Here is a 144,179-nt window from a genome sequence, read left to right on the forward strand (position 1 = left end):
GAAAGAGTGTTTCAGAAAGGCTCAATCAAAAGTAAGGTTCAACTGTGTTAGTTGAATGCACAGAACAGAAAGAAGTTTCATACAATGCTTCTGTGTAGTTTATATTTGAACATATACTTTTTTCCACTATTACCCACTTAGCGCTACGAATGTCCAGTTGCATTTTCTACAGACAGAGTGTTTCAAAACTGCTCAATCAAAAGTATGGTTTAACTCTGTTAGCTGAATGCTCAGATCAGAAAGAAGTTTCACAGAATGCTTCTGTGTAGTTTATATTTGAATATATTAATTTTTCCACTACTACTCTCTTAGCGCTCCAAATGTCCAGTTGCATTTTCTACAGAAAGAGTGTTCAGATCTGCTCAATCAAAAGTTTGGTTTAACTCTGTTAGCTGAATGCACAGATCAGAAAAAAGTTTCACAGAATGATTCTGTGTAGTTTATATTTGGAGACATTCCTTTTTCCACTATTACCCTCTTAGCGCTCCGAATCTCCACTTGCATTTTCTACAGAAAGAGTGTTTCAGAACGGCTCAATCAAAACTAAGGTTCAACTCTTCTAGTTGAACAAACAGAACAGAAAGAAGTTTCACACAATTCTTCTGTGTAGTTTTTATTTGTAGACATTCTTTTTCCCAATATAGGCCTCTTAGCGCTCAGAATGTCCAATTGCAGTTTCTACAGAAAGAGTGTTTCAGAACGGCTCAATCAAAAGTAAGGTTCAACTCTGTTAGTTGAATGCACAGAACAGAAAGAAGTTTCATACAATGCTTCTGTGTAGTTTATATTTGAACATATTCTTTTTTCCACTATTACCCACTTAGCGCTACGAATGTCCAGTTGCATTTTCTACAGACAGAGTGTTTCAAAACTGCTCAATCAAAAGTATGGTTTAACTCTGTTAGCTGAATGCTCAGATCAGAAAGAAGTTTCACAGAATGCTTCTGTGTAGTTTATATTTGAATATATTCCTTTTTCCACTACTACTCTCTTAGCGCTCCAAATGTCCAGTTGCATTTTCTACAGAAAGAGTGTTCAGATCTGCTCAATCAAAAGTATGGTTTAACTCTGTTAGCTGAATGCACAGATCAGAAAGAAGTTTCACAGAATGATTCTGTGTAGTTTATATTTGGAGACATTCCTTTTTCCAGTATTATCCTCTTAGCGCTCCGAATCTCCACTTGCATTTTCTACAGAAAGAGTGTTTCAGAACGGCTCAATCAAAACTAAGGTTCAACTCTTTTAGTTGAACAAACAGAACAGAAAGAAGTTCCACACAATTCTTCTGTGTAGTTTTTATTTGTAGACATTCTTTTTCCCAATATAGGCTTCTTAGCGCTCAGAATGTCCAATTGCAGTTTCTACAGAAAGAGTGTTTCAGAACGGCTCAATCAAAAGTAAGGTTCAACTCTGTTAGTTGAATGCACAGAACAGAAAGAAGTTTCATACAATGCTTCTGTGTAGTTTATATTTGAACATATTCTTTTTTCCACTATTACCCACTTAATGCTACGAATGTCCAGTTGCATTTTCTACAGACAGAGTGTTTCAAAACTGCTCAATCAAAAGTATGGTTTAACTCTGTTAGCTGAATGCTCAGATCAGAAAGAAGTTTCACAGAATGCTTCTGTGTAGTTTTTATTTGAATATATTCCTTTTTCCACTACTACTCTCTTAGCGCTCCAAATGTCCAGTTGCATTTTCTACAGAAAGAGTGTTCAGATCTGCTCAATCAAAAGTATGGTTTAACTCTGTTAGCTGAATGCACAGATCAGAAAGAAGTTTCACAGAATGATTCTGTGTAGTTTATATTTGGAGACATTCCTTTTTCCACTATTACCCTCTTAGCGCTCCGAATCTCCACTTGCATTTTCTACAGAAATAGTGTTTCAGAACGGCTCAATCAAAACTAAGGTTCAACTCTTTTAGTTGAACAAACAGAACAGAAAGAAGTTTCACACAATTCTTCTGTGTAGTTTTTATTTGTAGACATTCTTTTTCCCAATATAGGCCTCTTAGCGCTCAGAATGTCCAATTGCAGTTTCTGCAGAAAGAGTGTTTCAGAACGGCTCAATCAAAAGTAAGGTTCAACTCTGTTAGTTGAATGCACAGAACAGAAAGAAGTTTCATACAATGCTTCTGTGTAGTTTATATTTGAACATATTCTTTTTTCCACTATTACCCACATAATGCTACGAATGTCCAGTTGCATTTTCTACAGACAGAGTGTTTCAAAACTGCTCAATCAAAAGTATGGTTTAACTCTGTTAGCTGAATGCTCAGATCAGAAAGAAGTTTCACAGAATGCTTCTGTGTAGTTTATATTTGAATATATTCCTTTTTCCACTGCTACTCTCTTAGCGCTCCAAATGTACAGTTGCATTTTCTACAGAAAGAGTGTTCAGATCTGCTCAATCAAAAGTTTGGTTTAACTCTGTTAGCTGAATGCACAGATCAGAAAGAAGTTTCACAGAATGATTCTGTGTAGTTTATATTTGGAGACATTCCTTTTTCCACTATTACCCTCTTAGCGCTCCGAATCTCCACTTGCATTTTCTACAGAAAGAGTGTTTCAGAACGGCTGAATCAAAACTAAGTTTCAACTCTTTTAGTTGAATGAACTGAACAGAAAGAAGTTTCACAGAATGCTTCTGTGTAGTTTTTATTTGTAGATATTCTTTTTCCCAATATAGGCCTCTTAGCGCTCAGAATGTCCTATTGCAGTTTCTACAGAAAGAGTGTTTCAGAACGGCTCAATCAAAAGTGACGTTCAACCCTGGTAGTTGAATGCACAGAACAGAAAGAAGTTTCACAGAATGCTTCTGTGTAGTTTATATTTGAATATATTCCTTTTTCCACTATTAACCTCTTAGCGCTCCGAATGTCCACTTCCATTTTCTACAGAAAGAGTGTTCTGAACTGCGCAATCAAATGTATGGTTTAACTCTGTTAGCTGAATGCACATATCAGAAATAAGTTTCAAACAATGCTTCTGTGTAGTTTTTATTTGAAGATATTATTTTTCCCAATATATGCCCCTTAGCGCTCCGAATATCCACTGGCAGTTTCTACACAAAGAGTGTTTCAGAACTGCTCCTTCAAAACTAAGGCTCAAATCTGTTAGTTGAATGCGGAGAATAGAAAGGTGTTTCAGAGAATGCTTCTGTGTAGTTTTTAATGGGAGATATTCCTTTTTCCTCTATTACAATCTTAGCGCTCCAAATGTCCACTTGCATTTTCTACAAAAAGAGTGTTTCATAACTGCTCAATCAAAAATATGGTTTAGCTCTGTTAACTGAATTTACAGATCAGAAATAATTTTCACAGAATGCATCTGTGTAGTTTTTATTTGAAGATATTCTTATTCCCAATGTAGGCCTCTTAGCGCTCAGAATGTCCAATTGCACTTTCTACAGAAAGAGTGTTTCAGAACGGCTCAATCAAAAGTAAGGTTCAACCCTGGTAGTTGAATGCACAGAACAGAAAGAAGTTTCCCAGAATGCTACTGTGTAGTTTATATTTGAACATATTATTTTTTCCAGTATTACCCACTTAGCGCTACGAATGTCCAGTTGCATTTTCTACAGACCTAGTGTTTCAAAACTGCTCAATCAAAAGTATGGTTTAACTCTGTTAGCTGAATGCTGAGATCAGAAAGAAGTTTCACAGAATGCTTCTGTGTAGTTTATATTTGAATATATTCCTTTTTCCACTACTACCCTCTTAGCGCTCCAAATGTCCAGTTGCATTTTCTACAGACAGAGTGTTCAGATCTGCTCAATCAAAAGTATGTTTTAACTCTGTTAGCTGAATGCACAGATCAGAAAGAAGTTTCACAGAATGATTCTGTGTAGTTTATATTTGAAGACATTCCTTTTTCCACTATAACCCACTTTGCGCTCCGAATATCCACTTGCATTTGCTACAGAAAGAGTGTTTCAGAACGGCTCAATCAAAACTAAGGTTCAAATCCTTTAGTTGAATGAACAGAACAGAAAGAAGTTTCACAGAATGTTTCTGTGTAGTTTTTATTTGTAGATATTCTTTTTCCCAATATAGGCCTCTTAGTGCTCAGAATGTCCAATTGCAGTTTCTACAGAAAGAGTGTTTCAGAATGGCTCAATCAAAAGTAAGATTCAACCCTGGTATTTGAATGCACAGAACAGAAAGAAGTTTCACAGAATGCTTCTGTGTATTTCATATTTGAATATATTCCTTTTTCCACTATTACCCTCTTAGCGCTCCGAATGTCCACTTGCATTTTCTACAGAAAGAGTGTTCTGAACTGCGCAATCAAAAGTATGGTTTAACTCTGTTAGCTGAATGCATATATCAGAAATAAGTTTAAATCAATGCTTCTGTGTAGTTTTTATTTCAAGATATTATTTTTCCCAATATAGGCCTCTTAACGCTCAGAATGTCCAATTGCAGTTTCTACAGGTAGAGTGTTTCAGAACGGCTCAATCAAATGTAAGGTTCAATTCTCTTAGTTGAATGCACAGAACAGAAAGAAGTTTCACAGAATGCTTCTGTGTAGTATTTAGTTGAAGATACTCCTTTTTGGACTATTACCCACTTAGCGCTCCGAATATCCACTGACAGTTTTAACACAAAGAGTGTTTCAGAACTGCTCCTTCAAAAGTAAGGCTCAACTCTGTTAGTTGAATGAGGAGAATAGAAAGGGGTTTCAGAGAATGCTTCTGTGTAATTTTTAATTGGAGATATTCCTTTTTCCTCTATTACAATCTTAGCGCTCCGAATGTCCACTTGCATTTTCTACAAAAAGAATGTTTCATAACTGCTCATTCAAAAATATGGTTTAGCTCTGTTAACTGAATTTACAGAACAGAAATAAGTTTCACAGAATGCATCTGTGTAGCTTTTATTTGAAGATGTTCTTTTTCCCAATGCAGGCCTCTTAGAGCTTAGAATGTCCAATTGCAGTTTCTACAGAAAGAGTGTTTCAGAACGGCTCAATCAAAAGTAAGGTTCAACTATGTTAGTTGAATGCACAGAACAGAAAGAATTTTCACAGAATGATTCTGTGTAGTTTATATTTAAATATATTCCTTTTTCCACTATTACCCTCTTAGCGCTCCGAATGTCCACTTGCATTTTCTACAGAAAGAGTGTTCGGAACTGCGCAATCAAAATATGGTTTAACTCTGTTAGCTGAATGCACATATCAGAAATAAGTTTCACACAATGCTTCTGTGTAGTTTTTATTTGAAGATATTATTTTGCCCAATATAGGCCTCTTAGCGCTCAGAATGTCCAATTGCATTTTCTACCGAAAGAGTGTTTCAGAACGGCTCAATCAAATGTAAGGTTCAACTCTCTTAGTTGAATGCACAGAACAGAAAGAAGTTTCACAGAATGCTTCTGTGTAGTTTTTATTTGTAGATATTCTTTTTCCCAATATAGGCCTCTTAGTGCTCAGAATGTCCAGTTGCAGTTTCTACAGAAAGAGTGTTTCAGAACGGCTCAATCAAAAGTAAGGTTCACCACTGTTAGTTGAATGCACAGAACAGAAAGAAGTTTCACAGAATGCTACTGTGTAGTTTATATTTGAATATATTCCTTTTTCCACTATTACCCACTTAGCACTACGAATGTCCAGTTGCATTTTCTACAGACAGAGTGTTTCAAAACTGCTCAATCAAAAGTATGATTTAACTGTGTTAGCTGAATGCTCAGATCAGAAAGAAGTTTCACAGAATGCTTCTGTGTAGTTTATATTTGAATATATTCCTTTTTCCACTACTACCCTCTTAGCGCTCCAAATGTCCAGTTGCATTTTCTACAGAAAGAGTGTTCAGATCTGCTCAATCAAAAGTATGGTTTAACTCTGTTATCTGAATGCACAGATCAGAAAGAAGTTTCACAGAGTGATTCTGTGAAGTTTATATATGAAGACATTCCTTTTTCCACTATTACCCTCTTAGCGCTCCGAATCTCCACTTGCATTTTCTACAGAAAGAGTGTTTCAGAACGGCTCAATCAAAACTAAAGTTCAACTCTTTTAGTTGAATGAACAGAACAGAAAGAAGTTTCACAGAATACTTCTGTGTAGTTTTTATTTGTAGTCATTAGTTTTCCCAAAATAGGCCTCTTAGCGCTCAGAATGTCCAATTGCAGTTTCTACAGAAAGAGTGTTTCAGAACGGCTCAATCAAAAGTAAGGTTCAACTCTGTTAGTTGAATGCACAGAACAGAAAGAAGTTTCATACAATGCTTCTGTGTAGTTTATATTTGAACATATTCTTTTTTCCACTATTACCCACTTAGCGCTACGAATGTCCAGTTGCATTTTCTACAGAAAGAGTGTTCCGATCTGCTCAATCAAAAGTATGGTTTAACTCTGTTAGCTGAATGCACAGATCAGAAAGAAGTTTCACAAAATGATTCTGTGTAGTTTATATTTGAAGACATTCCTTTTTCCACTATTACCCTCTTAGCGATCCGAATCTCCACTTGCATTTTCTACAGAAAGAGTGTTTCAGAACGGCTCAATCAAAACTAAGTATCAACTCTTTTAGTTGAATGAACTGAACAGAAAGAAGTTTCACAGTATGCTTCTGTGTAGTTTTTATTTGTAGATATTCTTTTTCCCAATATAGGCCTCTTAGCGCTCAGAATGTCCTATTGCAGTTTCTACAGAAAGAGTGTTTCAGAACGGCTCAATCAAAAGTGACGTTCAACCCTGGTAGTTGAATGCACAGAACAGAAAGAAGTTTCACAGAATGCTTCTGTGTAGTTTATATTTGAATATATTCCTTTTTCCACTATTACCCTCTTAGCGCTCCGAATGTCCACTTGCATTTTCTACAGAAAGAGTGTTCTGAACTGCGCAATCAAAAGTATGGTTTAACTCTGTTAGCTGAATGCACATATCAGAAATAAGTTTCAAACAATGCTTCTGTGTAGTTTTTATTTGAAGATATTATTTTTCCCAATATATGCCCCTTAGCGCTCCGAATATCCACTGGCAGTTTCTACACAAAGAGTGTTTCAGAACTGCTCCTTCAAAACTAAGGCTCAACTCTGTTAGTTGAATGCGGAGAATAGAAAGGTGTTTCAGAGAATGCTTCTGTGTAGTTTTTAATGGGAGATATTCCTTTTTCCTCTATTACAATCTTAGCGCTCCAAATGTCCACTTGCATTTTCTACAAAAAGAGTGTTTCATAACTGCTCCATCAAAAATATGGTTTAGCTCTGTTAACTGAATTTACAGATCAGAAATAAGTTTCACAGAATGCATCTGTGTAGTTTTTATTTGAAGATAGTCTTTTTCCCAATGTAGGCCTCTTAGCGCTTAGCTTGTCCAATTTCAGTTTCTACAGAAAGAGTGTTTCAGAACGGCTCAATCAAAAGTAAGGTTCAACTCTGTTAGTTGAATGCACAGAACAGAAAGTAGTTTCACAGAATGCTACTGTGTAGTTTATATTTGAATATATTCCTTTTTCCACAATTACCCTCTTAGCGCTCCGAATGTCCACTTGCCTTTTCTACGGAAAGAGTGTTCAGAACTGCGCAATCAAAAGTATGGTTTAACTCTGTTAGCTGAATGCACATATCAGAAATAAGTTTCACACAATGCTTCTGTGTAGTTTTTATTTGAAGATATTATTTTTCCCAATATAGGCCTCTTAGCGCTCAGAATGTCCAATTGCAGTTTCTACAGAAAGAATGTTTCAGAAAGGCTCAATCAAAAGTAAGGTTCAACTCTGTTAGTTGAATGCACAGAACAGAAAGAAGTTTCATACAATGCTTCTGTGTAGCTTATATTTGAACCTATTCTTTTTTCCACTATTACCCACTTAGCGCTACGAATGTCCAGTTGCATTTTCTACTGATAGTGTGTTTCAAAACTGCTCAATCAAAAGTATGGTTTAACTCTGTTAGCTGAATGCTCAGATCAGATAGAAGTTTCACAGAATGCTTCTGTGTAGTTTATATTTGAATATATTCCTTTTTCCACTACTACCCTCTTAGCGCTCCAAATGTCCAGTTGCATTTTCTACAGAAAGAGTGTTCAGATCTGCTCAATCAAAAGTATGGTTTAACTCTGTTAGCTGAATGCACAGATCAGAAAGAAGTTTCACAGAATGATTCTGTGTAGTTTATATTTGAAGACATTCCTTTTTCCACTATAACCCTCTTTGCGCTCGGAATATCCACTTGCATTTGCTACAGAAAGAGTGTTTCAGAACGGCTCAATCAAAACTAAGGTTCAAATCCTTTAGTTGAATGAACAGAACAGAAAGAAGTTTCACAGAATGTTTCTGTGTAGTTTTTATTTGTAGATATTCTTTTTCCCAATATAGGCCTCTTAGTGCTCAGAATGTCCAATTGCAGTTTCTACAGAAAGAGTGTTTCAGAATGGCTCAATCAAAAGTAAGATTCAACCCTGGTAGTTGAATGCACAGAACAGAAAGAAGTTTCACAGAATGCTTCTGTGTATTTCATATTTGAATATATTCCTTTTTCCACTATTACCCTCTTAGCGCTCCGAATGTCCACTTGCATTTTCTACAGAAAGAGTGTTCTGAACTGCGCAATCAAAAGTATGGTTTAACTCTGTTAGCTGAATGCATATATCAGAAATAAGTTTCAAACAATGCTTCTGTGTAGTTTTTATTTGAAGATATTATTTTTCCCAATATAGGCCTCTTAACACTCAGAATGTCCAATTGCAATTTCTACAGGTAGAGTGTTTCAGAACGGCTCAATCAAATGTAAGTTTCAACTCTCTTAGTTGAATGCACAGAACAGAAAGAAGTTTCACAGAATGCTTCTGTGTAGTATTTAGTTGAAGATACTCCTTTTTGGACTGTTACCCACTTAGCGCTCCGAATATCCACTGACAGTTTCTACACAAAGAGTGTTTCAGAACTGCTCCTTCAAAAGTAAGGCTCAACTCTGTTAGTTGAATGAGGAGAATAGAAAGGGGTTTCAGAGAATGCTTCTGTGTAGTTTTTAATTGGAGATATTCCTTTTTCCTCTATTACAATCTTAGCGCTCCGAATGTCCACTTGCATTTTCTACAAAAAGAATGTTTCATAACTGCTCAATCAAAAATATGGTTTAGCTCTGTTAACTGAATTTACAGAACAGAAATAAGTTTCACAGAATGCATCTGTGTAGCTTTTATTTGAAGATATTCTTTTTCCCAATGTAGGCCTCTTAGCGCTTAGAATGTCCAATTGCAGTTTCTACAGAAAGAGTGTTTCAGAACGGCTCAATCAAAAGTAAGGTTCAACTATGTTAGTTGAATGCACAGAACAGAAAGAATTTTCACAGAATGATTCTGTGTAGTTTATATTTAAATATATTCCTTTTTCCACTATTACCCTCTTAGCGCTCCGAATGTCCACTTGCATTTTCTACAGAAAGAGTGTTCGGAACTGCGCAATCAAAAGTATGGTTTAACTCTGTTAGCTGAATGCACATATCAGAAATAAGTTTCACACAATGCTTCTGTGTAGTTTTTATTTGAAGATATTATTTTGCCCAATATAGGCCTCTTAGCGCTCAGAATGTCCAATTGCATTTTCTACCGAAAGAGTGTTTCAGAACGGCTCAATCAAATGTAAGGTTCAACTCTCTTAGTTGAATGCACAGAACAGAAAGAAGTTTCACAGAATGCTTCTGTGTAGTTTTTATTTGTAGATATTCTTTTTCCCAATATAGGCCTCTTAGTGCTCAGAATGTCCAGTTGCAGTTTCTACAGAAAGAGTGTTTCAGAACGGCTCAATCAAAAGTAAGGTTCAACTCTGTTAGTTGAATGCACAGAACAGAAAGAAGTTTCACAGAATGCTACTGTGTAGTTTATATTTGAATATATTCCTTTTTCCACTATTACCCACTTAGCACTACGAATGTCCAGTTGCATTTTCTACAGACAGAGTGTTTCAAAACTGCTCAATCAAAAGTATGGTTTAACTCTGTTAGCTGAATGCTCAGATCAGAAAGAAGTTTCACAGAATGCTTCTGTGTAGTTTATATTTGAATATATTCCTTTTTCCACTACTACCCTCTTAGCGCTCCAAATGTCCAGTTGCATTTTCTACAGAAAGAGTGTTCAGATCTGCTCAATCAAAAGTATGGTTTAACTCTGTTAGCTGAATGCACAGATCAGAAAGAAGTTTCACAGAATGATTCTGTGAAGTTTATATTTGAAGACATTCCTTTTTCCACTATTACCCTCTTAGCGCTCCGAATCTCCACTTGCATTTTCTACAGAAAGAGTGTTTCAGAACGGCTCAATCAAAACTAAGGTTCAACTCTTTTAGTTGAATGAACAGAACAGAAGGAAGTTTCACAGAATACTTCTGTGTAGTTTTTATTTGTAGTCATTATTTTTCCCAAAATAGGCCTCTTAGCGCTCAGAATGTCCAATTGCAGTTTCTACAGAAAGAGTGTTTCAGAACGGCTCAATCAAAAGTAAGGTTCAACTCTGTTAGTTGAATGCACAGAACAGAAAGAAGTTTCATACAATGCTTCTGTGTAGTTTATATTTGAACATATTTTTTTTCCACTATTACCCACTTAGCGCTACGAATGTCCAGTTGCATTTTCTACAGACAGAGTGTTTCAAAACTGCTCAATCAAAAGTATGGTTTAAATCTGTTAGCTGAATGCTCAGATCAGAAAGAAGTTTCACAGAATGCTTCTGTGTAGTTTATATTTGAATATATTCCTTTTTCCACTACTACCCTCTTAGCGCTCCAAATGTCCAGTTGCATTTTCTACAGAAAGAGTGTTCCGATCTGCTCAATCAAAAGTATGGTTTAACTCTGTTAGCTGAATGCACAGATCAGAAAGAAGTTTCACAAAATGATTCTGTGTAGTTTATATTTGAAGACATTCCTTTTTCCACTATTACCCTCTTAGCACTCCGAATCTCCACTTGCATTTTCTACAGAAAGAGTGTTTCAGAACGGCTCAATCAAAACTAAGTTTCAACTCTTTTAGTTGAATGAACTGAACAGAAAGAAGTTTCACAGAATGCTTCTGTGTAGTTTTTATTTGTAGATATTCTTTTTCCCAATATAGGCCTCTTAGCGCTCAGAATGTCCTATTGCAGTTTCTACAGAAAGAGTGTTTCAGAACGGCTCAATCAAAAGTGACGTTCAACCCTGGTAGTTGAATGCACAGAACAGAAAGAAGTTTCACAGAATGCTTCTGTGTAGTTTATATTTGAATATATTCCTTTTTCCACTATTACCCTCTTAGCGCTCCGAATGTCCACTTGCATTTTCTACAGAAAGAGTGTTCTGAACTGCGCAATCAAATGTATGGTTTAACTCTGTTAGCTGAATGCACATATCAGAAATAAGTTTCAAACAATGCTTCTGTGTAGTTTTTATTTGAAGATATTATTTTTCCCAATATATGCCCCTTAGCGCTCCGAATATCCACTGGCAGTTTCTACACAAAGAGTGTTTCAGAACTGCTCCTTCAAAACTAAGGCTCAACTCTGTTAGTTGAATGCGGAGAATAGAAAGGTGTTTCAGAGAATGCTTCTGTGTAGTTTTTAATGGGAGATATTCCTTTTTCCTCTATTACAATCTTAGCGCTCCAAATGTCCACTTGCATTTTCTACAAAAAGAGTGTTTCATAACTGCTCAATCAAAAATATGGTTTAGCTCTGTTAACTGAATTTACAGATCAGAAATAAGTTTCACAGAATGCATCTGTGTAGTTTTTATTTGAAGATAGTCTTTTTCCCAATGTAGGCCTCTTAGCGCTTAGCTTGTCCAATTTCAGTTTCTACAGAAAGAGTTTTTCAGAACGGCTCAATCAAAAGTAAGGTTCAACTCTGTTAGTTGAATGCACAGAACAGAAGGAAGTTTCACAGAATGCTACTGTGTAGTTTATATTTGAATATATTCCTTTTTCCACAATTACCCTCTTAGCGCTCCGAAAGTCCACTTGCCTTTTCTACGGAAAGAATGTTTAGAACTGCGCAATCAAAAGTATGGTTAAACTCTGTTAGCTGAATGCACATATCAGAAATAAGTTTCACACAATGCTTCTGTGTAGTTTTTATTTGAAGATATTATTTTTCCCAATATAGGCCTCTTAGCGCTCAGAATGTCCAATTGCAGTTTCTACAGAAAGAGTGTTTCAGAAAGGCTCAATCAAAAGTAAGGTTCAACTCTGTTAGCTGAAGGCACAGAACAGAAAGAAGTTTCATACAATGCTTCTGTGTAGTTTATATTTGAACATATTCTTTTTTCCACTATTACCCACTTAGCGCTACGAATGTCCAGTTGCATTTTCTACAGACAGAGTGTTTCAAAACTGCTCAATCAAAAGTATGGTTTAACTCTGTTAGCTGAATGCTCAGATCAGATAGAAGTTTCACAGAATGCTTCTGTGTAGTTTATATTTGAATATATTCCTTTTTCCACTACTACCCTCTTAGCGCTCCAAATGTCCAGTTGCATTTTCTACAGAAAGAGTGTTCAGATCTGCTCAATCAAATGTATGGTTTAACTCTGTTAGCTGAATGCACAGATCAGAAAGAAGTTTCACAGAATGATTCTGTGTAGTTTATATTTGAAGACATTCCTTTTTCCACTATTACCCTCTTAGCGCTCCGAATCTCCACTTGCATTTTCTACAGAAAGAGTGTTAGAGAACGGCTCAATCAAAACTAAGGTTCAACTCCTTTAGTTGAATGAACAGAACAGAAAGAAGTTTCACAGAATACTTCTGTGTAGTTTTTATTTGTAGACATTCTTTTTCCCATTATAGGCCTCTTAGCGCTCAGAATGTCCCATTGCAGTTTCTACAGAAAGAGTGTTTCAGAACGGCTCAATCAAAAGTAAGGTTCAACTCTGTTAGTTGAATGCACAGAACAGAAAGAAGTTTCATACAATGCTTCTGTGTAGTTTATATTTGAACATATTCTTTTTTCCACTATTACCCACTTAGCACTACGAATGTCCAGTTGCATCTTCTACAGACAGAGAGTTTCGAAACTGCTCAATCAAAAGTATGGTTTAACTCTGTTAGCTGAATGCTCAGATCAGAAAGAAGTTTCACAGAATGCTTCTGTGTAGTTTATATTTGAATATATTCCTTTTTCCACTAGTACGCTCTTAGCGCTCCAAATGTCCAGTTGCATTTTCTACAGAAAGAGTGTTCAGATCTGCTCAATCAAAAGTATGGTTTAACTGTGTTAGCTGAATGCACGGATCAGAAATAAGTGTCATAGAATGATTCTGTGTAGTTTATATTTGAAGAGATTCCTTTTTCCACTATTACCATCTTAGCGCTCCGAATCTCCACTTGCATTTTCTACAGAAAGAGTGTTTCAGAACGGCTCAATCAAAACTAAGGTTCAACTATTTTAGTTGAATGAACTGAACAGAAAGAAGTTTCACAGAATGCTTCTGTGTAGTTTTTATTTGTAGATATTCTTTTTCCCAATATAGGCCACTTAGCGCTCAGAATGTCCAATTGCAGTTTCTACAGAAAGAGTGTTTCAGAACGGCTCAATCAAAAGTAAGGTTCAACCCTGGTTGTTGAATGCACAGAACAGAAAGAAGTTTCACAGAATGCTTCTGTGTAGTTTATATTTGAATATATTCCTTTTTCCAATATTACCCTCTTAGCGCTCCGAATGTCCACTTGCATTTTCTACAGAAAGAGTGTTCTGAACTGCGCAATCAAAAGTATGGTTTAACTCTGTTAGCTGAATGCACATATCAGAAATAAGTTTCAAACAATTCTTCTGTGTAGTTTTTACTTGAAGATATTCTTTTTCCCAATGTAGGCCTCTTAGCGCTTAGCATGTCCAATTGCAGTTTCTACAGAAAGAGTGTTTCAGAACGGCTCAATCAAAAGTAAGGTTCAACTCTGTTAGTTGAATGCACAGAACAGAAAGAAGTTTCACAGAATGCTTCTGTGTAGTATTTAGTTGAAGGTACTCCTTTTTGGACTATTACCCACTTAGCGCTCCGAATATCCACTGGCAGTTTCTACACAAGGAGTTTTTCAGAACTGCTCCTTCAAAAGTAAGGCTCAACTCTGTTAGTTGAATGCGGAGAACAGAAAGGTGTTTCAGAGAATGCTTCTATGGAGTTTTTAATTGGAGATATTCCTTTTTCCTCTATTACCATCTTAGCGCTCCGATTGTCCACTTGCATTTTCTACAAAAAGAGAGTTTCATAACTGCTCAATCAAAAATATGGTTTAGCTCTGTCAACTGAATTTACAGATCAGAAATAAGTTTCACAGAATGCATCTGTGTAGTTTTTATTTGAAGATATTCTTTTTCCCAATGTAGGCCTCTTAGCACTCAGAATGTCCAATTGCAGTTTCTACAGAAAGAGTGTTTCAGAACGGCTCAATCAAAATTAAGGTTCAACTCTGTTAGTTGAATGCACAGAACAGAAAGAAGTTTCATACAATGCTTCTGTGTAGTTTATATTTGAACATATTCTTTTTTCCACTATTACCCACTTAGCGCTCCGAATGTCCAGTTGCATTTTCTACAGAAAGAGAGTTTCAGAAAGGCTCAATCAAAAGTAAGGTTCAACTCTGTTACTTGAATGCACAGAACAGCAAGAAGTTTCACAGAATGCTTCTGTGTAGTTTATATTTGAATATATTCCTTTTTCCAGTATTACCCTCTTAGTGCTCCGAATGTCCACTTGCATTTTCTACAGAAAGAGTGTTCTGAACGGCTCAATCAAAAGTATGGTTTTACTCTGTTATTTGAATGCACATATCAGAAATAAGTTTCACAGAATCCTTCCATGTAGTATTTTGTTGAAGATATTCCTTTTTCGACTATTATCCTCTTAGCTCTCCGAATGTCCAATTTCAGTTTCTAAACAAAGAGTGTTTCAGAACTGCTCCTTCAAAAGTAGGGCTCAACTCTGTTAGTTGAATGCAGAGAACAGAAAGGAGTTTCACAGAATGCCTCTGTCTAGTTTATATTTGAATATATTCCCTTTTTCAGTATTACCCTCTTAGCGCTCCGAATGTCCACTTGCATTTTCTACAGAAAGAGTGTTCAGAACTGCTCAATCCAAAGTATGGTTTAACTCTGTTAGCTGAATGCACAGATCAGAAAGAATTTTCACAGAATGCTTCTGTGTACTTTTTATTTGAAGATATTCCTTTCTCCAATATAGGAGTCTTAGCGCTCAGAATATCCAATTGCAGTATCTACAGAGAGAGTGTTTCTGAACTGCTTAATCAAATGTAAGGTTCAACTCTGTTAGTTGAATGAACGGAACAAAAAGAAGTTTCATAGAATGCTTCTGTGTAGTTTATATTTGAAGATGTTCCTTTTTCCACTATTACCTTCTAAGCGCTCCGAATGTCCACTTGCATTTTCTACAGAAAGAGTGTTTCCGAACTGCTCAATCAAAAGTATGGTTTAATTCTGTTAGCTGAATGCACATATCAGTACGAAGTTTCACGGAATGCTTCTGTGTAGTTTTTATTTGAAGATAGTCCTTTTTCCAATATAGGCCTCTTAGCGCTCCGAATATCCAATTGCAGTTTCTACAGAAAGAGTGTTTCAGAATGGCTCAATCAAAAGTAGGGTTCAACTCATTTAGTTGAATGCACAGAACAGAGAGTAGTTTCACAGAATGCTTCTGTGTAGTATTTATTTGAAGATATTCCTTTTTCCACTATTACCCTCTTAGCGCTCCGAATGTCCACTTGCAGTTTCTACAGAAAGAGTGTTTCAGGACTGCTCCTTCAAAAATAAGGCTCAACCCTGTTAGTTGAAAGCAGAGAACAGAAACAAGTTTCAGAGAATGCCTCTTTGTAGTTTTTATTTGAAGATATTCCTTTTTCCACAATTACCATCTTAGCACACCGAATGACCACTTGCATTTTCTACAGAAAGAGTGTTTCAGAACTGCTAAATCAAAAGTATCGTTTAACTCTGTTAGCTGAATGCACAGATAAGAAAGAAGTTTCACAGAATGCATCTGTGTAGTTTTTATTTGAAGATATTCTTTATCCCAATATAGGCATCATAGCGCTCAGAATGTTAAATTGCAGTTTCTACAGAAAGAGTGTTTCAGAACGGCTGAATCAAAAGTAAGGTTCAACTCTGTTAGTTGAATGCACAGAACAAAAAGAAGTTTCACAGAATGCTTCTGAGTAGTTTATATTTGAATATATTCCTTTTTGCACTATTACCCTCTTAGCGCTCCGAATGTCCACTTGCATTTTCTACATAAAGAGTGTTCAGAACGGCTCAATCAAAAATATGGTTTTACTCTGTTAGTTATATGCACATATCAGAAATAAGTTTCAGAGAAGGCTTCTGTGTAGTATTTAGTTGAAGATATTCCTTTTTCGAATATTACCCTCTTAGCGCTCTGAATGTCCACTGGCAGTTTCTACACAAAGTGTTTTTCAGAACTGCTCCTTCAAAAGTAATGCCCAACACTGTAAGTTGAATGCAGAGAACAGAAAGAAGCTTCACAGAATGCTTCTGTGTAGTTTATATTTGAATATATTACTTTTTTCAGTATTACCCTCTTAGCGCTCCGAATGTCCACCTGCATTTTCTACAAAAAGAGTGTTCAGAACTGCTCAATCAAAAGTTGGTTTATCTCTGTTAACTGAATGCACATATCAGTACGAAGTTTCACAGAATGCTTCTGTGTAGTTTTTATTTGAAGATAGTCCTTTTTCAAATATAGGCCTCTTAGCGCTCCAAATATCCAATTGCAGTTTCTACAGAAAGAGTGTTTCAGAACGGCAAAATGAAAAGTAGGGTTCAACACTTTTAGTTGAATTCACAGAACAGAAAGTAGTTTCACAGATTGCTTCTGTGTAGTATTTATTTGAAGGTATTCCTTTTTCCACTATTACCCTAGTAGCGCTCGGAATGTCCACTTGCAGTTTCTACAGAAAGTGTGTTTCAGGGCTGCTCCTTCAAAAATAAGGCTCAACTCTGTTAGTTGAATGCAGAGAACAGAAAGAAGTTTCAGAGAATGCCTCTGTGTAGTTTTTATTTGAAGATATTCCTTTTTCCACAATTACCAACTTAGCACACGGAATGTCCACTTGCATTTTCTACTGAAAGAGTGTTTCAGAACTGCTAAATCAAATGTATCGTTTAATTCTGTTAGCTGAATGCACAGAACAGAAAGAAGTTTCAGAGAATGCATCTCTGTAGTTTTTATTTGAAGATATTATTTTTCTCAATATAGGCCTCTTAGCGTTCAGAAATCCAATTACAGTTTCTACAGAAAGAGTGTTTCAGAACTGCTCAATCAAAATTAAGGTTCAACTCTGTTAGTTGAATGCACAGAACAGAATGTAGTTTCACAGATTGCTTCTGTGTAGTTTATATTTGAAGATATTCCTTTTTCCACTGTTACCCTCTTAGATCTCCGAATGTCCACTTGCATTTTCTACAGAAAGTGTGTTCAGAACTGCTCTATCAAAAGTATGGTTTAACTCTGTTAGGTGAATGCACAGATCAGAAATAAGTTTCACAGAATTCTTCTGTGTAGTTTATATTTGAAGATATTCCATTTTCCACTATTACCCACTTAGCGCTCTGAATGTCCAGTTGCATTTTCTACAGAAAGAGTGTTTCAGAACTGCTCAATCAAAAGTATGGTTTAACTCTGTTAGCTGAATGCACAGATCAGAAAGAAGTTTCACAGAATGCTGCTGTGTAGTGTTTATATGAAGATATTCTTTTTACCAATATAGGCCTCTTAGCGCTCAGAATGTCCAATTGCAGTTTCTACAGAAAGAGTGTTTCAGAAAGGCTCAATCAAAAGTAAGGTTCAACTCTGTTAGTTGAATGCACAGAACAGAAAGAAGTTTCACAGAATGCTTCTGTGTAGTTTATATTGGAATATATTCCTTTTTGCACTACTCCCCTCTTAGCGCTCCAAATGTCCAGTTGCATTTTCTACAGAAAGAGTGTTCAGAACTGATCAATCAAATGTATGATTTAACTCTGTTAGCTGAATGCACAGATCAGAAAAAGTTTCACAGAATGCTTCTGTGTAGTTTTTATTTGAAGATATTCTTTTTCCCAATATAGGCCTCTTATCGCTCAGATTGTCCAATTGAATTTTCTACAGAAAGAGTGTTTCAGAATGGCTCTATCATAAGTAAGGTTCAACTCTGTTATTTGAATGCACAGAACAGAAAGTAGTTTCACAGGATGCCTGTCTGTAGTTCTTATTTGACGATATTACTTTTTCCACTATTACCCTCTTAGAGCTCCGAATGTCCACTTGCATTTTCTACAGAAAGAGTGTTCAGAACTGCTCAATCAAAAGTATGGTTTAACTCTGTTAGTTGAATGCACAGATCAGAAAGAATTTTCACAGAATTCTTCTGTGTAGTTTTTATTTGAACATATTCCTTTTTCCAATATAGGACTCTTAGCGCTCAGAATTTCCAATTGCAGTATCTACAGAAAGAGAGTTTCAGAACTGGTCAATCAAAAGTAAGGTTCAATATTGTTAGTTGAATGCAAGGAACAGAAAGAAGTTTCACAGAATGCTTCTGTTTAGTATTTAGTTGAAGATATTCCTTTTTCGACTATTAACCTCTTAGCGTTCCGCATATCCACTGGCAGTTTCTACACAAAGAGTGTTTCAGAACAGCACCTTCAAAAGTAAGGCTCAACTCTGTTAGTTTAATGCAGAGAACAGAAAGGAGTTTCAGAGAATGCTTCTGTGTAGTTTTTATTTGGGGATATTCCTTTTTCCACTATTACAATCTTAGCGCTCCTAATGTCCACTTGCATTTCCTACAGAAACAGTGTTTAATAACTGCTCAATCAAAAGTGTGGTTTAACTCTGTTAGCTGAATGCACAGATCAGAAATAAGTTTCACAGAATTCTTCTGAGTAGTTTTTATTTGGAGATATTCTTTTTCCCAATATAGGCCACTTAGCGCTCAGAATGTCCAATTTCAGTTTCTACAGAATGGGTGTTTCAGGACGGCTCAATCAAAAGTAAGGTTCAACTCTGTTAGTTGAATGCACAGAACAGAAAGAAGTTTCACAGAATTCTTCTGTGTAGTTTATATTTGAATATATTCCTTTTTCCAGTATTACCTTCTTAGTGCTCCGAATGTCCACTTGCATTTTCTTCAGAAAGAGTGTTCATAACGGCTCAATCAAAAGTATGGTTTTACTCTGTTAGTTGAATTCACATATCAGAAATAAGTTTCACAGAATGCTTCTCTGTAGTATTTAGCTGAAGATATTCCTTTTTCGACTATTATCCTCTTAGCTCTCCGAATGTCCAATTTCAGTTTCTACACAAAGAGTGTTTCAGAACTGCTCCTTCAAAAGTAAGGCTCAACTCTGTTAGTTGAATGCAGAGAACAGAAAGAAGTTGCAGAGAACAGAAAGAAATTTCACAGAATGCTTCTGTGTACTTTATATTTGAATATATTCCTTTTTCCACTACTACCCTCTTAGCGCTCCAAATGTCCAGTTGCATTTTCTACAGAAAGAGTGTTCAGAACTGCTCAATCAAATGTACGGTTTAACTCTGTTAGCTGAATGCACAGATCAGAAAGAAGTTTCACAGAATGATTCTGTGTAGTTTATATTTGAAGATATTCCTTTCTGTTCTCTGCATTAAAATCAATCAAAAAATTATATTGAAATTGAAATACTGAATTTTATACTAAAGACAAGGCATCCAACTGAAAATGAAATTTTCCAGGTGAAAATTTCCAAATCATAAATATGTAGGGCCAAAAAACTTTATTTATAAAGAAAAAGATAATTCTAATTAATTGATGATTCAAAGGTTTACAACTTTAAAAGTAAATTTTATCTTTGAAGTAAAGTCCATTTAAATTATTTATGCCGCCAAAATTTTAGTAATTGTATATGTATATCATGTAAACTTTTTCGAGAATGATGGAATTGGAAATGTTAGAGTATTATGCGGAAAAAATCACCTAAAGGAAAAAATTATCTCCTCATGAAGGATTACTTTAGCCACTTTGACAGGTGTAGGTAAAAGAACACTAAATGCACATCAATATGATTAGGAGATGCGCGCTTAGAAATACGTTATCATTGAAAAGAGAATTGTATTATCAGGTTTGCAGGGGCCCTTCTTATCCTTCATATTTATGTAACTTTGTCATCTATAGAAAGATTATAGGAATTTTAAAAATAGCTGATAGTTAAGAAACATCACCATAACACTGTGCTGAATGCATAATAAAACATTTCCCTTCTCTCTAAAAGCCTTTTAAAATTATGTACCATAATCAGTATGGCCAGCAGAGGGTCATTTCCATGTTCAAGTTCCTCTGTTTCTCGAGGGTGAGAATCCTTCTATAGTCTTCTGAGGGTGACGCTGTAGTGTTTTCTTAGCCTGATTATTTTTATCTATTTTTTCCGATGCTTTCCTTTGTATATTTACATTTTACATATTGAAAGTTATTTTTTCAAATATTTTATATGCAAGTTTACAAAGTACAACGACTGTACATTAAAATAACTTATTTATGCCATATGGAAGATTAAATATAATTTTACAATATCTAATATTGATTGTTTAGTTTCTAATCATTGATACTTGACATGATTTTTCCCAGCATACCTCAAAATATTCTTCAAAATCCTGCGAATTAATTCCTGTAACACTTCTGAGGTGTATTAATAAGCTAGAGATGTAAAGAAGATTTGCAGAGAAAATTAGGTTCCCAAATTATAAATTTTGTCCCACTATCGACTAGAAACCTCTTGAAATGATCAAAAACAATAATAATGCATGTCATAGAGGAAAACCAATAAGGCTGCTGCAGCATGACTACCTCTGTGACCTCAGACAAGTTACGTGTGGGTCCCTACTTCTGTGACCTCAGACAAGTTACGTGTGGGTCCGCACTTATTTTCTTCATCTCTAATAAATATTCGACAAATCTCATTTTCAAAAGTCTTTTAAGGCCTATCCACCTTTCTTTTTCTGATGGAGTTTTGCTCTCATTGCCCAGGCTGCAGTGCAATGTCATGGTCTCGGCTCACACAACCTCCGACTCCCGGGTTCATGTGATTCTCCTGCCTCCACCTCCTGAGTAGCTGGGATTACAGGTGCGCAACACAACGCCCAGCTAATTTTTTGTATTTTTAGTAGAGATGGGGTTTCACCATGTTGGTCAGGCTGGTCTTGAACTCCCGACCTCAGGTGATCTGCACGCCTCGGCCTCTCAAAGTGCTGGGATTACAGTCATGAGCAACCGCGGCCTGTGAGGGCTTTCTACTTTTAAGATGTCAGGACGTATAGCCTTGGAGGTAAATGGTAGTATATATATACATATATATAAATATATGTATATATATATACACACACACACACACTGTATATATATACATATATACGGTATATTATACTATATATACATATATACTGAATATTATACTCTATATATACATATCTACTGTATATTATATGTATATATATATATACACATACACACATACACACATACACACATGAGACAGAGAGAAGAGATAGACAATTTCATGTGAAAATATAAACTGTTAACATAATATTTTGCTTCTCTGAGGAATATTTAGCATTGTTCTCAATCTTCTCTGCAGAATTTAAGCATTTTTCTCAGAACTCACCAGATAGAATGAGGGAGGGGCCATATGATACGAGCCAGAGATGAAGGGAGAACAATAGAGAGGGTGCTTTGGGAAAAATAGTACAGTAAGGCTAGGGAATACTTCTCTCCAACAAAAAGACCAAGGTCACAGCTGTATCTCTTCAGAAGCCAAACTTTCTTTTAAAATGTCAATTTCCATCTATTTCTTGCTTCACAGACATTCCATTCATTGCTGGATTTCAAATAAAGCCTTTCCATGTGCAACCTTTCTATAGAAAAAGAGAAATATGGGGGACAGTACAGTCTAAGAAGTGATTAAGAATATCTAGTGGACTTTCCCAGACTGTAAATCTTTACATATATCTGAGCCTAATGAGGTGATTTATTGTGCTATAATGCACAGTGAACTATACAGATGCTTCTTTTTGATCATGCTGCAGAATGGAACTAAATACTAAATACCAAATAGCACTCCCATGATTCTTATACATGTCATTCATATGGCATATTTATGCTTTTTTATATAGCAATTCTTATTCTTAGCTCTTAGGCAATTACGGAATCTTTTTGTCATTTTAATAGTCATGCTCCATTTGAGTTATGCAAGGTAGAAATTCTAAGTAGAAAATCTTGTTTTTATTGAAAGTTTTTAGTAAACATTTTGGAAAAAGTCTGTTTTTTGATGCTACTTCTGCACGCTTTCTCAACATGATATTACTTGGTATTGTCCTTATTAACCATAGTACACCATATTCTGCAAATGTTAGAGAGGGTTAAAAATCAGTCATGTATAAGTAAAGCTAATGAAATAGAAAGGAAACCATATTTAGGAAATGGAAGGCAGAAGCAAATGTATTAACCGTGAGTTAGAAACGGTTTAGTCTTTGGAATGAAGCAGCAAGAGTTTAAAAATCTGGTTTGTGATTCACTAGCTTTGTGACCTTGGAGAATTACTTCAGATTTCTGAGTATCAGTTTAGTAGGTGATATCAATTGCAACTTCGCAGAAATATCACAAGTATTAAATAAAGGACTTAGTATCTGGGAGAGCATAGAAAATTACTAATAGTTACATTTTTGTTAATATTACCGTTATTATTATCATACGTATAGTATTTTCTTTCACTGACAATGCATTTAGGACATAAGGAGAACTATAGAACAGTGCTTCTCCAACTTAAATGCAGAGCATGAATCACCTGGAGTTTTGTCAAAATGCGAATTCTGACTCAGTAGCCCTGCAAACTAAGGAAATCTTGGTAATGCTGGTGCTGCTAGTTCACCAACAGACCACACGTTTTGCAACAGCTATATAGAATGTCCTGTTTCTTTTTTTAATCACAAAACATGGCAAGCTCTAAAATAAAGCAGAATAACAGATTTAAATGTTAATACTCATGTCCTCAATTTATAATTTCTCCCTCCCTAACAATGGTATAATTCTGATTAAAAATTAGCAAAGAAAAAAATGGAAATTAATCTTCCTATGTTTATTCTTTTAACAAATTCTGTGTGATTACTACTGGGTTACTTGCTGTAGGAAATAGAAAAATTGCTTTGACATAGATCCTCAAGAATCTGTCCCACTACAAGCTTATTTTTGTAGGAAGCTAAAAGATTTATATAAATAACCGTAATTAAAGAGACAAATGAAGAAGTGCAATGAAAGACGTAGGGAAAGTGCTAGAGGAGTTCGGGGTGGAGGAAAATTATCCTCAAATAATATCTATGCGTAACATTATGCTATCTTCCCTAACCAGCGCTTGACCAGATTGTCACAGTGAACTTTGGTCCTTTCTTATATCTTAGTTTTGGTTCCCACATCCTTCTGTTTGGGGAAGTTCTTGTTTTCCTCATGTAATGACAACAACACTTAAACAATGTATACCAGATAAAAGGAACTATATTGCTTGCTTTATTTACATAGTTAATTTAATTTGTACAATGAACTATGAAGTAATCAGCATTATTTCCTTCATTTTACATATGAGAAAATGGAGAATCAGCGACATTGAATCATCTCAAGTTTCTAAAATATCCACTCTCACCAGGCTGTTTACCCTGTTTTTGTCTGTATGCTGCTATAACAAAATGCCACAGATTGAGTAATTCATAAAAAACAGAAATGTATTTCTCACAGTTCTGGGGCTGAGAAGTCCGAAATCAAGGCAGCGGAGATTTGGCAGTTGGTCCCGAGGTGGCACCTTCTTGCTTCGTCTTCACGTGACGAAAGTGGGCAAAAACGGACAATGTGACGACATGGCAGAAGAGACTGAGGAGCCCGGCATTCCTCTAAAGCATCTTTTACGAGGACGTTTATCTCATTCATGAGGGTGGATCCTTCTTCACTTAATCACTTAACCAAAAGCCCCATCTCTTGATGTCATTGTCCTGGGATTTTAGTTTCAACATACAAACTTTGGATGGGCACATAGGTTCAAATCATAGCACCCTCCAAATTATAATGCCTCTCTCATGCCTGTTCTCCTTGAAGTACCCTCTGGTTTTGCTCTCTTCATTCTTGCCATCACAGTTAACCCTTCAGTTCCATTTCTTTAAGTAATCTCTAAATTTTTAAGATGGTTCCATCTTTTTTTTTTGTATATGGCAGTCTCTCAAACATATTTGTCATATGAACTAAGCAGGTAAATATGTAAATGCCAGCTAAATTTTAGTGAATGATATAATGGCCTAAAGTTGTATCTACCCTTCAGCCAAATATATTTACTTTTAGTAGCAATCTCCTGTCATATACAAAGTCACGACTCTAGGGGTAAACATTTTAGCCTGTGGGTAAGATGTAAAGCAGTGGTATGTTATAGTGACACTCACTGTCATAGCACTGGGACATGCTCCTCTATCTGCTACAAATTGAATCAACAAAATATATATGATTTTGTCAGATTTAAATGTATGCTCCTGTTAGTAAAATAAAAGTATGGGAAAACTTTACGGAGTAGATTTAATAGAAATGTTTTCCTGAGTTATCTGCCTTCTTTATTTTTATGTTATGCTTTAAGTCTATGGTCAATGTATAGAGCTATGATTGATGTGCTTTTCCAATTCTGTTCAGATCAGACAGGTTAATTTTCTTCTTTTAAATCTTCTTGAATTTTGTCTAACACTTTTTGTTCCAATTTCTTACTAGATTATACTCCCTTCCCTAACTGCTTCATGATTACTTATACACAAACAATATTATGATATTGACACATTGAATTCATTTTAGGTGATGATTTTGGTCATAAACATGAGCAGGTTGTGAAGTGTTTCAGCCATCCCAGGGCATGGCTGTGAGTCCCTTGTCTAATGTTTCAAAAAAATCTTGAATTTGTGATGATGCTGTGATGGTCCCTCAGATATTCTTACACACATCTTTGCCCCTTGTTCCCTCTAACTTTCCTCTTCTGATAAAAAAGCAAACACTGCCAAGCTCAAATGGAATTACATTTGGATGCAAGTGTCACTATGCAATGGTTGCCAATAAAAGTACACAAGGAATTTTATTATGGTGAATTAAAGGCAAACAGACTTCAGAGAAATGAGCACGAACATGAAAATGGCGCATGGTACGCGGATCTCACTGGAAAGTCATTCTGTACACAATGTTTTCACTAGAAAAATCCATTAGCTTTAGCTAGAAATTGAAATTACTTTGTAGGAAATCAGAATAAAATATGTGAAAACATTATATTCTGTGCAAGATTAATACCACGCCTGGTGTTGAAAGGTTTGTGGTCTTGCTTCGACGATGCTAAAAGGTGAGAAACCACAAAGATGCATATGTGTTGTCGTTTGCACAGTTACTAATTTTTCTCATTATTTCCATAATGCGATGTGCTGTTTCAACAGAGAAACCCTCTGGAGAGTGGCTTGCACTGTTTTCAGGCAGCTCTTTTGCTTTCATGTTTTGGCCTTGGCCAGGGAATTCAGACAGACTTTTCAGTTATTTTCGACAAGAATGTATTCATTGATTGTTTTAAATAATAATAAATAGATTTTAAAATTACTGTACATTACTGCACTTTAAACGCCATGAGGTCAAGGACTCTAAAGTCTGGACATCATTGTATACCCTACATCTTGCACAAGGTTTAGAAAAAATGGCATGGACACCTATTTTTGAATCAATAAATGAATACATAAAAGAATTCCAAACTCTAGTCCAAGGTTTTAGATTAATAATGTATTAAAATGCGTAAAATTTATAGACAAAACTCTTCTTATTTAGAAGTTTATTCTTTAGTTGGAGAGATAAAATATATGCACATAAAAGCTTAAGGAAAAATAATAAGGGTTTTGAAGTACTTACTATGTGAAAAATTTAGCATAAATCTTACATCCATTTATTTAACACATTTTATACGTTGCATTATTTATATATAGTGCTGATTGGTAGAATTCATATGTGAACGGAACTATAAAAATTTTGAGGATAAGCACTAGAAACACAGAATAAATAGAGTGTTAACATGCAAAACACAGAAATACTTCAATTGACTAGGTGAAAGAAAAGATTTCTGGTTCCATGTACACTGATTATTGAGGGATGAGTATGACATTATTATGCCAGAATCAATAAATATTTTAAATAGGGAGAAAACTATAATTATATATCTTTGTGTTCAACAGGAGTAGCAGTACTGATAAAGTAGAAGTTTGTTATACCTTTTTTATAGTCTTTTAAAGTTGTTTATAAATAAAATCTACTCTTAGTTAATTAATGGTTGATGTTCATTGAAGTGTTTTCAAATTTTTGACCTCTGAATTGCCTTGTACATATGGAGAAATAAAGCTTGCCTAGCATAATTTCTTGAGTGGAGAATGAATGATCTGGATAGATTTGTTGACAATATGTCTGTACTTATTTTATTAATTCTTTAATCTTCATGAAGAAAAATATAAAAGTCATATTCTAGTGTTTTATACCATGGAAAAAATGTCTTATCCTTTTCCTAAGGAAAAATACATCATGACACAAAAGTAAAGTTAATTAAATTACTTACTTTATTAATTAACTGTCTATTATTTCTATGGGTTGAAGTAAATTTGATACTCAATGCTATTTAATCTAATTCTAAAAGCTTGAATGAGTAATGATTTTTTCATGTAAGGTTAGTTGAAATAAATTATCACTGATTTTCAGATTTAATATTAATTAGCTATTGCATATTCTTAATGGGAAATAAGTGTTTAAAAAGCCCTTTTTGGTTGCGAAAAGACCACGCCCATTGTAGACTTCTTAGAATACATCACATCTGGCCTCCTTTTTAGAGTGGGGAATTCAACTCATAAGTGGCTGGACATTGATTCTGAACATTTTGAACATTATTTGCCTGTCTTCACTCATACTGGTTGCTGTTCTTTTATAAGTAATCACCATGTTTAGCATGCACTTGAACTATTGTTACTTAGGGTGCTTGACTATTTACAAGTCTCACTAGGATTCTAGGTATTCATTAGTCTCGTGGTGTGTATTTGCTGATGGTCCTATTATCTTTGTTGGTTCAGTTACACAGTACCATCCAAGATGCTGCAACACATTATACACAGGGTATGGGTTGTGGGAGCTACAGATATCAGTTATTATTTAGGCTCAGAAACTTAGAATCTCTGCAAGGTTGGACATGATCCTTAGTCTTGTTTTAAGACCGTCTTGTTTTAAAAGTTAAACCCAAATTCTTAAAATATAGAATAGGGGTGCTAGTAGTGCTCACAGAATTGTAGTAAAGATCAGCTGGGAAAGAAGAGCCTATTAAACAGAGCCTGGTATTTAATAAGTATCAGCTGCCTTCAATTAGGAATCTGTGTTGTCATGATTAGAAGATTGCTGGTTTATTTTACAGATCTGTAAGTATAGCCAAAATATGTCAAAATAACCACCAGAAAGAATCATATACCGTCCCTTGAACATTTCATCCCTAGAATCTAGCCAGATTAGCATGTCTATACTGGCAATACTGTTAACACAGATTGTGCTCAAACCCCTCATTGACTTTTCAGCACCTGTAAATTACTGGAGATTTAGGAAGAAGTCTGGGGTTATGGCTTAGTTAAGCTGAGTGGCCAGAAAGTGTGAGATGCTGGATGCCTCCTCCAGTTCATTTCTCCAGCAGCCGCACCAGGCGTATCCATAGCTCCGCTCCCGAGAGCTCGTCTCCGGCGTGGGGTGTGTGCGCACCCCTGGCCGGGCGGAGCCTGGAGCCTGCTCATTAGCAGCGCGGGCAGCTCGTGCGCCCGCAGGAGGGAGGCGGAAGCACAGCCCTGAGCCGCCAGCAGGAGGAGGGAGCGCGGCGGCTGCAGGCAGGGGAGGGAGAGGAAAGAACGGAGGGACGGTTCCCGGACAGAGCGGGAGGAATCGGGGAGCGGCCAGTCCAGGGGGAGCTGCTCCGCTGCGCTGCGCTCGTTATTCACAGGACGCGGCGGCGCTTCCCGGGGCCGCTTCCCGGTCCCCTGGGTGGAGGCTGCCATCTAAACCTGACTCCAGGTGAGTTCCCCAAAGAGGCGAAGCGAGGGGTCTCGAACCAGAGACTTGGAACTGGCGAGGCTGCTCGGCTCCCCAAGCGCTGCTGCCTTGACATTTCCCGATTCACGGGAGGTTTTGGGGGCGGCTGCACAGGCTGGAGGGGCGGATGGGCGGTTGCGATCCTCAGCCGGCGTGGGGGCGTTCGGGAGGAATTAGCTTCAGTGAACGGGGTTTTAGGAGATGTCCGCAAGGCACGCGCTATGTACGCGTTTCTAGACGAGCTTTTGAGACAGAAATTTGGCTTCCCGGATGCCCGTTTTGGCCTTCTGTCCTTCCTTTTGCTTGCCTCATGCCCAATTTTCCAAGCCGAGGAAAGGACTGGAAGGGCGTGGAAGTAGGAGGTCTGGGCACAGCATTCGGCAGGGCAGCCCTGGTCTCCAAGTTTGGGGGTGGGGGGTGGGACTCTTTTCCTTTCAGCCTAATTTACCAGGGGAAAACCCGCAGAGCACCTTGAGGTGCCTTTGCTCCGCACCCTCCATAAGCTTATTAGAGGGAACTTGAGGCTCGCTAGACAACCTGTGACAGGTGACGGCAATTTAGCTTAAAAGCCATGTTGGTTCACTTCGTCTCCTCTTTATCCTTTGTTGCAAAATTGATACCTTTTTGGATTTCTTTAACAGCACAAAGTTTAAGTGGCCGGCTGACAGGAAATATTTCTTTTGAAAATGCTATGAGAAAAGTGATGAGTTAACGTTGAGAGAAAGGCAACTTTATTTTCTCGGAAGAACTTTGGGGAAAGAGATTGATAGGGAAATTCTGGGCATGAAATTATGGACATTTCCCACAGAACTTCCTTCATTTATTTATTTTTTTACATTTCCTTCATTTTTTTTTAATCGTGTGTGTGTGTATCAGAGAGACAAAATTCGTTGGAGGTATTAGGACTTTATTTGGTTTAGAAGTTTCTTTCTTACTAATAGCACTAATTTGTGATCTTCATGATTATAAGAATTTACTAAGTGTTTTGCTTTTAGGTGTTTTGGGTCTGTTTTTTTAAAAAATTCAATACTTACTTTGTGGGCCTTGCTGAATACCTCTCAATAAAATCGGTGGGCATACAGTTAGTGACATGACCCCTGTGGATTTAATAGCAGGTAAGTATACAAATGATAAGTTTAGGAAATAAATGTCAGAATCAACATTTAGGTGTGAAATTGAAATATCTTTCAAATATTTACCAAACTCTCTTATAGGATCCAATGTCATTTTATGGTCAAGAGAGCTTAAAGGTTTCTCAGATTGAGATATATGTATCTACTTTGTTAATCCAAATGTAATGTTTTCTTTTGTTCTTTAATGACTGTTTGAATTCAACAAATAAAACTTGCATATTTAATGTAAGGTTCTTTCACATATATTACTTCTCCAATTTTTAATATAAATTTAAGGAGAAAAGCAATATTCCATTTTGTAGATGAAGAGACTGTGTCACAGAAGTATTACTTTACCTAGATTTCTGTAATTATTATGTTATAAACTTAGAAATTACATATTATTCTGGAACATATAAAATATATGAATGTTATAAACCATAAGAATTCAGACCTATGCTATTTAACTTCAAGTTTAGTTCTTTACCCAAACAATTGCATGACTACATTGAGACTACTGAAGTAATTATATATGAACACGCTATACGAAAAAATACTTAAAACATTTCTTATTTTTGTCGTTTCCCTTTGATATAAAATATACTATAATTTAATGGAGTTATATTCCATATTTAGATGCTCCTAACTTCCAAATAACACCTAAACTCCTAAAAACTGACCTGTGTCCTTCTTAATAGAAGTGGCTTGACCGGGAGACCCAATTTTTACTAAGAATATTCTTGGGATAATTTATGTCTTATAATCAAGATAAAGACAGGCCACATTTAGTTGTATTTTTAAACCACTTAGTGTGAAGTTGCAACGCAGACATAACTTGCTTTCAGGCTACACTGCCAGCTTTGCAGTGAATAGTCTTTAAGTTTCCGTGGAAACATTGGCAGATATAGCTAATGTCTATCTGATGTAGGATTTATGAGAAAAGGAGAGGTAGAAACTGAATGCTCTTATATTTCATATGTGACCACATTCATAAAACTTTATTGATAAGTACTTTGTTGTCTGACACGGGCTGATACAAATAGGCTTCTTCAAGAGTTGAGGAAGAAAACTAAATCCCTATAATACAGCCTTTTTCCTCCTTTTCTTTCTTAAGCGGTAATAGTTGATCCTAGCTTTTGTGTGTCTATGCATGCTCAATACAGTTAGGGGTATAAGGAGAAGTTAAGCAAGAATATTGAATGCTAGCTAGGAAAGTTTTTGGAGTCTCAAATACTTTGGAACGATTTTTCACATTATATACATAAAATTCCTAGTTACATTTGGGAACTAAGTATATTATACACAACTTTGCATCTGATTACAGGATTCCCTGTACATTTATAGCTCAGGTATTCTGGAAAGAGTCAAGATAATTAGTTTTATGGCTCTTGCCCGTGTGACCTGTTTCTTTCTGGTCCTGATATTAAAAGGATGACTTAAATTTTCTGGAATGTCAAAATTTTCTCTTCCCTTGGATCCTACAAAATACTTCAAGCAGTGTATGTGTGATACTCGCTGTCATTCCAACATTTCCAATCCTCCTGAGAATGCTAAACAATGCCCTAGATTTCTTCCTTTGTAATTCTTTCAGATAGAGGGTTAGCTGAGTTAGGAAGAAAGGAGAGAGGGAGAGAAGAAGAGAGATGACATTTTATCCCTCAGGAAAGAACAAGACCAATTGTATTCCTAATTTAGAAATATTATTCTACAAACATTCCTGAACAAGAGGGCTTTGCATATACATTAAAGCAGAATACCTAGTCAACTTCTAGTTATGCCATGTAGTGAAATGGAAGTAAGATGAGCAGGCCGAGATCATTTTTGTTGGAGAACTGAGACCACATGAAATAGGTAACAGAGTTACCCCAACTGGGGGGCAAGAGGACTTGAAAGTTTCCTCCATAAATTTGCAGTTAGTACAGGGCTGCTCCAGTGATCAGAGTCATGAATGCCCTAGAGTGTCTGTATAACCCTGTACACAGGCTGAGACAGCTCTAACGGCCCAGAAAAGCCTCTGGACAGAATCACTGCACCCTTGGACATTGTCCGACCGCATGTATGAGAATAGTGAGTGCTGAGGAGTTGTGGGTAGCTCGGTACAACTCTTGCTAAAGGAGTGTCATCAACATTCATTGCTGAAAGTGAATTTTTTCATTCACATATGTGATGCCTATTAGGTCATGATTTCTTGGATACCAATTTGTACAAGATATGAATTAATTTTTGAACATCCTTTCTTAAAAGTACCATGTTCATATAGTTGCTCATTTTAATATGAGTAGTTCAGATGGGACATAATAGAGTAAGGAAATGATTGAACATCCTAAGATCTAGTGTATATACCTTTGTTCATGATGAGATTCATCCCCTGTCCCCCTTTGTAGTGACACTGATGGCATAAGGAGTATTAGATGAAATTTAATGCAGAAAACAATGGGATATATGAATGGTAGATATGGTTGACAACCACCATTTTCACTGAAGTTGTTTCAAAGCAAAGAAATTTGGGATAAATTCATTTTATTTGCTCCTGAAGGGTAATTAGGAATAAGTAGGAATTGTGAAGAGGCTGTAGTGTTGACATTAAGAGAAGTTTTTGATTCTTAAAATAGGATATATTACACAAGAGTGAACAAACAGAAGATACTGAACAAATATTCTGTCATAAGTAAGTGATGGATTATTCGGACTTGTTGAACTATGTTTTTAAATGTATTATTTAAATATTTAAATATTATTAAAACCTTAAATAATATTTAAATATTATAAAAGTTGTAGAAAATTATGTTTTCAATACAAATATACACTTATAAGCTATATTGTAGATATGGGAGTAAACAATGCAATTTTTTTTAACTGAGTGAAAAATTTAGTTTTTTAAAATTCCAAATGGAGCTAACAGCTTAGTGTGATACATATTTTGAATTTCAAAATTTGTAACCAAATAGGACAAATGTGTTGAACTGTACTTTTCTTGAAGAACCGTGATAAGAATGAGCGGTGAAAAAATTACAGCATACTTAACAGGGATCAAATACTTGCTTAGGGTTAATAAGAAAAATCTCAGCAAACGCTAGAAATGAGGTACACGATCTGTCAGAGACCCATGATTAAAGTGGTATCTTGTTAGGTATATGAGCTTGAAAAGAAACGGCATAGCTTCACTTTACCCCAGTTGCTTCTTTTGTAAAACGGGGAGACTAAGAGTGTGGTAACTCAAAATCCTTTGTTAATGATTTTCTTCTTAGAACAGTGCCAGGTCCAATTAGGATTAGATTGCTATTTTTATTATTGATATTTGCCCTAGTTCTGCCTTTTATTGACTGTGTGAAATTGGTGAAGATCCCTTTCTGAAGCTTTGTTTCTTACCTACAAGCTGGGAATAGAATACCTGCTATGAAGAGTGGTTGTTAGTACATTAGAAAGGCTGGATATTTGTTTATATAAGGGGCTCAGCGCATGGTAGAAATTTGATAGCATTTTTTTCTTGCCCTCCCATGTATTACTGTGAAGACATCCCACATATTATGTCCAAGTTTTTATTTTCCCCTCAAATGCAATGTCAAGCACAAAACATTCCCATCTCCCAATTCTCTTCTGATGTTCTACAACCATTAAAGTATAGAAAACTAGAATGAGTGTTTTTATAACTTTTGCTGTACTTAAGCATGTGGAGAGAAGAGCGCTAGATCACAGGACACACTTTGATAGGAAAAGGGAAATATTTACACTGCAAACAACTTTCTCCTCATGCTTAACAGTTTTATGCTGTCATTCTGTCAGCACCAAGTGAGATTTTTCTATTTAAATAGTTTTCTATTTGTGGTATGATAATTCATGTATGGACTTCATGTAACTAACATAAATATAATGGATGGTTGAGAAGTGGTTTATTTTTACCAAGAGGAAAAAATGTGTACACGATTTTTTAAAATATTGCTTTGAAAATATTTAAAATTAATTTTGATTCAGTTGGTGGAAGATAGCGTCACAAACTCACTGCTAGTGGTATTCTTGAGAAGTAATGTTTGAATTTTCTAGGTATTGTCCCCAGACTGCCTTAAAAGAATTTAATTTTAGATGTAAATTTTCTGCTTAACATGGAAGATTTTCCCTGAAAATATTAGCTTCATCAGATACATAGTTGCTTAGGGGTAGCTGCATGGAATTATGGGAAGAGTGAAATAGAAAAAAATTTTCATGTCTAAGTTATACATACTGGTGTAATCATATTGATTGGATGATAATGATAATTACAGCAATAATGTGATTGAAAGGGTAAGCAAGTAACATATACTACAGTTACTAATATAATCCTGTGATTGAGTTTACCACTTCGTTTCTCTTTCCTGGAAACCCTTAAGTTTGTCACTATTGCACTTTATTTCCTTTGCTTATTGTAGTGGTGTATTAGTTGTATTACTGCTGCTATAACAAATTATGACACATTTACATAACTTAACACATATTTATTGTCTTGCAGTTTCAAAGGTCAGAAGTCCAAAATCACTTTAATTAGGCTAAGTCAATGTGTCTGCAGTGTGGGTTCCTTCTCGAGGTGCTGAGGGGAGAATCCATTCTCTTGCATTTTCTGCTTCTGGTGGCACCTGTCTTCATTGTCTTTTCCCCATTCCTCCATTTTCAAGGTGCGTTGCTTTTATTTCTGTTTCTGTCTCCGCGCTGTCTCCTCCTTTAACTTTGAGTCCTTCTCTCCACTTCATCTAAGGACTCCTGTGATTACTTTGGACTCACGTGGATGATCTGGGATAATCACCTTGTCTCCAGATCCTTAAATGAATCGTATCTACAAGTCCTTTGGCTGTGTAAGGCAGCACATTCCCAGGGCCGGGAGATTAGGTGAAGAACATCTTTTGGGACTATTATGCAGCCTATCACAAGTGGTAATATCACTTTTATGCCTTGAGACCCTGAAATTAATGTACTTGCTTACGCATGGAAAAACAATGTATCTGTGGGGGTAACAGTTTATTTTTGAACCATTAGAAGGTATTGATGGGGAAGTTTTCATCTGACAACAGATACTGATAAATTAAATACCCTTAGATTTGTCAAAACTAGCTTTAGTAAAATATAAGTAAAAGTATTTGCACTGCTAGGGTCAAAAATATTAATTAAACCCATTATTTATCAAGGCCAAGTCCTGGATTAGTTAGGTTTAAATTAACCTAGAACATTATCTTCCATAGTGCTTAATTGTGAAGCTTAGTTCTTGTTGACAAAAGCTCATCCATATAAGAAAGCATCGAAAGGTTGGTGTTTTTTTAACCTTTGCAGAATATAACTTTTCAAAGGGATGTTAGACAGTAGTTCCATCACAATTGATGCAGTTCACAGACATTCTTTGTGAATATTTTATCTCATGAGTTATATCTATGACACTAATCATAGACTTCTAGAAGAAATTTAGCAATGGTCATGTCAGCCTTTCAAATCTTTCTGTAACCTAGAAGAGGATCATTGCATAAGATAGATTCATTTTCCCCTTTATTCCATTGTTGCCAGAGAGAACTTGAAATGCCCTGTTCAAATTAATTTAATGCAAATGAATTCTTGCTGCCTCACAAGTAGTTTGTCCTTCATTTTTCTTAAAATTAGATTGAAAATGGATGTGACCTGCTTTACTGGTTGTTGTGCAGGAAGCGTTGTCCTTCCTGAAAGCTCCCTCCGTTGTCAAAATGAAGCCATTAAGAGTAAAGTAAATTATATTATCTGATCATAGTATCACAATTGACCTTAAAACAATAAATTTTATAATCAGTGCAAATTGCTGAATAGTGTTTGCAGTTGTAGAAATTTCAAAGGAAACCCTGGTTGAGATACAAAGCTGCTATAATCATTTTTAAAATCTTTGTTTTTCTTTTACTTTGGAACAGTAGTGCAGTAAGTACTTTTGCCTTATTGTTCTCTCTGCCTTCCAGAAACCCTCATTCAAATATTCTAAGTTTTTAAGTCTTTTTCATTTCTTTTAATATTGTAACATTTAACAATGTCAAAGAAAGTATAATTTTTCTGGAAATCAAGCTAAAAATAAAGAGAAGCCGATGTAAATGAACATCAAATTAACAAGATTGATTAGGAAAAGTAATTTTTGAAAAGGGCCCAAAATCTCTTTGCACATAAATGCAAAAGAATTTAGTGAAAGAAGGTGAAACTGGAGTAAAGAACTCTACGGATGCGTAAGTAACTCTTAATAAGAATGAGTAACGTACATGCATATCTTTAGCTCCCAGTTTCAGAGATACAGTAGTTGTACAACAAATGGTCCTTTCCTGCTCTTAAGGAAGCCTCTCCTCCTCCAGCCATGCCATTCCTCAGAGCAAGCTCTTCCACTGAGTTTTCAGCAACCATAAGTAAGAAGGATGGTACGATAGGCTGCGTGTACATATGGCCCTCATTAGCAGGCCAACTGTTCCTTTTGCCCACCCACATCACTGGGGACATATGGCGTTACTTTGACTGTTGAAACAAGTGTGTGTGGACATATCTTGGTATGAGTAAAAGACTGTTGATTGTCTTTCTCTTGTCGCTCGTGCAACCGTCTCCTTGTGGAGATCGTATTATCCATAACACTAGATTTGAGGATGATAAATGACGTTGTTATTATTAACTGAATTTGCCTCTCTAGTTTGATCACAAAACCAGCGAATGTTTGCTTATGGAACATGTAAAGCTTATAGAAGACGGAAAGCTTACAGAAAGAAATGATGGCTTTTCTAAGCATAAGAGTCAGGTCTTTTTCAATCAAAAACTAACTCATTCAAAAATTCAAGAGTTCTGTAAAACCAGAACAGCAGAGGTTTCAGAAATGCTATTGAGATCATTTATTATAAAATAGCCATTAATGAAATGTAATAGTGAGTCTGTTGTTGTGACTATGTGGAGAAATGAATGAGAAAATATAAGATAGGCTGGAATGAAGAGAGTCATCGGATCCCAGCATAATTCATTTTGTATAGTTCACAGTATTGTAACTTTAAAAAATTATGAATTTTTTCAGTACTGTGAATTCTGAATTTGCAATATGAGGCTTTTCAATCCTTGCAACAAGTGTGTATTTTTCAGTGGTTCTAGAATTATCGGGGCTTTCGAGCTGCTTCTGATAAGAAGGCAAGGCTAGAGGACTTGTGTTGAGGTGGCATTTGCACAGGACTTTAGATAACATACATCGATGATGTAGAGAGAAGAGCGGGTGATGTTGCTGTGGATTATAGTGGAAAGGCACCTTTTGCTCCCTCTGCTGACCTATTTGTGTATTCAGCTGTGTAGCATATTTCTTGTATAATTACATAGTAATTTCACACACTACATTAAGAAAATCTGAACAATTTTTACTAAACTCATGTTTTCTAAATATTAAGTAAATAAAACCAATATTTGGCTAGGTAACATTTATAAAAACAGGATTTCTAGATAGATGATGATAAATTTTCATCTATATCTATAGAGCTGATAAATTTTCAAAACCCTTTGAATATCACTTGTACTACAAAGTCTCGTTTCAGTTTCAGTGCCATGGCACATTGATTAATCACCACTAAAGCGGTACATGAAATATTTGGCAATATAGGTATTTGGTAATGGTGATTGATGCACAGAATACGGCACCGTTATTATGCACTGGCCTTGAGAACTTTAGTTTTCATCTTCGATCACCTGATAGAGAACAAACTAACAGCTTTTTTCTTTCACCTTGCTGGAGAATAAACTAACAACTTCAAATTATCTGATCCATCCAAAAACTTATTTCCGTGAAACTCACTGATTTATTTATTATTTCGTGGGGATCACTATTATTTGCTGTAGTAAAATATCAAATGATCGATGTTTTATACCAACATGGCAGCTCACATGGTAGGCAACAGAATGAAAACAAACAGGTTTACTACCAAGAATTATACTATATTGCTTTTATTGACAGAAAAAGCATACAGATAATTTTATTCAGAGATTTTATGTGAATTATTTTGATAAGTGTACACATATATTTATAACTGACCTTTCTTTGTCAAGTGTGTGCCCACACACGTATTCATACTAAATCAATCTTAGAGATCTTATCCAAAGATTGAATTTCTTAAAGTGACTGTTCCAAATATGTATAATTTATGGCAAAAAAGTCACAAAATGGCAATACAAGGAGGCATAAAAGTGAAGATAAAGGGGGAGATGATGGTTAAAAACACCTGTAAATGAATAATTGATTTTGATTTAAATTCTTTTTAGTTCTTAGCTGATGAAATGAATATAAATGAAATTATTATGCAAAACACCTCTATTTGTTGTATATGCATGTACATACATGTGTTACAAATACAAAACTGATAGGATATTATTTAACATATATTCACACTCATAATGTGCATATATGTACATAATGAAAATGAGTGCTTGTTTTATATGTATGTATACACACACATACACATATTGCATACTTTCATTTTTTAAAATTTTACTTTAAGTTCTGGGATACATGTGCTGAACATGCAGGTTTGTTACATAGGTATACTTGTGCCATGGTAATTTGCTGCACCCATCAACCCGTCATCTAGGTTTTAAGCTCCACATGCATTAGCTATTTGTCCTAATGCTCTCCCTCCCCTTTCCCCACACCCACCTACAGACCCCAGTGTGTGATGTTCCTCTCCCTGTGTCAACATGTTCTCATTGTTCAGCACCCACTTATGAGTGAGAACATGCAGTGTTTGGTTTTCTGTTCCTGTGTTAGTTTGCTGAGGATGATGGTTTCCAGCTTCATCCATATCCCCGCAAAGGACGTGAACTCATCCTTTTTTATGGCTGTGTAGTATTCCATGGTGAATATGTGCCACATTTTCTTCATCCAGTCTATCATTGATGGGCATTATGTTGGTTCCAAGTCTTTGCTATTGTAAATAGTCCCATGATAAACATATATGTACATGTGTCTTTAGAGTAGAATGATGTATAATCCTTTGGTATATACCCAGTAATGGGATTGCTGGGTCAAATGGTATTTCTGGTTTTATATCCTTGAGGAATCACCACATTGTATTCCACAATGGTTGAACTATTTTACAAGCCCACCAACAGTGGAAAAGTGTTCCTATTTCTCTGCATCTTCTCCAGCATCTGCTGTTTCCAGAATTTTTAATGATCACCATTCTAACTGGTGTGAGATGGTATGTCATTGTGGTTTTGATTTGCATTTCTCTAATGAACAGTGATAATGAGCTTTTTTCATATGTTTATTGGCCACATACATATCTTCTTTTGAGGAGTGTCTGTTCATATCCTTTGCCCACTTTTTGATGGGGTTGTTTGTTTTTTTTTTCTTGTAAATTTGTTTAAGTTCCTTCTAGATTCTGGATATTAGACCTTTGTCAGATGGATAGATTGCAAAAATTTTCTCATATTTTGTAGGTTGCCTGTTCACTCTTGTGATAGTTTATTTTACTGAGCAGAAGCTCTTTAGTTTGATTAGATTCCATCTGTCAATTTTGGCTGTTGTTTCAAGTGCTGTTGGTGATTTAGTCATGAAGTCTTTGCCCACACCTATGTCCTGAATCATATTGCCTAGGTTTTCTTCTAGGGTTTTTATAGTTTTAGGTTTTACATTTATGTTTTTAATCCACCTTGAGTTAATTCTTTTATAAGGTATAATGAAGGGGTCTAGTTTCTCTTTTCTGCATATGGCTACCCAGTTTTCCCAGCGCCATTAATTACATAGGGAATCCTTTCCCCGTTGCTTGCTTTTGTCAGGTTTGTTGAAGATCAGATTGTTGTAGATGTGTGGTGTTATTTCTGAGGCCTCTATTCTGTTTCATTGGTCTATATATCTGTTTTGGTATTAGCACCATGCTGTTTTGGTTACTTTAGCTTTGTAATATAGTTTGAAGTCAGGCAGCGTCATGCCTCCAGCTTTGTTCTTTTTGCTTAGGTTAGCCTTGGCTCCACAGGCTCTTTTTTGCTTCCATATGAAATTTAACATAGTTTTTTTCTAGTTCTGTGAAGAAAGTCAATGGTAGCTTGATGGGAATAGCATTGAATCTATAAATTACTTTGGGCAATATGGCCATTTTCATGATATTGAGTCTTCCTATCCATGAGGATGGAGTGTTTCTCTATATGTTTGTGTCCTGTCATTTCCTTGAGCTCTGGTTTGTAGTTTTCTTTGAAGAGGTCCTTCACATCCCTTGTAGGTTGTATTCCTAGGTATTTTGTTTTCTTTTTAGCAATTGTGAATGGGAGTTTACTAATGATTTGGCTCTCTGCTTGTCTGTTATTGGTATATAAGAATGATTGTGATTTTTGCACATGAATTTTATATCCTGAGACTTTGCCAAAGTTGCTTATCAGGTTAAGGAATTTTTGGGCTGAGGTGGTGGCGTTTTGTAAATATACAATCATGTCATCTGCAGACAGAGACAATTTGATTTCCTCTCTTCCTATTTGCATGCTTTTATTTCTTTCTCTTACTCGATTGCCCTGGCCAGAACTTCCAATACTATGTTGATAAGAGTGGGGAGAGAGGGCATCCTACTCTTGGGCCAGTTTTCAAAGGTAATGCTTCCAGCTTTCGGCCATTTAGCATGATATTAGCTATGCATTTGTCATAAATAGCTCTTATTTTTGTGAGATATGTTCCATCAATACCTAGTTTATTGAGAGTTTTTAGTATGAGGGGTGTTGAATTTTATTGAAGGCCTTTTCTGCATCTATTGAGATAATCATGTGGTTTTTGTCATTGGTTCTGTTTATGTGATGGATTATGTTTATTGATTTGCATATGTTGAACCAGCCTTGCATGCCAGGCATGAAGCCAACTTGATCGTGGTGGATAAGTTTTTGATGTGCTGCTGGATTCTCTTGCCGGTATTTTATTCAGGATTTTCGCATCGATGTTCATCAGTGATATTGGCCTGAAATTTTCTTTTTCTATTGGGTCTCTGCCAGGTTTTGGAATCAGAGTGATGCTGGCCTCATAAAATGATTTAGGGAGGAGTCTTTCTTTTTCTATTGTTCAGAATAGTTTCAGAAGGAATGGTACCAGCTCCTCTTTGTACCTCTGGTAGAACTCGGCTGTGAAGACATCTGGTCCTGGGCTTTTTTTGGTTGGTAGGCTAGTAATTACTGAGTCAATTTCAGAACTTGTTATTGGTCTATTCAGGGATTTGACTTCTTCCTGCTTTAGTCTTGGGAGGGTGTATGTGTCCAGGACTTTATCCATTTCTTCTAGATTTTCTAGTTTATTTGTGTAGAGGTGTTTACAGTATTCTCTAATAATAGTTTGTATTTCTGTGGGATCAGTGGTGATATACCCTTTATCGTTTTTTAATGTGTCTATTTGATCTTTCTCTCTTTTCTTCCTTGTTAGTCTGGCTACCGGTCTATCTATTTTGTTAATCTTTTCAAAAAACCCACTCCTAGATTCATTGATTTTTTTTTGAAGGTTTTTTTGTGTTTCTCTCCCATTCGGTTCTGCTGTGATCTTAGTTATTTCTTGTTTTATACTAGGTTTTTAATGTGTTTTCCATTGCTTCTTTTGATTGTGATGTTAGGGTGTCTATTTTAGATCTTTCCCACTTTCTAATGTGGACATTTAATGCTGTAAATTTCCCTCTAAACACTGTTTAAACTGTATCCCAGAAATTCTGATATGTTGTGTCTTTGTTCTCATTGGTTTCAAAGAACTTATTTATTTCTGCCTTAATTTTGCTATTTACCCAGTAGTCATTCATAAGCAGGTTGTTCAGTTTCCATGTAGTTGTGCAGTTTTGAGTGAGCTTCTTAATTCTGAGTTCTAATTTGATTACACTGTGGTGTGAGAGATTGTTTGTTATGATTTTCATTCTTTTGCATTTGCTGAGGAGTGTTTTACTTCCAATTATGTGGTTGATTTCAGAATAAGTGCTATGTGGTGCTGAGAAGAATGTATATTCTGTTGATTTGGGGTGGAGGGTTCTGTAGGTATCTATTAGGTCCACTTGGACCAGAGCTGAGTTCAAGTCTGAATATCCTTGTTAATTTCCTTTCTTGTTGATCTGTCTAATATTGATAGTGGGTTGTTAAAGTTTCCCACTATTATTGTGTGGGAGTCTAAGTCTCCTTGTAGGTCTCTAGGAACTCGTTTTATGAATCCTGGTGCTCCTGTATTTGGCATATATATATATTTAGGATACTTAGCTCTTCTTGTTGCATTGATCCCTTTACTACTATGTAATGCCCTTCTTTGTCCTTTTTTATCCTTGTTGGTTTAAAGTCTGTTTTATTAGAGACTAGGATTGCAACTCCTGCTTTTTTTTTCTTTCTTTCCATTTGCTTGGTAAATATTCCTCCATCCCTTTATTTTGAGCCTATGTGTGACCTTGCAAGTGAGATGTGTCTCCTGAATACAGCACACCTGTGGGTATTGACTCTTTATCCAATTTGCCAGTGTATGTCTTTTAATTGGGGCATTTAGCTCATTTATATTTACCGTTAATATTGTTATGTGTGAATTTGGTCCTGTCATCATGATGTTAGCTGGTTATTCTGCACATTAGTTGAAGCAGTTTCTTCCTAGTTTCATTGGTTTATATATTTTGGTGTGTTTTTGCAGTGGCTGGTACTGGTTTTTCCTTTCCATGTTTAGTGCTTCCTTTAGGAGCTCTTGGAAGGCAGGTCTGATGGTGACTAAATCTGTCAGCATCTGCTTGTCTGTAAAGGATTTTATTTCTCATTCACTTATGAAGCTTAGTTTGGCTGGTTATGAAATTCCATATGTACATCATGGAAACGAGTGCATGTGATACACACACACACACACGCACACACATTGCATACTTTCATTTTTGTGTCCATTACTTTTCTGATTTTATCAGCAGCCAACTAAAGAAAATAGAAAAAAAAATTGGTAATTCGATCTTTCATGTTCTGCATCTTCCAGCTTCACAACTTATAGTTTTCTATTTTTATTGTTATTGTGATCAGAATGAAAATGTATACAATAGAATCAGAATCAGGTCAGAATCAACAAAAATACTATAATGTTTGTACATGCTTTCGATGCAGTTTGTCTCTGCAAAGGGTGTGTGTGTTTCTATGCACATGTGCATGTACACAAGTGTGTAAATAAGTGTTTTATTCATGATGGAGAAAGGCTGGTCAAAATGATTCTGAATGAGATAGCACCACTACAGCAGATAATTAGGTCTCTATCAATAAAACAAGTCATTAAACATGTTTCTAAGCATCTACTCAGTATCTGGCACAATGTTAAGTAGTGTAAATATAATCATTAGCAAAATTCAGCTTCTACCCTCAATGGTATATGTGTAGAACAAATTGGTAAAGCTGGAGTACATTTCAGGACCAAAAACAGTTTCTGTGTAGTTCCCACTTCATCAAGACCATGTTGTATACCTCTCATACACTTAAGCCATAGGGAAGCAATTATTCCATCCATCCTTTTACAGGGTAGTGGTGGGGAAGAAGAGCTGACTGTCATGCTTGAATTCACATAATTTCATAATTAAATAATTTCATGTTACATAATCTCGATAAACCTAAAATCCAATATATGATAAAGATAGTGTTTCAAATCAGTGGATAAGTGATAAACAGTTCATAAAATGGTGTTCAGATAATTGGCTATATGTATTTTATAGTTGCACAAAGGTATAATATGTCATTAATAAATATTAATTCCATAGTGGATGTCAAATACACTTTTTCAAAATATAAAGAAAAAATACCATAGACAAATATCACTTGCAACATTACGGTTAAAATTAAATATCCAAACATAGCCCTAACCAATAACAGAAAATTTAAAAAAAAAATTATGGATTGGAATTTGTTAAAATATAAAACTTTTCTTTTTCAGAGGATACAATGAATATGTGTAAAAAGCAAATATCAAATCAGCAACAAGTGCTTGCAGTTCACTTGACATATTTAAAATATGAGTAGTTCCAACAAATCATAAATAAATGATTAGTAGTCCAATAAAAAAAAGACAAAGTACCTTGACAGGAAACTGTATGAAACTCATGAACACTAAATGTCTTAGATTCTCTATTGTTAAACAAAATGCAAAAACAATAGAGAACATTATGAATATGGAGTTAATATTTAACAAAATTATTTTATCCATGTTATAAGTAAATATTTACATCCAAAAACCCTTGTTTTCTCTGAAAGTTGTCACTTATGAGTCTATTTTGAAAATGTTTAAAGAATAGTAATTAATTAACTTTAATAAATAGGTACTCCTATTGAGGGAAAACAGACATTTCCATAATTTTTCTTCTGTTTCTAATCTAGTAGATGGTAGGAAAATAATGACAATTGCATGTTCATACCTGGAGAATATGCATTCCATTTCTTTTAAACTTTTGCATTCTCAAAACTATATTGATACCTCAAAGCATACCCTTTGCTGTTGAAAACAGCCTTTCAAGTATAAAGACACACACATCACTTTCCTTAAATCTTATATAAGGCAAGGGCCTAGATTCCTATCAGAAAATGTATTTCAAGAATGCTTTTTTAGTAGTTCCTGTGGCCTTATCTTATAGAGGAAGGTTTTTTTTTAAACATACACACAGTATTTGATGCACATTTTTATTGGAAAGAGCTTTTATTTCCTTAAATGTTTTGTTGTCTAAGTGTGAAAAGTATCCTGCAGTGGAATTCAGTGGCACAGATGCTTATTGTGATAGATGAGATGAACTTGCTTCCCTAAGCATGCATGGGCATGAAATGCATCTGGCTTCTGTACGTAAAAGTCAGTTATGTTCCCAAATGTGTCTCTGCATTTACACAGACGTTTAGGGGCAGACACCCTACTGTTCCCTCAAAAGGCGGCTCTGCTTAATTATGAAGTTCAAGTTAGACCAGAAGTTGGAAAATACTAAATTCCACATTGCAGACAGAGCCTGAGCAGGTGATGTCACCACTGCATTCTAAGGTGGCAAGTCCTCAGAGAAGTCACTTATCACCTTACCATGGAGAAAAATAACCGTGTCCAGAACACAAGAGGATGCTTTAAGGTAGCGTACAATCAAGTGTGCAAACCTGTGCAATACATACCAGATGAAATCCAGTTCAGAGGCTCAGGAAAACAAACAAATGAGGATATGCTTTAAAAAATAGGACTTAATATAAACAGTCGTGAGAGTAAAACTATTGCTAAGCACATAGGAAACATAAACCAGGCTTTCAGGAAGGAGTTTGGCACATGTGTGCACTGGTAGGAGGTGTAATGTGCAGAAATCCGGCCTTTTGTGGCATAGCAACTAAAGTTCCTTTTCTATTGTCCAGACAACCTTAAATATTCCTTTATGCAGTACTATTTTAAAAAGGCCATCTACTGTGCACAATGTGTTAGCATCAAGGACATGAAATTTATCTGGAATATACCAAAACTTTAATCAATAGACTAGGACCAAAGCTTTTAAAAACAGGTTTTCGTAGATAAATCATTATAAGTTATTATTTCCTCGCCATAGGTAAGGCATGATAGATAACTTTACTTTTTCTCAGTCACTTAGTGTGTAGGTAGAATAATGACCCTTAGCAGGATGACCTTTTGAATGTGTTGTTAGGCAGCATGGAAGCATTATGGTTAGAGGTGGAATTAAGATTGCTAATCACCTCACCTTAAACTGGAGCGATTATCCTGAATTATCTAGGTGGGCCCACTGTAGTCACAAAGAACCTTCAGACAGGAAGGCGGAGAGACCAGAGTGAGCAGAAGAGCTTGGGGAAACTGGAGCCGAGGCTGAAGTGATGTGCTGTGTCCAAGATGTGCAGAGGCCAAGAGCTCAGGGATACATGTGACCCCTCAAACCTGGTGAATTCTCTCCTGGAATCTCTAGACAAAATATACACTTGATGATACCTTGATTTTAGCACACTAAGACCCATTTTGGACTTCTGACCCCCAGAAGTATAAAGAAAAAAAATGTGTTGTTTTAAGCCTCTGAGTTTATGTTAATTTACTGTAACAGCAGTAAGAAACTAACACAGTAAGACGGCTTTTATTTTTATGTGATGTATAGAATTAAATTGGATATGCTAGGAAATATTGGAAATTTATTGATTTATTTTTTTGTCTGAGCTGGAGTCTGGCTCTGTCGCCCAGGCTGGAGTGCAGTGGCGCGATCTCGGCTCACTGCATGCTCTGCCTCCCGGGTTCCCGCCATTCTCCTGCCTCAGCCTCCCGAGTAGCTGGGACTACAGGCGCCGCCACCACGCCGGCTAATTTTCTGTATTTTTAGTAGAGACGGGGTTTCACCGTGGTCTCGATCTCCTGACCTCGTGATCCACCCGCCTCGGCCTCCCAAAGTGCTGGGATTACAAGTGTGAGCCACCGCGCCCGGCCAGGAATTTATTTTCTTAATATAGTTCTTCATATTAGAATAATGAGAACCATCGAGTAATGAAGTGTTCTATTTTGTGAAGGATGATTATATAAACAGTACGAAGGTTAAAAACCGGGCGGGACCGGCTGGGCACAATGGCTCGTTCATGTAATCCCAGCACTTTGGGAGGCCGGGGCAGGTGGATCTCTTGAGCCCAGGAGTCTCAGATCAGCCTGGGCAACATGTGAAACCCCATCTCCACAAAAATACAAAAACCAGGCAGACGTGGTGGCGGCGCCTGTGGTCCCAGCCACTCAGGAGGCTGCGGTGGAAGGATCGGAGCCCGGCAGGTGCAGGCTGCGGTGGACCGTGATTATGCCACTGCGCTCCAGTCTGGGTGACAGAGTGAGACCCTGTCTCCATTAAATAAATAGATAAATAAATATATATATAAGTAAAAGAGGAGGGTGTCTTTTGAAGGCTATTAAAGTCGTCTAAGTGTCCTCTGATTATATGAGGCTGGAATGGTGCATGGAATATTGTGTTGAATAACCTGATACAGTCTCTGAAACTATAGAAGCATTAGTAATTTTAGCCTGAGAGTGCTATAATCTGGGATAATTTGGTCCAATACTTCCAGAGAGGGTTGAAGTTTTGAGATAGCTGGAGTTATTTCAGTTGAAGACCTGAATATGAGGCAACTGCATACTCAATTACAATTCAATTTCTACTCTTTATATAAGGTAGAAATGGGTAACATGTGGGACACTGTGTTAAAAGTAATGCAGCCATAGTGTAGTGGTAAAAGCAGATGAAAAGTACTATAATAGTCGTATAGATGAGGTACTGGAAAGAAGCAGAGTTGAAAAATTGGAGATAAATGTCAGTTTTCCGGAGCCATGGGATGAAAACCAAACAGGATTACAACAGATTCAATTCACTCAAGATGTCTAACTTGGTAATAGGTCAGAAAACTCAATTTGTCGTATTTTCTTAAAAGTACACAAAAATGTACCTTTTGATAAAACACGTGTAGTGCACCTTCGGATTTGATTTTTCTTTATGTTCTGTAAACTGCTCACAGTAAAACAGAAAAAAAGTCTGACAAATATGATGGTCCTTAAATCTTGTAGGAGTATGATGCTTCTCCAAAGAATAGAGGTTTTCCTAGGAAGGCCCTAAGCAAGGAATCAAGTTTCCTTTTGCAAGAAATAAAATTCTCAAAAGTTCCCTGCACCTTGGAAAGGCTCTGGTTGAAATTAATAGCACAACGTTATTTATTTAAATTTTAACTTTTAAGTTTAGGGGTACAAGTGTAGGTTTGTTACAGAGGTAAGCTTATGCCATGGGATTGGTTGTACAGTTTATTTCATCACCCAGATATTAAGCCTAATATCCATTAGTTGTTTTTCCTGATCCTCATAGCAAATATTACCCCCATAAAGTTTTATGGTTACTTTTTTCTTATCTTCTGATTAATGCCATTAGATTCACCAATTGAAATTATTTTTCAGTAGTTTAATTCCCTCTAGAAGGTTTAAAAAATGTTTCCGAATTTCCTAAGTCTTCTTTCTTTGTTAGTCTTCTAAAAAGCTATATTCAATAGAATTCATGTGCTTAGGTACAGTTTCACTAAAAGCGTATCTTCAACATTTGATCTGTTTAAAAGTTCTTAAGGTGTTAAGGAACATTAGGTATCAGAGTTTATGGCATTTGATTAATCTGAATAAATCTTGGCATCAAATTGAATTCAGCAAAAGTAACAGTGATAAATCAGAGAGCAATATTTGAAATGTCTCCAGGAAACATTTTAAAACAATTTTTAAGTTCACTAATTTGAGTCATTACACTTGGCCCTAATATGGTAGATTTTAAGTGAAGCTCAGTCGAACCTGGCAGATATCATATACAAACTTTTAATAGTCCTAACAATTCCTGTACCTCATTTGGATAAAGATTATTTCCAGAGCATCAGTGCTTTGACCAGAAAGGCATTTATTATTCTGTAACACTTTTCTTGAGAAATTAGCATGATTCATCATTTGACTACGCTCTCTCAGATAAGATTCTAATATTTGGGTGTGAATAAAACTTCAGGGCATTGAAAACAGCTGGAAGATAGACAATAGGGTGATCATCCTCTCTTGTCATTCTCTATCAAGGTCCTCTTTAATTATTGGCCTAAACAGCTATAACTTTATGGTGAAAACAAACCGCTTGGATATAGCGTTAAAGGTTGAAATAATGAATTATACATAAATCGATTTAGTTCAGTTATATTCTGTTGAATTGGGAGAACATCGAATTTTTAAATTTCTCTGCATTTCTTGAAGTTAGGAATAAAAGCTGGGGTGGGGTCTCCTGAAATAATGAGGTCTAGAATAATTTCTGTTAAATTTACTTTTTAGTAGGATAAGTCTACTAAAATCAATATGAATGGAACCTTCAATGTACCACTGAAGATAATTAATCTTTGAGAGGTTAAGTAACCATTACAAGGTAATTTACCTAATTAGCAACTAAACCAACCAAATTTTAGATTTCTTAACTTTAAGACTATTGCTCACATAGTCACGTAAAGTATATCTTCCACATAGTCACAGGCAATCACAAGCTAACACGAGCAGTTAGCACAAAATAGATGTTCCACATAGAATGCAGAACAAAAAAAGACACTTTAAAAATCCTTTTCCCTTTTCCAAATTCATATTTAAAAAGTTTCTTGTGGAATTTCCCAAATGCCAGCATGGCCACATATAATACAGATTGATACTCAGACCTCTAATGAGAAACAGTTAGAATTATGCTAAACAAGGAATATTCTATATTGATTTCACAAATTCTCCTCTTTCCACTTATAGTTTCTCATAAAATGTAACATGTTTGTCTCGTGTGGAGTCTGTATAGAAAAAGTGTGATAACTGAAGATATAGACACACAGGTGTATGTATGTCTGTGTGTTCCTGTGTATTATAGCCTTTCTTTAATGGTTTTCTCTTTATATATATATATATACTTTAAGTTCTAGGACACATGTGCACAACGTGCAGGTTTGTTACATATGTATACATGTGCCATGTTGGTGTGCTGCACCCAGTAACTCATCATTTACATTAGGTATATCTCCAAATGCTGTCCCTCTCCCTCACCCCACCCCATGACAGGCCCCGGAGTGTGATGTTCCCCTTCCTGGGTCCATGTGTTCTCATTGTTCAATTCACACCTATGAGTGAGAACATGCAGCGTTTGGTTTTTTTTGTCCTTGTGATAGTTTGCTGAGAATTATGGTTTCCAGCTTCATCCATGTGTCTACAAAGGACATGAACTCATCCTTTTTTATGGCTGCATAGTATTCCATGGTGTATATGTGCCACATTTTCTTTTTTTTTTCTTTTTTTTATTATACTTTAGGTTTTAGGGTACATATGCACAATGTGCAGGTTTGTTACATATGTATCCAGCCACATTTTCTTAATCCAGTCTATCATCGTTGGACGTTTGGGTTGGTTCCAAGTCTTTGCTATTGTGAATAGTGCCACAATAAACATACGTGTGCATGTGTCTTTATAGCAGCATGACTTATAATCCTTTGGGTATATATACATATATATATAAAAAAACTATATATATATATTTTGGGGACGGAGTTTCGCTCTGTCACCCAGCTGGAGTGCAGTGGCGTGATCTCGGCTCACTGCAAGCTCCGCCTCCCGGGTTCACACCATTCTCCTGCCTCAGCCTCCAGAGTAGCTGGGACTACAGGTGCCCGCCACCATGCCCGGCTAATTTTTTGCATTTTTAGTACAGACGGGGTTTCACCGTGTTAGCCAGGATGGTCTCGATCTCCTGACCTCATGATCCACCCTCCTCGGCCTCCCAAAGTGCTGGGATTACAGGCATGAACCACCGCGCCTGGTCTCTATTTAAGTTAGCTCTGTCCAGGGCAAACCAGCATTTCAAAGATACAAACTGTTTTTGCAAAAAACAGGTATACACCTATCCATAGTGCAGACATTATGTCTACTTATTTCTCTCTAAATAGATCTTTCATTTTAACAAGTACTTCACCTTCACAAAATTTAGTTGAGTCAGTGAACTCTTATCCAGATGCTATATCTTGGCCAGATTATCAAGAATTAAGCCTCACAGATAGGCTGTTTCCATTTCCTTTAACAAAGTTTATCAGTCCTGAGTTACTTCTTGATTTCTTGCCAGTGGCATATAATGATGACTCAGCCAAGTCAGTTCCCAGAGTTGGACTCTTTTTTTTCTTATACACAGGAAACTTCTTTTCCAAGAATACTTGTTCCAGTTGCTCACAATCTTCATAGTTGATGATTATAGAATGATCTATGTACTTTCAATGTACCTTCAAAAATGAGATCTGCAGCTGGATAAGACGTGTGTGTGTGTGTGTGTGTGTGTCTTAGTAGACTTAAACCGTTCATTGAATAAGAAGCCTAGTTGATAGTGTAAGGTGAGAGTTAGAAGAACAGGGAATTATTTGGTTTAAGGAATTGTGAAGAAATGTGCTATGCCATTAAAATTTTTCTCTACTTTTGTGTTAAATCTTAATTTTGTGCAGAATTTACTAAGCTGCAGGAAACTGTCAAAATTGACTCTTGCTAAGTTCCATATTGGTTTGTAATTATCTTAAAACAAAAGTTGGTTGATACTAAAGTGCAGTTTTTCCTCTAGCTTTCATAAATTGAGACAGGTCTTTTTCTCACCCTCCACATACCTATGGCTGGAAGCCGAGGTGGTTGTTCTTGGTTCCCGTTACAACTTCTAGACTGTTAATTTCTCCGCTCCTTGAAACTAGACTGTTCCTTTGAAACTCAAACCCCTTGGAAATATCAGCCATGCCCCTTTGGTATTACCATCATCAACAGACCTCCCTCCTGGGCACTCTGGTCTTATTTTTTTTTTTTTTTTTGAGATGGAGTCTTGCTCTGTCACCCATGCTGGAGTGTAATGGTGTGATCTCGGCTCACTGCAACCTCCTCCTCCCGGTTTCAAGTGATTCTCCTGCCTCAGGTTCCTGAGTAACTGGGATTACAGGTGCATACCACCACACCCAGCTAATTTTTGTATTTTTGGTAGAGACGGGGTTTCGCCATGTTGGCCAGGCTGGTCTCGAACTCCTGACCTCAGGTGATATGCCTGCCTCAGCCCCCCAAAGTGCTGGGATTACAGGCATGATCCACTGCACCTGGCCTCTTGCCATTTATTTAAGGCTGTAGATCTTTTGCTCAATATCATCTTCAGGCAAGTTCAGCCATCATTTTAGTGGCTCAGCTTTCACGTGAAAGGACCAGTACAAACCTCGGTTCCCCGTTTTTTGACATCTTTATTTCCATTACTTTTTTTCTTTCCTCCACTTTATTGTCATCAAATCTGAAACATTTTCTATAAGGGTATATACCACCAGGATCTAGATGCAAATATTCTGCCTCCTGGACATCACTCCTTGCCAGCTCGTTGGCCCAGATGTCCTCATTCCTACAACCCTTCATTTTCACTGAGACTCTTCTTAGGACACAGCTGCTGCTGCTCCCTCACGATCCATCCGTACTCTCTTGCTTTCAGTTTCCACGTTTTCCTCCTCAAATGCCATAGTTCATTTTTAGCATTCCCTTGCAACTACTCTGAGCTTCATTTTCCCACAATTTATTTGTTTCTGTTTCTCTTCCCAAATTTTAAATATTGATGTTTCTAAGGGTTCTGTCCTAATTGCTCTTCTTTTCTCTCCACACACATACTCTCTCTAAGCTCTAAACACTACTAAACAGCTCATAATTTCCAGTCTTAGAGTTTGGCCCAGACCTTTATTCTGGGAATTGATGATTTACATGACAATAGCACTCGAATAATTCAGAGGTAACATGTCCTGGTTTCCCACATGTCAGTAAGTGGCACTGCCAGCCATGCTAGACGCTTATAAGTCATTTTTGGCCCTTCCTCAATATTCTGACAATATCCAATTCAACATTCATTTAAAAAATATTTTGGTTCCAAATACATCTGTAATTTCCTCCACCTCTTTTGATTTCCAATGTCCCCAGCCTAGCCAGAGCCACATATTTTCTTACCTACGCTTATTTTCTTAGGTCATCCTTAGTCAACCTACTTTAATTCTTAATCTCCTACACCCTGTTAGCTACAGAGAAACCAAAGTGATCTCTTAACATGTCTTTCAGTTTCCAACTCTCCCACTTTTCTGGTGTACTTGGACTAACATTTATGTTCCTCATCATTACTAATGAAGACCTGTACTGTTTCACATATCCTTCTCTTTCAGCCACGTCTCACATTAGTCTTTCTCCCTTCTGTACTTCATCCAGATTCCTACTTTTCAGTTTTTCATTTCATCCAATTCACAGGTTTCTTCTACATGCCAAGATCTTGCTCATATATTAGGGTCCATGAACACTGGGGGTTTTTCCTAAAAGACGAATCTTTCTGTAGTGTATGAAAAGCTAACTCTTTTTATTCTCAGGTCTTACCTTAAATATTCTCACTTGAAAGAAGTGGTTAGAATCTGTATAATCCAAATTAATATTTCTTTTTTTCTTTTTCTTTTGAGACAGGGTCTTGCTGTGTCACCCAGCCTGGAGTGCAGTGCCACAATCTTGGCTCACTGAAACCTCTGCCTCCTGGGTTCAAGCAGTTTTCCTTTCTCAGCCTCCTGAGTAGCTGGGACTACAAGCGCACACCACTACACCCGGCTAACTTTTTTATTTTTAGTAGAGATGGGGTTTTGCCATGTTGATCAGACTGGTCTGAAACTCCTGGACTGAAGTGATCCATCCGCCTTGGCCTCCCAAAATGCTGGGATTACAGGCATAAGCCACCACGCCCGGCCCAAATTAATATATCTATATATAAAAATTATATGTATGAATCTTATATAATCTGAATTAAGATTGTATCTAATGTTCGCCCCAACACCCTTGTTGTATATTCAGTCCCTTGCTTCACTTTGCATGTGAACACCTTTTGTAATAATCTCTTCTCTTTGCTCAGTTGGGTTTCTGTGCCTGTCTTCGTCTTCAGAATTGAAACCCTGGGAGTACAGGACTGTGGCTTTCTTATTCACCACTGCAGCTCCATAACTAAGAGAGCATCTGATACATATGTGTGAAGGGAATTGGTTAAATATAGACCACTAGGTCCAGTGGAGTCCACAGCCTATTCACTTCATGTAGTTTCCAAGAAACAAAGGCTTCTCAACATATATTAATGAATGAGATATGGGCCAGGATATCTGGTCTGGCTGGAGATGGCTTAACTTTGAGTTCACTTGAGAGGGTATCAGTGTGAGCAGGGATGCTTTCACTCACTTCAAGAATTGCATGATGTTTAGGGGGAAGAATCACCCTGCTTCTCTGGAGAGACATGAGGGCTCTGTGGCTCCTGTGGGCTCTCAAACTATTGGAAGATGGCTGCTAAACCTGAGTTTTCAGGTCTCCTAGTTATATTCATTTAAACTTATAGATGATTTGTCACTATTTTAAGTTGTTTTTCACTGAAAATTCAGTCTGAATATAGAGCCTTATTTCATTCAGAACAGAAAGAATGGGTTACGGTGAAATCTGTTTATCTATAATTTTTAAGTAAGTACAATTTTATAAACCAGTTATTCCTAACTTGAGAGGCCTGGAGGATTTATTACAATGTGTATTTCAGGGCCACATCTGCAGAAGTTTTGATACAACATTTCCTTACTAATCCCCCTGACAGCACATTTTAGCAGGCATCCTGTGTTATTGAGAAGCAGAACGTTTATGCACCACACTTTGGGAGAGAGAAGTGCATGTTATGTTACCATTTAAAGATGCCTGGTTCTTGTGGGGCAAATTGGCAAATGATTTATCTGAACTAATGGCAGAGTGGAATTTTAATATTTTAGGGTTTTCAGGAATCTTAGAGCTGTTTTCATTTGTCTCATACATAGAGCCTGAACCTTGAAGACATTAATGAATTTGTCACAGAAATTAAATTGGGCCAAAATTTACATTTCCAACCCATGTCTGTGCTCTTCATTCTAAAGCACAATGGCCTAGAGTCATATTTTAACCTCTAACTTTTATCTTATTAAAAAATAAAATAAAATAAATAATTGTAAATACATGCATGTATTATACCTATATATACAATTTATATACATTACAATATTAATTTGAACTACACATGACATCACTAGTAAAGGCCAGTTACAGTTTAGACTGAGATAAGCCCTGTGAGAATTTACTAAGATCAAAAAGACTCCTTTTAATAGTGACTCAGTGGCACCTACTCTAAGGACAAAGGCTCCAGTATGTATCCTAATCTAAGTTATTACTGAATGTGAGTCCTGTGATAGCTTCTAATGAAAATTTCCCATTGGAAAAAATCAATGTTAATAACTGGAACTCGAGAGCTGTAATGGGTTCTGCTGTGTTTTTCGGGCTTAGACTGTGTGCTATAATATGCTAAGAAGAGGAGTTGATGACCTGTGAGCTCTGGTCCCTTCCTGATCTCATTTGATTCTTTGGTCTTTAGTTTTAAAAGGGTGATCAGAGAGGTTGCTTTATAATGGAGAAGTTGAACAAAAGGACCATCAACCTGCAGGCTCACTGGCACAGCGCAAGTTTCACCGGATAAGCATTTCAGTAAAGAGGACTATTGCCAACAGCAATACTTGCAAGGAAGCTTTGTTCCAGAGAGGATTTTTGTTTTTAAAGAAGCTGCTAGAAAAGCTGACACTAGAAGCTAACTAGAGTCACTCTTTCTAGATATCAATGAAATTGTAAGTCTGAAGACATTACTTACCTAGATACAGAAATGGACTTTATTTAAGAACCAACTTTATACATATCTAATATACCTAGGCTTGTTGATCAAGTTGGCTGGCTGGGGAAGAATAAGACCATCTAGAAGATCCACATGATGAGAGAAAGCATTCGGGGAGGGCAGACAGATACTTGATGCTGGCCACAGATAGAACCCAGAGACGCTCTGTGATTGAAGTGGTTCTAATACCTAGAAGCTTCGATTTGCTCTTATAACGTGTTCTAAAGCCATTTAATTCAAGACTACCCTTCCTGGTTGGTACCTGTAGATGTAATGCATCTCCTAAGGTATTACTCTAGGCTCCATCGGACAGAACAACTACATGGAGGTAGGTGGTGGAGCCTCCGGACTCCACGACACATTTCACAGTGCTGTTTACTCCAAAACACTGGCCTAATTGAACTAATGTAGCTATTGGGTAAGACGAGAAGTAATACACGAACATTCTTAAAGTCTGTTCTCTTTTGCCTTGTGACCTTAAACATTTGAAAGACCAAGATGAACACTATTGAATAGAATTGTGTTTCCATCGTCATAACTAACCTGAAAGCCTAAGTTTTACCTGTTTCACTGCACATCCGATCTATTTTATGGGCAGAAGAGCACAATGGGCTCAGCTATCCAGGCTTTAGGAGTTATTTTAATCTTTAAAGAACAATAGACACAAGTAAAAGTACATACATAAAGTAGGTATTTTATATTTAATTTTTATTTTCATATGCATGAAAAGGGTGTTCCAAAAAAAGATTAGAGAAGTCCATGGCATGTCTTTCTGGTTAATGTTACTTTATTTTTTGGTTCATCTACCATACTACTTACAAGTTACTTGATTTTGTTCATGGAAAATTATTTTAAATGAATTGATTTTACTTTTCATCAGCACAGTTGTTGACTAATACCAAAGTTGGTTAGAAAGTTACGATTTTTGTATTTATAGAATGGCAGGGGCAGCATTTAGATAATACATCATAGTAACTTGGCATTTATGAAATATTAGTTTTCCATAAACATGAACTCAGAGAGGAAGGTTACATTTTTTTAAATTATAATAACATTTTGAAAAGCATCTGTCCTTTAAAATGTTACTAAAATATATATTGGAACTGGTGTTTTAGATGCCAGTCCTTCCTGAAGAGTGTTTTGAGATTTTTTTCAAATACTGCCTCAGTTCTATATAAAATAGAAAAAATTCTGCCTTGTAAAATGACTACTGGATGTAGGTAAGAAGAAGTTAAGGAAATATTACATAAAAATAGATTTGCAAAGGTAATTTGCTGGAGGATTATTTACACTTTGATGAGTGGATCTGGATATTTTGATACTAAGTGAAAGTGGTTCCACTGGAATTAGAAGGGAACAGAGATCTGCAAGCAGGAGTGAAAAGAATGTGTGTAAGCCGGGCACGGTGGCTCATGCCTGACCTCAGGTGAGCCGCCCACTTCAGCCTCCCAAAGTGCTGGGATGACACGCTTGTTAAGTGGTACTCTAATTAATCAGTAACTTAAACCTCAAAAGAGATTCATTATGTACACAAAATTAATCTTGTGTAATCAAGTGTATAAGTAAAATTAATTGAAGAAATCAAGAAACGCACGGTGGCTGACACCTGTAATCTCAGTGCTTTCGGAAGTCCAGGTGGGAGGATCCCTTGACTTAAGGAGGCTGAGACCAGTCAAGCAACACGGTGGGACCCATCTCTGTAAAAAAATTAGCCGGGGATGGTGGTGCGTGCCTGTAGTCCGAGCTACTTGAGAGGCCGAGGCAAAAGTATCGCTTGAGCCTAGGACTTGGAGTCTGCAGTGAGCTATGATCACACCACTGACTCCAGCCAGAGCAACAGAGGGAGACAATGAGAACACGTGGACACAGGAAGGGGAACATCACACTCTGGGGACTATTGTGGGGTGGGGGGAGGGGGCAGGGACAGCATTAGGAGATACACCTAATGCTAAATGACGAGTTAATGGGTGCAGCACATCAACATGGCACATGGATACATATGTAACAAACCTGCACGTTGTGCACATGTACCCCAAAACTCAAAGTATAATAATAAATAAATAATAAACCACAAAACACTTGTAATTCCAAATCCAGATATATAAACCACAGGAATACTTAGATAAACACACGCTATACATACATATAGTATATATATGATAAAATATATTTGTATGTTCAACTTGGGAAAGGTTGATGATTTTAGAAACAAACTAATAATTCTATTGCCTTGTGCTCTAATGATTTTCAATATGAAGATGTATTTGGGATCAAATACATGAGGCTCCACATACAAGACATCTTTCTTTCCCCTCTTCTCAGCACCATTTTTTGGCTGATTATTGGACTACAACTGGGAGATCTAGAACTAAATTCCTGCTTAGTGTTTACTTGTTCAGAGCATAGGCTTTGAAATCGTCCTGTTTTGCCTCAGTCTCCACAGTGGTACCTACTAACCTCATGACTAGGGGATCGTGTAGCATTTCTCTAAGCCTTGTTTTCTTAGCTGTGAAGTGGTAAATTTTGGAAGTGCTTTGTTCATAGGATTTCTGTGAAAACTGAATTGGGTAAAGAATGTAAGGCATTTATCACAGTAAAATAACCTGGATTACAGTAACTTTTCCAGGAGTGTTTATTAGTACTTAAACTGTCATTGTCATCAAAATTCTGTTTTTACATATGAACTTAGAAATGTCATTGTAACCTTCTCAAATCATTTGGTCATTTAAAATGGAGAGGTTGAGTTAGGTGTTTCTTAAATTTCTCTTTAGCTCTGATACTATGAGTCTGACGTTAAGTAATGCAAAGTTGGTAATTAAATCTTCCCCTTTCGTGATGTAGGAGAAAGGCATAAAAAATTTCTGGGTGACTGGATTCCCTTGCAAGTTTATTAGAATTGTAATTACGTAGCATTTTGAATAAAGCATTCATTCTGGAAATCATTAAGTTTATTTTTCTTAACTCCGTTATTTTGTCAACTGTGGAAAAATTGGGATTTAGGAGTAACCTCTGATTTAAAATTCCACCTACTAACCATTTAAATTGTAGTCTTGTAATTTCCTAACTTTAGTCTTGAAGGTGTTTCTCATTCTTATGCGTTATTATACTGTATTATATATTTATGCAACATAAAATTTATAGTTTTAACTATTGCACATGTTTACATATGAAAGGTGTAATTTTGAACTTATCATTATTAAATTTGCTAGTTTTGCTTCACTATTCATTTTGGACACTTATCCATATTAGTACATGCAACTCAAGTTTATTCTTTTGAGCTACTGTATATCATTCAAATGTATGAATAAATAACCTTGCTTTGGTGGACATTTAAGTATTTTCATGTATCAGTATGAAAAGCAGTTTCAAAATGAACATTCAAATATACATTGTCATATATGTGTATAATATTTGTATATATGAAGGTTCCTGTGGGTCATATATCTGAAATCAAAATTACAAGTGTTTTGTACCTTCTATAATTAATTTTACTCTCAATTTTAAGTAAACAAGATTAGTTTTTGCACATGATGCATCTCTTTATTCAGTTAAAATTACTGACATAATTAGAATACCACTTAAAACTTGAGAATATTTTCAAGGGTATTTATGCAAAACTTACATAAATGTGTTGAAAAGTCCTTTTGTATATATGTAGAGATTACATGGTATGTTAAATTCATCAATTTGCCTAAATATCAAGTTATACTTAAGTAGTGTCCATACACCATGCTTTTGCTTGACTGAACTCCAATATGTATATCGGGAGTACTTTTTAACATTCATAGGTTAAGTGGCCTGTTTTGGAAAATGATATTAAAAATGGAATTCAGATGAATGCTTAAAGATTAAAAATGAATGAGCTTTCGTATTAATCATCAATATGACAACCCTAAAGGGAAGCATGATTTTCAAATGTACCTCCTTGTAGGCAGGATAATTCAGAAATGCACAGTGCATATTAGATATGGGATTTGAGTCGTAGTGTATTTCTCTAAGAATGTAATTTATTGTACTTTCACATCCACCCCACTGAATATGCAGAGTTTAAGATGCAATGGCCAGAAGACATGAGCGTGTCACTAGAAGGATGTGGACGTGGGCTCCGGGGCTGTTGATGATGACGGTGGTGTTTTGGGGTCATCTGGGGAATGGACAAGGCCAAGGTAAGTGCAAGGATTTTCTAATTCTTTGCGAGTTGGATGCGAATTTCACTTTGTGATGAAATTATGTTTAGTGTTTGGTTTGATGTTTAAGCAATTTGTTACAATCTTCCGTCAGGTTTTTGTTACAGGGTATTGTAATATCTCTGCAGTTAAATTGAAATAGAATTAAGTGTGAGTAAATGCATCAAAATTGAAGCCATGTTTCTGAAATTGGCTTTTCTCTGTTGTAATTGATGATATGTATATATATGTGAGGTATTATGAGGCCATATATATGCGTGTGTCTCTGTTGCATTTGGTGACATGTATATATATGTGAGGTATTACGAGGCCATATATATTCGAGTGTGTGGGTTTTGGGTGGGTGGGTGTGCCTGTGAGTTTGTGTATGTGGTATTTTACAGGAACACGTAGCATATAAAGTTGTTGTGATTTTGAAGAAAAGTTTTTGGACGTTTGTCTGTTTAGGGTTTTTATGTTTTTGGATGTTTGTCTCTTTAGGGTTTTTATGTTTTACATTTTAAAATTTCAAGAACCTATTCTTAAAGGATGCGATGTTCTTTAGAAATTAAATGAAAAATGTGACGTTTCTCGTTCTTCTGCCAAGGGTATTTAGGGGAAATTAATGAGAGAGTGGAGCTGCAAGGTTGTGGCATCCTGAAATGTCAGTTGGAGAGTAGAAAAGGGCCATAGATTTTGGAATAAGGCTTTCAATACTGATTTCATCAATAGCTGTATGGAGTGGTTTGTGCCAAATCTAGTATCTGTGAATGTATTTTGTGATAAGTATTGTATTATTTTTGGAGGTGTGTTGCCTGCTCATATACAAATTGCAATTCTGTACTTTATGTGATAAAACATCCTGACACCCCTGAAATTTTCTTTTCCTTTCGGGGCAAGTATATTCAGCATTGATTTTCTGCATTTTCAAGGCTTGAAATGAAATCTGTGAGCAGGAAGTTTACAGAGTTATTTCAAGGGATAGGTATATTTCTCCAGATAAAATTGAAAGTGTGCAGTGTTATTATATAATTGTGATGAAGTTGAGCTTTGCTAGTTTGGAGTATCTAATAAAGTTTAACACTTTTTAAAAGATCCTTCAAAAAGATCAGTTTTCTTGCCATATGTAATATTGTACAATGAAGATTTGAAATGAAATAGATATTTTTTCAAAACCACAAATGCATCTGTGCCTTTGTATATGAACAGTTGTATATACATGTAAGCAGATAATACATTTTGTTAATTAAGATCAGCTTTGATTTTAATTTTTCTTTCCTGTCATTCAGAATTTGTATTTGCATCTAATAAAATTCTCATTTTTCTTTTGTGATAAAACTAATGTAAAATATATTCAATACACATAGTAGTTTTTTTCACCAAAGGTCTAAAACAAGAATATGTAGACAGTAGCTACGTTGGATTTCTTTGGCTATAAGAGTTGTCTATTTCTCTGGTGATGTGTAGAATTACTAAAATGCAGCATGACAACTGTTTCTCTGTAATAGTGATCCAACATGACATGTAGTATTACACAGGGTTGCTAATACCTTCCTCTGACCATCATTTCCAGTAATTGTGGCTTGTTTTAGATGAGGAATAGGTTATTAGATATTTAAAATATTTGAGAAAAATAGGTATCTTCTCTCTTATTTACCCAAACCCTTTTATTTACTCAATATTGATGGCTCAAGTATTCTATCTTTCACTAGGGACCATCATTTATTAAAAAATGGCCTGAAATCAATTCCAAGTCTAGCTGTAGTGAAGCTTCTAGTGGGAAATGCAAGTTAAGTAATTTGTTTTCTTTCTAAAAGGATAAATTAAAATAGACAATGATTCAAAGAACAAAACAACTTAATAGAAAACATAATGGAATGCTTTGATACTATGATTCAGGGAATTTTGCTTCCTTAGTGGTAGCTAGATTGAGTGAAGGAGATTGCTTAGGTATAATGAGCAAATCTTATAATTGCAAGTATAACCCAAGCTGCATATCATCATTTAGCTCAATAAGCCTCATTAAATATTAAATATTACCTTTTAACTTTTATGCAATTAAGCAGAATTTAAAAATAAAAGTTTTAAAAATTAAAGTTTTTATTACTAAGTATCTTTTAAAATACAAATCTCACAGCTCCTTATTGTCAAGAAAAGAACACATGAAAATTTATAAATAAGGTTTTCTCTCTATTAAATTTACAGTCTTGCATTAAATATTGGTTATTGGGACCCACCATGTCCATGATTATGATTAAGTATCAATGAAAGATGACTCTTGCAGCAAATATGCATGCAAATGTTTTAAGATTATTTTCACATTATTTCACATGATTTCTTAAGCATAATAGGATAAGTAAATTATACTTTCTACACAAGCTCTTCATATTTATGAATAGACCATGTTCTAAATTTTTCAATCATTGGGGAATCCCAATGTCATATTTATGAATGGACCATATTCTAAATGTTTCAGTCATTGGGGATTCCCAATGTCATATTTATGAATGGACCATGTTCTAAAAGTTTCAGTCATTGTGGAATCCCAGTGTCGTATTTATGAATGGACCATGTTCTAAATGTTTCAGTCATTGGGGAATCCCAGTGTCGTATTTATGAGTGGACCATGTTCTAAATGTTTCAGTCATTGGGGAATCCCAGTGTCGTATTTATGAATGGACCATGTTCAAAATGTTTCAGTCATTGGGGAATCCCAGTGTCGTATTTATGAATCGACCATGTTCTAAATGTTTCAGTCATTGAGGAATCTTCCTAGAGAAACCGTGTGAGAAATTGTAGCTAAGCTCAAAAACGGAAGACAAAAATCGATTTAACGAGGAATGTAGATTAATGTCATAGTATTATCGCGACTGTGTGCAACCACTACTTATAAACAATGATATAAGAAATGCAATCTGAAATCTGAATTCTAAATAGGAATGTAGTGCCATTATCCCTCTGGGACCCTTAGGGTCAAAATAAGATAAAAGTGATGAATGGTGGGTTGGAAGTCAGTCAGTGATCCTTGTCAAATTTTTGTATCTGTCAAGAAAAGCATCTGCTTGAGGACATCCATTTTCCTACTTCTGAGTTACAGAATAATAGGTACTTATCCTGAATGTGACATTCCCTGACGTGGACTCTGTCTTTGCTGCTTAGGTGGTGTGTGCATGAGAAAGTGCTTAACATCTGAAAACGGAGACAATCCTTAGAGAAAGATATATATGAATTTTAAAAGGAAATATACCTACGATGGAAATAAAACAAATAGCATAAATATCTAGCTGTATTTGGTCTTTTTGGTAACTATTACAATATATACATTTTCAAACAACTAAGTTCAGCACTGACTTTGGGAGAATCTAGATAAAACTGAACTGACATATAATAAGCATTGGTGTAATTAATAGCACAGCGGGCAGAACCATGGGGGTATTTCCTGAGGAAGAGGGACTATAGAGAGGCAAAAGAAAACCCAGCTCATTCTGGGGAGTGCCAGGAGCAGTTATTATATTCAGAACTGAGGACTTATTTCTAACTCACCAACCCATAGTTCTGGCTGAAGTGCAGTGGTGCAGTCATAGCTCATTCTCAGCCCCAAACTCCTGGGTTCATATGGTCCTCTCATCTCAGCCTCCTGGTAGCTATGACCACAGGTGTGCACTACTTTGTCCAGCCAGTTTATTTTATATTTTATTTTCATTTCATTTGTAAAGACTGGGTCTTGCTATGTTGCCCAGGCAGGTCACAAACTCCTATCCTCAAGCAGTCCTCTAACCTAGGCCTCCCAAAGTACTGACATTACAGGCATGAGCCATTGCATCTGGCTCAAAAATATTTCTGTCCTAATGGCTTTAACAAAGAAGTGCCGTTTTGGGGATATATACAATGGTGTGCTGCTTGGGAGTGACAAAAAAATAATTATAAGAAGAATGGAACGAATATGTCAGTATGTTTTCAAAAGCAAGTTAGCCCAAGTTTTTAAACAAGCATAATTTTAGGGTTTTTGTAACTAACTTAGGGTTTAAATGTAGCAAAAATTTTAAACATTATCATGAATACACAGAAAATTTTAATCAATTTGGTTTCCATGATGAATTTACATGCTTAAATTCCTAATTTCAATTTGCTGCTAGATATGAGAAAGTTTGAGATTTTGAAGAAGCAAGTGGTTCTTACAAATGTAGCAAACTTAAATTTTGAGGACAATTTAATTTAACTTCCATTTTTATGACCAGATTTTGGGTCAGCTGTTAAGCATTCAAAAAATAAAATCTGATAATATCTGGCAATTCCAATTTTCAGTTTTATTGATCTTCACCATGAAATAATATATAAGCTAAGGGGCAAAATTTTGGAAAAGCAGATCACTTTGTTGTCCTATTTAGCAAGTTCTCAAATTATGCCATCTTGGAATCATTACAAGTAATTATACGAAGACAGTATCTTGTGTTTTGTATTTCATTGTTACACATCCAATTGTTCTCTAGAGATATCAGAGAAAACCCACTCAAGAAGGGAAGGTTAGATAAACAGCCCTCTCTCTCTCTCTCTCTGTCTTTGCCTCCATTTGGTTCCTTATGTTCATTTCTCAGTGCATTTCAGTTACTTTTATTGTTCCCTTCATTTTCTCTTTCATTCCAGAAGTTTAAGTGATTGCATAATTCTTTTGACAGCTGAAAGTAGTATCCGACTTTGAATGAAAGGTTTACAGCTACAGCTTTTCAATTAGAAAATCTCAGATCATGTGATCTATGAGTTTTAATATCTTAGGATCTCGACCAGTAAGGAATAATCACTTTGAAAAACCTTGATGCTACCTAGAGTTTGTGTTTTGTGAGGTTGCTTGGTAAATTATTTTCCTTTGATAATTGAATATTGCTTCAAGAGAGGTGAGCTCAGACGTTTGGCAATGAATATTGAATGTGTATTCCAAGAGACATGACCTTAAAATATCATCAAGCTAAGTAGTAGTGAAATTGAACTCTGCTGTATAATAGAAGTCAGTGTTTCTTACATCTTTGTGATATATAAATATTTTTACATTGTGGTAGATAATAATTTGTATGGGAACATTTAATTGAATTTAATTTATCCTATGGCAGAATTATGTTGCATAGGTCATTTTAGTTTTTGATTTAAGCATCTTAAAATTACAAATGCAAATATTCAACACGTAAAACCCACATGAATACACACTCCCAAACATTTGAAATCCTAACAGTCATTTCCAACAGCTTTTTCCTACAAAAGAAGTCAGCTCTTCTTAGAGAAGACATGCATTCCCATAGCTTGAGAGGTGCACACTATAAGGTAAACAGAGAAAGGATTACAGCAGTTTAAGTATACCAGCGGATTTACTTTATAGACAATAGACTTTTGAATTACTTGTCTTCAAAATTTGGTTTCTTGAGAAAATTATCTGTGTAGATTAATCATGCATTTCAGATACTTTCCAGACATCTGAATGTTGTTTTCTTAAAAGTAGCCAGCACGCCTTTTTATGCAGTCTGCATGGGAGATAGTAAGAGATGTGTATGCTGTATATCTACTAGTAGAGATTTGTTTATGAGTGCTTCCTTAAAAAATTATTTTTTCTGAAGAAAGGGATTTCTTTTTTATAATTTAGATTAGATGATTTTAAATGTTTTTAGGTTTTAACCTCTCTGATCATCAGGGTCATTGCCATGGAAAAAATGCAAGTTATAGCATATTTCATTTTTATAAGGAAAGAAGTTGATAATTTAGACTTTTTTCTTTTACTAAATTGAATTACATCACTCAATATTTGGATGGCATTAATTCACAATAGCAACAAAAAAATCTTACTATTCAACAAAATAAAGTATGATTTCCTTCACATTTAACTTAATTTGTTCTTTAAAACATCTCCTAACGAAGGTTTTCTCATCCTCTGAAGCTGAATTTATTTAGGAAAAAATATTTTAAACACCATCCCAAGTGATATAACTATTTTTATTGAGCTTTGATGTTCTATTTGAACATATTTGAAGACTGTACAAGCACTCAATTTAGAATTAAGATTTTATTTGGAGATTTTGGTTGTATTTGAAATCTGTTGTGGAATTAAACATGAAGAATACGTCAATTTACTAGATGTCATTGTCTATGACACATTTTAGTCTTATCTTTCTGCCTATATGTAAAGAGGAATAGAAATAATTGGTATAAACAGGAAAAAAGAAGTAAAGTGGTAGGATCAGATGTGAGAAATATATAAGCTAAGATACTCTTTTTTTGTTTGTTTGTTTTTTGTTTTTGTGAGACAGAGTCTTGCTCTGTTGCCCAGGCTGGAGTGCAGTGACACAATCTTGGCTCACTGCGGCCTCCACCTCCCAGGCTCAATGGTTCTCCTGCCTCAGCCTCCTGTGTAGCTGGGATTACAGGTACGCATCACCACACCCGGCTAATTTTTGGATTTTTAGTAGAGACTAGGTTTGACCATGTTGGCTAGGCTAGTCTCAAACTCCTGACTTCAGTTGATCCGCCCACTTCAGCCTCCCAAAATTCTGGGATTTCAAGTGTGAGCCACCAGGGCCAGCCTAAGCTAAGATATTCTAGAAGCTATTAATAGTAAAATATAATGTAAATTGTTTAAAATTAATCTGTATATGAAATTTTTTCTAGGACTTTCCTGCCAGAAAAGTAGGAATAGAATGGCAAAAGGAACGAGGTTCCTTCTACAAGTAGGCACACATCCTATTTCACTTTATCCTGTGATCAGTCTCATAACCATCTCCTGGTGTGAAGTGCTAAAACTGTGCTTTAAGAATAACTTAAGTCCTTTATGTACAAACTAAAGTATGAGAGCCTGAACCTTGGAAACCAAGAGATTCCAAAAAGCCTTATGTGTGAGACTGGGTGCCACAGATCTTGGCAGAAATTACTGCTTATTCTTAATTCTTATTGTTCCTTTCTAGCACTTCAATTTATAATGCCAATATCTACCTCAGCCTAAAGACAAGCTCTAGAATCACTTGTGTTACTTATTACATTTCTTTTAAAAAACTCATGAATTACACATGAATTTCAAAGTTGCCAACTGAGATTCCAAGGACTTAAAAAAGAAAAAACGTGGCACCTTTCCATTATAAAGGCTGTACGCAGTCTTCATAGTGTTTGTCTTTAAGGGACAACATGCCTCATCCATCAGCAACTTTTCTTCCTTAAATCATCATATCTTGCCTAAAAAGGTTTTCTGAAAACTAAGATTTGCAGATTGTTATATCACATCTTAATCTACGTATCAACTTTAGCATTATCAAAGCATGAACTGTTCTGGGTCTTCATAGTTAATTATGTTTGTGGTAATAACTGGGATGCAATTGTTTTTCTTCTGATGATTTTGTACTTGCTTTTCTTATGGTAACTTCTGATGCTTGTTTGTAAGATCTTCCTCTCTTTTCTCCATCTGGTTATCTTCTTACCTTCTGTCCTTTAACTCAGATGTCACCCACACTGTGTGTCTTTCTGGATTGCTTCTTATTTAACTGTTGCTTCTCATAGTTTACATACCTCCTCCTGTACCACACTATCAACATTTCTCAAGCTGCACTATATGCTGGGTTGTGTCTTTATTTATTTATAAGTTCCTTGATAATTCGGACTATATATTAGTATATTCAAAAAATACTTATGAAGTGTTTACTTTGGGTCAGGAATTATTGAGTGAAGGAAATTGACCAAAACTCTGCCATCATGAAGCTCGCATTCTAACTTAGGGAGACAGATAACAGACAATGAGCCACATAAATATGCAAAGTATCGTAAGTTAGATGGTGAAAAGTAATCCTGGATGGGGATCAGATAATTTTGATAGGATAATTTTTAACTGGGTAGTCAAGAAAGGCCGCACAGAGAAGATGGCAATTGGAAGAACAAGGTGGTGAGAACTGCTGAGTCTGGAGCAAACACACAATTTGGAGCAGTAGAAGATTCCAGAAGTAACAGTATAGAGGCGAAGAAGTGGGAATTGTGTGGAGTCTTTTACTTGCTGTTGTAATGACCTTGGCTATGCTTTGAAGTGAGGTGGAAAGTTGGCAGGGACCTTAGTTTTCTTTTTAATAATTCACTATGAATTTTGAACGGTCACTATTATAGACTCAATAATTTTGCTTTATTACTCTTGCAATTGACTACAAAAGAGCGTATTGAAGAAATGTTAAATTCTAATTTAAACTGATTGAAATAGGTTTTTATTTTTTATGTTTCTCATCACTGAATATCTCATTTTTAATTAGTTTGAAAGCATTCTAAGATAGTGAGCCAATGCAATTTAGCATAATGCATAACTTATTATTCATCAGATTTAGGTATTTAACCGAGGATGCTAATTAGGAAAGTAACTTGTTCTGTTGGATGATTTTGATAAAGCTACTTTCAAATGATTATCACATCCATTGATGTCATATTAAGTTGTGTTTCTGGAAACCAAATTTAGGCAGTGGTAATGAGTTAATATCTCTAAGTGGATACCTTTTATCTCTACAGTCAAGGATACTTGAAAGTGGAAAAACATACTGGCTTCAAGTCTTGGGAACTAGGACTTACCGGAAATGTGTGTGTTTTTTTTGTTTCCTGGTGGAATTGTCTTCTCGGAAAGATGGTGTTTCCTTTTCAATAGGAAAAAATTGATCCTATGCTGCTTTACTTTAATGCTTTGCTTTTGTCAAAATAGTGTTTTCTTAGGAAAATTAACCTATCATAATATAATGAAAAGAGAAATGCTGAAGACACAAAATGATGTCCATGTTAATATTGAGTAGGAAGCATCAAGGGACATGAGAAGAGGGAAGCGAAGAGAGGGAGAAGAGAAATTTATAGTGTAACAACAATTAGTAAAAAGGATTAGCATATACATGTAGTCAATAAGTCAATAAATGGCTGTTTATAGAAAGCCTACCAGGCACTAGGGGATATAGCAGTGAAGAAGGCAAAGACACAATTGGCTATACTGTAGTGAGGAGGGAAAGAGGAGGAAGACATACAAATACCTAAAAAAAGCAATGGTGTGAAGGGCTATAAAGTACACTACTACGAAGAAGATTACATGTGATAACATGGCTGAGTAAAACTGTCAAGGAGGAAGGCACTGATCTGGCTGTAGGTATTTCAGAGCATTTTTCTCTCTGAGGAGGTAATATTTCATTTGAGAGTTGAGTGAAGACAAAGAGGAAGGTACTTTGAAGATCTGGGGTGCTCTGAGCAGAAAGAAGGGCAGATATAAAGATTCTGTAATTTAAAAAGAGAGCTTGATAGTTTCTTACAAAGAAAAGAAGGCCGGTTTGGCTGGAATGTCCATGAAGGAAGAGCATGGAGAGAGATTACATGAGTGTTCTCAGGGACCAAATCTAGATCTTATATCAAAATGTGAATATAAATTAACTACATTGAAAAGTGTATGATGGATGTGTGATACGATGAGGTTAGCTCTTAGGAGGGTGTACTATTGTGGAAGGGTACACTAGTGAAGGAAGGGGGTTCATTTAGCTGACTATTGCACCTGTCCAGTTGAAGGATGATGGTAGTTGGGATTATGAGTGTAGCAATAAAGTTGGAGAAAATCAGTTGAGATTGGAAGTTGACTTGAAGATGATTGAATTTACTGAGCAAGAATTATATCAAGGTATTTGGATGTAGGGACATGGGGGATTATGGTCACTTTTAGTGATATGGCAAAGTCTTGATGACATGAGGCAGTTTGCAAGTGACAGAGGTGTGGGTAGGTGCGTATGTGTGATTGATTTTACATTTTTTAATCTTAAATTAAGACGCTAGTTAGAATCCAAGTGGAGACATCAAGTAGGCACTGACAAGTTGACTTGGCTAGAGATGTGAGTTAGATCATCGTAGCCTATAGAGCATGCCTAAAGTCATGAATCTAGGTGAGGGGTTGGAAAACTATTATAGCCCATGAGCCAGATCTGGTCTGCCACCTATTTTTGTATGGCTCATGAGTTATAAGTACGTGTGGCATTTATAAGTCTAAAATGTAAAATACAGGGAAATTTTTCAGCAGGGAAAGTTCCATAAATTTGCCTCTTGGCAACACAAAGCCTGCAATATTTACTATCTGGCTCTTTGTCAAAAATGTTACTGACTCCTGATCTGGATGAAACCCTGTGAGGAGAGAGTGTTGACAGAAGAGAGAGAAGCATCACAGTGGAAATTAAAATTATGTCAACTGAAGTGTGTAGGGTAGAGAATTTAAGCCTGAGTATAACAGTAAGAGATTAAAATAACAGTAAATTCATTATCAGCGTGATCAATGAAACCTTTGGGGGCAAAGAGGAACTATCTTCGTCACACCTTTCACTCACTCATAGAAAGATCTTAGGCAGGAAATATAACTTGTTTGAAGATCTGAGATAAGGCTAATGTAGTTTGGACAAAGAAAGCCAATGGGAGGATGACATTACATCTGGCCAAAGATTTAGGGAAGAGCCAAATACTTCAGGCTTTTTAAAGTGATCTTTAGATAAAGAGGAGGTCATCAAGGCATTCCGAATTTGGAGGATCAAATCACATCTGATGGAAAAAATCTGGCTGTATGTGCATCTAGGATGTAAGGAAGCCAACATGGATGTGAAGTTAAAATTGTCCATTGCAAATAATAAAATGAAGGCCCCAGGTAGCCTTGGCAAGGGCAGATTTGGTATAAAATCCTTATTGGAATGGGCTTAAGCAGTAACGGGAATACGGATCTAGCTGTTGTGTTTAGTGGAATTTTATCAGTCTTTTTGTTGTGTATGATATATAGATGGTCAAAATAAGGAACTTCTACATTTTCGGTTTTTGTTTTATGTTAATTGAGATTTGAATTAAAAATAAGAAACTTTTATTTTGAAACTTGGAGACTGTGTTTAAAAAGTATAGAGTAGGGCTAGAAAAAAACCTAAAACTCTCCTGATGAGGAGAGTGCTAATCGTGACTCTAATAATAATAAAATACTTTTCTGATAATTTTTTGTGTGTTTCATTATTTATATATGTATGGGAAGTTGTACCCTAGCCACATGCCAATTCACCTGGTGAACTTGCTCTTCAACGTGGCACAAATATTTCCTTCTATCTTTAGCCTTCCGGGGTTTCTCACATGGACTATTGGCTCTTCCTACATGAACCTGCTGGTAGTACCCTGTAGGAGACATGCTACTCCATGACAACAGGCACCACGCTGTAGGGGAATTACCATACCTGTCAATCACTATCTCTAGAATGTGGCCTTTCATGAGCCCTGAGATTTCATACTGTTTCTCTGAGCTGTAACAATATTTATATTGAAAAAATAAACATGTTCTTCTATCTTTAATATTTTATATCTTATAATTTGAATATCCCATTTTCATTATACTACTTAGCTGCTAAGTTATGTTATAAAAACAAGTTTTAATTATCTGCAAACACCTTCAAATCTAATCCTTACCGGTGAAGACTGATGTCTGGTTAACATCTGTTAGGACATTTATTTCCATACAGTATTTATAGCGCCTTTTTGTTATTGATTGGTATGATAAATGTGTAACTCTTACACAAAGACAAAATTTTTAGATTTTTGTATTTAAAATACTGGTTATCAAAAGAAAAACCCAGATGTTATTTGTTTATGTTTCTGCTTGAGGTACTGAATCTATTTCAAGTCATATTTCTCAGTATTGATATACTTAATTTTGCTGAAATAATAACACACTAACTTTAGCTACTTTTTTTCTCAGTGTATCTCCTTGTCGCTCACCATTTCCGCCTCATTTCACTTCTCATCTTTATTTCTTTTTCTTTGGTCTTCTTTTACTTTAGGGATTCTTTCAATTTAGAAGTGTTCTTGTTTTCTGTTAATTACTATTCTTCCTGGATGTACACAGTTATCCTTTTCCATTTCATTTGTGAATTCATCTCAGAGGCATTTTGTATGTGCCTTTTACTCATAGCTTCTCAGAAGTCCCTTTCGAGGTTACCGATTTAACATGTCATGTACTATAAGGTTTGCATGGCATGGTGGCAGCTGACTTTGGTCTTTACAAGGATTGAAATGTTCACTCAACATGGATTGGTAGAATTTATTTTTTCCTTAAACATTTCATCGCCTTGTAAACAAACAAAAGCAAACCCAAGACTCAAAACTGACATTACTATTGGTGCCCCTGGAAATAGCTACCTTCTCACTAAAGTAGATTTTGTCATCCAACTTTATGTGTTGTTGAACACACATGGTGCTGTATGAGCACTCACTCACTAGTCTAGAAAACATTGCTGTGACCAGTTACCAGAAAAATAAATTCAGATTGCTCTTCACCTTCCACAGATGACCCTTCTGAAAGCCATTTGAATTCATTATAAATTATAGTTATATTAGTGTGACTTTAATTCACTTGTAATCTGAACTTTATGTGCAATGCATTTTTTCCCGTGTTTAATCATTTTTGAATGCTAAATCATTTGCAAACAAATGGCTTGTCCTTGAGAAAGAATTTAAGGCTGAAAGTACATTAAGTGCCATCTGGGTATCTGTGTCAATGGTTTTGTCACTACAAATGTGTGTGTGTGTGCATATCACCTACTTTATCACATTTATTTGATAAAATTGATATGCAATCTCTAAATCATTGTGTCTCCAACTTGTGTTATGCCACAAATACAAATTTTTGTCCTAAAGTTGATGGTACCCTTTGTAAAACTAGAAGTTCTCATTTGTGCAAAGGAAGGAAAAATAAAACAAGAAACAAATTCAATAAAAAAATTAAAGGTCAGATTTCTTTTATAGCTGCTGAATTCCTTTCTTTCCTTTCCATCATCCTCACATTCCCAAATCTCAACAAAGTTAAGAAATTAAAACACACATCATGAGATCATATGTTCACCTTGTTCAGGAACTGAAGGATTACATATACAAGACTATACCTTAATAAGTAGAGGGAGAAATATGAAGATATGAATAGAATATGAAAATTTATTATAATGCAGTTGTATTCTAAAGTGTTTCCTAGGCAGGCTAAGAGTATGTTGCCAGGAAATTTTAAGAGACCCACTCCATTATATAGAAGAGGATGTGTGTAGATCTCTTAATTCTGAAATGTTTAGAACTGAGTACAACAGGTCTTTGAATAACGACGTTTCATTCAATGTCATTTCATTATGATGTTGATGAGAAAAAACAAATTGATTCCAATTGGGGTTCACTGTCTGTGTAGAGCTTATGTATTCTCCCCATGTCTGCATTGATATTCTCTGGATGCTCCAGTTTCCTCTCACTTCCCAAGGCTGTGCATGTGAGGTTGATTGACGTGTCTATGTGGTCCCAGTCTGAGTAACTGTGGGTATGTGTGAGTACACCTGCAATGCGACGGCACCCTGTCCAGGGCTGGTTCCCACATTGCGTCCTGAGCTGACAGGATAGGCTGCGGTCAACTGCAACCCTAAACTGAAATAAGTAGGTAAATAATGATTTTACTAGCTTTTATTAATCTTAAACGTATGAATAGCTGAAATTTATTTCAGCATTTAATATTAGAAGTGTTTTGATCTTTATTTACAAGTTTGTTGACGTTTTAGTTACCAAAAGCCATAGAAGCTGAACTCTTTTGATGTCAACCTATGGTAAAATGGGTTTCGCTGACTGTATTTTTGTACCAATTAACCATCCCCAATTTATCCCTCCGTATGCGTGTATCAAAACATCACGTGACCATAAATATATATACCTATGACCAGTTTTCAAGCACCTGTCAATGATGTTAAGTGAAGACTTATTGTAGTCCTTTTTTGGCATAACGAAAATGTGTGTGTTTTGTTCAAGATTGGAAAAGTTCTTTGTGTAAAGAACTAGACAGTAAATATTATAGGCTTTGCTGGCCATATGTAGTCTCTGTCTCTCCTTCATCTACTCATTCTTCTTCTCCCCTTCCTTCTCCTTCTTTAAACACTTCCAAAATGCCAAAACAATTTTTAGCTCTCAGCCATATGAAGCAAGCCATTGATTAAATTTGGCTTGTAGGCCCATAAGGTGTGAATTCCTTTACATCATCAGAATGCCGCATATATATGAAATGTTATCTATGAGAAATTAATGGGGCTCCCAGCAGAGAGAAATTAGCCTAAGTTAAGTTTGGGCTTTGGAATTCAGGGGAATGCCATGCACAAAAATGCTCTGCTTTTAAAACTAGTTACTAACAGTCCATTTCTGATATCAGAAATACATGAAAACTACCAATTGAACGGACATTATTCACTACTTTAGTGCTGCTACTCCTGTGTGGTGGAAAAAGAATCCAGAAAGTTTTCCTTTCCATTTGAACATTCATGCAATAAAAATTTCCAAATCTTTTTTTGAACAAATTTTTATCTTATAGCTCTCTTGTGTACTTTATAAGTACGTTTTGCTGCTTATTCTCAGTAACTGTATTGAAACAATCTGTTTTCCTTTATCAATCAAAATAAAATAAGAAATTTAGCTTAATACTAATATTAAGCTGAAGTGCAAGATATATGAAAAAGAGAGAAAAGAAGCCATTTTATTGGGTATGATGCCATGAGACAGCAATATGGGCAGGATGAAGAAGAGAGAACTCGTCCATGATTGACATGGTTTTGGCTGGGACAGCTCAGCTGGACATAGTGGAACCCATTGGCCTCATTTGCACGTGGGGCCTGGTACTTGCTGTTGGCTGGAATGCCATGGGTCTCTTCCATGTAGATTGTGTTTCTGCCTGTGGCCTGTCACTCTCCCGTCTCTCTGTGTGGTTACCCTCCTTAATAGGAGATTCCGGAATTCTTTATTCGGAGCTGAGTTCCGAAAGGGAAAGTAGAAACTGAAGACCTGAGCTCAAAAGTCCTAGAACATAACTTCTGTGACATTTCATTGATCAAAGCAAGCCACGTGGGCAACCCAGATTCAGGAGTTAAAGAAACAGACTTCACCTCTTGACAGGAGGGTGGCAAACACCTTAGAAAACGCGCATAGGCATGACCATTGGTGGGCAGTTTTCATCACTGTAGCACACTGCTTTTATGGGAGATGTGCAGTGGCCTTTGAAATGAACAGCTGTACCCAATATCATTTTGCTTTGAATAAGGCAGGAGCATGGATTCTAATTTTTCTCCCAAGTATTCCCTGAAGGAAAAAAATTTATATATCCATTTGTGGTTATAATGTTAAATTAGTTTTAAAAGTTTACAATTTTGATATAATCTCTTCCTCCTCAAGTAGCTTAGCTGGTTAATTCAGAAGGACTAAATGCATCTATTTCTATTTTTCTCCCTGTTTGAAAATAGACAAGTCACCTGTACTAATTTTCTATGATAAGACGTGGAGACTAGGTTATATATCTTTGCAGATAAGCACGCTCAGAACTGAAAGAATAAAGTTGAAAGAATGTTGTTTCAGTAGGGAACAGTGGGAAATAATTAATAACCCACATTAGTTCTGTGTGTTGGAATGTTGTTGTGGGGGTAGGAGAAGTAATTATTTTGCAGTTAAATTAATACAAGTCTACTTCCTGATGCTTCTGCTACAGTAACTTCTTTTTGTCTTACCACCTCGAATCCATGTGTTTTGTGATGTGCCATTATCTTGCTTTAAGCTCTTCAGTTTCTTCCAGTGGCTGGTAGAAAACAGTGAAAATTCCTTAGTGTGACATTTATGAGCCTTGCCTGGTTCCAGCTGTCACTCATCATGCCCCACCTCACGGCCTGTGCCCCAGCCAATCAAACTGCCTGTAATTTTCTCAGATGGCAGTCTGGGTCAGACCTGCAAGGCTGCTCGTTCAGTGCTCTCTGTTGTAGCTTCCTTTGGTCCCGGACTTCTTTTACTCTCCCACCTCCCAGAAAACTTGGTCCAAGAACAATGCTTCTCTCTTTAACCTTAGCCAATACTGAATCTTAAGTGAATCTTCTTTATAATCGCCTCCTCTTATGTAGAAGTGACTGTTTTATCCCATGTGTGCTAATTTCCAGACCTTCATAAGTTTTATCTTTGAAGCTATAGTATACTCCTGCATTTAATTACTTACTTATCTTTTTCTATGGCTGGACTGCGGTAAATATATCTTTATTTTTTTTTTTTTCTAAATCCTCTCTTCCTAGGACAATGTCTGGCGCATGTTTGGTATTGAAGAAATGAGGCTTGCTGAATTAATGCACATATGCCAAAATCCCTTTTGATAGTGAGTCTTCCTAGTAAATATTCTAGACATGTTCTAAGACAGATGCATAAGTATTATCTCAGCATGGACTTTCCCTGTATGATTCAGAACAGATTACTCAAATATGATTCTTTGTTGTTTTTTTTTTTTTTAATTGAGACTGGAACCATGATGAGAAGGTGAATGTGATCAGTCTGAGGATGTGCTCGGCTAGATTTCTGCAGGGTAAATTTTCTCCTCTATGCCATAAAATAACCAGCAGACTGTTTAAGAGCCACCAGGAACTCCAGTTTTTCTTTCAGAAGTCTGTTAAGACATAATGTTTGATGTGCTTGCTTTCCAAGGCATACATTAGTTGAGTGCAATTATATAAAGGAATGTTGTACCCACAAGCCATATTGCACTGAGTATGTTCTGCAGAAATGTACCTTGATATGCCACATAACACCCATACACATTTGCGGGCCTGCACTCATTATCGATTGAAAACAATCTGATCGAAAAGTGACAGTCTCGATTGCGATTTTCATTTGATCTTACAAGTTATTTCCAAGGGCCACGGTGTTGGCACATTTTTAACTCCTGTGTCTCCTTCACCCTCTAAAACAGACTTAGCCCCACCTTTTCATGGAAAAGCACAAGACCCTCAAATCATTGTGTTGTCCTAACGGCTTTCAAAGAATTACTTCCTTCGAAGTTATTTTCCTCTTTTTTTAACTTACGTTTCTAAAGCTAGAGTCAGGATAGTTGATTCTGGTGCTGAAAAAAATCAGTTAATAACCATTTTTATAAACTTCTACACATTTCTTTGGTGTAGGGTTGGTGTCGTGGAATATTGTGCATTTGGAGGTTAGAAAGAAACTGTTTCACTTCTTTTTTTTTTGAGGCAGGATCTCACTCTTGCCCAGGGTGGAGTGCAGTGGTGCGATCCCGGCTCACTGCAACCACCGCCTCCCGGGTTCAAGTGATTCTCCTGCCTCAGGCTCCCAAGTAGCTGGGATTACAGGCACCCGCCACCACGCCCAGTTAATTTTTGTATTTTTAGTAGAAATGGGGTTTCACCATGTTGGCCAGGCTGGTCTCAAACTCCTGACCTCAGGTGATCTGCCTGCCTCGGCCTCCCAAAGTGCTGGTATTACAGGTGTGAGCCAACGCGCCTGGCTGGTTCACATTTTAAATATGCAACTTTTTAACCAAATGATTTGGGGCAAGTTTCTCCTGTTTTTCTTTTTTTTTTTGAAATAGAGTTTCATTCTTGTTGCCCAGGCTGGAGTTCAATGGCGCAATCTCAGCTCACCACAACCTCTGCCTCCCAGGGTCAAGCGACTCTCCTGCCTCAGCTTCCCTAGTAGCTGGGATTACAGGCATGCGCCACCATGCCCAGCTAATTTCATGATTTTAGTAGAGACGGGGTTTCTCCATGTTGGTGAGGCTGGTCTCAGACTCCCGCCCTCAGGTGATCCGCCAGCCTCGGCCTCTCAAAGTGCTGGGATTACAGGTGTGAGCCAACGCGCCTGGCTGGTTCACATTTTAAATATGCAACTTTTTAACCAAATGATTTGGGGCAAGTTTCTCCTGTTTTTCTTTTTTTTTTGAAATAGAGTTTCATTCTTGTTGCCCAGGCTGGAGTTCAATGGCGCAATCTCAGCTCACCACAACCTCTGCCTCCCAGGGTCAAGCGACTCTCCTGCCTCAGCTTCCCTAGTAGCTGGGATTACAGGCATGCGCCACCATGCCCAGCTAATTTCACGTTTTTAGTAGAGACGGGGTTTCTCCATGTTGGTGAGGCTGGTCTCAGACTCCCGCCCTCAGGTGATCCGCCAGCCTCGGCCTCCCAAAGTGCTGGGATTACAGGCATGAGCCACCATGCCCAGCCATTTCTCCCCTTTTTCACATGTTTTCTCAGCTATAAAATATTTATCCCTGTAGATCTCTGTTCACCTCGAAAGTCAAGATAAAACTTTCCATTTGCTTCCCAGTATATATTTGGACATTTTGCCATAGTGAACTTACCCATGCCTGTTTTTAAGTGTGTTCATTTGTATTACTTTGGAAAAGCAATTATCTTGCCATCCTCTTTGTTGTCTTCAGATTTCTACTCCCTATTTTTCATTGAGATTTTCTTCTGCCCTCAAGTAGTACATGCTCATCCATCTCCATTGCATATCAATAGGCCTTTGAAAATAATCCTAGCTATAAATCCTGACTATTAAATAATTCAGAATTATTTACTCATCTGCATCATCCTGATTTATATTCCTATGTTTCCCACACTGTGTTCAGTGGTAGAAACACATGCTAAATTATGCATGTACATTTTCTTTTTTCTTTTTTTTTTTAGACAGAGTATCACTCTGTTGCCCAGGCTGGAGTGCACTGGCACGATCTTGGCTCACTGCAACCTCTGCCTCCTGGCTTCAAGCGATTCTGCTGCCTCAGCCTCCCAAGTAGCTGGGATTACAGGTGTCCACCACCATGCCTGGCTAATTTTTGTATTTTTACTAGAGACGGGGTTTCACCTGTGGGCTGGGCTGGTCTCAAACTCCTGACCTCGTGATCTGCCCTCCTCGGACTCCCAAAGTGCTGGGATTCACATGTTCATTTTCCAGTCACTATTTACGCATTCTTCAATCATACTGCTTTTCTCAGCGTATACATACATAAAATGTTTTCTGTGCATCAAGCCTTATTCTAGGCACTGGGGATAGACTAAAAACAAACAAAATAGGATAATCTGTTCCCCTGCCCCCTTGAAACTCACGGTCAAACAGAAGAAAAATATATGAAACAAAAGAATAAAGTAAATAATTTTGTCATTTGAATAAACACAAAGATAGAGTGATATTATAGAACAAAATCCTTAACTACTTTTGGACAATGAGTAAGAGTTTTTAAAGAAATGCCATTTAAACAGATACTTTAAAAATAAAGAAAGATTCACCGAATGACAGGGATCAAGGAGGACGTATGAATAAGTAAAATTAACCTAGAGAGGAACTTAAGGAAGAAACGTAGATCAGAATGTGCAGAGCTTTGAAAGAGTCATTTTAAGAATGTTCTTACCTTTTCTGAAGGGTACTGGGAAGATACCGAAAAGTTTCAGCAGAAGGGTAACTTGACCTCATTTGTATTTTTAAAGAAATCATTCTAGTTTCTGTTTGTGGAGCAAGAAAAAAGAAAGATTGTTTGAGAAAGAACAGGAAGTGGGGGAAGATGGTCAGTAGAATTCTACAAGTAGGTTTTGCAAATATATGTGTAGAGCTAGAAGAAATATCTGGTACAGATATAAATTTGGGTCCCTTCAGTCTATCATTATTAAAGGAAAGAATGGGAGTAGGTGAGATTGCATTGAGTGTATATTGCATGAAGAGTGGGGAAAAGAAATTATGAGAAACTTCAACACTTTAAAATTAAGTAGAAAAGTAGGACCTGGTAAGGAACAATCAAGATGCAAGAATGATAGAGGTGTGAGGAACATCCTCAGAATGAGGTTACATTGTATGATGGGTGCTGTGATCACAGCCCTCTTTAAGGGTGGTCTCAACTGCCTGCAACCAATGACTGATCAATAGACGGATATGAAGGCACAGTCTACCCGTTCCAACTAGAACTTGGCCTTTATACAACTCTGAAGTGTTATTTTACCAGTGTCCCCATAGGCTGAAGCTGCGTCCAGCCCACTTTCTCTCCTTGTCCTACCATGCTTCTCTCTACTTTCCTAGGTATTGATCCCAAGAGAATTCCATAAAAGACATCCTTCTTGTTAGTATCCATCTGACATTCTCCTTCCCTGGGAACACAACTGGTAGCACATAGAAAACTGCATGTGTGTGTGTGTGTATGTGTGTGTGTGTGTGTATCTGTGTGTGTATGTGTGTGTATGTATGTGTGTGTGTATGTGTATGGATGTGTGTGTATGTGTGTTTATGTATGTGTGTGTATGTGTGTGTATGTGTGTGTGTGTATGTGTATGTATGTGTGTGTATGTGTGTTTATGTATGTGTGTGTATGTGTGTGTATGTGTGTGTGTATGTGTGTGTATGTGTGTGTATGTATGTGTGTGTGTATGTGTGTGTATGTGTGTTTATGTGTGTGTGTGTATGTGTGTGTTAAAAGAGTGTGCTAGATTGTGTCTAGTAATCTTGCACAGTCAATAAATAATGTCTGCAATAGGAACAAAGTAGTGATTCGCCCTTTTGTTTCAGTAGTGAATGCAGCTAAATTGGTCAAGTCATGCCAGCAGCAATGGAATTGGACCGTGTAGAGGAATAAGAGAGGGAGACTTAGGATGGGTAATGTTGACAATCTTCCTGAAGAGCTTAGGAGGAAACACAAAATCAGGACAGTGGTAACACATGTAAAATTTGTTTCAGGTGGAAGAAATGACATTGACTTTGGAATGTTCCTCCACAGGTGGCGGAGGGGCCATAGGAAAGACTGGCGTTAGGTTGACTAGAGGAGGATGCAGCACAATTTCCTGTCTTGGCTTTTGTTTGTTTCAGGGAAGAAAGAGACAAAGATTAAGGACAGCAGAGGGAAATACAGGTTGTGTTTGTGGTGAAAGATTAAAATAGTCATTCTGAAGGGTGATGGGTTGAATTGAGAAAATAAACGTGGTCTCTTTTTTTTTAGGCAGCATCAGGAGTTCAGTTGAGAGTAATGACAATGAATTTATACGGCACAAATGTAGGCAATCACATGTTCTACTTGTTTTCTTGTTTAATATAAATGGCCATGCATTTTGGGTTGGTTGGTAAATGGTGTTTGTGATGAAAACATCTGTTTCCCTTTTTTTTTACTCTCTTAAGAAAAATACCATTTAAAGAAAATTTAAATTACCTTGCATTTGAAAAGAACACATCAATAAGCTTATATAAACATTTTCTCTGTTGGGGAATACTTCCTAATGAATCGCATCCTTTGTCTATAGGGTAAAAGGAAAGAACATTATCTGACTAATAAGGAAGAAGGAGCTCTTTGTGAATCTATAATAATAAGCATAGATATTTGTCAGGCTAAACTTACCTGGTTGAGCCTCTATAATTAGAATATGACTGATGAAGAGAAGAAATATTTGTATATAATGTAATGAAAGGCTTTGTAAAGTTTATTTGCATAGGGGATGTAGGTGGAAGGCTGGCTCAAATTAATCAGTATTATCTGCGGAAGTGATGGCATTCCACTTCGGAGAATAAACGACATGACATCCTGTGGTTCCTTTGAATTCTGGACATTACATGAAAGGGGACATATTATTGCTCTCTTAAATAATATCCGACTTGTAATTAAAAATGAATGTAGGGTTTAATGACTTCTTTTGTCTTCTTTTTTGTGCAGAGAAAACTTCTAAAGCTCATTTTTAACATTTGCTATTCAATTTATAGATTTATAAGCCTAGTTCTTCTCTAGGTCTCTTTCATTACTGAGATTATTTTATTTTTAAAATGGGAAATTGCAGCAATTATTTTAAGGGCTTATGAATTTTTTTAATCTTGTTTACAAATGTAAGACATTTTCAAATATTTTTAAATTTATTTATAAACCTTTATAACTTATTTTTTGAGTGCTTCAAATTTAGGACAGTAAATTTTTTCTGCATATCTAAATAACTTTTATAAATCTAATTAATAAAAATAGTGACCCTAAAATGCATCTAGTTGTTCCAAAATAATATATAAATACTAAAATATCAATTTAAAATACCATGTCAAAATCAAGCAAATAATTACATATTTTAAGTTTGAAATTATGAAACCATCATTCCAATTCACTAGGAATTCCAAATGTAATATATTTTATTTCACTTAAGTTCTTTAGTGTCTGCATCTACAAACAAAATTTCCCCGATAATTTTATTTTTGTAAGAACAATCAATATGGTGAATCCAAACGCTTTGCCAAATGTTCCAATATTGTTTATATTAGTAAGAAATTTAAAATCAAATATCTGTTTCAAGTACTCAACTGCATATTAGATATTGTACCTTTAAAACTCACTCTCTGCTGGGCATGGGGGCTCATGCCTGTAATCCCAGCACTTTGGAAGGCAAAGGAGGGCAGATCACCTGAGGTCAGGAGTTCAAGACCAGCCTGGCCAACCTGGAGAAACCTTGTCTCTACTAAAAATACAAAAATTAGCCGGGCGTGGTGGGGTGCATCTGTAGTGCCAGTTACTCAGGAGGCTGAGGCAGGAGAATTGCTTGAACTGGGAGGGGAGGTTGCAGTGAGCTGAGATCCCACCACTGCCCTCCAGCCTGGGCGACAGAGTGAGACTCTCTCTCAAAAAACAAAACGAAGCTTTCTCTCATAAGCGAAGTTCTCTTAAACATTACACGTATGTAGATTTCCAACACAGATTGGATCCTTTCCAATGCCAAACTATCTTTACTAGGATTTCAAATTTTTAAAGTATTTCTATGCTTAATTGGAAACCCTGCCGAGGCTAAGGAGACGTGTACACATCATGAAAGCAACGACTATCTGGTAACTGAAGATACTCACAGTACCAAACACTTAATTCTAAATCTTATGCTGTGGGAGATCATGTCATCCTGCGCGACTATGATTTATTATGACCGGAAACCTTTGCCAGGATTTTGATCTTTTTAGATTCTATTTTTTTTTCTGAGCTACTAATAAAAACTTATGTAGAGCTTTTATGTTGGTGACCCTCGGACCTCAAGGAGGAAGTTATACCACCCATTCCCTGGAGTTACTTGGAACAGATTTTCTAATTCTCCTGTCTAATCACAGAACTCTGCCCTCCCACCTACATTGGTCATTTGTCTGTATGTCGAATGCATTATTTTAGCTCTTAAGAAACATATGTGTATTTTCCAACTAAACCGTAAAACTTCGTGGGAATACCAATGAATGCCTTTTCCATCTAACTTTAAAGAACTTTGAACTTCATAGAATTTTCTATTTTTTCGTGTTCTTAATACCACAAAACACAGGTATTAATATCATATGTATTGGCATTTGGATATCTCTTATAGCTTTATCTGACATGGGTTTGAAAATTATAAGGTCATTCTATTGGCATTTATTTAATTATTGCTTATGACATTTTATGTTGATTGAGCCCTACATTTTTGGCTTTTGGAAATAAAGACTGCTGTGATTTTGTCTGTAATGGTGCAAACACATTGTCATTCATTGACATATGAATGTACTTCAAGTTTAAAAGATGTCCTGTTTCTCTTGATCATCAGAAATCTCAGAGCTGACAGCACCAGGCATGTGTGTTTGTGTGTGTGTGACAGTGAGAGAGGGAGAGAGAGAGCGAGAGAGAGAGAGATTAAAAAACACCCCAGAACATAGTAAAGTGACAGAAACAAATTAAAGATGAATTAAATTTCATCCAAACTTTAAATATGGTCATTTTGCACCTTTGAGAAAGTTGGGTAGCTTATTCTAGGAAGACCATACTGTAGAAAGGATGGAATACCTGATTAGTACATTAACGTAATTTTGAAGACATGAAATGAATAAAGTACTTGATTCTAATGCATGATATGCAGGTGTATGTAAGAACTTTGCTAATAGTTGTCTTTTTGAAACAGTAATAGATGTTTCCACGTGTGCACAGGTATGTGCGAATATCAGAGATTAAAATAGAAATGGAACCAAAAAGCTGTGCCATCATTGAAAATGTATTTGTTTAAAGACTACGTGACACTTAGGAGGCATTTTAATGCAATATTTTATGTATGCAATTATTTACATATGTTTAAGTGTTTTTTATTTGACTTCCATAAAGTTTAGATTTGTCGCAATCTTATTTTTACCCTTGAGGGAAGAGAGAGACCCTCTCATATTGTTTTATACTGTTTTATACTCAGTACCTGTTTTAAGAAAAAAACAAGGAAGTGAAATCAAAGACAGGCAGCCCAGCGCCAGACCCAAAACCAGGCCTGGGCCTGCCTGGCCTAAACCTAGTAGCTAAAAATCAACTCATGACTTAGAACCCGATGTTACCCATAGATTTCAGGCATTGTATGGAAGAACATTGTGAAACTCCCTGCCCTGTTCCGTTTCACTCTGACCACCGGTGCATGCAGCCCCTGCCACGTACCCCTTGCTTGCTCAAATCAATCACGACCCTTTCTTGTGAAATCCTTAGTGTTGTGAGCCCTTAAAAGGGACAGAAATTGTGCACTTGTGGAGCTCGGGTTTTGAGGCAGTAGCTTGCTGATGCTCCCAACTGAATAAAGCCCTTCCTTCTACAACTCGGCGTCTGAGGGGTTTTGTCTGCGGCTCATCCTGCTACACACTTAGTAGTGTCTGAATCTTGGAAAGGAAGGGGAGGGAATATCCAGATACCTTAAACGGGGTTCTCGGACTTCTAATAAACAGTTAAAATCTTACACACACGGTATTTAAAGCATACAGATGATTCTACATTTGTCCTAACAGATCATAGTGCCATGAATATTTGTCCATTAACAAACATCCCTTACGTGTAAGAACATTTTGCCACTGCGCTTTTAGTTATCTCCTTTTCACCTACTGTCCCCTGGAATAGTCTCTCCCTTTCGTTTCTCAGGGGTCTTCTTGAGCCTGAAGCTTTTATTGGGCCTCACTTTTTGCTGCTTTGTTCCTTCGCCAGTTCTGGGCCTTTTTGCTGTGTCGACTACAGGTTGAAAAAAGGAGAAAGCGCAACCCCAAGCTACTGACCTATGAGTAACAAGGTCACCGAATTCCCCTTAATCCTGCTGGTCTGATCCCCCACTCTATGAAGACCACGGCTGGGGAAGACCTAACCTTCACTCCAGCTCGCCTGAATTTGTCAGTCTTTGATGATGGAAGCCTGAAATGCAGACCTTATACCCTAACCAATTCTTCCTCGGCCAAAAAAAAAAAAACAACCAAAAACCAAACAAAACAAAACAAAAAAACACGGCCACCTCTTTATGACCAACCATAGTTTTGGTTTAAGCCTTCAAGACGCACTTATCTACTTCATCCACAATTACATTGTAGTATCACGCTAAGCCTGGAGTTAATATCAAGGAGCAAATGGCCTCTGGCCTTTTGGAATCCACATGATCTTGGAACTCTGTGGAGATTGTCTTCGGATCACTTTGCCCTGCTGTTGTCCCCCCACCCCGTGCATTTTGTCTTTTCTATCTCCTTCCCTATTGTCGTGTAAAGTTACATCACGATGTTGAGTGGTGTGTTTTACACCCCGATGTCCCATAAACAAATACTTTTAATACCCTTTTGTTGGTCTAATTTGTAAGTGACCATTTTATACGCCACAGTAAGTACCTGTAAAGTTGGAGACAAAGAAAAGAGAATTGTGTTGTTCTCGTTCTAAGAAAGGGCAGCATTAAACTCCTCCGTAACCTCTTTTCTGTATTTCCGTTTTAACAAGGGTAAAGTTATCACAAAGTAGGTGAATGTAAGCATTCTTCCCTCAAACATCTGTGTTCTTCAGCCTGTCCCACTTCACCCTTTCCAAAGAAGGGCAGGTTTTTAAATAGAAGAGAAGCAATGTTGAATAAAGAGTATATCATGACGCTCCATAATTCATATAACCTCCAGACAAGCTCTCAGGTTTATTGGTCAGAAAACACATGGTGACATTCACTACTTTTTTGTTATTATTTTAAAGATTTCTGTGAGAGTGTGGGGCTCAGTCAAACTTTGTAGGGAGAAATAAGCCACAGTCACAGAGATTCATTCATTCATTCAACACATAGCTTTGTTTCTATTATGCCCCAGTGTCCTAGGCTCTGGGGATTAGACAGTGACCAAAACTGACAGGTATTTAGCCTCATGGAGCTTAAAGCATATTGAAGGGAACAGACAAAACTCACATAGGAATGTGCGATGTGCATAAATAAAATACTTTCGGTAAGTGCCATGACTAAAATACACCGAGGGCTGACATACAGTTGCATGTTGCGTAAGAGAGACTTGCGTTAGGTAGGGTGTCTAGGTTAGCTGTCTCTGAGGAAATTGCATTTCAGCTGAGACCTAAAAGATTACAATGAGGTCGGAGAGTGTCCTAGGCAGAGATAAATAGAATGTGTAAATGACTTTACGTTGAAAAATTCCTAAGCTGTTTGAAAAACTGATAGCGGCCAAGTTGCAGGTGAAATGGATGAGAGCAAGTCAAGCTATTACCATTTTATTACAAACCACACATAGGGTCTTTAAATGTTCCAGAATTTTGATTTTTTTTATTACCTGGGAGAGAATGTAATTTTATTTTCATCAAATCTTGTTCTTATAAACTCCGTTTACATTTTGCTTTCATCTGAGTAAGCTGACCATATAGTGCCCTCGTGTGGCGTAGTGCTGTATTACACGATTAATACTGTAGACTCTTTGAGGCATGATTTTAGCAAAATTCTTTTACACCTTTTTCAGTTAATCTAAGTCACCTCTAGCTGCTCTCACTCAGACTCAAACATAGAATCTTATTTATTTGTATTTTTGTGTTTTACTACTTTCTCACATTCCACTGTGGAATGGACACGCGCTGGGAGCACAGAATCCAGTGACCTCAGGATCCAGGCAGACTGAGAACAAAAATGAGGGAGGCCAGACTAGACCTGAAACAAAGACTCCGAGAGATTTGGAGAAGCAGGTTATAGGAAAGACTTTCAATTTTATGTATTTACTTTATAAATAAGTAATGCCAAAATAAATAGCCTTGGGGATCATTGTATTTTTCAGTCTCTGTCCCCAGATTTCTACGTTTAGCAAATGTACATGGTTAATTTCTCAGTCAACACCACAAATGCTTTGTATCCTTTTGTACATTTTGACTATTTTAGAACTGATTATTTTGTGCATCAAGTTGTCTATTTCTGTTTCCAAGTTCAGCATTTTGCCACAGGTTTATTTTGGAAAGTATTTCAGGAATCTTTGTTGCTCAAAACCAAGCACTGTAGCTGGAGCTGGTTTCTTTCCTCCTCTCCCTTCCTCTCTCTTCCTTCTTCCTTCCTAAGGCTTGAGCCATTTTTCACTAGAAGAGTTTTATTTTTAATTTTATTTTTATTTATTTTTTTTGACAAATGACTGCCAGTATGCTTTATGGAATGCAGCTGTTGAACTTTATTTCCTGCTTTTCTTTGCATTAAAGTAGTCCCAAAATTGTTTTCTGAGGAACTCTTCACTTTGACTGCCAGCGCTGCTTGTGTACCTTTCAAGTCAGAAATTGAGCGGTCTGTTCAGGCCCATCTTTATCCAGCTCCTGCTTTTCACATGAGGATGTTTGTGCTACATGCAATTTTGTTGACTTTTGGAGTGTAATGCTTTGTTTGCAAATGAAAACATAGAATTACAGCTTTCCCGGTACTTGTCAGGGACTATAATCACGAATTCACTGCAGCTGGATACTTTTCAGACACGTGGATAAGATAAATAATATTTATGAAAGATGGCCTGGAGGAAACGAAGCCATCTATTCTGCATTGTTATCTAAAATCTGTTTCAAGATGAAGTGAGACCATCAAAAATGCCTAACTGGCCGGGTGCGGTGGCTCACCCCTGTAATCCCAGCACTTTGGGAGGCTGAGGCGGGCGGATCATGAGATGAGGAGATCGAGACCATCCTGGCTAACACGGTGAAACCCCGTCTCTACTAAAAACACAAAAAATTAGCCAGGCGTGGTGGCGGCGCCTGTAGTCCCAGCTACTTGGGAGGCTGAGGTGGGAGAATGGTGTGAACCCGGGAGGCGGAGCTTGCAGTGAGCCGAGATTGCACCACTGCACTCCAGCCTGGGCGACAGAGTGAGACTCTGTCTCAAAAAAAAAAAAAAAGAAAAAAGAAAAAGAAGCCTAACTGGACCACATCATACTGGGCCCAACACAGTCGCTTCTTACTGAACTGCTTTAGCCATCATAAAACCTTCTCTTCTTGAGGGGCCGTAGGAAATATTTTCTCTTATTTCATATTGGTGTTCTCCCAAATAACTAGAATATATCATGCACGGTCTTGTTACTGGTTATATTTTCTCCTTTCTGCATGTTAATTAGAAAACTCAAAGTCAAATTTGTGCTCTGCCCTGACTCAGTGCATGATTCGTCAAAGTGTCCATTTGTTCACTTACCACGTTTCTGACACCATCTTGCTTCCCTATTTTTTGTATTTTCTAAAGGTTCTTTCTAAAGAGTTTAAGTATTTTATATTGCTATATTGTATGCATTTGCAAGCAACTTAAATGCATTGGGAACAGAAGTGATAGATAAGTAGCAACCATGGGATCGCTATCGATTCTGTACCTAATTATAAGTACATAATTCCTGGCTTAACCGTCTGTAACCTAAATAAGTAAGAATTAATACACCCTATAATTCCTCGATAGCTGAAACCTCCCCCCAGATAAATTTTATAAGCCATGCTAATCCTATTTCTCAGTGCACAGAGGTTGAACTTGTGGACTAATAATGCATTAATATTCCTCATGAAAAATATAGCTAAATAGGGAGAAAGAGATGAAAAGAACCAAAAATATTCTTTTAAGGATAATATTTGATCCTCTGCATCCATTCATTAAAGCTAATATTCATTCTCCATTTCTCTCTGTCCGTCTGGTTCTATGAAAAGACCTAGCCTGCCCTCAACATGTGTGTGACATTAATAGATGTTAGTGATACAGAGATTGCCCTCAGTGCAGATTGACAGCACTGTGTGGAGGTGAGAAGGAGTCTTGTTTACCACTTAGGATCTGGATCTCTGGTCTGCTTTGTCATGCAACACAATCCTTCTGGGATTTGTAAGTGACGACAAGCCTCAGCGATAATTATATTAAAATGCTTTTAACTTAGTGTAAACATAATTTAATAAGATGTAGATGTTCAAAAGGCTAGCCTTGAATTCAGTCTTGAGACCAGAGACAATATGCCTGTGTGCATGGTGTATGTCTGGAAAGCATGTACATTCTTTGACCCCAGTTAATTTCTACGAAGAAGTGTGTTAGTCTCTGATCTAATAATCTCATCTGCAGATTACTACATTTTTATTACGATAAAGAACACCTGGGCTTTTAAAATATAGTAAGGTTATCTTACCTGGAATATTAAATATTATTGAAGTTACAACTTTGGAGAAATTATATTTTTAATGAATATGGTTATATTATACCTGTTCGTTATTAGAGTAGCCCTCAAAGTTGGTGATTTATCAATGCGTTGTTGCTGAATAACAATAGCTTTGTTGAATGTCTGCTTGATACTGAGCGTTGTATTAGCGGCTTTTCATATATTATCTCATTTAGTCATCGTAAAACATTTTATGGAATGCATTGTCAACATTTTGAGAATGATAAGTGGAGTAAATTGTTTGCATTCCCTTAGGTGGGCAGGTATTTTATGCTAAAAAAAAAAGAAAATAGTTGCATTCACATCTCTTAACCTATATGCACACTTCCTTTGCACGGTGGGGTTTGGCAAAGCTCTATCTTCTGCTAGTGATAGGGCAATTCTGATTGACATCATACCATTTTAGATAAAATTAAAAATTAAACTTGTATTTGTATAACTTGAAAATTGTGAATTTTTCCTGCAATGACAGGGAGGCACACATCATGATTGGCACTCAGGTTTATGTTTTAGAGTAGCAAACAGACAGTGATAAGCCAGAAAAATGAGTTTGTACGTAAACTGCAAATATTTTTACTTAATATAGTAAGCAGTAAATAATTAGTCAATGTTTTTGATCATATGAATGACAATTTGAACATGGGAATATTGCAGCCCTTATGCACTGCAGATGAGATTATGGATTGTCACACTGGTTGAAAAAACAATATGAAATTATACAATATGTTTTAAGATGCTCACAACCCCTAAAAAGCTAGCAAGGAAGCTCAGACACATGTGCATAAGGACACACAAGAGCATCCATGGCAGCTCTGTCTACGGTAACGGGGCACTGAAGATTAGCAGGAGAGCAAGTTAACAAATCATAGCATGTTTACAAATGGAATACTACACAGCAGTGTGAATGAGGGACCGGAACTGTAAATGTTAACAAGATTAATCTCAGGAACACAATGTTGAATGAAAATAGCACACCACAGAAAGATACATACTTCTTGTGTATACCTGAATAAAGTTCAAAGCATGCAACACTAAACAACATATTAGAGGCACATATGATGGTACAACTATTAATAAAAATAAAGAGGAATTAAAAACCACACAAGATACAGGATAATGGTAATCTCTTTTGGGGAGAGAGTTGTCAGGTTGAGGGACCCTCAGGGACCCTAAGGGTTTCGGCAACTTCTTTTTTTTTTATTTTTTTTTGAGACGGAGTCCCGCTCTGTCACCCAGGCTGGAGTGTAGTGGCGCGATCTCGGCTCACTTCAAGCTCCGCCTCCCGGGTTCCCGCCATTCTCCTGCCTCAGCCTCTCCGAGTAGCTGGGACTACAGGCGCCGCCACCACGCCCGGCTAATTTTTTGTATTTTTAGTAGAGACGGGGTTTCACCGTGGTCTCGATCTCCTGACCTCGTGATCCGCCCGCCTCGGCCTCCCAAAGTGCTGGGATTACAAGCGTGAGCCACCGTGCCCAGCCTCAGCAACTTCTTATTTTGAGCTGGGTAGCTAGGCGGTGGGTGTAAGGAACACCCTTTTACATTTAATCTCAGTGTCTCACGTTTATCACAAGCATTTTTTGTTTTTGCTTTTGTTTTTTTGAGACAGGGTTTTGCTGTGCTGCCCAGGCTGGAGTGCAATGATGTGACCACAGCTCACTGCTTCAGCCACGACCTCTTGGGCTCAAGCAGTCCTGTCACCTCAGCCTCTGGAGTAGCTGAGACCACAGGCGCATGCCACCACCCCTGGCTAATTTACATGTATATATATATATTTTGTGTGTGTAGAGACAGAGTTTTCCATATTGCCCAGGCTGATCTCAAACTCCTGGACTCAAGTGATCCATCTCCCTCAGTCTCCCAAAGTGCTGGGATTACAGGCGAGAGCCACAGAGCCTGGCCACAAGCGTTCCTTTAGTGTCTATGTATTCAATATTCCAACAAGGACAAACAATGAGAAAATATTTAGACCTTAAATATTTTCTAAGTAAAGTTATTTATATCACGCTCTTTAGAGAAGCACCTCCTCTTACTTTATTATTTACACATATTCTTCTCTGAATTTAATTCATAAAAGTTATTGTCCAGTGTCCTCTAATTTGTGCCACTTTTTCATCAAACGAGGAAGATATGTGTGTGTCCTCGTACCCTGGGTGGCATGTTGCAAATTTTTCACTCCTGGTAGTGCATAGTCCCTCTCTGGAAATCAGGTCAATTGGTAGAGTCCTCTGTATTTCTGCCTCCTGCCCCAGTGTATTAAAAATGATAAAAAGATAGGCCTCTTCTTCTTCGTGTTGTAATACAACCCAAGCATAGCAAAGCTTTGATTAAATGAGTACAGAATAGTTGGTAGCTGATGCTTGCTATTCCCCAGTGTGATGGTTAATAACGAGTGTGTCAACTTGATTGGGTTGAAAGATGCAAATAACTGTTCCTGGGTGTGTCTTTGAGGGTATTGCCAAAGGACATTAGCATTTGAGTCAGTGGACTAAGAGACACAGACCCACCGTCAATCTGAGTGGGCGCTGTCTAAGCAGCTGCCATTGTGGCTAAGATAAAAGCAGGCAGGAGAACGCAGAAGGAGCAGACTGGCTAAGTCCTCAGGTCTCCATCTTTCTCCCGTGCTGGGTGCTTTCTGCCCTCGAACATCGGACTCTGAGTTCTTCAGCTTTCAGACTCTTGGATTACACCAGTGATTTGACAGGGGCTCTCGCGTCTTCGGCCACACACTGAAGGGGACACTGCTGGCTTCCCTGCTTTTGCAGTTTGGGACTCAGACTGGCTTCCTGGGTCCTCAGCTTGCAGATGGCGTATTGGGGGCTTCACCTTAAGATCATGTGAGTCAATTCTCCTAATAAACTCCCTTTCATGCATACATCTATCCTATTAGTCCTGTCGCCCTAGAGAACCCTGACTAATACACCCAGCTAGGAGGTACAGTTAAGTTGTAAATACCACCCACAGGCTGGTTCTTGTGGCCACTGCCTCTTACAGTGTTTATTTCTCCATCGAGTTCGCAACGGCTGTGTGCTTGCTGTGCTCTCCCTCTTCTCTCTCAGTACCTGATGGCCAGAGCTGTTTCCAGATCTTTTGCCTTTATAAATGCCTTCTTCCCTCCTACAGCTGATTCCTTCCAACAGGGCTCAGCAGGTGAAAGGCAGTTCACACAATTCTTCTCTAATGAATACTGCTGTGATGCTTTTTGAAATTACTAACATTCCTATCGTTTTCATTAAACAGTGAAGATAGAAGATTAAAGGCCACTATCCCTGCACAAGAGCTCCTCCTTGTGGCCTGCCCATGTTTTAAATGTGCAAACCTTGGTGATATATTGATATCCTGTGATGAGTTTATCCCACATCAACAATTGAGTTTTCTTCTGTTCTTTCGTATTTTATCACGTGTATAATTATTTTTCTCCAGATGAATCTTGTACTGTTTGTTATATTTACTTGTTCTTATATATATTGCCATATTGCCTAGGCTGGGAAAAAAATTGACGTATGCACTTACTTAGTGCCTCATTTGAAAAAAATGATTTCAGTGATATGAAACTCTCAAGTACATTTTCTTCATGTCTGTTTTCTATATTTTAAAAATGAAGTACTTTCATATGTATTCATGTCACTACAGTCATAAGTTCCCGTCCAAAGTTCCTCTGAAGAACCACCTTATCTTACACATCTCAAGGGAATTTAGCTGATGAAATAATTTGAACTACATTAATCACTGTTTCTGACAGGTAAAATGCTGAAATAAGCTTCTTGTAATGAATGTGAATTTTTTTGGGGGCTTGCAGAATATTGCAGATTAATATCACAGAAAGCATGTCTAGTTCATGCAACAATTATTTTCATGCAAATTTTGTGGGGCTTTACAAATAATACGTATTTGTTACCACTCTTCTTGACAGCAAAGAAAATAAAAATAATAAATATTTGAGAAAAGATCAGGTTCACTTATACTACATATACCACATTATCTTTCATGTCAATAGTTGCCTTGCACTTTAAACCTGTGACAAAACATGACAAATTTTAGAAGGGAAAATATTGTAAGATAAATTAATGCCTCTGAAGCCTGTATTCCTATAAATTTAGTTGATAAAGCTCAGCTTATTTAGAGTTTTGAAGAGATATTTTCTCTTCAATGAAGAAATCTCCATAATTGAATGATCTAAATTTCAATGATTAAAAGTACTATTAAAAGAAAATATTTATAGAAAAGCTTTCCTTTAACAATTTTTACGTCCAAAATATGATTTATTTTTTCATGAAATGGGAATATGAATGATCATACATTCTTTTACACACACTTCATAAATTAAAAAGTTCTCAATCTATTTTAAAAACCCATATGTAAACAACAGTGTCATAGGATGTGTTAAGAACTACAGCAGTCAGAAAAAGTTAACAACCCTTGAAATGGCACAGGAAAGGACAGGATGTCTTCCAGGAAGAGGTGCCAATTCTGTTTAAAATTAAGAGACAACGGAGTAATGCAAATACTAACTTTACCCTGCAAATTGCAACATTTATCATCTAGCATCAAATGTGTATGCTGGGACTGACACATGCACGCATAGATGGTTTGTGTTCCATAATAAAGTTAATTGGTGAAATAAAATAATGGGTTTAATTTCTAGCAAAGAAATGCTTGGTTAATCTAAATTAGTAATGTTTGCTTATGGAATTTCCTACCCCAATTATTTCAGATGCTGTCCTTGAGATTCTTTTTGTTAAACTGCATGATACACATTTTGCGTGAAGTATTTTTAAAACTTAGGGTATCTTCTTATTTTCTGATTAAAGTAAAATTTCTCAGTGTTTCTGTAAGGACTTTGGCAAATACTCTTTCTGCTTTATAAAGCAAAATATAAGAACCAGAAATCTTTGTAATCCTTCACTATGTTGATGTCTTTTTACAGCAGATTTCTCAGGAATTATTGTTTGTGGTTCCAAATTGAAATTTTCCCTGCATAATCTAACATTCATATCTTCAGATCTGATGTGATAAACTGACCAATCTCTTTGTAAGTGATATTTTGTAAAACTCATTCTGTGTTTCGGACAAGGGAACACAAAGTTGTCACCTTCAAAATAGCTAATGGTCATATCACATGTTAAATTGACTGGGGAAATTCTAAACATTGAAAGTGTTCAAGTCTGGATTTTTCCTCAGGAAATATAACCTTTGGTTATTTATATTTGAAAGAAGCTAGTTTTATGAATTAAGCTTTAATTCTGAGATAATTATATGTTCATAGGCAGTTATAAGAAATAATACAGAGATATTTTATTGCCACTTGCCTAGCTTCCCGCAGTGGTCATGTAGGCCAAACTATAGGACAGTATCGTAACAAAGATGCTGACATTGATATAATCCACTGAACTTATTCAGGGTCAGTTTTACTTTTTACGTTAAAGTACATGATTCATTTAGTTTTTGTTTTTAAAATAAAATATCTGAGGGCCAAGTCTGCTGACTTAGTTCTTTAAATTTTACAACTAATACAAAGTTACTGAGACTTACAGAGCTTTGAGAAGTGCACTGTTATTTCTAGAGTTAAATTTAAATAAAACACTTAAAGTCTGAGACTATTTTCTAGTTGTAAAAAGGTTAAAACTGCATTGTAGATGTTCTTTTCCTTTCATTTCAAAACCTAAACAATGTTCTATTATTTAAAGGTAGTTCATTAATAAGCAAAGATTTGTTACAACTGTGATGAGAATAACATGTATGTATATTTTAGCATTTGAATACATTCTACATGAAAACATTTCTTTATATTTAAACTATTATTTCATACAAATAGAAGTCAAAAGAAATGTTATCAGATGCTATAAAATAACTCTTCCATAATGTAGGATGCACTAGGAAAATAGTGAATACAATATCATGTGCTGTTTTGGCATTAGATTTTCCATACATTAAGATAAATGCGTTCATTAACTTCTTCCACCCACCTTTTTTATTTTGGAGATTGACTTCATATTACTGTGATAAGAGGCAAATTGAAATCCTGGCTTCCTGATGATATATCTTCTTGTATGAACTCTTGTTGATGTAGATTAAGTGGGCTAGCAGATACAGTAGTACTCATAAAATAGTTTTTCAGAGCTTTTTATAGTTTAATAAACATTTGCCTATTTCCCAAAAATATCGTGCAAACATACTAAATTTAAGTCAATAATCCGTACTTTATATATCTATTACCATTGTCTAACAATGTAATTTATCTATTTGAAACTAAATTGACCAAAGACATTAACAAACATATAGGGAAATTTAAGTTTTATGTCTTTATGGAAATATGTTTTAAGTCCTGCCTTTTTGTAATTGAGAGTTATATTTTTACTCGAATATTTAAATGTTATAAGTAATTACAATCATAAGGCAACCCCTATCATGAATGAATCCTGATTTGGTGAGGTGAAATGTCTTAGTTTATGTTTGTATAAATTGTATACAGTATTGTGTAATTTGTATAAAATATTTTATCTGAATTTAGTTCTTTAGTTCAGATTGAAAAACCTCTCCTGCCTAGCCCTACCTCCAATAATTGGAAAATCTACTTACTGACATGTCAAGTCACTTCTCTTGAGGAATAAACTTCTAAAAGTAGTAGTCATAGAGTGAGTTTAGACAGAAATTCAGAAACGTCAACTAAAGTTAACTATACCCCTGTTGTTCACTGTTATCATGACTTTCATTTTTCTATCCGGCCAAAAATACTTCTAGTTTTATTCCCTCCAAGTTTAATGCCTTCTTGTTTACATGCCTATTGCATGTTGTCACTTATAAGTAGGAGCTGAAGAGTAAGGACACATGGACATAAACAGAGATAACAGACACTGGGAATTCCAACAGGATTTGGATTATGTATTATATTATTCACATTAAGTCCTATGAGCCTATCAGTGGAGGTGCATAATAATTATTTCAAAAATTATTTTAAACATGGAAGTTTGAAACGCATTTTTGGCATAGTTTATCAGGGAAAGTTGGAGAGAAGAGCAGAGATTTTCTAGCTGTCCTCTTGGTATGCTTGCTTATGCATTAGCTTGCATAAACTGACACATCCCGTGTCAGCCCTGAAACCCTTAAGCTGGAGTTTGGGGAGGTGAGGAATCTCTGGACATATCCTTGAGTTGATTGATTATCAGTTTGAAAGTGCAGTGTACTAGTCTGTTCTCATGCTGCTAATAAAGACACACCCGAGACTGGGTCATTTATGAAGGAAAGAGGTTTAATGGACTCACAGTTCTACATTGCTGGAGAGGCCTCACAATCATGGCTGAAGGTGAATGAGGAGCAAAGTCACATCTTACATGGCAGCAGGGAAGAGGGCATGTGCTTTATAAAACCATCAGCTCTCATGAGACTTATTCAACATCACGAGAACAGCATGGAAAATAACCACCTCCATGATTCAGTATCTCGCACGGGGTCCCTCCCACAACCTGTGGGGATTCTGGGAGCTACAATTCAAGATGAGATTTGGGTGGGGACACAAAGCCAAACCATATCAGGCAGACCTTACTAATTGTCACCACCATCTTTTTATTGTATTTATCTTATGTCTAATTTTAGATACATAGATTATTTGTTACATGGCTATTCCATGCGTGATGGTAGGGAATGTGCTTCTAGTATACCTGTCACCCAAATGGTGAACATTATACACAATAGGCAGTTTATGAACCCTCATTCCCATCGCCCTCCCCGCTTTTGGAGTTTTCAGTGTCTGTTATCTCCATCTTTATGTCCATGTGTCCCCATTATTTAGCTCCTACTTGTGACAATATGAAATGATTTGATTTCCTGCTTCTGGGTTTGTTCACTTAGAATAATAGCCTCTAGCTCCATCCACATTGCTGCAAAGGGCATGATTTTATTATTTTTATGACTGTATGGTATTCCATGGTGTATATATACATTTTTTAAATCTAATCAACTGTTGACTACCAGCTTTTATTTTATTTATTTATTTTTTTAATTTCATTTTTTGAGATGGAGTCTCACTCTGTTGCCAGGCTGGAGTGCAGTGGTGCCATCTTGGCTAGCTGCAACCTCCACCTCCTGGGTTCAAGCGATTTTCCTGCTTCAGCCTCCCAAGTAGCTGGGACTACAGGCACCACCACCACACCCGGCTGGACCACCAGCTTTTAAAAACAAACTTGATTGACTAATTTTACTAGTTTTTGTGACTCACGACTCATTCAACACTTTGGAGATTAAAAATACATCCTCTGGTTTTGCATCCATGGATTCAACCAAGTGCTAATTGAAAATATTTGAAAAAATGAAAAACAAAAAAAGATACAAATAACACAAATTAAAAACAATACAGTATAACAACTACATAGCATTCATATTGTATTAAGTATTATAACAACTCTGTAGATAATTTAAAGTATACGGGAGGATGTGCATAGATTATATACACATATTACACCATTTTATGTAAAGGACTTGAGTATCTGCAGATTCTGAGGAGGGTCCGTTCTGGAACAAGCGCCCCACAGGTACCAAGGGATGACTGTATTCAGACTGAAACAAAATATTCTTAAACAGAAGCCATTGGCCCATATAATATAGTTCTAATACTAACCCTGCTTTTAAAACCTTTAAATTACATGATATTTTCTTTAAAAAATGGTGACTTTTTAAAAGGCACGATCATGTTGGTTGTATTTAATTTTAACTACATGTTCTAAAAGGGTCTCCAAAATAAAATCAAAAAAAATAACCCATTCACTTTTAAAATACTGAGGTTTTGTTGCCTGTTTATAGAGGAGGTTACCAAAAAAAAAGAAAAGAAAAAGGATCTTACATGTATCACTACACTGAAGCAATTGCCTTCAGAATACTTAGCATAGACTTAAATTTGAGTCTTGTAACATTCTGAGGAACATTTATGATGGGAGGGTTGCAGATGTTTATGGCAATTTAAGGAGGTACACATCTTAAACATACATCAGTAGATTATGAATTCAGAAGTGGTGATTGGTAGCACTTTATAATCTGCAAATTGATTTGCTAAAGTCTACCCTATAATAGAGGAAAGTGTAATGTCAGATGTAGCAAATTGCAATTTTGGGGCATATGTTAATAGTATGCAGTTTCAATCCTTCATTAAAACAAAACAAAACAGCTAAAAATTATGGTCTTTTTTAAAAAAAAAAAATTATGTTGTGTATGCATGTGTATGTATTTAAAATATGTTATTTACCTAAATATTCTGTCTACTTAATTTTGGAGTTCCCCAAATTTTCTAAAGACCAGTTAGAAACAAAATGAGATCTTAAAATATTTTATCATGAGCATCTGGATTCCGTTCCTTTGTGTGTAATATTTTAAGTTACCATCATCTCTCACCTTCTAGGGCCTTTTATTTATACGTGCTTCAATCTGATACTAGGCGTATGCAGGCTTATTCAAATGTGTGCCACTCACAGCCTGCAGTGCCTATGACATTGAAGGAGTTTCTTAAAGTCATTTAGACTCTCCATCCTTGGGTTTATACGACACATTTGTTACTTCAGTAATTCAGTATGAATGATCCTCAGTACCTCAGGAGGAACAAAGCTCTTATGCTTAGAGATGTTAATATTTAGAAGCTTTGGAAGGTTCGAAATACTTTAAAGGAGACAAGCATTCTCTTAAAAAGCTAGAATATTTCCATATTTCCTTTATAAACATGTTCATGGTTGATAAATAAGTCAGTTTTGGGTCACAAAAAGGGGTTGTGCTGCACACTTCTGCATTTGGAATTATCCTCAGCATAGTAAGCTTTCAGGGTGACACGTAGATGGAACTTTTTTAGAGATATATCACTTTCTCGGGAAAGTATTGTGGAGTAGAACAGATTTATAGAGCTGGAACCGTATTATACAGAGCTGTAGATCACTGCTGCTGACCAATGAGACCAGCTTTTTTTTCCCTTTTTGCAAATATTCACCAAATGTCCTTTGTTTTATCTTTCCTTGTTGAAGTAACAATTCAATTAGTTTTTTGGTCTGAAAAATAAGATCATTCCCTGTTCTAAATCATTTTTCTTGATTTTTGTTCCTAATCTCATACCATAAACAAATGTTTTTGTTTAGCTGTGTTTGTCAGGAATGACAGATTTAACAGCAAAGCATAAATGTAGATAGGTAGTTAAAAATCCAGTACAGTAAATCACTGCTTTTACCATGTGTTTGTGAAGGGTTATGATTAAAAATGGAACCTGAGTGAGGTAGATAAAAGAAATCCAATAATGTTATTTTAGGAGGATAGTGTTGTAACTTTCAGAATTGTAATCATTATAAAGAGCTTTTTTTTTCCCCTTTTTTAAACTATACATTCACTTCTGGGACACATGTGCAGAATGTGAAGGTTTGTTACGTAGGTCTACACGTGCCATGGTGGATAGCTGCACCCATCAACCCATCACCTCCATTAGGCATTTCTCCTAATGCTCTCCCTCCCATAACTCCCACCCCTGACAGGCCCCAGTGTGTGATGTCCCCTCCCTGTGTCCACGTGTTCTAATTGTTCAACTCCCACTTAGGAGTGAGAACACGCGGTGTTTGGTTTTCTGTAGAGAATATTTTTAAAAGGAAAACAGATACTATAGTTATTACTACTGAATGTATTTAGAAGTTCTAATAAGTTCATATTATGAATGTAATACTGCCTTTTGCCTGAAGCACCTAGTGGGTAATTATAAAACTCATTGCGACCTAATTGATTAAATAGGTAGAGTGACAATTTCCACTTGTTGATGAACGTTACACATGAACTATCACATGTCGAAACAGCAGAAACTCTTTTTTTTTTTTTTTGCTATTTGGTTGCAAGATGGTTTCTTTGCCTTTTTCTTTTAATTATTATTATACTTTAGGTTTTAGGGTCCATGTGCACAACGTGCAGGTTTGTTACATATGTATCCATGTGCCGTGTTGGTTTGCTGCACCCATTAACTCGTCATTTAACATTAGGTATATCTCCTAATGCTGTCCCTCTCCCCACCCCACAACAGTCCCCGGAGTGTGATGTTCCCCTTCCTGTGTCCATGTGTTCTCATTGTTCAATTCCCACCTATGAGTGAGAACATGTGGTGTTTGGTTTTTGTCCTTGTGACAGTTTACTGAGAATGATGGTTTCCAGCTTCATCCATGTCCCTACAAAGGACATGAACTCATCCTTTTTTATGGCTGCATAGTATTCCATGGTGTATATGTGCCACATTTTCTTAATCCAGTCTATCACTGATGGACATTTGGGTTGGTTCCAAGTCTTTGCTATTGTGAATAGTGCCTCAGTAAACATATGTGTGCATGTGTCTTTATAGTAGCAACGATTTATAATCCTTTGGGTATATGCCCAGTAATGGGATGGCTGGGTCAAATGGTATTTCTAGTTCTAGATCCCTGAGAAATCGCCACACTGACTTCCACAATGGTTGAACTAGTTTACAGTCCCACCAACAGTGTAAAAGTGTTCCTATTTATCCATTTATCCACATCCTCTCCAGCACCTGTTGTTTCCTGACTTTTTAATGATGGCCATTCTAACTGGTGTGAGATGGTATCTCACTGTGGTTTTGATTTGCATTTCTCTGATGGCCAGTGATGATGAGCATTTTTTCATGTGTTTTTTGGCTGCATAAATGTCTTCTTTTGAGAAGTGTCTTTTCATGTCCTTCACCCACTTTCTGATGGGGTTGTTTGTTTTTTTCTTGTAAATTTGTTTGAGTTCATTTTAGATTCTGGATATTAGCCCTTTGTCAGATGAGTAGGTTGTGAAAATTTTCTCCCTTTCTGTAGGTTGCCTGTTCACTCTGATGGTGGTTTCTTTTGCTGTGCAGAAGCTCTTGAGTTTAATTAGATCCCATTTGTCAATTTTGGCTTTTGTTGCCATTGCTTTTGGTGTTTTAGACATGAAATCCTTGCCCATGCCTATGTCCTGAATGGTATTACCTAGGTTTTCTTCTAGGGTTTGTATGGTTTTAGGTCTAACATGTAAGTCTTTAATCCATCTTGAATTAGTTTTTGTATAAGGTGTAAGGAAGGGATCCAGTTTCAGCTTTCTCCATATGGCTAGCCAGTTTTCCCAGCACCATTTATTAAATAGGGAATCCTTTCCCCATTTCTTGTTTTTGTCAGGTTTGTCAAAGATCAGATGGTTGTAGATGTGTGGTGTTATTTCTGAGGGCTCTGTTCTGTTCCATTGGTCTATATCTCTGTTTTGGTACCAGAGAAATTCTTTTATATATTTTTAAGACATTATCACATCAAGGTATTTTGGTGTGATTTCCAGCAGAATCGGCTAGAAAATGTTTTTTTTTAAAAAAAGAAAATGTGATTTGAGTATTTGATTATCATCACTGACTATAAGTATAAATCATTTCCATGCTCTTATAATCCAAAAACTACCTGTGGGAAAATTATTAGCAATCACATCTATGCTGAATGTTCATTCATACATAAATTAAAAAGCATTTTCACACAGAGACCTGATTTTTGTGTACATCAGAAATAGAATAAAACCTAATATGGGTATTGTATTAATAATCCCATGTGGTGAAGGAACGATTAACTATATCTGTAACCATAATCTTGAGAAATATCTTACCTTTTAGTAAATAATAAAACCCATCTGCTGTTGCATCTCTCTGAGGTTTATAAAATTATGCTAGGGTTAGTTATTTTAATCAGCACAGGACATTTTGGCCCCGGATCTGTTGTCTTCTGGGAAAACATTGGCTTCCAAAGAAGGTGGTCGTTTCGAAGGCTGGCAGCGATTTCTGCTGGTGACTGTCACCGAGGATTTTCATCCCTAACAATGGGAAGTGTAAATATAATCTGACTGCTGTGGCTAATTTGGGTCCCTTTACAACTGTAAATAACTAGTCCAAGGTTTTTGCTTAAGGTGTCACACCAATGTTACAACTCTTTTGAATTTTTTCAAGTCAGGAATAGACATCTCCTTCTTACTGCTGTGTGAAAGATAATTAATAGATCTTGTCTGTGACTCTTAACTTGGAAAAATGATTTGTTATGGGCAGAGAAATAACAGAGAATAAGAAATCTCAAACTTCGCCATCTCATGATCATCCCTGTTCCCACCTTGGAATTTGATTTAATGTTCTTTCACCTTGGAAGGCGGTCAGTGTTTCAACATTAGAAATCCTAGAAGCATGTTCTTGCTATAGTTTCACCCCAAGGACAAGATGATTGCAAAACTCCACTCGATTTGAGGATTTTATTTTCCCTGGTATGATTTGCAGCCACCTGGAAAATGCCATGTTTATTTATGTTATTCTTCTTTATAAAGATTGCGAAAAATCAATGTCAAGGTGAATTCACATGTGCAAATTCTCAGCAACAAGTTAATTTAATGTCAAAGTTTAAAAAAAATGTCGTTATCATTCCTAAAACCAATTTTAGAAGCTGGAATTGTTTTACTGAATAAATTCAGGTAAAGTGCATGCTTCCTTTGAACACCTGCATCCTGCATCTCATGGTCAGCAACCAAGTTAATAATTAGGAAACACATCGCATTTCAGCTGAGTTGTTTGAGCTCTCTGTGTTTAAGTATAGTCTCATTATTCAGATTGTTTTTTTCTTTTTTTGGTAAGATGTATTTTTTACTTTTAAAGGAACCTGTAGTCATTGTTTACTCTGTAACTAAAGGTGGACACAGATATAAAATATTGCTTGCCTGTATTTTCTATATTTGACCAGGAGTTATTAACAGAGTTGTTTGATAGTAGAGACATGTTCTGTTGAAATTTGTGAAAAAAACATATTTTATCTAGATGAACCTGTTTACCAAATACTTTTTGGATATACAGCTGGAAGCACCAGAAATTTCCCTCCTGGAGAAAGTAAAGTCACACTTTTTAATTGTGTTAGTTCTATGCAGCTGCTGTAACAAATTACCTCTAATGGCTTGGTGGCTAAAACCCCAGAAATCCATTATCTTAAATTATGTATCTTAGAAATTCAACAAGGGTCTCAGTGGGCTGAAATCGAGGTATCAGCAGGACTGAATTCCTTTCTGGAGGTTCTACAGGGTCCATTTCCTTTCTTTTTCTATCCGGCAGGGGCCACCCGCATTCCTTTGGTCCCACAGCATCCTCAAAGCCAGCAACACTGCTCTCTCTGTTTCTTTCTTCCATAGTCACATCTCCCTCTGACTCTCGCTCTTCAGCTTCTCTTTCCCATTTTAAAGACCATTCTGATGTCACTGGGCTTGCTGGGATGACTCTAAATAATCTACCTATTTTGAGGCCAATTGGCTAGCAATCTTAACTTTCCCTGTGCCATGTAACCTAACATATTCACAGGTGTACAGAGATTAGAATGCGGACATTCTTGGGGGATATGGCCTAGTTCTGCCCACCACAAAGATGGAGCCAACTCTTAAAACAATCTTTGAAAGGCATAACTGATTTTTGGGTGCAACAGTAAAATTTAAATATTAATAAGATAATCAAAACAGCACGTCTAAAATAATTTGTTTTAAAAGTTAACTTACAAATTTCAATTGAAACATTTTTTTTTATCAGAAATCCTAGCAGAGTTATATGCTGTCCGACTACTTCACTAATGTGATCCCCAAACAATTACAGGTGTACGAGTCACTGTAGTTTTACGACATTAGCAAAACTTTGTACCAGGTTTTGTCAGTCACAAAACGCGAAATTTCAAATCCAAGTTTCTCCCTCCTTCATTGATAAAAAGTGAAGTCAATACTCAGTCTTACCTGGCATTCTTCTTCTTACTTGGGTTATAGGCCTGTGTTCTAGATGCAAAGGAAATTGGGTTTTTGCTTTCATCTTAGAGAAGAATTTATAAGGTGAAATTTTCCCAGACACAGGCACAGTATTCAAAGAAATGCAGATCAAAAAGCATGAACAGTGTTAGCTATAGGGCTGTCAGAACGGAATCGTTGCTTGACCCTAGCAAATCATAGCTTTGTTCTGTTTTCCCCCAGATAATGGTGAGAAATCACAGAAAACATTTGGGGAGATTTCAAAATTGTTAAAATCATATATGTTGGAGTTAATATAGGAGAAAATTATGCCTACTGATACTAATATTTGTCTATGTCATTTTTAACAATCAGAGTTCATTTAAGTGATTTTCTATTCATAAGTAAGAAATCTATTACTGTAAGTTCTTGATTAAGCTTATTAGATTCATTCATTCTAAAAGCCTGGTTACATTTTGTCACATATCAGCTCATTTAAACAACTGATACTCAAATACTTAACCTATGTTTATGCAAGGTAACACTAACTATAGTCTTTAAAGAGGGAATGAGTCACCATACTTGGCAGCTATGCAAAAGTTTTGCATTGTTAATCATGAGCGTAATGTAATGTGGCAGAGGGCATGGGGCCTTTTGAGTTACTGGGCGAAGTCTAAAAATAGCTGCCATTCACTGAGTCCAGACCGTAGACGTTGCTCTGAGAATTTTTTTATGCTGCCCTCCTCCCCCTTTTTTTTTTTTTTGAGGCGGAGTCTCACTCTGTCACCCAGGTTGGAGTGCAGTGGCACAATCTTGGCTCACTGCAAACTCCACCTCCCGGGTTCACGCCATTCTCCTGCCTCAGCCTCCAAGTAGCTGGGACTACAGGCGCCACCACCACGCCCGGCTAATTTTTTTGTATTTTTAGTAGAGACGGGGTTTCACCGTGGTCTCGATCTCCTGACCTCGTGATCCGCTCGCCTCAGCCTCCCAAAGTGCTGGGATTACAAGCGTGAGCCACCGCGCCCGGCCTTTTTTTTTTTTTTTTTTTTTTTGAGACAGAGTCTCACTTTGCTGCCCAGGCTGGAGTGCAGTGGTGCAACGGTGGCTGACTGCAGTCTTGACTCCCTTTGGGCTCAAGCAATCCTCCCACCTCAGACCCCCAGGTAGCTGAGACTGCAGGTGTTGCCACCACACATGACCAATTTTATTATTTTTTTTGTAGAGATGAGACCTCACTCTGCGATCCAGGCTTGTTTTGAACTCCTGGCCTCAAGCTATCCTCCCATTTCGACCTCCCAAAGTGCTGGCAATACAGGCATAAGCCACTGTACCCAGCCTGTGTTAACTTTTCTTTCTACCAAACTTTTGAGATAGGTGCTAAGCTTATTCATATACTGAGATGTAACTTGACAAAGGTCACTCAGCAGACTTATGGCAGAGTAAAATCTCTGTACATCTGTTTTGTCTCCTGTGTACATGTGCTTTGTTTAATACCCTACCTTTAAGTGGAATTGGTGTGTGTGAATATAACTAAGCAAATTATACCACAAGAGTGATCCTCTTGGGATTATTTCTTGTTACATAAGCCTCCCTTATAGCAGGCTGGAGAGTTTCCTCTAGCTTTAGAGAAGTAAGCTGCTATGTGTTGAGAGGGCCATATGGCTTGGATCTGAAGGTGGCCTCCAAGAGCTGAAAGCAACTCTCGTTGACAACCAGCAGAGAAACAGGGACGTCAGTCCTCTAACTGCAAGAAGCTGAGTTCTGCCATCAATCAGAATGAGACTGGAAAAAGACCTCCGAGTTTCATGTGAGAATTGCAGACCGGTTGACACCTTGATTTCAGACTTGTGAGACCCAGAGCAGAGGATGCAGTTGAGTCACACACTCAGATTCCTGACCCATGGAAAATGTGAAATAATACACTTGTGTTGTGTTACACTTCTAATTTTGTTGTAATCTGTTATGCAGCAAGAGGAAACTGACATATTATGAAGGTTACACAGCTGATGAGGAGTTAAGTATTTTGCTGAGGAAGCTCAGCTGCAAATCCTCTGGCCTCTCCCATTATAGATGGTTGCCTTCAAATTCGAGGACTCAGCCGTGAACCAATCCAGGGAACTAGCACAACCCTTGTCCTCTGGGCCAAGCTCCTAGGTAGTTCCACTCTCATTAGAGAATTACGGTTTGGTCCTCTGATGACCAAATTTAAAGACAAATTATTGGTGATTTGAAATTTATCTGAATGCTAATATATGATTAGCTCTAACAATCCTTAAAAAGAAAGAAAGATTTTCTAATAATTACTTTTATTCCTTTAGCAAATATAAGTACATCTGAATCAGGTCTTTTAAACTGATTTTCTTTTAATGAAAATAAAAGTTGGGGGCCTGAAAGAATACATACAATGTAAAAGCACAATAGAGCTAAGATATTTGAGGAAGTGTCTATTCAGGGCAGCTTGAATCTATGCTCCTGGAAATAACATTTTAAAAATAAAAAAGAGAAAGATCTAAATATTTTAAAGGGTGTATGTACCTAATAATACCTATCTTTTCCAATTTTATTTCAAATGTGCCATGCTGCCATAAAATAAAGGTAAGTTTTTTTTCTTTGTTTGTTTGTGTTTGACTTGTATATCTTTATCACAGGAGTATAACAAAGATTATATGTATAGTCATTAATCAATTTGCATTCCAGATTGTTATTATATATATATTTGCATTCCAGATTGTCCATATATAGGGAAATAGATAAGTTGAAACAACTTTCAGAAAGAAATGAAGCAAAAGTGGTTAATAAATATAATAGCATAAAAATTATTGTAAGAAACCGAAAGATTTGTAGCCCGTAAAGATTTCATTAATGTGGTGAGAGACACAGGCTCCGTATCTCTCTGTTGTCAGAGTTAACTTGATTTCCTCACAAAAAAGTGCTTTCAACAATCATTGTGGTTGCTTATCCTAGAATTATAGAATATGTTTTTCTTTGCTCAATTGTAAAGTAGTAATTAGTGCTTATTCTCAGGATATTTTAAATAATGTGCGAGAACAATTTACAATCTCAAGGAAGATGACTGCAAAGCGGCTTTTAAAACACTGTGTATATGATTCAAAAATCATTGGTAAAGACATAACAATCGTGTTGTGTTGAATACTTACTTCCAAATCGATGCCAAAGATTGTTGGCCACTAGTTAACCATATTTTGAACTATAAGAAACAAAATCTTTGGCAAATTCTGTCTGTAAAAGCATCAGAAACCTAAAAAGCCTCTACTTAGAAAATGAAATTTCCCTTATAATAACCTTTCCTCCAAAGGGTTATATTTTTGTAATGTTATGGAAGAAATAAAAATTATTTGACAAAGTAAAATTTTAAATGCCTAAAAATACAGCCTGATATGAGTTTTCACATTCATACCAATTTTTAAACTAAATATAAGCATGTGTATATATATATACACTCACATATATGCTGCCATTTGTAGTTTTACTTAGACATGTTGATTCAGTGCAGTGGTTATTCCAAATTTTGTCTGAAATATTTTAGATTAACTATTTAAAGAATAGTCCCTGTATTGAAAAATTGTCCATCCCATGGCAGTGCAGATGATAAGCTTTCTGTACTTCTGTATTATTCCCTGCTCTCAACAGCTGCTCTTAATTGAACCCTAGGTACGATTTAGGATTGTTTTCTTTTGCTTTGTTGTTCTAAGAATTCTCACTTTAAATCCGTCTAAGGTTACAACAGCCTCTTATCATGTAGCTTTCGTACAAATGTGACATGGTCTCATTATATTTCTGCCAATGGATTTTATCGCTTTAATAATCCTTTGCAATATTTATAGAATGTCATGATGAATCATATTATATTTATCATATCACACAATAAATAGCATGACATGCTAATAAATCATTCCAGTTTGGAGAGTGTTGAAATTATTCTTTGTAAGCTTACATCAAAATGATTAGTCAGCATCCCGTCTCTGCATTAAATCTGTAGTCTTACACCAATTTATAACTTAGAATGGATAATGCAAATGAATACTCAAAATTATTTAATTATTTGCTAATATTTTATATAAGTTAACTTCTTTAGTTGTACAAAATACTAAATTACGGAACCAAATATTTTTTATAATGAACCATTTTCTTAAGAATAATACAATAGACATAAGTCTAATAAGACTTTGCAAAAATTGAGATGTTTGTTGAACATTTTTCAAATTAGCAAGAATAAATTTAAGAGAAAACTTTATTTTAAGGATATTAGAATCCACAGAGAAGAAAGGAATAGAGAAATATGATTTAGTCTGCCAATTTTATATGTGAAAAAACATAGGCTCACCTATGTTAAGGAATGCAATCAGTTAGACTGACAAAGAAATGAAATTAGAAATTAGGTTTTCAGACATTTATCTTAGTGGTACTTTATAATAAGTTCTTTTCTGTTCTCTTTAAAATTTCATGTTGAGTTTTAAGAATTTAAGAAATAATATATAAATATTAAAAGATAATTAAGCTGATAGATATAATCAATCAAGTTAGCTTAGATTGCATCAGAATCTTTTGGAATCCGGGTGTTATCTTCTTGGCTGCGTGTTTGAAGCCAGCAATTTCTTTTCAATTGTCTTTTGCCTTAATGTGAATTCTTTATTAGCTCTTTCGAAACAAAGACACTTTCCATGGACAAATACGAGTCTCCAGCTCGATGACTGTAGGGTTCCTGAGGTTGTGTGGCTGACACAGGAAGCCCGAGGCAATAGCTGAGCAAAGTGGTTCAGGTTGTGAATTCTGGAGTCGGCTTTTTTGGTTTGAATCCCAGATTAGACACAAATCAGAAATGTGATCACAGGCCAGTTATCTGATTTTTCTAAGCCCCAGTTCCCTTCTGTTAAAAATGGGGATAATAAAGAATACAACACAGCTCACATCTGTTGTATGATTAATTATTGTATATCAAGATCAAAGGAGGACAATATCTGCATGATAATCAGCAAATAACAGCTATTGTGTATACTAGTAACAGGGACTAAGAGGAATCTTTCTGAACAAATGTTTGGAAAACATGGTAGAGATTGGCAGCCAAATTTAGTCAAATAGTTTACAGAATTCCTGCGATTCACTGCTTTTCTTTACAATAGATACCAGAGCCTTGGAAATGTTTTTTTTTTAAAAAAACTATTGTTTACCTAAAGATCCATAAATATATCAGGCTCCGCACAATTAAGTAGAAAAAGAATCTTTTTTATATTATTATTATCCTGTAGCATTTATCTGTACTTGGTGTCATATCAAAAACCTTTGCGAGAGGGCCTGGTTTCTTCCAATTACAAAGTAGGAAATGTATTTATTTTGTAAACTTTCACCAGTGCTCTAGTTACCAGTATTTATTTTTGCCTTCTAGTCTTACGAGAAATCTCACTGAAAACTACAATACCCTCTAGTGTACATGATTGCATATAGTTTAAACATTGTTGTTTTAGGATTTTTATGCAAAGTAGTAAAAATTTGAGGTTAAGCCCTAAAATATCATTTTATTCATTTATCTGGCAAACTTACTGAACATGTAATATGTGATGGATAGTAATTTAGCTGCTGGATATATAGCAGTGAACGACGGGTAAAAATTTGTGTTCTCTTAAAATCTAAAGGGGTAAGACAATTATCAAAGAAAATATTTAAAACTCTTAATATGTCGTGTATTGGTGAGTGCTAAGGAGAAGAAGTACACGTGGAGGGTGGAGGGTTACAAGGTCAGGAAAGACTTCATTAAGCAGGTGAAATGTGAGCAAAGGCACAAATGAAAAGAGAAGGCAAGCCCTGCAGAATAGCCTAGTTGTTAAGAGCACAGACTTTGCAGGTACAGAGGCGTGTAGGTGTCTGGTGTGTTTGAGGGAGGGTAAGGAGTTCTGTCTGACTGGGCTGTAGTCAGCAAAAGGACAGTGAGAGCAGAAGGGGACAGCGGGGTAATGGAGCCAAATTACATAGTTCCTTGTAGGCCTCCGTAACACCTCAGGCTTTTACTTTGAATGAGATGGAAAGCCACTGAGGAGTTTGTAACCAGCCATACCTTATGGTCTGGTTTAATACGAGAAACTGTCACTGTGGGTGCCATGGAGAAGGTGCCCTAAGAGGCCACAGTGTGTTCATAGGAAATGCTAAGCCTTCTACCTGTGTGCCAGACACTGTCACCTCTCACCTAATGCAGGAACATCATTCCCCCAACTTTTCCCTTTCTTCTGCATCATCAATTCTCCTCTTGCTAATTAATAATATTCTTCATATGCAAACATGCTACAATTATTCTTATTTTAAAATACCTTTCCACATTCTACAAATCTCTCAAGATACTGCCTCCGTTCTCTGATCCTCAGAGCAAAACTCCATGCACCCATTATACCCAAATCCTTTCATCTTGGTTTTTAAAGATTCCACCCCAATCTGCCTTCTCCTTTTCTACTGTCCAAAATTTGTTGTTGCCAAGGACAACATTGATCTCCATATTCTTCAACTTTTAGTCCTTTTCACAGAATTTGACACAGGTAATCACTGACTTCTCCTTGAAACATGTTTGTCACCTGGGTTCCAGGTCACAGTATTGTCAGTTCCATTCACCTTGTTACAGCTGCTGCTTCCTGCGTTCCTTCGTTCACCACCATCTTCCTGATTTCTCAGTTACAGCACAGAAGGGATGATTCTGGCATTTATTTACTTTATTTAAATGCATTTTCTTTTTTATCTCAGATGGTGTCATGCTTTAACTCCTATGCGTATACTGCCGATTTTCAAGTGTTTAATCCCCAGCCTTCATTGTGCTGTAGAACTCTAGAATTGTACATTGAGCCACCTAGTTGATATCACTTCTTGAAATCTAATAAGTAACTCAAGGTTATTATTTGCAAAATTGACCCTCTGATTTTCTCCCTAAACCTGGTTCTGCCGCAACTTGGCCAGCTCAATAAATGACAGTTTTATTCTTCGATAATTTAAACCAAACTCTATGAAGTTATCCTTACCTGCTATTTCTAGTTTTCCCAGATTCAATCCATCAGGAAATCCTGCAAGTCTACTTTTAAACTGAATGCCTGTTGAGGTAATTTGCACTGACACTACTTGGTATAAACCACCATCAGCTCTCAATGGAATATTGCCTTAGTTTCCTGTTTGCGTCTAGAGCTGATGAAGCCGGACAGCAGGCTGATGGCTAGTTTTTTTTTTTTCCTGAAAGAAATAAATTATTGTAATTTGGTGGGTCTTAAATAACTGACTTAGAAATTATGTAATCTCATTAAAATTCCTACACTATTTTTTAATGAAAATTAGAAACATCCTAAACTTTGTTTAGTAAAGTCTTGACAAGTTCTTTCTGTGTGAGTTTTAATGGCGAAATCTTGTTCAAGAACAAAGAACACGTTCAGACGTGTTAGGTAAGGGAAGGTCTAAGCTAAACTCAGAGAGAAGAGGCCTATTGCTTTATTTGAATTTGTGATTCTTTGAGATTCTTAATGTCACAAAAACAAGTATAAAAAGAAACCATACAAATACCTCATTAGCCATCTAGTTTTTAATATGCTGTCTAACCAAGGGTTGCATTTCTTGAGTCAAAGGTAGCATTTTATGATTCATAGTTTCTACCATTGCTAAAATTTTAAATTTGGTCTTAACATTTGATTGGTTCTCTTTCATAATTGCAATTTCAGGGCCTATAGTTTGTCTGGGTTGATAATTATTCAGATGAATGATTTATCCATTTAGATAAACATCAACTGGTTCTAATAATTTGCAGTTACTGTTTATGTCAGGTTGCTTAATCATAAATGCTTTCTTGAGACCCCCTCTTTGTCAAAACTGTTCTTTAGATTCCCACAAAACACTTTTGGAGTTAGAATTTTCCCTATCATTTCTAAAGATAAATGGAAGAACTCAGAAATTAATTTGACCTCTTTGCTGCCTTGCCATCCTGCTTAATTACTACAGAGTTAACTATAAAAGCAATTATCTCATCAGTAACTATCTAATTTATAATATCCTATATTGAGCATAAAATGTATGAACTGGTTGGGTTATCTGGCTTTATGTTACATAATTGCCCATTCAAATTTTTATTTCAACCTGGTTTATGTGCTTTGCGACATTTCGGATATATTCGTATTTTTAGGTATTTCTCGTTTTAGTAGAGACTGATGTTCTTAAATACAAGCTTTTACTTTGATTTTTATCAGCATTGTGAGCAATTTGCTCATTTTCTAATCGGACGTTTTCAGGTCATAGAAAAATTAAGGAATGATATTGTCATTTAAATTCACTAAGAGAGTTGGAAACACCAGTAGTGATTTACAAGTTAAGGAAAGTAAACAGACGCTTTAAAAATATATATTTTTTAATGATTATATTATTATTAATTGAAAGCTGATTTTTAGGAATGGAAACAAATGTAGATTTGTGGGTTCTTAATGTCAAGCTAACACCTGTTTCTGGTAGTTTAATTTACTTTGGTTCACTGTCTTCTTCATGTAAGAGTAAAAACTGTTTTGTGGAACACACTTCAGTACCAAGAAAAGCTTGTTAATAGCTGTTCTACAGTATATATTCTCAAATTCGTGTCATGCCACATCTTTTCATATGTTGTAAGTCAGTGGTTTAGGACATTAAAAAATGATGTTTCTCAAAACACTTGTTATTTTCTCACACATACTGTGTTCTAGCATTCTAGAAGTGTTTTGGTAGATTTAAAGATTGGTTTGCTCTGTCACACTATAATCTAACAAAGTTTTCTTTGGCTTTTAAATCTAATCTCTGAGGCTGGATAGTAGGCTTTCTTTCCCCCACAAAAAAACTCTTCGTTGGATTTTTTTTCCTTGAGGCATATCAAATTCTTATTTCCTTTAGGTTATAAATAAATAGAGACTCAAAACATTGTGTCAAAACTTTTTCATATTTTACCCCCTATTTTGTGGAGAAATGTTTCGAAAAGTAGCCAATGCTATATTTCTTAGTTGTATTTTATTTTTATTTTTACTTCATATTATGTTGAATATAAAATAAAACTTGAGAGATGCATTTACCAGTTTATTCAATAAGGCCTTTTCTTTATATATACTCCTAGATAAATTTTAGCAGGAAAGTCAGAAACTTGTACTAAATTAAAGCTTAGTTTTTTTTTTTGTTTTTTTTTTTAAGACCTACAAACTCCTCTTGTATCAGCACACTTCATATTATGGCTTAAGCTGTTATCAGAAATACTATTTCTTAATATCATATATTATTTTTAAAGCGCAAAAATTTAATACAGCTCTATTTATTAAGACCCTCACAGATCAAGAGCTGAGGGTGTTTATAAATGAAACATAAAAGATGACAGACATAGGGCCAGTGGTCTCGAGCAATGTCCATGAAACCCCAGTGCAGGAATGCAGGCAGGCCTCAGAGGTAGTAAAGTTATACTAAGAAGTAGAAAGTTGACAATTGTTTCTCTACCTATTCAGACCTCTGTTTCCTCATTTGTCAAATGAAATCAATAATAGAAAGTACCTCCCAGGACAAACGATGGGATGGATATAAAGCATTCTTACACTTTAGCACATAATAATTTTTCAGTGTTCCACAAGAAACCTTTATTTTGATTTATTTTATTTTGTCCCTATTCTTTCCCCAGTCACTTGAAATGTTGGAATGAAGGTGAGGGGACTGATCTGCTTACTGCTCTTGTGTTGTGGCTGAAATTTGTAGGGGAGGCTGCTCTCCATAATTAAGTCTAGTATCATTGTTTCATACGTGTGCCTTTAATATTTTTAAAACATTTATTTAAAAACTTAAGCCTAACTGATTTGTGAACTTCTCAGAATGAGTATTCTTCTGAAAATGTTAAATTAATAAGAAAATTAAGCACAATATAAGGAAGACATTTATATAAAAACTGAACAATAAGTTAAATTGGAGTGTAGTCAAAGGCACTTGGGATGCTAGAGCTGTTATAAGTGAGCTTTCAATTTATGTCAAGAGTCCTGGTAGATGGAAGATTAAGAGTCTTTGTATCTTACCATCTTATAAAGTAAGTTATACGGGTTCAACTAGAGAGATAAGCAGTGTCCTGACAAACGTGAATACGGGTTCCCTTTTAAAAACGTTTCTAATAAAGGCATTGCGTTGAGCTTGCCTCCAATGTGGCATCTCGGTGGAGACCTGAAGCTGAGGCTCCAGGTCCGTGGAGGTCATTTCTCACTCTTCAGTTCCATCAGATGATGTGCCAGGGGTTAGGAGAAGCTACACCCCGTCTCACATTTCAACTCTGCTGCAATGAGAAGGAAATAAGCCAAGGAAAATGCCTTACTGCGTTAAGGCAGGGGCAAGAGAGAAGAAGAGCACCATGGTTTGCTCATGATTAAAAAATATTCAGCCAGATGGCCCACAAGTAAATGTGGCCCAATTAATTGGTAATGTGTAATCAGATTAGAATCTCTTGCCTTCTTAGAGGAGTAAGAAATGGGCAAAGATATGGACAGAGGTGCCAAACATATCTTCTTTCTTAATTTCTCATCAGGAAAAATGTTGATTATGAGTAAAAAGGAAGGAATTAATTGAAGTTAAACTAATATTAAGTGAGATGGATCAATATGTTAGGTTAAATACTTGTCATTAATCTGGAGGAATTAGTATAAAGTAAAATATAAGACTGTTCATTGTAAAATAGTCAATAAAATGAATATAAAGGCACATAGCCCACATATGCTAGTTTTTTAATGAAAAAGGAAAGTTCTGTTTCAGATATGGCCCTTCAAAATATATGTAAAGAAGACACAAAATAAATTGATCAAAAAATGGTAAAGTAACATGTCAGATTACTTTTAAAAATTGTTCCTTTAAGCAAAAGTTAATGAAATGGTGGTAGTTGCATATAAAGAAAGAAATATGTGACAATAGGGTCTTTCATATTCACTAGAAAAATACTTGGGGATGAGACTTAACCCATAAGGCATGAATACGAACAGAAATGGAAGACATTCAGACACAAGTGATCATTTGTGAGACATGAGATTGGTCGTATTTATCCTGCTGAGTTCTTTGTTGAAACGACATTGCTTCCCCACATGATATTTCCCACAGCCCGTCTGAATTATGCTGTGTGGAGCCGTGTCACCCAGGCTTTCTGTGCCAGGGCCACCGTGTGATGGCTCATCCAGTATCTACTATCCACTAGCCAGTAACTTCCAAGGCTGAGAGTGGCCAGGGGAGGAAGAAAGATTATGTCATTATTACCAGGAAGGCAAGGTACACTGGTGATATCTACAGCCTGAATGTTTCTACAGGAAGAGTGTTTCAGAAAGGCTCAATCAAAAATATAGTTCAACTCTTTTAGTTGAATGCAAAGAACAGAACGAAGTTTCACAGAATGCTTCTGTGTAGTTTAGATTTGAATATATTCCTTTTTCACTATTACCCTCTTAGCGATCCGAAAGTCCACTTGCATTTTCTACAGAAAGAGTGTTCAGAACTGCGCAATCAAAAGTATGGTTTAATTCTGTTAGCTGAATGCACATATCAGAAATAAGTTTCACACAATGCTTCTGTGTAGTTTTTATTTGAAGATATTATTTTTCCCAATATAGGCCTCTTAGCGCGCAGAATGTCCAATTGCAGTTTCTACAGAAAGAGTGTTTCAGAACGGCTCAATCAAAAGTAAGGTTCAACACTGTTAGTTGAATGCACAGAACAGAAAGAAGTTTCATACAATGCTTCTGTGTAGTTTATATTTGAACATATTCCTTTTTCCACTGTTACCCACTTAGCGCTCCGAATGTCCAGTTGCATTTTCTACAGACAGAGTGTTTCAAAACTGCTCAATCAAAAGTATGGTTTAACTCTGTTAGCTCAATGCTCAGATCAGAAAGAAGTTTCACAGAATGCTTCTGTGTAGTTTATATTTGAATATATTCCTTTTTCCACTACTACCCTCTTAGCGCTCCAAATGTCCAGTTGCATTTTCTACAGAAAGAGTGTTCAGAACTGCTCAATCAAAAGTATGGTTTAACTCTGTTAGCTGAATGCACAGATCAGAAAGAAGTTTCACAGAATGATTCTGTGTAGTTGATATTTGAAGATATTACTTTTTCCACTATTACCCACTTAGCGCTCCGAATCTCCACTTGCATTTTCTACAGAAAGAGTGTTTCAGAACGGCTCAATCAAAACTAAGGTTCAACTCTTTTAGTTGAATGCACAGAACAGAAAGAAGTTTCACAGAATGCTTCAGTGTAGTATTTAGTTGAAGATATTCCTTTTTCGACTATTACCGTCTTAGTGCTCCGAATGTCCACTGGCAGTTTCTACACAAAGAGTGTTTCAGAACTGCTACTTCAAAAGTAAGGCTCAGCTCTGTTAGTTGAATGCAGAGAACAGAAAGGAGTTTCAGAGAATGCTTCTGTGTAGTTTTTATTTGGAGATATTCCATTTTCCACTATTACAATCTTAGCGCTCCGAATGTCCACTTGCATTTTCTACAGAAAGAGTGGTCAGAACTGCTCAATCAAAAGAATGGTTTAACTCTGTTAGCTGTATGAACAGATCAGAAAGAAGTTTCACAGAATGCTTCTGTGTAGTTTTTATTTGAAGAAATTCTTTTTCCCAATATAGGCCACTTAGCGCTCAGAATGTCCAATTGCAGTATCTACAGAAAGAGTGTTACAGAACTGTTCAATCAAAAATAAGGTTCAATAGTGTTAGTTGAATGCACAGAACAGAAAGAAGTTTCATACAATGCTTCTGTGTAGTTTATATTTGAAGATATTCCTTTTTCCACTATTACCCACTTAGCGCTCCAAATGTCCAGTTGCATTATCTACCGAAAGAGTGTTTCAGAACTGCTCAATCAAAAGTAAGGTTCAACTCTGTTAGTTGAATGCACAGAACAGAAAGAAGTTTCATACAATGCTTCTGTGTAGTTTATATTTGAACATATTCCTTTTTCCACTGTTACCCACTTAGCGCTCCGAATGTCCAGTTGCATTTTCTACAGACAGAGTGTTTCAAAACTGCTCAATCAAAAGTGTGGTTTAACTCTGTTAGCTCAATGCTCAGATCAGAAAGAAGTTTCACAGAATGCTTCTGTGTAGTTTATATTTGAATATATTCCTTTTTCCACTACTACCCTCTTAGCGCTCCAAATGTCCAGTTGCATTTTCTACAGAAAGAGTGTTCAGAACTGCTCAATAAAAAGTATGGTTTAACTCTGTTAGCTGAATGCACAGATCAGAAAGAAGTTTCACAGAATGATTCTGTGTAGTTGATATTTGAAGATATTACTTTTTCCACTATTACCCTCTTAGCGCTCCGAATCTCCACTTGCATTTTCTACAGAAAGAGTGTTTCAGAACGGCTCAATCAAAACTAAGGTTCAACTCTTTTAGTTGAATGCACAGAACAGAAAGAAGTTCCACAGAATGCTTCAGTGTAGTATTTAGTTGAAGATATTCCTTTTTCGACTATTACCGTCTTAGTGCTCCGAATGTCCACTGGCAGTTTCTACACAAAGAGGGTTTCAGAACTGCTACTTCAAAAGTAAGGCTCAGCTCTGTTAGTTGAATGCAGAGAACAGAAAGGAGTTTCAGAGAATGCTTCTGTGTAGTTTTTATTTGGAGATATTCCATTTTCCACTATTACAATCTTAGCGCTCCGAATGTCCACTTGCATTTTCTACAGAAAGAGTGGTCAGAACTGCTCAATCAAAAGAATGGTTTAACTCTGTTAGCTGTATGAACAGATCAGAAAGAAGTTTCACAGAATGCTTCTGTGTAGTTTTTATTTGAAGAAATTCTTTTTCCCAATATAGGCCACTTAGCGCTCTGAATGTCCAATTGCAGTATCTACAGAAAGAGTGTTACAGAACTGTTCAATCAAAAATAAGGTTCAATAGTGTTAGTTGAATGCACAGAACAGAAAGAAGTTTCATACAATGCTTCTGAGTAGTTTATATTTGAAGATATTCCTTTTTCCACTATTACCCACTTAGCGCTCCAAATGTCCAGTTGCATTATCTACCGAAAGAGTGTTTCAGAACTGCTCAATCAAAAGTAAGGTTCAACTCTTTTAGTTGAATGCACAGAACAGAAAGAAGTTTCACAGAATGCTTCTGTGTAGTTTATATTTGAATATATTCCTTTTTCCACTATTACCCTCTTAGCGCTCCGAATGTCCACTTGCATTTTCTACAGAAAGAGTGTTCAGAACTGCTCAATCAAACTGTGGTTTAACTCTATTAGCTGAATGCCAATATCAGAAATAAGTTTAACAGAATGCTTCTGTGTAGTTTTTATTTGAAGATATTCTTTTTCCCAATATAGGCCTCTTAGCGCTCAGAATGTCCAATTGCAGTTTCTACACAAAGAGTGTTTCAGAACGGCTGCATCAAAAGTAAGGTTCAACTCAGTTAGTTGAATGCAAAGAACAGAAAGAAGTTTCACAGAATGCTTCTGTGTAGTTTGTATTTGAATATATCCCTTTTTCCACTAATACCCTCTTAGCGCTCCAAATGTCCAGTTGCATTTTCTACAGAAAGAGTGTTCAGAGCTGCTCAATCAAAAGTATGGTTTAATTCTGTTAGCTGAATGCACAGATCAGAAAGAAGTTTCACAGAATGATTCTGTGTAGTTGATATTTGAAGATATTACTTTTTCCACTATTACCCACTTACCGCTCCAAATGTCCAGTTGCATTTTCTACAGAAAGAGTGTTTCAGAACTGCTCAATCAAAAGTATGGTTTAACTCTGTTAGTTGAATGCAGAGATCAGAAAGAAATTTCACAGAATGCTTCTGTGTAGTGTTTATATGAAGATATTCTTTTTACCAATATAGGCCTCTTAGCGCTCAGAATGTCCAATTGCAGTTTCTATAGAAAGAGTGTTTCAGAACGGCTCAATAAAAATAAGGTTCACCTCTTTTAGTTGAATGCACAGAACAGAAAGAAGTTTCACAGAATGCTTCTGTGTAGTATTTAGTTGAAGATATTCCTTTTTTGACTATTATCCACTTAGCGCTCCGAATGTCCACTGGTAGTTTCTACACAAAGAGTGTTTCAGAACTGCTCCTTCAAAAGTAAGGCTAAACTCTGTTAGTTGAATGCAGAGAACAGAAAGGAGTCTCAGAGAATGCTTCTGTGTAGTTTTTATTTGGAGATATTCCCTTTTCCTCTATTACAATCTTAGCGCTCCGAATGTCCACTTGCATTTTCTACAGAACGAGTGTTTCATAACTGCTCAATCAAAAGTATGGTTTAGCTCTGTTAACTGAATGCACTGATCAGAAATAAGTTTCACAGAATGCTTCTGTGTAGTTTTTATTTGAAGATATTCTTTTTAACAATGTAGGCCTCTTAGCGCTTAGAAAGTCCAACTGCAGTTCCTACAGAAAGAGTGTTTCAGAACGGCTCAATCAAATGTAAGGTTCAACTCTGTTAGTTGAATGCACTGAACAGAAAGAAGTTTCACAGAATGCTTCTGTGTACTTTTTATTTGAATATATTCCTTTTTCAACTATTACCCTCTTAGCGCTCTGAATGTCCACTTACATTTTCTACAGAAAGAGTGTTCAGAACGGCTCAATCTAAAGTATGGTTTTACTCTGTTAGTTCAATGCACAGATCCGAAAGAAGTTTCACAGAATGCTTCAGTGTAGTTTTTATTTGTAGATATTCTTTTTCCCAATATAGGACTTTTAGCGGTCAGAATGTCCGTTTGCAGTTTCTACAGAAAGAATGTTTCACAACGGCTCCATCAAAAGTAAGGTTCAAATCAGTTATTTGAATGCACAGAACTGAAAGAAGTTTCACAGAATGCTTCTGTGTAGTTTATAATTTCATATATTCCTTTTCCCACTATTACCGTATTAGCGCTCCGAATGTCCACTTGCATTTTCTACAGAAAGAGTGTTCAGAACTGCACAATCAAAAGTATGGTTTAGCTCTGTTAGCTGAATGCACATATCAGAAATAAGTTTCACACAATGCTGCTGTGTAGTTTTTATTTGAAGATATTATTTTTCCAATATAGGCCTCTTAGCACTCAGAATGTCCAATTGCAGTTCCTACAGAAAGAGTGTTTCAGAACGGCTCAATCAAAAGTAAGGCTCAACTCTGTTACTTGAATGCACAGAACAGAAGGAAGTTTCATACAATGCTTCTGTGTAGTTTATATTTGAACATATTCCTTTTTCCATTATTACCCACTTAGCGCTCCGAATGTCCAGTTGCATTTTCTAAAGACAGAGTGTATCAAATCTCCACAATCAAAAGTATGTTTTAACTCTGTTAGCTGAATGCTCAGATCAGAATGAAGTTTCACAGAATGCTTCTGTGTAGCTTATATTTGAATATATTCCTTTTTCCACTACTAAACTCTTAGCGCTCAAAATGTCCAGTTGCATTTTCTACAGAAAGAGTGTTCAGAACTGCTCTATCAAAACTATGGTTTAACTCTGTTAGCTGAATGCACATATCAGAAAGAAGTTTCACAGAATGATTCTGTGTAGTATTTAGTTGAAGATATTCCTTTTTTACTATTACCCTCTTAGCGCTCCGAATATCCACTGGCAGTTTCTACACAAAGAGTGTTTCAGAACTGCTCCTTCAAAAGTAAGGCTAAACTCTGTTAGTTGAATGCAGAGAACAGAAAGGAGTCTCAGAGAATGCTTCTGTGTAGTTTTTATTTGGAGATATTCCCTTTTCCTCTATTACAATCTTAGCGCTCCGAATGTCCACTTGCATTTTCTACAGAACGAGTGTTTCATAACTGCTCAATCAAAAGTATGGTTTAGCTCTGTTAACTGAATGCACTGATGAGAAATAAGTTTGACAGAATGCTTCTGTGTAGTTTATATTTGAAGATATGCTTTTTAACAATGTTGGCCTCTTAGCGCTTAGAAAGTTCAATTGCAGTTTCTACAGAAAGAGTGTTTCAGAACGGCTCAATCAAAAGTAAGGTTCAACTCTGTTAGTTGAATGCACAGAACAGAAAGAAGTTTCAAAGAATGCTTCTGTGTACTTTTTATTTGAATATATTCCTTTTTCAACTATTACGCTCTTAGCGCTCTTAATGTCCACTTACATTTTCTACAGAAAGAGTGTTCAGAACGGCTCAATCAAAAGTATGGTTTTATTCTGTTAGTTCAATGCACAGATCCGAAAGAAGTTTCACAGAATGCTTCTGTGTAGTTTTTATTTGTAGATATTCTTTTTCCCAATATAGGCCTTTTAGCGGTCAGAATGTCCGATTGCAGTTTCTACAGAAAGAGTGTTTCACAACGGCTCCATCAAAAGCAAGGTTCAAATCAGTTAGTTGAATGCACAGAACTGAGAGAAGTTTCACAGAATGCTTCTGTGTAGTTTATAATTTCATATATTCCTTTTCCCACTATTACCGTATTAGCGCTCCGAATGTCCACTTACATTTTCTACAGAAAGAGTGTTCAGAACTGCGCAATCAAAAGTATGGTTTAGCTGTGTTAGCTGAATGCACATATCAGAAATAAGTTTCAAACAATGCTGCTGTGTAGTTTTTATTTGAAGATATTATTTTTCCCAATATAGGCCTCTTAGCGCTCTGAATGTCCAATTGCAGTTTCTACAGAAAGAGTGTTTCAGAACGGCTCAATCAAAAGTAAGGCTCAACTCTGTTACCTGAATGCACAGAACAGAAAGAAGTTTCATACAATGTTTCTGTGTAGTTTATATTTGAACATATTCCTTTTTCCATTATTCCCCACTTAGCGCTCCGAATGTCCAGTTGCATTTTCTACACACAGAGTGTTTCAAATCTCCTCAATCAAAAATATGGTTTAACACTGTTAGCTGAATGCTCAGATCAGAATGAAGTTTCACAGAATGCTTCTGTGTAGTTTACATTTGAATATATTCCTTTTTCCACTACTAAACTCTTAGCGCTCCAAATGTCCAGTTGCATTTTCTACAGAAAGAGTGTTCAGAACGGCTCAATCAAAACTAAGGTTCAACTCTTTTAGTTGAATGCACAGAACAGAAAGAAGTTTCACAGAATGCTTCTGTGTAGTATTTAGTTGAAGATATTCCTTTTTCGACTATTACCCTCTTAGCGCTCTGAATTTCCACTGGCAGTTTCTACACAAAGAGTGTTTCAGAACTGGTCCTTCAAAAGTAAGGCTCAGCTCTGTTAGTTGAATGCAGAGAACAGAAAGGAGTCTCAGAGAATGCTTCTGTGTAGTTTATATTTGAATATATTCCTTTTTCCACTACTACCCTCTTAGCGCTCCAAATGTCCAGTTGCATTTTCTACAGAAAGAGTGTTCAGAACTGCTCAATAAAAAGTATGGTTTAACTCTGTTAGCTGAATGCACAGATCAGAAAGAAGTTTCACAGAATGATTCTGTGTAGTTGATATTTGAAGATATTACTTTTTCCACTATTACCCTCTTAGCGCTCCGAATCTCCACTTGCATTTTCTACAGAAAGAGTGTTTCAGAACGGCTCAATCAAAACTAAGGTTCAACTCTTTTAGTTGAATGCACAGAACAGAAAGAAGTTCCACAGAATGCTTCAGTGTAGTATTTAGTTGAAGATATTCCTTTTTCGACTATTACCGTCTTAGTGCTCCGAATGTCCACTGGCAGTTTCTACACAAAGAGGGTTTCAGAACTGCTACTTCAAAAGTAAGGCTCAGCTCTGTTAGTTGAATGCAGAGAACAGAAAGGAGTTTCAGAGAATGCTTCTGTGTAGTTTTTATTTGGAGATATTCCCTTTTCCTCTATTACAATCTTAGCGCTCCGAATGTCCACTTGCATTTTCTACAGAACGAGTGTTTCATAACTGCTCAATCAAAAGTATGGTTTAGCTCTGTTAACTGAATGCACTGATGAGAAATAAGTTTGACAGAATGCTTCTGTGTAGTTTATATTTGAAGATATGCTTTTTAACAATGTTGGCCTCTTAGCGCTTAGAAAGTTCAATTGCAGTTTCTACAGAAAGAGTGTTTCAGAACGGCTCAATCAAAAGTAAGGTTCAACTCTGTTAGTTGAATGCACAGAACAGAAAGAAGTTTCAAAGAATGCTTCTGTGTACTTTTTATTTGAATATATTCCTTTTTCAACTATTACGCTCTTAGCGCTCTTAATGTCCACTTACATTTTCTACAGAAAGAGTGTTCAGAACGGCTCAATCAAAAGTATGGTTTTATTCTGTTAGTTCAATGCACAGATCCGAAAGAAGTTTCACAGAATGCTTCTGTGTAGTTTTTATTTGTAGATATTCTTTTTCCCAATATAGGCCTTTTAGCGGTCAGAATGTCCGATTGCAGTTTCTACAGAAAGAGTGTTTCACAACGGCTCCATCAAAAGCAAGGTTCAAATCAGTTAGTTGAATGCACAGAACTGAGAGAAGTTTCACAGAATGCTTCTGTGTAGTTTATAATTTCATATATTCCTTTTCCCACTATTACCGTATTAGCGCTCCGAATGTCCACTTACATTTTCTACAGAAAGAGTGTTCAGAACTGCGCAATCAAAAGTATGGTTTAGCTGTGTTAGCTGAATGCACATATCAGAAATAAGTTTCAAACAATGCTGCTGTGTAGTTTTTATTTGAAGATATTATTTTTCCCAATATAGGCCTCTTAGCGCTCTGAATGTCCAATTGCAGTTTCTACAGAAAGAGTGTTTCAGAACGGCTCAATCAAAAGTAAGGCTCAACTCTGTTACCTGAATGCACAGAACAGAAAGAAGTTTCATACAATGTTTCTGTGTAGTTTATATTTGAACATATTCCTTTTTCCATTATTCCCCACTTAGCGCTCCGAATGTCCAGTTGCATTTTCTACACACAGAGTGTTTCAAATCTCCTCAATCAAAAATATGGTTTAACACTGTTAGCTGAATGCTCAGATCAGAATGAAGTTTCACAGAATGCTTCTGTGTAGTTTACATTTGAATATATTCCTTTTTCCACTACTAAACTCTTAGCGCTCCAAATGTCCAGTTGCATTTTCTACAGAAAGAGTGTTCAGAACGGCTCAATCAAAACTAAGGTTCAACTCTTTTAGTTGAATGCACAGAACAGAAAGAAGTTTCACAGAATGCTTCTGTGTAGTATTTAGTTGAAGATATTCCTTTTTCGACTATTACCCTCTTAGCGCTCTGAATTTCCACTGGCAGTTTCTACACAAAGAGTGTTTCAGAACTGGTCCTTCAAAAGTAAGGCTCAGCTCTGTTAGTTGAATGCAGAGAACAGAAAGGAGTCTCAGAGAATGCTTCTGTGTAGTTTATATTTGAATATATTCCTTTTTCCACTACTACCCTCTTAGCGCTCCAAATGTCCAGTTGCATTTTCTACAGAAAGAGTGTTCAGAACTGCTCAATAAAAAGTATGGTTTAACTCTGTTAGCTGAATGCACAGATCAGAAAGAAGTTTCACAGAATGATTCTGTGTAGTTGATATTTGAAGATATTACTTTTTCCACTATTACCCTCTTAGCGCTCCGAATCTCCACTTGCATTTTCTACAGAAAGAGTGTTTCAGAACGGCTCAATCAAAACTAAGGTTCAACTCTTTTAGTTGAATGCACAGAACAGAAAGAAGTTCCACAGAATGCTTCAGTGTAGTATTTAGTTGAAGATATTCCTTTTTCGACTATTACCGTCTTAGTGCTCCGAATGTCCACTGGCAGTTTCTACACAAAGAGGGTTTCAGAACTGCTACTTCAAAAGTAAGGCTCAGCTCTGTTAGTTGAATGCAGAGAACAGAAAGGAGTTTCAGAGAATGCTTCTGTGTAGTTTTTATTTGGAGATATTCCCTTTTCCTCTATTACAATCTTAGCGCTCCGAATGTCCACTTGCATTTTCTACAGAACGAGTGTTTCATAACTGCTCAATCAAAAGTATGGTTTAGCTCTGTTAACTGAATGCACTGATGAGAAATAAGTTTGACAGAATGCTTCTGTGTAGTTTATATTTGAAGATATGCTTTTTAACAATGTTGGCCTCTTAGCGCTTAGAAAGTTCAATTGCAGTTTCTACAGAAAGAGTGTTTCAGAACGGCTCAATCAAAAGTAAGGTTCAACTCTGTTAGTTGAATGCACAGAACAGAAAGAAGTTTCAAAGAATGCTTCTGTGTACTTTTTATTTGAATATATTCCTTTTTCAACTATTACGCTCTTAGCGCTCTTAATGTCCACTTACATTTTCTACAGAAAGAGTGTTCAGAACGGCTCAATCAAAAGTATGGTTTTATTCTGTTAGTTCAATGCACAGATCCGAAAGAAGTTTCACAGAATGCTTCTGTGTAGTTTTTATTTGTAGATATTCTTTTTCCCAATATAGGCCTTTTAGCGGTCAGAATGTCCGATTGCAGTTTCTACAGAAAGAGTGTTTCACAACGGCTCCATCAAAAGCAAGGTTCAAATCAGTTAGTTGAATGCACAGAACTGAGAGAAGTTTCACAGAATGCTTCTGTGTAGTTTATAATTTCATATATTCCTTTTCCCACTATTACCGTATTAGCGCTCCGAATGTCCACTTACATTTTCTACAGAAAGAGTGTTCAGAACTGCGCAATCAAAAGTATGGTTTAGCTGTGTTAGCTGAATGCACATATCAGAAATAAGTTTCAAACAATGCTGCTGTGTAGTTTTTATTTGAAGATATTATTTTTCCCAATATAGGCCTCTTAGCGCTCTGAATGTCCAATTGCAGTTTCTACAGAAAGAGTGTTTCAGAACGGCTCAATCAAAAGTAAGGCTCAACTCTGTTACCTGAATGCACAGAACAGAAAGAAGTTTCATACAATGTTTCTGTGTAGTTTATATTTGAACATATTCCTTTTTCCATTATTCCCCACTTAGCGCTCCGAATGTCCAGTTGCATTTTCTACACACAGAGTGTTTCAAATCTCCTCAATCAAAAATATGGTTTAACACTGTTAGCTGAATGCTCAGATCAGAATGAAGTTTCACAGAATGCTTCTGTGTAGTTTACATTTGAATATATTCCTTTTTCCACTACTAAACTCTTAGCGCTCCAAATGTCCAGTTGCATTTTCTACAGAAAGAGTGTTCAGAACGGCTCAATCAAAACTAAGGTTCAACTCTTTTAGTTGAATGCACAGAACAGAAAGAAGTTTCACAGAATGCTTCTGTGTAGTATTTAGTTGAAGATATTCCTTTTTCGACTATTACCCTCTTAGCGCTCTGAATTTCCACTGGCAGTTTCTACACAAAGAGTGTTTCAGAACTGGTCCTTCAAAAGTAAGGCTCAGCTCTGTTAGTTGAATGCAGAGAACAGAAAGGAGTCTCAGAGAATGCTTCTGTGTAGTTTATATTTGAATATATTCCTTTTTCCACTACTACCCTCTTAGCGCTCCAAATGTCCAGTTGCATTTTCTACAGAAAGAGTGTTCAGAACTGCTCAATAAAAAGTATGGTTTAACTCTGTTAGCTGAATGCACAGATCAGAAAGAAGTTTCACAGAATGATTCTGTGTAGTTGATATTTGAAGATATTACTTTTTCCACTATTACCCTCTTAGCGCTCCGAATCTCCACTTGCATTTTCTACAGAAAGAGTGTTTCAGAACGGCTCAATCAAAACTAAGGTTCAACTCTTTTAGTTGAATGCACAGAACAGAAAGAAGTTCCACAGAATGCTTCAGTGTAGTATTTAGTTGAAGATATTCCTTTTTCGACTATTACCGTCTTAGTGCTCCGAATGTCCACTGGCAGTTTCTACACAAAGAGGGTTTCAGAACTGCTACTTCAAAAGTAAGGCTCAGCTCTGTTAGTTGAATGCAGAGAACAGAAAGGAGTTTCAGAGAATGCTTCTGTGTAGTTTTTATTTGGAGATATTCCATTTTCCACTATTACAATCTTAGCGCTCCGAATGTCCACTTGCATTTTCTACAGAAAGAGTGGTCAGAACTGCTCAATCAAAAGAATGGTTTAACTCTGTTAGCTGTATGAACAGATCAGAAAGAAGTTTCACAGAATGCTTCTGTGTAGTTTTTATTTGAAGAAATTCTTTTTCCCAATATAGGCCACTTAGCGCTCTGAATGTCCAATTGCAGTATCTACAGAAAGAGTGTTACAGAACTGTTCAATCAAAAATAAGGTTCAATAGTGTTAGTTGAATGCACAGAACAGAAAGAAGTTTCATACAATGCTTCTGAGTAGTTTATATTTGAAGATATTCCTTTTTCCACTATTACCCACTTAGCGCTCCAAATGTCCAGTTGCATTATCTACCGAAAGAGTGTTTCAGAACTGCTCAATCAAAAGTAAGGTTCAACTCTTTTAGTTGAATGCACAGAACAGAAAGAAGTTTCACAGAATGCTTCTGTGTAGTTTATATTTGAATATATTCCTTTTTCCACTATTACCCTCTTAGCGCTCCGAATGTCCACTTGCATTTTCTACAGAAAGAGTGTTCAGAACTGCTCAATCAAACTGTGGTTTAACTCTATTAGCTGAATGCCAATATCAGAAATAAGTTTAACAGAATGCTTCTGTGTAGTTTTTATTTGAAGATATTCTTTTTCCCAATATAGGCCTCTTAGCGCTCAGAATGTCCAATTGCAGTTTCTACACAAAGAGTGTTTCAGAACGGCTGCATCAAAAGTAAGGTTCAACTCAGTTAGTTGAATGCAAAGAACAGAAAGAAGTTTCACAGAATGCTTCTGTGTAGTTTGTATTTGAATATATCCCTTTTTCCACTAATACCCTCTTAGCGCTCCAAATGTCCAGTTGCATTTTCTACAGAAAGAGTGTTCAGAGCTGCTCAATCAAAAGTATGGTTTAATTCTGTTAGCTGAATGCACAGATCAGAAAGAAGTTTCACAGAATGATTCTGTGTAGTTGATATTTGAAGATATTACTTTTTCCACTATTACCCACTTACCGCTCCAAATGTCCAGTTGCATTTTCTACAGAAAGAGTGTTTCAGAACTGCTCAATCAAAAGTATGGTTTAACTCTGTTAGTTGAATGCAGAGATCAGAAAGAAATTTCACAGAATGCTTCTGTGTAGTGTTTATATGAAGATATTCTTTTTACCAATATAGGCCTCTTAGCGCTCAGAATGTCCAATTGCAGTTTCTATAGAAAGAGTGTTTCAGAACGGCTCAATAAAAATAAGGTTCACCTCTTTTAGTTGAATGCACAGAACAGAAAGAAGTTTCACAGAATGCTTCTGTGTAGTATTTAGTTGAAGATATTCCTTTTTTGACTATTATCCACTTAGCGCTCCGAATGTCCACTGGTAGTTTCTACACAAAGAGTGTTTCAGAACTGCTCCTTCAAAAGTAAGGCTAAACTCTGTTAGTTGAATGCAGAGAACAGAAAGGAGTCTCAGAGAATGCTTCTGTGTAGTTTTTATTTGGAGATATTCCCTTTTCCTCTATTACAATCTTAGCGCTCCGAATGTCCACTTGCATTTTCTACAGAACGAGTGTTTCATAACTGCTCAATCAAAAGTATGGTTTAGCTCTGTTAACTGAATGCACTGATCAGAAATAAGTTTCACAGAATGCTTCTGTGTAGTTTTTATTTGAAGATATTCTTTTTAACAATGTAGGCCTCTTAGCGCTTAGAAAGTCCAACTGCAGTTCCTACAGAAAGAGTGTTTCAGAACGGCTCAATCAAATGTAAGGTTCAACTCTGTTAGTTGAATGCACTGAACAGAAAGAAGTTTCACAGAATGCTTCTGTGTACTTTTTATTTGAATATATTCCTTTTTCAACTATTACCCTCTTAGCGCTCTGAATGTCCACTTACATTTTCTACAGAAAGAGTGTTCAGAACGGCTCAATCTAAAGTATGGTTTTACTCTGTTAGTTCAATGCACAGATCCGAAAGAAGTTTCACAGAATGCTTCAGTGTAGTTTTTATTTGTAGATATTCTTTTTCCCAATATAGGACTTTTAGCGGTCAGAATGTCCGTTTGCAGTTTCTACAGAAAGAATGTTTCACAACGGCTCCATCAAAAGTAAGGTTCAAATCAGTTATTTGAATGCACAGAACTGAAAGAAGTTTCACAGAATGCTTCTGTGTAGTTTATAATTTCATATATTCCTTTTCCCACTATTACCGTATTAGCGCTCCGAATGTCCACTTGCATTTTCTACAGAAAGAGTGTTCAGAACTGCACAATCAAAAGTATGGTTTAGCTCTGTTAGCTGAATGCACATATCAGAAATAAGTTTCACACAATGCTGCTGTGTAGTTTTTATTTGAAGATATTATTTTTCCAATATAGGCCTCTTAGCACTCAGAATGTCCAATTGCAGTTCCTACAGAAAGAGTGTTTCAGAACGGCTCAATCAAAAGTAAGGCTCAACTCTGTTACTTGAATGCACAGAACAGAAGGAAGTTTCATACAATGCTTCTGTGTAGTTTATATTTGAACATATTCCTTTTTCCATTATTACCCACTTAGCGCTCCGAATGTCCAGTTGCATTTTCTAAAGACAGAGTGTATCAAATCTCCACAATCAAAAGTATGTTTTAACTCTGTTAGCTGAATGCTCAGATCAGAATGAAGTTTCACAGAATGCTTCTGTGTAGCTTATATTTGAATATATTCCTTTTTCCACTACTAAACTCTTAGCGCTCAAAATGTCCAGTTGCATTTTCTACAGAAAGAGTGTTCAGAACTGCTCTATCAAAACTATGGTTTAACTCTGTTAGCTGAATGCACATATCAGAAAGAAGTTTCACAGAATGATTCTGTGTAGTATTTAGTTGAAGATATTCCTTTTTTACTATTACCCTCTTAGCGCTCCGAATATCCACTGGCAGTTTCTACACAAAGAGTGTTTCAGAACTGCTCCTTCAAAAGTAAGGCTAAACTCTGTTAGTTGAATGCAGAGAACAGAAAGGAGTCTCAGAGAATGCTTCTGTGTAGTTTTTATTTGGAGATATTCCCTTTTCCTCTATTACAATCTTAGCGCTCCGAATGTCCACTTGCATTTTCTACAGAACGAGTGTTTCATAACTGCTCAATCAAAAGTATGGTTTAGCTCTGTTAACTGAATGCACTGATGAGAAATAAGTTTGACAGAATGCTTCTGTGTAGTTTATATTTGAAGATATGCTTTTTAACAATGTTGGCCTCTTAGCGCTTAGAAAGTTCAATTGCAGTTTCTACAGAAAGAGTGTTTCAGAACGGCTCAATCAAAAGTAAGGTTCAACTCTGTTAGTTGAATGCACAGAACAGAAAGAAGTTTCAAAGAATGCTTCTGTGTACTTTTTATTTGAATATATTCCTTTTTCAACTATTACGCTCTTAGCGCTCTTAATGTCCACTTACATTTTCTACAGAAAGAGTGTTCAGAACGGCTCAATCAAAAGTATGGTTTTATTCTGTTAGTTCAATGCACAGATCCGAAAGAAGTTTCACAGAATGCTTCTGTGTAGTTTTTATTTGTAGATATTCTTTTTCCCAATATAGGCCTTTTAGCGGTCAGAATGTCCGATTGCAGTTTCTACAGAAAGAGTGTTTCACAACGGCTCCATCAAAAGCAAGGTTCAAATCAGTTAGTTGAATGCACAGAACTGAGAGAAGTTTCACAGAATGCTTCTGTGTAGTTTATAATTTCATATATTCCTTTTCCCACTATTACCGTATTAGCGCTCCGAATGTCCACTTACATTTTCTACAGAAAGAGTGTTCAGAACTGCGCAATCAAAAGTATGGTTTAGCTGTGTTAGCTGAATGCACATATCAGAAATAAGTTTCAAACAATGCTGCTGTGTAGTTTTTATTTGAAGATATTATTTTTCCCAATATAGGCCTCTTAGCGCTCTGAATGTCCAATTGCAGTTTCTACAGAAAGAGTGTTTCAGAACGGCTCAATCAAAAGTAAGGCTCAACTCTGTTACCTGAATGCACAGAACAGAAAGAAGTTTCATACAATGTTTCTGTGTAGTTTATATTTGAACATATTCCTTTTTCCATTATTCCCCACTTAGCGCTCCGAATGTCCAGTTGCATTTTCTACACACAGAGTGTTTCAAATCTCCTCAATCAAAAATATGGTTTAACACTGTTAGCTGAATGCTCAGATCAGAATGAAGTTTCACAGAATGCTTCTGTGTAGTTTACATTTGAATATATTCCTTTTTCCACTACTAAACTCTTAGCGCTCCAAATGTCCAGTTGCATTTTCTACAGAAAGAGTGTTCAGAACTGCTCTATCAAAACTATGGTTTAACTCTGTTAGCTGAATGCACATATCAGAAAGAAGTTTCACAGAATGATTCTGTGTAGTTTATATTTTAAGATATTCCTTTTTCCACTATTACCCTCTTAGCGCTCCGAACCTCCAATTTCATTTTCTACAGAAAGAGTGTTTCAGAACGGCTCAATCAAAACTAAGGTTCAACTCTTTTAGTTGAATGCACAGAACAGAAAGAAGTTTCACAGAATGCTTCTGTGTAGTATTTAGTTGAAGATATTCCTTTTTCGACTATTACCCTCTTAGCGCTCTGAATTTCCACTGGCAGTTTCTACACAAAGAGTGTTTCAGAACTGGTCCTTCAAAAGTAAGGCTCAGCTCTGTTAGTTGAATGCAGAGAACAGAAAGGAGTTTCAGAGAATGCTTCTGTGTAGTTTTTATTTGGAGATATTCTTTTTTCCACTATTACTATCTTAGCGCTCCAAATGTCCACTTGCATTTTCTACAGAAAGAGTGTTTCAGAACGGCTCAATCAAAACTAAGGTTCAACACTTTTAGTTGAATGCACAGAACAAAAACAAGTTTCACAAAATGCTTCTCTGTAGTTTTTATTTGTAGATATTCTGTTTCCCAATATAGGCCTCTTAGCGCTCAGAATGTCCAATTGCATTTTCTACAGAAAGAGTGTTAAAGAACGGCGCAATCAAAAGCAAGGTTCAACTCAGTTAGTTGAATGCAAAGAACAGAAAGAAGTTTCACAGAATGCTTCTGTGTAGTTTATATTTGAATATATTGCTTTTTCCACTATTACCCTCTTAGCGCTCCGAATGTACATTGCATTTTCTACAGAAAGAGGGTTCAGAACTGCGCAATCAAAAGTATGGTTTAACTCTGTTACCTGAACGCACATATGAGAAATAAGTTTCACACAATGCTTCTGTGTACTTTTTATTTGAATATTTTATTTTTCCCAATATAGGCCTCTTAGGGCTCAGAATGTCCAATTGCAGTTTCTACAGAAAGAGTGTTTCAGAACGGCTAAATCAAAAGTAAGTTTCAACTCTGTTAGTTGAATGTACAGAACAGAAAGATGTTTCATACAATGCTTCTGTGTAGTTTATATTTGAACATATTCCTTTTTCCACTATTACCCACTTAGCGCTCCGAATGTCCAGTTGGATTTTCTACAGACAGAGTGTTTCAAAACTGCTCAGTCAAAAGTATGGTTTAACTCTGTTAGCTGAATGCTCAGATCAGAAAGAAGTTTCACAGAATGCTTCTGTGTAGTTTATATTTGAATATAATCCTTTTTCCACTACTACCCTCTTAGCGCTCCAAATGTCCAGTTGCATTTTCTACAGAAAGAGTGTTCAGAACTGCTCAATGAAAAGTATGGTTTAATTCTGTTAGCTGAATGCACAGATCAGAAAGAAGTTTCACAGAATGATTCTGTGTAGTTGATATTTGAAGATATTACTTTTTCTAGTATTACCCTCTTAGCGCTCCGAATGTCCACTTGCATTTTCTACAGAAAGAGTGTTCAGAACGGCTCAATCAAAAGTATGGTTTTACTGTATTAGTTGAATGCCCATATCAGAAATAAGTTTCACAGAATGCTTCTGTGTAGTTTTTATTTGAAGATATTCTTTTTCCCAATATAGGCCTCTTAGCGCTCAGAATGTCCAATTGCGGTTTCTACAGAAAGAGTGTTTCAGAACGGCTGCATCAAAAGTAAGGTTCAACTCAGTTAGTTGAATGCAAACAACAGAAAGAAGTTTCACAGAATGCTTCTGTGTAGTTTATATTTGAAAATATCCCTTTTTCCACTACAACACTCTTAGCGCTCCAAATGTCCAGTTGCATTTTCTACAGAAAGAGTGTTTCAGAACTGCTCAATCAAAAGTATGGTTTAACTCTGTTAGCTGAATGCACATATCAGAAAGAAGTTTCACAGAATGCTTCTGTGTAGTGTTTATATGAAGATATTCTTTTTACCAATATAGGCTTCTTAGCGCTCAGAATGTCCAATTGCAGTTTCTATAGAAAGAGTGTTTCAGAACGGCTCAATCAAAATAAGGTTCACCTATTTTAGTTGAATGCACACAACAGAAAGAAGTTTCACAGAATGCTTCTGTGTAGTATTTAGTTGAAGATATTCCTTTTTTGACTATTACCCACTTAGAGCTCCGAATGTCCACTGGCAGTTTGTACACAAAGAGTGTTTCAGAACTGCTGCTTCAAAAGTAAGGCTAAACTCTGTTAGTTGAATGCAGAGAACAGAAAGGAGTTTCAGAGAATGCTCCTGTGTAGTTTTTATTTGGAGATATTACTTTTTCCTCTATTACAATCTTAGCGCTCAGAATGTGCACTTGCATTTTCTACAGAACGAGTGTTTCATAACTGCTCAATCAAAAGTATGTTTTAGCTCTGTTAACTGAATGCACTGATCAGAAATAAGTTTCACAGAATGCTTCTGTGTAGTTTTTATTTGAAGATATTCTTTTTAACAATGTAGGCCTCTTAGCGCTTAGAAAGTCCAATTGCAGTTTCTACAGAAAGAGTGTTTCAGAACGGCTCAATAAAAAGTAAGTTTCAACTCTGTTAGTTGAATGCACAGAACAGAAAGAAGTTTCACACAATGCTTCTGTGTAGTTTATATTTGAATATATTCCTTTTTCAACTATTACCCTCTTAGCGCTCTTAATGTCCACTTACGTTTTCTACAGAAAGAGTGTTCAGAACGGCTCAATCAAAAGTATGGTATTACTCTGATAGTTCAATGCACAGATCCGAAAGAAGTTTCACAGAATGCTTCTGTGTAGTTTTTATTTGTAGATATTCTTTTTCCCAATATAGGCCTTTTAGCGGTCAGAATGTCCAATTGCAGTTTCTACAGAAAGAGTGTTTCACAACGGCTCCATCAAAAGTAAGGTTCAACTCAGTTAGTTGAATGCACAGAACTGAAAGAAGTTTCACAGAATGCTTCTGTGTAGTTTATAATAGAATATATTACTTTTTCCACTATTACCCTATTAGCGCTCCGAATGTCCACTTGCATTTTCTACAGAAAGAGTGTTCAGAACTGCGCAATCAAAAGTATGGTTTAGTTCTGTTAGCTGAATGCACATATCAGAAATAACTTTCACAAAATGTTGCTGTGTAGTTTTTATTTGAAGATATTATTTTTCCCAATATAGGCCTCTTATCGCTCAGAATGTCCAATTGCAGTTTCTACAGAAAGAGTGTTTCAGAACGGCTCAATCAAATGTAAGGTTCAACTCTGTTAGTTGAATGCACAGAACGGAAAGAAGTTTCATACAATGCTTTTGTGAAGTTTATATTTGAACATATTACTTTTTCCATTATTACCCACTTAGCGCTTCGAATATCCAGTTGCATTTTGTACAGACAGAGTGTTTCAAATCTCCTCAATCAAAAGTATGGTTTAACTCTGTTAGCTGAATGCTCAGATGAGAAAGAAGTTTCACAGAATGCTTCTGTGTAGCTTACATTTGAATATATTCCTTTTTCCACTACTACCCACTTAGCGCTCCAAACGTCCAGTTGCATTATCTACAGAAAGTGTGTTCAGAACTGCTCTATCAAAACTATGGTTTAACTCTGTTAGCTGAATGCATATATCAGAAAGAATTTTCACACAATGATTCTGTGTAGTTTATATTTGAAGATAATATTTTTTCCACTATTACCCTCTTAGCGCTCCGAATCTCCACTTTCATTTTCTACAGAAAGAGTGTTTAAGAACGGCTCAATCAAAACTAAGTTTCAACTCTTTTAGTTGAATGCACAGAACAGAAAGTAGTTTCACAGAATGCTTCTGTGTAGTGTTTAGTTGAAGATATTCCTTTTTCGAATATTACCCTCTTAGCGCTCTGAATTTCCACTGGCAGTTTCTACACAAAGAGTGTTTCAGAACTGCTCCTTCAAAAGTAAGGCTCAGCTCTGTTAGTTGAATGCAGAGAACAGAAAGGAGTTTCAGAGAATGCTTCTGTGTAGTTTTTGTTTGGAGATATTCCTTTTTCCACTATTACTATCTTAGCGCTCCGAAAGTCCACTTGCATTTTCTACAGAAAGAGTGTTTCAGAACGGCTCAATCAAAACTAAGGTTCAACACTTTTAGTTGAATGCACAAAAGAGAAAGAAGTTTCACAGAATGCTTCTGTGTAGTTTTTATTTGTAGATATTCTTTTTCCCAATATAGGCCTCTTAGCGCTCAGAATGTCCAATTGCATTTTCTACAGAAAGAGTGATCCAGAACGGCTCAATCAAAAGCAAGGTTCAACTCAGTTAGTTGAATGCAGAGAACAGAAAGAAGTTTCACAGAATGCTTCTGTGTAGTTTATATTTGAATATATTGCTTTTTCCAATATTACCCTCTTAGCGCTCCGAATGTCCACTTGCATTTTCTACAGAAAGAGTGTTCAGAACTGCGCAATAAAAAGTATGGTTTATCTCTGTTAGCTGAACGCACATATCAGAAATAAGTTTCACACAATGCTTCTGTGTAGTTTTTATTTGAATATATTATTTTTCCCAATATAGGCCTCTTAGCGCTCAGAATGTCCAATTTCAGTTTCTACAGAAAGAGTGTTTCAGAACGGCTAAATCAAAAGTAAGGTTCAACCCTGTTAGTTGAATGTACAGAACAGAAAGCTGTTTCATACAATGCTTCTGTGTAGTTTATATTTGAACATATTACTTTTTCCACTATTAGCCACTTAGCGCTCCGAATGTCCAGTTGCATTTTCTACAGACAGAGTGTTTCAAAACTGCTCAGTCAAAACTATGGTTTAACTCTGTTAGCTGAATGCTCAGATCAGAAAGAAGTTTCACAGAATGCTTCTGTGTAGTTTATATTTGAATATATTCCTTTTTCCACTACTACCCTCTTAGCGCTCCAATTGTCCAGTTGCATTTTCTACAGAAAGAGTGTTCAGAACTGCTCAATGAAAAGTATGGTTTAATTCTGTTAGCTGAATGCACAGATCAGAAAGAAGTTTCACAGAATGATTCTGTGTAGTTTATATTTGAAGATATTACTTTTTCTAGTATTACCCTCTTAGCGCTCAGAATGTCCACTTGCATTTTCTACAGAAAGTGTTCAGAACGGCTCAATCAAAAGTAAGGTTTTACTCTATTAGTTGAATGCCTATATCAGAAATAAGTTTCACAGAATGCTTCTGTGTAGTTTTTATTGGAAGACATTCTTTTTCAAAATATAGGCCTCTTAGCGCTCAGAATGTCCAATTGCAGTTTCTACAGAAAGAGTGTTTCAGAACGGCTCAATCAAAAGCAAGGTTCAACTCAGTTAGTTGAATGCACAGAACAGAAAGAAGTTTCACAGAATGCTTCTGTGTAGTTTATATTTGAATATATTCCTTTTCCAGTATTACCGTCTTAGCGCTGCGAATATCCACTTGCATTTTCTAAAGAAAGAGTGTTTCAGAACGGCTCAATCAAAAATAAGGTTCAACTCTGTTAGTTAAATGCACAGAAGAGAAAGGAGTTTCATACAATGCTTTTGTGTAGTTTATATTTGAATATATTACTTTTTCCACTACTACCCTCTTAGCGCTCCAAATGTCCAGTTGCATTTTCTACAGAAAGAGTGTTCAGAACTGCTCAATCAAAAGTATGCTTTAACTCTGTTAGCTGAATGCACAGATCAAAAAGAAGTTTCACAGAATGATTCTGTGTGGTTTATATTTGAAGATATTCCTTTTTCCACTATTACCCACTTAGCGCTCCAAATGTCCAGTAGCATTTTCTACAGAAAGAGTGTTTCAGAACTGCTCAATCCAAAGTATGGTTTAACTCTGTTAGCTGAATGCACAGATCAGAAAGAAGTTTCACAGAATGCTTCTGTGTAGTGTTTATATGAAAATGTTCTTTTTACCAATATAGGCCTCTTAGCGCTCAGAATGTCCAATTGCAGTTTCTACAGAAAGAGGGTTTCACAACGGCTCCATCAAAAGTAAGGTTCAACTCAGTTAGTTGAATGCACAGAACAGAAAGGAGTTTCACAGAATGCTTCTGTGTAGTATTTAGTTGAAGATATTCCTTTATTAACTATTACCCACTTAGCGTTCCGAATGTCCACTGGCAGTTTCTACACAAAGAGTGTTTCAGAACTGTTCCTTCAAAAGTAAGGCTCTACTCTGTTAGTTGAATTCAGAGAACAGAAAGGAGTTTCAGAGAATGCTTCTGTGTGGTTTTTATTTGGAGATAATCCTTTTTCCTCTATTACAATCTTAGCGCTCCGCAGGTCCACTTATATTTTCTACACAAAGAGTGTTTCATAACTGCTCAATCAAAAGTATGGTTTAGCTCTGTTAACTGAATGCACATATCAGAAATATGTTTCACAGAATGCTTCTGTGTAGTTTTTATTTGAAGTTATTCTTTTTAACAATGTAGGCCTCTTAGCGCTTAGAAAGTCCAATTGCAGTTTCTACAGAAAGAGTGTTTCAGAACGTCTCAATCAAAAGTAAGGTTCAACTCTGTTAGTTGAATGCACAGAACAGAAAGAAGTTTCACAGAATGCTTCTGTGTAGTTTATATTTGAATATATTCCTTTTTCAACTATTACCCGCTTAGCGCTCCGAATGTCCACTTGCATTTTCTACAGAAAGAGTGTTCAGAACGGCTCAATCAAAAGTATGGTTTTACTCTGTTAGTTGAATGCACAGATCCGAAAGAAGTTTCACAGAATGCTTCTGTGTAGTTTTTATTTGTAGATATTCTTTTTCCCAATATAGGCCTTTTAGCAGTCAGAATGTCCAATTGCAGTTTCTACAGAAAGAGTGTTTCACAACGGCTCCATCAAAAGTTAGGTTCAACTCAGTTAGTTGAATGCACAGAACAGAAAGAAGTTTCACAGAATGCTTCTGTGTAGTTTATAATTGAATATATTCCTTTTTCCACTATTACCGTATTAGCGCTCCGAATGTCCACTTGCATTTTCTACAAAAAGAGTGTTCAGAACTGCGCAATCAAAAGTATGGTTTAACTCTGTTAGCTGAATGCACATATCAGAAATAAGTTTCACACAATCCTGCTGTGTAGTTTTTATTTGAAGATATTATTATTCCCAATATAGGCCTCTTAGAGCTGAGAATGTCCAATTGCAGTTTCTACAGAAAGAGTGTTTCAGAACGGCTCAATCAAAAGTAAGGTTCAACTCTGTTAGTTGAATGCACAGAACAGAAAGAAGTTTTATACAATGCTTCTGTGTTGTTTATATTTGAACATATTCCTTTTTCCATTATTACCCACTTAGCGCTCCGAATGTCCAGTTGCATTTTCTATAGTCAGAGTGTTTCAAATCTCCTCAATCAAAAGTATGGTTTAACTCTATTAGCGGAATGCTCAGATCAGAAAGAAGTTTCACAGAATGCTTCTGTGTAGCTTATATTTGAATATATTCGTTTTTCCACTACTACCCTCTTAGTGCTCCAAATGTCCAGTTGCATTTTCTACAGAAAGTGTGTTCAGAACTGCTCAATCAAAAGTATGGTTTAACTCTGTTAGCTGAATGCACATATCAGAAAGAAGTTTCACAGAATGATTCTGTGTAGTTTATATTTGAAGATAATACTTTTTCCACTATTACCCTCTTAGCGCTCCGAATCTCCACTTTCATTTTCTACAGAAAGAGTGTTTCAGAACGGCTCAATCAAAACTAAGTTTCAACTCTTTTAGTTGAATGCACAGAACAGAAAGTAGTTTCACAGAATGCTTCTGTGTAGTATTTAGTTGAAGATATTCCTTTTTCAACTATTACCCTCTTAGCGCTCTGAATTTCCACTGGCAGTTTCTACACAAAGGGTGTTTCAGAAGTGCTCCTCCAAAAGTAAGGCTCAGCTCTGTTAGTTGAATGCAGAGAACAGAAAGGAGTTTCAGAGAATGCTTCTTTGTAGTTTTAATATGGAGATATTCCTTTTTCCACTATTACTAACTTAGCGCTCCGAATGTCCACTTGCATTTTCTACAGAAACAGTGTTTCAGAACGGCTCAATCAAAACTAAGGTTCAACACTTTTAGTTGAATGCACAGAACAGAAAGAAGTTTCACAGAATGCTTCTTTATAGTTTATATTCGAGTATATTGCATTTTCCACTATTACCCTCTTAGCGCTCCGAATGTCAACTTGCATTTTCTACAGAAAGAGTGTTCAGAACTGCGCAATCAAAAGTATGGTTTAACTCTGTTAGCTGAATGCACATATCAGAAATAAGTTTTACACAATGCCTCTGTGTAGTTTTTATTTGAATATATTATTTTTCCCAATATAGGCCTCTTAGGGCTCAGAATGTCCAATTGCAGTTTCTACAGAAAGAGTGTTTCAGAACGGCTCAATCAAAAGTAAGTTTCAACTCTGTTAGTTGAATGTACAAAACAGAAAGGTGTTTCATTCAATGCTTCTGTGTAGTTTATATTTGAACATATTCCTTTTTCCACTATGAGCCACTTAGCGCTCCGAATGTCCAGTTGCATTTTCTACAGACAGAGTGTTTCAAAACTGCTCAGTCAAATGTATGGTTTCACTCTGTTAGCTGAATGCTCAGATCAGAAAGAAGTTTCACAGAATGCTTCCGTGTAGTTTATATTTGAATATATTCCTTTTTCCACTACTACCCTCTTATCGCTCCAAATGTATAGTTGCATTTTCTACAGAAAGAGTGTTCAGAACTGCTCAATGAAAAGTATGGTTTAATTCTCTTAGCTGAATGCACAGATCAGAAAGAAGTTTCACAGAATGATTCTGTGTAGTTTATATTTGAAGATATTACTTTTTCTAGTATTACCCTCTTAGCGCTCAGAATGTCCACTTGCATTTTCTACAGAAAGAGTGTTCAGAACGGCTCAATCAAAAGTATGGTTTTACTCTATTAGTTGAATGCCCATATCCGAAATAAGTTTCACAGAATGCTTCTGTGTAGTTTTAATTTGAAGATATTCTTTTTCAAAATATAGGCCTCTTAGCGCTCAGAATGTCCAATTGCAGTTTCTACAGAAAGAGCTTTTCAGAACGGCTCCATCAAAAGTAAGGTTCAACTCAGTTAGTTGAATGCACAGAACAGAAAGAAGTTTCACGGAATGCTTCTGTGTAGTTTATATTTGAATACATTCCTTTTTCAACTATTACCCTCTTAGCGCTCCGAATGTCCACTTGCATTTTCTACAGAAAGAGTGTTCAGAACGGCTCAATCAAAAGTATGGTTTTACTCTGTTAGTTGAATGCACAGATCCGAAAGAAGTTTTACAAAATGCTTCTGTGTAGTTTTTATTTGTAGATATTCTTTTTCCCAATATAGGCCTTTTAGCTGTCAGAATGTCCAATTGCAGTTTCTACAGAAAGAGTGTTTCACAACGGCTGCATCAAAAGTAAGGTTCAACTCAGTTAGTTGAATGCACAGAACAGAAAGAAGTTTCACAGAATGCTTCTGTGTAGTTTATAATTGAATATATTCCTTTTTCCACTATTACCGTATTAGCGCTCCGAATGTCCACTTGCATTTTCTACAAAAAGAGTGTTCAGAACTGTGCAATCAAAAGTATGGTTTAACTCTGTTAGCTGAATGCACATATCAGAAATAAGTTTCACACAATCCTGCTGTGTAGTTTTTATTTGAAGATATTATTATTCCCAATATAGGCCTCTTAGAGCTGAGAATGTCCAATTGCAGTTTCTACAGAAAGAGTGTTTCAGAACGGCTCAATCAAAAGTAAGGTTCAACTCTGTTAGTTGAATGCACAGAACAGAAAGAAGTTTTATACAATGCTTCTGTGTTGTTTATATTTGAACATATTCCTTTTTCCATTATTACCCACTTAGCGCTCCGAATGTCCAGTTGCATTTTCTATAGTCAGAGTGTTTCAAATCTCCTCAATCAAAAGTATGGTTTAACTCTGTTAGCGGAATGCTCAGATCAGAAAGAAGTTTCACAGAATGCTTCTGTGTAGCTTATATTTGAATATATTCCTTTTTCCACTACTACCCTCTTAGCGCTCCAAATGTCCAGTTGCATTTTCTACAGAAAGTGTGTTCAGAACTGCTCAATCTAAAGTATGTTTTAACTCTGTTAGCTGAATGCACATACCAGAAAGAAGTTTCACAGAATGATTCTGTGTAGTTTATATTTGAAGATAATCCTTTTTCCACTATTACTAACTTAGCGCTCCGAATGTCCACTTGCATTTTCTACAGAAAGAGTGTTTCAGAACGGCTCAATCAAAACTAAGGTTCAACACTTTTAGTTGAATGCACAGAACAGAAAGAAGTTTCACAGAATGCTTCTGTGTAGTTTTTATTTGTAGATATTATTTTTCCCAATATATGCCTCTTAGCGCTCAGAATGTCCAATTGCATTTTCTACAGAAAGAGTGTTCCAGAACGGCTCAATCAACAGCAAGGTTCAACTCAGTTAGTTGAATGCAGAGAACAGAAAGAAGTTTCACAGAATGCTTCTTTGTAGTTTATATTTGAATATATTCCTTTGTCCACTATTACCCTCTTAGCGCTCCGAATGTCAACTTGCATTTTCTACAGAAAGAGTGTTCAGAACTGCGCAATCAAAAGTATGGTTTAACTCTGTTAGCTGAATGCACATAACAGAAATAAGTTTCACACAATGCCCCTGTGTAGTTTTTATTTGAATATATTATTTTTCCCAATATAGGCCTCTTAGGGCTCAGAATGTCCAATTGCAGTTTCTACAGAAAGAGTGTTGCAGAACGGCTCAATCAAAAGTAAGTTTCAACTCTGTTAGTTGAATGTACAGAACAGAAATATGTTTCATACAATGCTTCTGTGTAGTTTATATTTGAACATATTCCTTTTTCCACTATTACCCACTTAGCGCTCTGAATGTCCAGTTGCGTTTTCTACAGACAGAGTGTTTCAAAACTGTTCAGTCAAAAGTATGGTTTAACTCTGTTAGCTGAATGCTCAGATCAGAAAGAAGTTTCACAGAATGCTTCCGTGTAGTTTATATTTGAATATATTCCTTTTTCGACTACTACCCTCTTATCGCTCCAAATGTCTAGTTGCATTTTCTACAGAAAGAGTGTTCAGAACTGCTCAATGAAAAGTATGGTTTAATTCTGTTAGCTGAATGCACAGATCAGAAAGAAGTTTCACAGAATGATTCTGTGTAGTTTATATTTGAAGATATTACTTTTTCTAGTATTACCCTCTTAGCGCTCAGAATGTCCACTTGCATTTTCTACAGAAAGAGTGTTCTGAACAGGCTGAATCAAAAGTATGGTTTTACTCTATTAGTTGAATGCCCATATCCGAAATATGTTTCACAGAATGCTTCTGTGAAGTTTTTATTTGAAGATATTCTTTTTCAAAATATAGGCCTCTTAGCGCTCAGAATGTCAAATTGCAGTTTCTACAGAAAGAGGTTTTCAGAACGGCTCCATCAAAAGTAAGGTTCAACTCAGTTAGTTGAATGCACAGAACAGAAAGAAGTTTCACAGAATGCTTCTGTGTAGTTTATATTTGAATATATTCCTTTTCCAGTATTACCGTCTTAGCGCTGCGAATATCCACTTGCATTTTCTAAAGAAAGAGTGTTTCAGAACGGCTCAATCAAAAATAAGGTTCAACTCTGTTAGTTAAATGCACAGAAGAGAAAGGAGTTTCATACAATGCTTCTGTGTAGTTTATATTTGAATATATTACTTTTTCCACTACTACCCTCTTAGCGCTCCAAATGTCCAGTTGCATTTTCTACACAAAGAATGTTCAGAACTGCTCAATCAAACGTATGCTTTAACTCTGTTAGCTGAATGCACAGATCAGAAAGAAATTTCACAGAATGATTCTGTGTAGTTTATATTTGAAGATATTCCTTTTTCCACTATTACCCACTTAGCGCTCCAAATGTCCAGTAGCATTTTCTACAGAAAGAGTGTTTCAGAACTGCTCAATCCAAAGTATGGTTTAACTCTGTTAGCTGAATGCACAGATCAGAAAGAAGTTTCACACAATTCTTCTGTGTAGTTTTTATTTGTTGATATTCTTTTTCCCAATATAGGCCTCTTAGCGCTCAGAATGTCCAATTGCATTTTCTACAGAAAGAGTGTTCCAGAACGGCTCAATGAAAAGCAAGGTTCAACTCAGTTAGTTGAATGCAGAGAACAGAAAGAAGTTTCACAGAATGCTTCTGTGTAGTTTATATTTGAGTATATTGCTTTTTTCACTATTACCCTCTTAGCGCTCCGAATGTCAACTTGCATTTTCTACAGAAAGAGTGTTCAGAACTGCGCAATCAAAAGTATGGTTTAACTCTGTTAGCTGAATGCACATATCAGAAATAAGTTTCACACAATGCCTCTGTGTAGTTTTTATTTGAATATATTATTTTTCCCAATATAGGCCTCTTAGGGCTCAGAATGTCCAATTGCAGTTTCTACAGAAACAGTGTTTCAGAACGGCTAAATCAAAAGTAAGTTTCAACTCAGTTATTTGAATGTACAGAACAGAAAGTTGTTTCATACAATGCTTCTGTATAGTTTATATTTGAACATATTCCTTTTTCCACTATTACCCACTTATCGCTCCGAATGTCCAGTTGTATTTTCTACAGACAGAGTGTTTCAAAACTCCTCAGTCAAAAGTATGGTTTAACTCTGTTAGCTGAATGCTCAGATCAGAAAGAAGTTTCACAGAATGCTTCCGTGTAGTTTATATTTGAATATATTCCTTTTTCCACTACTACCCTCTTATCGCTCCAAATGTCTAGTTGCATTATCTACAGAAAGAGTGTTCAGAACTGCTCAATGAAAAGTATGGTTTAATTCTGTTAGCTGAATGCACAGATCCGAAAGAAGTTTCACAGAATGATTCTGTGTTGTTTATATTTGAAGATATTACTTTTTCTAGTATTACCCTCTTAGCGCTCGGAATGTCCACTTCCATTTTCTACAGAAAGAGTGTTCAGAACGGCTCAGTCAAAAGTATGGTTTTACTCTATTAGTTGAATGCCCATATCAGAAATAAGTTTCACAGAATGCTTCTGTGTAGTTTTTATTTGAAGATATTCTTTTTCCCAATATAGGCCTCTTAGCGCTCAGAATGTCCAATTGCAGTTTCTACAGAAAGAGTGTTTCAGAACGGCTCCATGAAAAGTAAGGTTCAACTCAGTTAGTTGAATGCACAGAACAGAAAGTAGTTTCACAGAATGCTTCTGTGTAGTTTATATTTGAATATATTCCTTTTCCAGTATAACCATCTTAGCGCTCCAAATATCCACTTGCATTTTCTACAGAAAGAGTGTTTCAGAACGGCTCAATCAAAAATAAGGTTCAACTCTGTTAGTTGAATGCACAGAAGAGAAAGAAGTTTCATACAATGCTTTTGTGTAGTTTATATTTGAATATATTCCTTTTTCCACTACTACCCTCTTAGCGCTCCAAATGTCCAGTTGTATTTTGTACAGAAAGAGTGTTCAGAACTGCTCAATCAAAAGTATGGTTTAACTCTGTTAGCTGAATGCACAGATCAGAAAGAAGTTTCACAGAATGCTTCTGTGTAGTGTTTATATGAAAATATTCTTTTTACCAATATAGGCCTCTTAGCGCTCAGAATGTCCAATTGCAGTTTCTATAGAAAGAGTGTTTCAGAACGGCTCAATGAAAAGTAAGGTTCACCTCTTTTAGTTGAATGCACAGAACAGAAAGGAGTTTCACAGAATGCTTCTGTGTAGTACTTAGTTGAAGATATTCCTTTATTGACTATTACCCACTTAGCGCTCCGAATGTCCAATGGCAGTTTCTACACAAAGAGTGTTTCAGAACTGTTCCTTCAAAAGTAAGGCTAAACTCTGTTAGTTGAATTCAGAGAACAGAAAGGAGTTTCAGAGAACGCTTCTGTGTGGTTTTTATTTGGAGATATTCCTTTATCTTCTATTACAATCTTAGCGCTCCGAAGGTCCACTTGCATTTTCTACACAAAGAGTGTTTCATAACTGCTCAATCAAAAGTATGGTTTAGCTCTGTTAACTGAATGCACAGATCAGAAATAAGTTTCACAGAATGCTTCTGTGTAGTTTTTATTTGAAGATATTCTTTTTAACAATATAGGCCTCTTAGCACTTAGAAAGTCCAATTGCAGTTTCTACAGAAAGAGTGTTTCAGAACGGATCAATCAAAAGTAAGGTTCAACTCTGTTAGTTGAATGCACAGAACAGAAAGAAGTTTCACAGAATGCTTCTGTGTAGTTTATGTTTGAATATATTCCTTTTTCAACTATTACCCTCTTAGCGCTCCGAATGTCCACTTGCATTTTCTACAGAAAGAGTGTTCAGAACGGCTCAATCAAAAGTATGGTTTTACTCTGTTAGTTGAATGCACAGATCCGAAAGAAGTTTCACAGAATGCTTCTGTGTAGATTTTATTTGTAGATATTCTTTTTCCCAATATAGGCCTTTTAGCAGTCAGAATGTC

This window comes from Symphalangus syndactylus, chromosome 23 (genome assembly GCF_028878055.3).
Source record: "Symphalangus syndactylus isolate Jambi chromosome 23, NHGRI_mSymSyn1-v2.1_pri, whole genome shotgun sequence".
NCBI lineage: Eukaryota > Metazoa > Chordata > Mammalia > Primates > Hylobatidae > Symphalangus > Symphalangus syndactylus.